The following is a 144,179-nucleotide window of genomic DNA, read 5'->3' on the forward strand; positions in this document are numbered from 1 at the left end:
ACTCGTGGTAATAACCTACAGGAGAAAAGCTATAATCCCTGCGATGTCACTGTAATCTCATGTGATCTGTGTTCAATATAGACAAGATGCCACACTCTGCAAAAACAGATGAATCCTTTTGTTGCCGGAGAAACCTGCACAGCATTGCACCTACACACTTGTACATGAGACTTTGCCTTTAACACATATATATTGGTACTTGTGTATTATAGCGGCGCCCCCGATGTTGGTCGTGCAATGTTTTTATCGCATCGTATGCCATACAACCGATGGCATACGATGCAATGCGACGCGATTTTACACGACTATTCGATTAAAAATTGTACAAGCACCCTAATGGGGGATTTTAATCACCCTAATGGGTGCTTACAATGTAAAATGCACCCCCACGCCACCCCCCACTATAAACGTAAACCCGAAGCGTGGCGAGCGGCGGCGGTACGCGTCCTACGACCTTTTCATACCCCCACTATCCACGTCGGCGTGGAGTTGATTTTATATAGTGTGGCGAGCACAGCGAGCCACCGAGCCCGAAGCGTGGCGAGCACAGTGAGCCCCACGAGGGGACGCGTATACCTGTGAAGTTATGCGCGTCTCCTCACTGTGCTCACCACACTATATAAAATCAACTCCACGCCGACGTGGATAGAGGGGGTATGAAAAGGTATTAAAATTGTATGCCATTGTACAACATCGCGCGATATCGCATTGCATACCATCGTATGCCTTATGGTATACGATGCGATGGGCGCCGCTATAATACACAAGTACCTATATATTTAACATTTTCTGTTATAAAACATACTTTGTTTTTTAAACTCTCTTGCACTTATCGTAAAAAAATATAAAATCATTAGAATTCTAACTCCACCACCATAAAGCCGATCAGAAAATGATCTCACAACGTGACTCTCTCACAAACCCTAACCAAGCCATCCCGCAGCCTAATTCTCCGAGCAGCACCTAAACCTCCCACAGCTTCCCACAGCCTAACTGAGCACTCCAGCAACCTAAATTTCCCTGTAGCCTAACTCCAACCTGGCACCTGATGTGTCGGTACTGTATAAATCAGTGGTGTACCTGTATTGTAGATGAAGAATTTTATGTAAATATATCAGTTGGTGCGGTTTGCTATGTTGTTCAGTTGCACGCATTCCAATAGTGCAGCTCTAAGGTAGTGACGAGCACCTCAATTTCTGTAGCTGCCCTAAGATTTCTACCATGGTGCATGGCTTTGTGGAGGAACAGAAGTGTGTGCGGAATGCCTCTCTCCCAAATGGGCAGTATTCAATGTGCCCGGTGAGGGGGTTGGTACTTGTGGAGTATCACGGCTCCCATCGTATGGCATTGTATGCCATATGTAGTGGCATACGATGGCATACGATGCGATACGATGTTTTACAGATTTTTGAGCATTTTAGCTCAAAAATCGTATGCGATCGCATCGGATGCCATACGATGGCATTCGATGCGATGGCACCCGATTTTGCACTGAAATGCATCAGAATGCATTGAAATGTGTATTAAAGTAGTGAAATGCCCCCAAATGCCATTTTTCATAGTGCACCACCCCCACTATCAACGTCAACCCGAAGCGTGGCAAGCGCAGCGGTACGCGTCCTACGACCTTTTCATACCCCCACTATCCACGTCGGCGTGGAGTTGAGAATAGAATAGTGTGGCGAGCGCAGCGAGGGTACGCGGATACCTGTGAAGCCCGCGAGGGGACGCGTATAGCTGTGAAGGTATCCGCGTCCCCTCGCGGGGCTCGCTACGCTTCGGGCTCGGTGGCTCGCTGCGCTCGCCACACTATTCACGTGGATAGTGGGGGTATGAAAAGGTCGTAGGACGCGTATCGCCGCCCCTCGCGGGCTCGCTGCGCTCGCCACGCTTCGGGTTGACGTTGATAGTGGGGGTGGTGCACTATGAAAAATGGCATTTGGGGGCATTTCACAAGTTTAATACACATTTCAATGCATTCTGATGCATTTCAATGCAAAATCGGGTGCGATCGCATCGCATGCGATGCGATTTTTAGCATACGATCTGCATACGATGCAGGTCGTGGGAGCCGTGATACTCCACAAGTACCAGGGGGTTAAACGTCGGGGATCGCCGAAAGCAAGCCACCCTCCCGGTTTAACACCCGTGCCGGCCACTCACTGTATTCACTGTTCCGGGGGAATCGGATCACGGCGAGGATTCCCCAAAACAGCAAGGCTCGCTTGGGCACATGCTGTTTATATGTCGCTGTAAAAACCCAGCAATGTGGAAACGGCGTATATGTGCACTGCTTGATGTCACAGCTCGCAAAAACCACTGAATATACCCCAGTGAGTGCAAAGCATAGAGTTTTGCACATGCAGAGGGTGCAATTATATCTACTTATGGCACAAAGGTGCAGAAATCCTTTTCCACCCCCAGAAAAGCATTTAATGTTTGCTACAACTCAGATATTGCAGAGATGATGTCCCATCCTATACTTTGTACTAGGATTTATTTTAAACCTAACAGTTGTTATCCAATGTAAAGTCAATATGCTGTGTGCTAATGTAAAACAAAGCTGTTAAGGGCACATCAGCCGCTGAAATTCATCTACAGCTTCTGTAGTCGTGTGGTGATATCATGTCTTTGAAACCGGTTTGGGTTTGGTGCAGTACCTATGGTGGAAGTGCATGGCCAGCTGGATCTCTGCTCTAAATCCACCAAATCCAAACATATTTCTGTGACATGACTATATCACCGTACACCTACATTGCAGCTGCTGATGTGTCCTTAAGAGGCAGAAATCTAACCACACTGTGCACCTCAATGTTTGACCATGTTTCCACCTGTCTTACCAGCTTAAGGTGCCCATACACCTTACAATTATTGTATACAATATTGCATCTCAACGCATCTCTGTTTTGCGATGGGATGAGATCTAGTACAAAAAATGTGCAGCACATACTTTTTGTACTAGATCTCATCGCAAAGCCGAGATGCGTTGAGATGCAATATTGTATACAATTGTAAGGGCTCCTTTACAACCGATGTTGAAACAGTTCAACTGATACGAGGCACATTGAACTGGCTATGAAGAGAAGCGGTGCTCTACCTGCTCTGGCCTGAGGGGAAATTAGTATGAATACAAAGTATAAGAGGGGTCTTGTTACCTTACGTATTGAACCACCCTCGTCCTGTAGCCGGCTCTATTAATGTGACTATAGATTGATTTTGGAATGAATGGCCTAATGCTCTGTTTAAATGGTGGTAGCCCAATGGTCATTAAAATTCAATTATAGGCTGCAGATTTGTCTCTGCCTGGTAACATTACAGTGCACCAGTTGGTTCCAGTCCTGTCACTACTATTATGCTGTGCACACATGGTGAGATTCGACATGCAGATCGCACAAGTTGTTTTCCTTGCGATCGCGATGCGCGCTCCAGGGACAGCACAAACCAAAACCCAGATGGGAAGCAATGTCTATATAGTGCAAATTGAATGTAGATTGCAAGAATTGTATGTAAATAGTACAGAGTTAGCAAAGATTGCATAGCAATCGAATCTTAGAAACATAGAATTTGACAACAGATAAGAACCACTTGGCCCATCTAGTCTGCCCCTTTTTTTAAACATGTGACCTCAAACCATATTTGATCCTTATTTTTTTGTAAGGATATCAATATGCTTATCCCAAGCATGTTTAAATTGTACTACTGTATTTGCGTCTACCACCTCTGATGGGAGGCTATTCCACTTATCTACTACTCTTTCTGTGCAGTCATTCTTCCTCAAATTTTCCCTGAATCTTCCTCCCTCTAGTTTCAGTGCATGTCCTCTTGTTCTGTTGCTCCTCTTCCTGTGAAGAATGTCTCCCACCTGGACCTTGTTAAAGCCCTTGATATATTTGAAAGTTTCTATCATGTCCCCCCTTTCCCTTCTCTGCTCCAATGTATACATATTAAGATCTTTTAGTCTTTCCTGGTACATTTAGTTATGTAGGCCATGCACCATTTTAGTTGCCCTTCTTTGTACAGTCTCTAATGTATTTATATTCTTCTGGAAATATGGCCTCCAGAACTGAACACAGTACTCTAGATGAGGTCGTACCAATGACCTATGCAGTGGCATTATTACTTCTTTCTTTCTACTGCTGATACCTCTCCCTATGCAACCAATCATCTGACTTGCCTTTTTCATTGCTTTGTTACATTGCCTACCTGCCTTTAAGTCCCCTGAAATAGTGAAACCTAGATCCCTCTCTTCCTCAGTAGTTTCCATTATAGTGCCATTTATACTATATTTAGTCTTTGGATTTTTGAGACCCAAGTGCATAATTTAGCATTTTTTGGCATTAAACTGTAGTTGCCATTCTCTTGACCATTTCTCTAATCTACCTAGATCATCAATCATTTATGTCTACCCTGTTGCATACCTTTTGTGTAATTTGCAAAAAGGCACATTTTACCCTCAATTCCATTTGCAATATCACCAATAAAGATATTAAAAAGCACTGGTCCAAGTACAGATCCCTGAGGTACCCCACTTGTAACCTTTCCCTCCTTTGACTGTACTCCGTTTACTACAACTCTGTTTTCTGTCCTGCAACCACGCTCTTATCCATTCAACTATCTTAAAATCCAATCCCAATTAAGTCGAATAGCAAGGTAATCTCTTGTTTGTAAACACCATTCAGAAGATGCTAATATAGCAAATAGAAGGCAAAAAACAGGGTACATAAACCATTGCATCTTTTTTTCCTGAGAACTCATATCGGGTATAAAATTCTATAGCACCTAAGGGGTAAAAATAGAATTTAAAGAACATTCGTCATAGAAGCACAAGCACCTTCTAAGCCCCCTCATTTATTCCTCTAATTTTGCTGTAATTTTATACTTGCTGACCTGGTCAAGAAAGCTGCTCTTTATAAGTTGGACATCAGCATTGAGTAGTATGCACAGTTAACTGCCTTGCCATCAGCCTCTGCCATCAGCCTCTGTATGAATTTATGAACCATTATATCCTGAGTTGGACAACACACACTCACCCCCACAGTTACTCTGTGCACTTCACGAGAGGATCATCAATTTAGGAAGATGACCAACATAAAATCTCTTACGTGTGTGGTTTAAATATAGCCGAGATTATTAGTATATATTTTTTTTCTTTCTTGCAAAGGACATTTCACCAAGTGTCATTGTTAAAGGAATGTAAAATTTTGCATCTGAAGGACAGTCTGTGATCCACTCCATTGACTCCTGATTTCATTTAAACTGCAATTCATTATTTTCTTCCTGTGCTCATTGAAGAATCCATTGTTCATTACTCTTTCATCACTATATGATTGGAACGATTTGTATCTGTCGTTTCAGCGCTGATCAGATAATGAAATAATCATCTGTGCATCTGCGCAATGCTTTACATTGGTGTTCACGCTGTTGTACACCATGCTGAGACATTTTGTCATTCAAGTGCAAAGCAGCTGTTAACACTTTTAGCTGGCTGTCCTCTCGGAAGTGGGAAGAGTTAATGTGGTTTGTTCTCATGTGAAGCGGCTTTAAAAGAACATCACTTCCCTTCAGGAAATTAACTAGTGTCATTTAGTGTGTTTAATTAAAAAATTGATTATCAGGCAAAGACAAGTTGGCTTTGCAAATATTACCTCTTTCCTGCCAGGGATGGTAAGTAAGAGGGTTTGCAGGTACAAACATTAATGTGTGTTGATCTCATACAATAAAGGTGAATGACAGACAAAGAGCAAAATACTATTATTTAATATGATAAATCCTTGGAGCTATGTTGATACCTTGCTATGAAAAAAAACACAGTACTTTGTATTATATACAATATACAGTCTATTTCATTTCCAGTAAAGGAGACATAAAAACAAATGTACAGTTTGTTGTGTGAATCCTTATAGAATTCAAATTTGTACCTACAGTCACTTTATGTTCTTAAAGTACTTTGTTGTGACCAGGGAAGACTTCAGAGAAGGGGCCGCAGTACAGTTCAAAATTAGGGGAGTCACACCCACTTCCACCAACTGCTATTCCAAACTGACTCACTGGCAGTTGGTGTTTATCCCCTATTTGAATTTTGAACTGTGCTGCAGCCCCCTTTCTGGAGCCGCCACAGGTTATGATAAATTTTTTATTTCACCCTTTGAGCGCCAAGTGAAATGGTCAAAATTGGTGTGAAAATTGCCAAGCAGACATTTTTATTCTCACCTTCCCATACCCACTGGTATTGTAGAGATGTCTATCTCTTGGGATTCCTGTTATAAATCAGAAATGTCCTGATACATAAAATTATCGCCATAATAATTTCAGTGAACTAAAGATAGGGGTTTGCTCAAGGATAAGGGGAGACAGTCAATGGTTGTTTGGATGGCATTCTCTAGGATAAGAAGTTGATTATGAAGGCTGAAGAAGAAATGGTGAGCAGTTTTCTCCCTATGCTTTATTTTTGTGGAGGCCGTCAGGCAAATCTACCATGCAACTTGACGCCTTTGGCCTTTGCTGCCTTTAACTGTCGGAGCCTGGCAGTGCCTTTTTAAATTTAGCATGGTTCACAGGCCAATCACAGCTCGCAAACAAGCAGCCAATGACGAGCATGCATGGTGAGCCAATCACAGCTTGCTGTTTCATAGCGCTGCCCCCACTCAATATATCTAACTTCAGGCGTCCCTGAGTGGAGCCTTCAGTTCAGCAGTGACAGTGATTGGTAGCATACATCTCCTAACGAGCTCCGGCTACCGGTAAAAAGGTATTGTTTTTTTAATTTATGGGGGCAATTTATCTGTCTTGTGTGTTCATTTATTTTAAACAACTTTGTTTTTGGTAATAGACCCCCCTTGTTATTTGTGTGAGGTTGTTAATTTCTTAATAAACTAAAATATTAATACATCAACCAGCCAGTATTAAGCCTTATAGAGCTGGAGCATTACCAAATCTCTGTTTCAGTTTGTAGACCATTTATTTGCCCCACCATTTATCAACCTGAAAATAGGGTGAAAAGCTAAATTGTGACTTTTGTGCATATGCAGAAATGCTACCACAAACTTACATTTCCACGAATGGACTTAAGCTACATGTATATTTAGATACAATTTAGTGCCTAGTACAAAAATGGGACCTACATCATCATGCTTTCAGAAACTTGAATAGGATCTATGGAAGTCACATCTTCCTCGGAAAGCATGTTTCACAGATTGGATGTATTCAAACTCCCAGCAGTTGGGACAGCCAGAAGACCAACAGCAGAATCCCAACAGATCCCGGAGGAATTACAGTGTACTTGGGGAAGTTGGAGTCAGGCTGTGAGGGGGTGGGTGGTTAGGATGGTTTGGGGGTAAGAGTGGTTATGTTTAGGCTGCAGGAGGAAGAGATGGTTACTGTTTAGGAGGGTGAAGGTTATGGATAAAATGCAGGATCCGTCTGTATTCTGTCCATTGGGATTCTGCTTTCGGACATCTGTCTGTAATTCCTGAGTGCAGGGATTTTGTACCCAAGTTACAGGACACAAGATAGGGGCAAGCACAGTGTCTTATATGCCTTTCACACCAGCCACCCGGCAATTACCCGGCATTTTTAAGTGCCGGGTAATTTTGCTGGGTGCAGCCGGACCCCATTCACACCACCCGGGTTAAATCTTTTCAACTAGGTAATTTGCTGCATACCCCGGGGTTTTTGGTGGTGTCAAAGGGTCAACACGGAACTCCAACCCTTGTCAAGAGCAGGGTCAGAGTGCCGGGATTTAAGACCCGTGTTGACCCTCACACCACAAAAAAAACCTGGGTTTCCCGGCAAACTACCGAGTTGAAAAGCTTTAAGCTGGTAATTTGTTTTGTGGTGTGAATGGGGTATTAGTCATTCGCATTTTACTGGGCACGAGTAGATCAGATCTTATATGGCTACATTTTTAAACATTGCCAACAACAACATATTGAAATTGATGAAGTTATCTATAAATGGCGAGTAATAGGATTTATCATAATATATACCGTCGTTTCTTAATCTTGGTTTGTGCAGCTATTCTCTCCTTCAGACATGTCTGCTGCATCATAAGTCAAACCAATAGATCACTAGAGGCCCTAAGGGGCTCCTCATGAAAAGCTGCTTTTGACCTAGATGGTCATGGCCTCAGGCTAAAGCTGTGTATAAATAGCCAATCAATGCCACTGTGCTGGCTCTAACAATTATTTCTAGCTCCCATTGCAACTTACAATGATTTCAGCTTTACAATACAGTATATAATACAATTTTATATATATATATATATATATGTGTGTGTTTTATTCACATATAAAGCTCTATAGAAAACCATCACAGCTGCCTGTAGGATAACAGACAGTGTTGAATAGCTTTATGTTTGTATTAGTATTGGTTATGATTGGGTTGCACTGGGGGATATGTGTGCTTGTAATCTTCCTTAGATAGAATGGAGATGAGCATAGCTATTGGTCCTCCTCTCCCAATGTGCAATTAGTCTCCCCAGTATACATTAGCAACAAGATCACATGGTTCCGATGCATTTGATTTAATTTAGTACAGCCAGTAAAAGCCACTAACAGTCTCAGACAAAAAACAAAATAATTTATTTAAATTCAGTGGTCTGCAGGGGATGGTGTGAGAGCTAATGAGGGATATTTGGGGCATTTTATATAATATCCGATAGCCCTAGACCCCTGCCTATCTACTTCCATTAGAAAATACGGTTTGATACAGGAGTTGCAGGAGAGCCGATGCTGCATCCTAAAACGCAGCGTGGATCACCCATTCCTCTTAATATACATGCTACAGGATTAAATGATACAGTAAATTGAAAGAACATTAACAATAAATATATTGAAATCAATGTGTGGACAGTAATTGGGAAAATACTGTGCTAGATGAAGTTCCTAAACACCCTGATAGAGCAAGATCTATTCTGCTTCTTGCCCTGCACATCAGAAATCATTAAAGCCCATGGCAGCAATTGCACCATCTAGCCTCTTCAGTGTTATTGACCCTTTCACTATAGAATGGACATCTAGGGCTAGATTTAATTGTTAGCACACCGAGATCCACAAGAGGGCGTTCAACTGAGCTATTCTCAGGGCTGGCTAGCGGAAGTGCATGAAAAGCACACTGCGCCCATTCACTTGGTTGGGTTTAGCAGTTATGCATGTCTAAACCCCACCTTAATAAGCGTAATATGCGCAATAAAAAACCACCCACCGTGACCCCCTTCTAAAAAATAAATAAATACAAATTTGCTAAGTGATGCTAACTATGGAAATAGTGCCTTAAAAGGAAAAATATGGCTCTACATTAAAAATTGCTGAAAGGTACTGACTGGGTGGCTGAAAATCCCATCAACGCCGCAATTTGTTGAAAGAGCTGAAAATGAAAATACTCATGTCGGAGATGACGGGAAACTAGCAATGGTCCAGCTCATTGAATATAGCTAGGGAAGGGTGGTGTTCATATTTCATATATACTGTAGACTCACGGCTCCTATAATGGAGAGATGGAGGTGTTCTCCCCATCATCGGGGTATTATATGAGGGGCATATTCATGAAGGTAAGGCAATTTTAGGAGATTGTGAAAAGTGCATGGAGAGGAAGAGTCCCGTGGTGGGTAGCATCACACTAAAATGTTTCTATATTCTCTAAAAAAAGAGTACAACATAAGTGTTGACCATAGTGTTCTTAGGTTCATTGGAATGCATACAGTAGTTCACAGTGTTTGTGCAGAAAAGTAGTGAATGGTAATCTTCCCCTATGTGGGAGAAGTGGTGGCAGACAAACATTAATACAAGTAGTAATGAGGACTAGAATCCGGAAGGGAATGTGTGGGAAATGTTATATAGTATATAATCACGCTATATTTTTGTAAAATGATATGAAATGGAAACAACAATATTAAATATGCATATACTTTGAGGCAAGTTGAGGGGTATGCTTGACGGAATGTCACACGCAGCCGCGGCGGTGCGCGGCGGGCTTACTACTCACCCGTTCGCGCCCGCCGTCGGCTAGCGTGTAGTGGTCTCCAGGTCAGCGGCAGCAGGCAGCGGCAGTCTGGTGGGCAGCAGGCAGCATGGGACGCCAGCAAGTGTAGCGGTATGTGCTGTAGGGGCACCGGGAGGCCGGCGTCGCCATCTTGATTAAGGGCAAATAGCAGATTGGTCCTTGTCTGAGGTTTCCGCCCATACTGACCTGACAGCCAATGGCAGCCGCCCTCTAGGGATATAGGGGATCTGCCTAGGCCTGTTCAGTGTCAGTACAAAGAGTCTCCAGAGGCGTTCACAGCTCCCAGCTGACTCCGGCTCTCTGACTCACCTCTCCTGACTTGGTGCCTTGCTTCAGTGCTCTGTGTTGGTCTCGATTCAGCTTAACCCCATCGCTGCCAGATCTCTCCACAGTCTGGTCTCTGCCTGCATCCCTGAGCTTCCTGGCCTAAGTTCTTCAAGTCAACTGCTTCAAAGCAACTGCCCATTCTTCTGTCATCATCCATCTTCTTTCAGTCTTCAAGGATCCCTCATTACCATCAAGTACATTCTCTTTCCGGATTTCTCCATTTCCCAAGACCCCAGCCTGCAGTCCGCAGTGCCTGAACTGTCATTGTTTAAATGAACTTTTTCTTCTTTACAAAGTGCCGTGCCGGCTCAATTCTTATTACTGCTAAACTGCCACTTAACAAAGTATTCAAGCGTGTATTGTTCTATTTATGAATTCTATTATTAAACCTGCACGATTTAATCCTTCCTCCTCTGGTCCGTCTCCGGTTGCTACACACCACCCGACTTCATCCAGCCCTTCAGTCGTGACAGTTTGTACTGACCCGATGGAGTCGGGTGAAGAACAGGCTTCCATGGCGGACGCACTTCACAGCATCATGGCTCGTCTGGAGCAAGTGGAGGCTACCCAACGTCAAGTGGCCCAATTCCTTCAGGTCTTGGCTCCGCCCCAGGCGGCTCCCTCAGTTTCTGTGGCTCCAGCTCCAGAGGTTCCAGTCCCTGTCCCTACACCTGGACCAATAGTTCCTCATCACATGCAATTACCAACCCCCAGCAAATATGATGGTTCTCCGAAAGGATGCCGTGGGTTTCTGAACCAATGCGATGTGCATTTCACCTTACAGTCTTCTCACTTTCCTACTTCCAAGGCAAAGGTGGCTTATATTGTGTCTCTCCTAGCAGGGTCGGCTTTGGACTGGGTGTCCCCTCTCTGGGAACGTGCTGATCCCCTGCTCAATGACTATGAAGCTTTTATTACCTCTTTCCGTCACATCTTCGACGAACCTGGCAGAGTGTCGTCTGCCGCTACTGAGATCCTGAGAATTCGCCAGGGTAGTCGCTCAGTGGGACAATATGCTGTGCAGTTCCAGACTCTGGCTTCGGAACTAAAGTGGAACGAAGAGGCTCTCGTCTCCGCCTTCTGGAATGGGCTGGCAGGTCGTATCAAGGACGAATTAACTACCCGTGACTCTCCTGCTACTTTGGCTGAACTCATCTCCTTGTGCAACAAAGTAGATCTACGGATGCAGGAGCGTCAACTAGAGAGAAATCGCTCCGACCGTCTCCGCCCTCGTCTCACCACCAACGCTGTTCCTGTTCCTAGACCTGGGTCCTCCACAACCACACCACCAGACGAACCCATGCAGATCAACCGCTCTCGGCTTTCCTCTGAAGAAAAATCTCGTAGACGTCGTGAGAATCTTTGCATGTACTGCGGTTCTTCCGTTCATCTGTTGTCTTCCTGCCCACTGCGCCCGGGAAACGACCGCTCCTAACCTCCCCGAGGGAGGCCAGGTTAGGAGTTCTGCTTTCATCTCCCTCTTCAACTGTGCCCACCATTCCCGTTACTCTTGTGTGCCCTCAGGGAAAAATCAAGGTCCAGGCTCTACTAGATTCCGGAGCAGCCGGGAACTTCCTTTCTTCCTCTTTCGTTCTTCAACATTCCTTGACGGTGCAACCTTTGGCCCATCCGTTGGCTCTCACTGCAGTAGATGGGAGTCGCATCAGCAGCGGGCAAATCACCCTTCAAACCGATCCAGTGACAGTTCTCGTCGGTGCCTTACATCAAGAGACTCTAGAATTTTTTGTCCTTCCTCAGTCCTCACACCAGGTAGTCCTGGGCCTACCATGGCTTACTAAGCACAACCCTCATATTGATTGGACCAGTATGGAGATCACAGCCTGGGGTACGAACTGCCTAACTACTTGCATGCCTCGTGTCATTCCACTCCATCAAACTAATCCTCAAGAAGTAGGAGGTTCCAGTCTTTCGTCTTCACCAGCTCCACCCTTGTCGTTACCCACACCATATCTTTCTTTTTCTGACGTCTTCAGCAAAGGAGGTGCCGATACCCTGCCGCCTCATCGTTCCTGGGACTGTCCGATAGAGTTGATACCTGGGAAGTTCCCACCACGGGGTCGCATCTACCCCTTGTCTTTGCCAAAGACCAAAGTCATGTCTGACTACATTCGAGAGAACTTGGATAAGGGGTTCATTCGCCCGTCCACTTCGCCAGCCGGAGCGGGGTTTTTCTTTGTGAAAAAAAAGGATGGAACCCTCCGCCCGTGTATCGACTACAGGGGCCTGAACGATATCACGATCAAGAACCGCTATCCTTTGCCTCTGATCACTGAATTATTCGACAAAATCCGAGGGGCTTCCATATTTACTAAACTGGATTTAAGAGGGGCGTACAACTTGATCCGTATACGATCTGGAGATGAGTGGAAGACGGCGTTCAACACCCGAGACGGCCACTATGAATACCTGGTGATGCCCTTTGGTCTTTGCAACGCTCCAGCCGTCTTCCAACAATTTGTAAATGACATATTTCGAGATTTATTGTATCATTCCATTGTGGTGTACCTCGATGACATTCTCATCTTCTCATCGAACCTCCATCTCCATCGGCAAACAGTAGCTGAGGTCTTGCGGCGCCTTCGCCAAAATAAATTATTCTGCAAGCTAGACAAGTGCGTCTTTGAGGTTACCTCCATTCCATTCCTTGGCCACATCCTCTCCAGCACTGGGATAGAGATGGATCCAGAGAAAGTAAGAGCCATCTTAGACTGGACAGCGCCCACCACGCTCAAAGGCATCCAGAGGTTCCTGGGCTTTTCAAATTACTATCGTCGTTTCATCCGGAACTTCTCTACCCTTGCTGCACCTCTTACTGCTCTAACCCGTAAGGGTTCTGATCCAAGTCAGTGGTCACCTGAAGCCTCTCAAGCCTTCCAACAACTAAAGGATGCTTTTGTCTCCGCCCCAATCCTTCTCCAGCCAAACCTCGACAAACCCTTTATTCTTGAGGTGGACGCATCCTCAGAGGGGGTAGGGGCAATCTTGTCGCAGAGAGGGGAGGACCAGGTGCTTCATCCCTGTGCCTTCTTTTCCAAGAAGTTTCTTCCAGCGGAGAAGAATTACCCCATTGGAGAGCAGGAGTTACTGGCAGTCAAATCAGCGTTGGAGGAGTGGCGGTACCTCCTGGAGGGGGCACGACATAAAATTACGGTGTACTCCGACCATAAGAACCTCTCATTCCTCAAGCAGGCCCAATGTCTTACAGCTCGTCAAGCCCGCTGGGCCATGTTCTTCGAACGCTTCGATTTTCAAATCAAATTCAGACCCGGGACGATGAATGCCAAGGCCGATGCCCTTTCACGCTCTTTTGAAACTTCCGCTGATCTTGAGACTCCTCCTCGACCCATCCTCGATCCTCTGGTCTTTGCTCAAGTAACAGTCCAGCCTTCACCTCCACCAGGCAAGACCTTCGTTCCTCTCAATCTCCGGAAGAGAGTGCTGTCCTGGGCACACGCTTCCCGTTTCGCAGGGCATACCGGGGCACAGAAGACCTTAATGTTCCTGTTGCGGTCATACTGGTGGCCTACCATCCGTCGCGATGTAAACTCCTTTGTCGCTTCCTGTGTAAAGTGCGCCCAGCATAAGTCCTCCAGAACGTCTCCTGTCGGTCCTCTTCTACCTCTAGCCATACCAACAGAACCATGGTCCCACCTGTCTATGGACTTTATCGGCGAACTTCCTCCCTCCAAAGGGCATACAGTAATTTGGGTGGTGGTCGACCGCTTTTCAAAGATGGTGCACTTCTTCCCATTGAAAGGTCTTCCATCTGCTCCAGTGTTGGCTCAGCTCTTCATTTCCACCATCTTCAAACTCCATGGGTTGCCCAAAGAGATTATTTCTGACCGTGGCGTGCAGTTCGTCGCAAAGTTTTGGAGGGCCCTCTGTTCTGCTGTTCAAGTCAAGCTCAAGTTCTCCACTGCTTTCCACCCACAAACCAACGGGCAGACAGAACGAGTCAACCAAGACTTGGAGGCTTTCATTCGTTTGTTCGTCTCTTCCTCTCAAGACGACTGGGTAGACCTTCTGCCTTGGGCGGAATTTGCGCACAACAATTCTTATCATTCTTCCTCTGGCACCACTCCCTTTTTCACTGTCTTTGGCAAGCATCCCCGATCTCCGGAGTTCTCAGATCTATCATTGTCCGAAGTCCCTGCAGCTGCTTCTTCTCTACAACGGTTTGCAAAGATCTGGTCAGACGTCCATACAGCTCTCCTCAAAGCATCCGCTCGATATAAAAGGATGGCGGACAGGAAAAGAAGAGCGGCTCCTAAGTTGAAGGTCGGAGATCGAGTATGGCTGTCTACCCGCCATATACGCCTTCGGTTACCGTCCATGAAGCTGGCTCCTCGGTTCATCGGGCCGTACCCGATCACTCAGGTGATTAATCCGGTGGCCTACAGACTACAGCTCCCTCCTTCCTTAAAAATATCAAATTCGTTCCATGTGTCTCTTCTGAAACCTTTGCGTTTGAACTTATATCAGAAGAAGGTGCCTAAACCGCCCAAGATTGGCTCGGAAAGAGAAACAGAGTTCGAGGTGAGGCGCATTATCGACTCACGTTGCCGCAATACCCATCTTCAGTATCTGGTAGAGTGGCTTGGATTCGGTCCTGAAGAGAATTCCTGGGTTGATGCTGCAGATCTTCATGCTCCTCGTCTGGTGAGACAGTTCTTTCAAAGAAATCCACACAAGGTGCGTAGGTGCCCTGGGGTCACCCAGAAAGGGGGGGGTACTGTCACACGCAGCCGCGGCGGTGCGCGGCGGGCTTACTACTCACCCGTTCGCGCCCGCCGTCGGCTAGCGTGTAGTGGTCTCCAGGTCAGCGGCAGCAGGCAGCGGCAGTCTGGTGGGCAGCAGGCAGCATGGGACGCCAGCAAGTGTAGCGGTATGTGCTGTAGGGGCACCGGGAGGCCGGCGTCGCCATCTTGATTAAGGGCAAATAGCAGATTGGTCCTTGTCTGAGGTTTCCGCCCATACTGACCTGACAGCCAATGGCAGCCGCCCTCTAGGGATATAGGGGATCTGCCTAGGCCTGTTCAGTGTCAGTACAAAGAGTCTCCAGAGGCGTTCACAGCTCCCAGCTGACTCCGGCTCTCTGACTCACCTCTCCTGACTTGGTGCCTTGCTTCAGTGCTCTGTGTTGGTCTCGATTCAGCTTAACCCCATCGCTGCCAGATCTCTCCACAGTCTGGTCTCTGCCTGCATCCCTGAGCTTCCTGGCCTAAGTTCTTCAAGTCAACTGCTTCAAAGCAACTGCCCATTCTTCTGTCATCATCCATCTTCTTTCAGTCTTCAAGGATCCCTCATTACCATCAAGTACATTCTCTTTCCGGATTTCTCCATTTCCCAAGACCCCAGCCTGCAGTCCGCAGTGCCTGAACTGTCATTGTTTAAATGAACTTTTTCTTCTTTACAAAGTGCCGTGCCGGCTCAATTCTTATTACTGCTAAACTGCCACTTTACAAAGTATTCAAGCGTGTATTGTTCTATTTATGAATTCTATTATTAAACCTGCACGATTTAATCCTTCCTCCTCTGGTCCGTCTCCGGTTGCTACACACCACCCGACTTCATCCAGCCCTTCAGTCGTGACACGGAAACTGTCCAGCAGAAAGAGAATTGCTGGCCTGCAAGTCAGAATTGATCGTGTGGCGATGGGCATCAACCTACTTTAGGTATTCACAACCGACAAAGAATTTTGGAGCAGAAGAGAATATTTAATGATCCCAAAATCTTTGCCTCTGACCTTGCAAACCTCCACATTCCTGTGGGATTTATATTCCCCAGCTACCTCTGTGAACCAAGTCTCCCTGCCTAGTAAGTTTAAGTCTGGGGCATGGAACCCCACTAAGCTGGTGAAGGCCAAGAACCTTGTAGAGTCTGCATCAGCACTATATGTTCTTTCTTTGTGGAACTACATGTCTCAGCATGATAGCACCTCTTACTATATGTGTAATTAGAGTGTGCAGTCCAAGATCACTCTCACCCACTGTCGTACCCTCAAGTGTACAAGTCAGCTATTGGAGACCAATAGCACAACAATTTTTTTTTTAAGTTTCTAGCATTTCACAGCGGGGACGTGGTCACAATGATGCTATTGCAATGGCCACGCCCCCAAACAAGCAGAGGCGTAGCTAGGGTGGAGCACAAGCTCCAGGCGCCGACATGTCACCTGGCGCCGGAGCTCTGCCACCAGCTCCCCCGCCCTGCTCGCCCGCTCCTCGCTGTCCCCAGCATCAGTCAGTGGGGAAAATCTGGTGTAGCCGCTGACAAGGAGAGAGGCTTTCTGTTTGAATCAGGATGAATGAGGAAAGAAGTCCCAAGGAATTTGTAAGTTTGCAGCAGTCCTGGTGACAGTGTCATTGCCTCCCCCTCTGCCAGTTCCTACCCCCTCTCTGCCAGTGCTTCCACCCTCTGCTAGTGCCTCCTGATTCCTGTGTCAGTGCACCCTACCTCTCTCCTAGTGCCTCCCCCCCTCTCTGCCAGTGCCACCCTCTTCCTATGCCAGTGCACCCCCTCTACCAGTGACTCCTCCCTCTCTTCCAGTGAATCCCACCTCTGCCAGTGCCTCCCTCTTCCTATGCCAGTGACTTTCCCCTCTGCCAGTGCCTCCTCCCTCTCTGCCAGTGCCTCCACTCCATGTCTTTATGTGTAATGGGTATTACAAAGTTTGCTAAAATGTGCAATGGGCATTACGGTGTGTGATATAATGTTAGGCCGCACCCCCTTTTCATCGTGCAAGGGTCCCACCTACTACAAATTGGGCAGGGGGGGCGCAAAACATGCCCTTGCTCCAGGCACCGTGGAACCTAGCTACACCACTGCAAGCAAGTCTCAATAGGTTAGCCCCGCCTCTGCCCCTTTCTTGACATGGCCGCTGCCCCCGCCTCCTGCTTCTTCTAGCTAGCTGTCCTCTCCCGGAGAGGACAGCTTAAAAGTAGGCAACCCTGATGCACCGCAAATGAATACCTGTAGATTAAATGAAAATATACAGTAGTCTGCCATCATGTGGCCTGCATGTGAGTCCTTTCTGTATACCTTGGTCTCCCAGAAAAATAATTGCATTGATCACAGCTCGTACAAAACACAGCTGCCAGGCTGTTAACCATGCAGCCACGTTCTAGCAACATAACTCCTATTCTTGACTCCCTTCAAAAGCTGCCCATAAAATGGCTAATCTTCTTCAAGATTAATTTACTGAGTTTGAAAGCCCTACACAACCAAGGTACCTGAAGCAGCTACTGATGCCATACTCTCCCACCCAATTACTGCTATCTGTAGATGAAGGACTTTTAGCAGTACCTAGAATTTCCCGTAATTTACCCGGAAGTTGAGCTTTTAGCCATGCAGCTCCAAATCTATGGAACTTACTTCCCCACACAGTTAGAGAGACCCCCACTCTAGAATCCTTTAAAAACAGACTCAAGACTTTCCTGTTTACTCACGCATATCCTTAATTCCTTTAAGTATAATTTATGAAAAGCTTTTCTGTACTTCATTGTTCCTGTACTGTATTACGTTCAATATTCTCTGTTAAGGGCCTCCAGTCCTTTTGGAGAAAAAGTGCTATATAAAATTATTATTATTTGGTGATGTCTATTTCAACTACAAAGTTTAAGGTCTTTTTTTTAAATGACCACTATGACCTAATGAGAGCAAAGATTCAGAAGTAATGGATCGTCAAATATATGTGAAAAATGTAAGACTCCATATACTGTACACATTTTACAAACACTGATCTACAAGGTTATGCAAAGCTGATGTATTGTATGCGTGGCAATTACCTTATAATGATCAACTAGAGAACATCGTTTTTCCTTTTTTTCAAACCTGGAGATAAATGTTGTTTTTATTATCCAGTGTTACGATCGTCATATACTGATGACTTTAAGCTTTCATTAATCTGCCATTCAATTATTGGACAAGTTGCATAAAGGTTTGGTTTCTGAAGTCCGCAACGATCTTCCTGTATTAAATTATTCAAGCTACCATTTGCTTCACTCTATAAGTTAATTAATGATCTATTAAGTTGGTTTTTCCTGGCATAGGCTGTCATATCTTGAACTGCGAATTTAATTTCTACTTAGGCGTATAGAATTCTTTTTTTCTAAGACGTATCGGGTTCTGTCTTGATTCTCTCTTCTGGCCATAATTTGCAGTGTAAATTATTTTCTAATGTGTGTTTCCTGTAATACTTGAAATATGATATAATTGACGTAGTGTTATTTGTCTTTAAGAACAGTTATTGCTTTAGTGCCTTCCGGGTATCAATTCCACTACGTTCGCACCTTGTCCAATACCAGCAGACGCCAATAGCAAAATATATTTATGATCAGTGCTGAATGTTTGCATTTGTGTTGTGAAATTACATTTACTTGTGCAGGAAAAAACCATAATGTATTTACATGTAATGTTTTCACCAATATCATTATAGGGGAAAATCCCATTAGGTGTGAGTCTGTGAATGCAAGTTTGTTTCATGGAACATGCAGACTTCGTACGAATGTGCACACCTGAGAATTCTCAGATCCAATTAGAAATTCTTAGTTGCAGAGGTAAACCACCTAGTTGCCTAGCAAATGTAATCTGAGAGAATTTAATGAAAAGTGGGGAGACCTTTCTGGACCCCACAAATGTAACAAGTTACGTATCAGAATCGGCTGTGTGCATAAGGAGAGTAATGGATGTCTTTAACTGGACATTTTTAAAAGATGCCAAATGGCCGATTTTGTGTATTCAGCAAAAGCAAAAAAAATTGTTTTTAATTACATAGTGCAAAATAGGTGATATTATGGTGATTTCAGTTTACTTTAAATTTTGAAAAACAAATTAGAAAAAGCAAATATTTTTGTTGTTGAAATAAATACAAAATTAAATTTGAGGTCAATAATGAAACAAAAAAAGTTGATTTTGTGGTAATTTAAAGCCATTTATTTTTTTTGTTTTAGCCACCAAAATTTTTGCTAATGAAATTCCAAATGCCGGTACTTGTGTAGTTTCACGCCGCCGCCGCTGCGCGCACAGTCTGTCTCAGAAACTTGGCAGCTTGCCAGACGCTCTGTTTAACTGTGCGCATGCCGCTCTAGCTGTTCTCAGCGTAGCGTGTGGCTGCTTTCCATATGTAAGCTATGTTATCAGCGTAGCGCCGGGCAGCAGTAGCAGCGCGCTGCCCAGGCGCTGACAGGTCACTGTGGAACTTGTAGTTCCACAGTGAAATAGGCAGTCCAGCACACCGCTGACAACGGGGGCATGTAAAGTCGACACACCGCTGACGTGCCGGGGCTTCTAAAGTACACACCCCGGCACACTGCTATCAAAGGGGGTGTCCCCCATGTAGACGCTAAAATTTAGGCGCTAAAGCGTCTGAATCCGTACTCCCTGCAAGCCGCTAAGAAGGGGGAGTCTGGATTTAGACGCTAAAGCATCTGAATCCAGGCTCCCTGCAAGCCGCTAAGAAGGGGGGTATCTGGATTTAGACGCTAAAGCGTCTAGATTTAGTAGGGTGTAGGGGTACATAGGGGTGCACTGTGCAAAACACTCTAAAACCTGTTCACAATGACACTAGTCGACGTAACAGCTGTCGACCTTGTTAATTCCACTATCCACGCCAACCCGAAGCGTGGCGAGCGCAGCGGTACGCGTCCTACGACCTTTTCATACCCCCACTATCCACGTCGGCATGGAGTTGATTTTTAATACAGTGTGGCGAGTGCAGCGAGCCACCGAGCCCGAAGCGTGGCGAGCCCCGCGCATAACTTCACAGGTATACGCGTCCCCTCGCCACGCTTCGGGCTCGGTGGCTCGCCACACTATATAAAATCAACTCCACGCCAACGTGGATAGTGGGGGTATGAAAAGGTCGTAGGACGCGTACCGCCGCCGCTCGCCACGCTTCGGGTTGGCGTGGATAGGGGAATTAACAAGGTCGACAGCTGTTATGTCGACTAATGTCATTGTGAACAGGTTTAAGAGTGTTTTGCACAATGCACCCCTACACCCTACTAAAACTAGACGCTTTAGCGTCTTAATCCAGATACCCCCTTCTTAGCGGCTTGCAGGGAGTCTGGATTTAGACGCTTTAGCATCTAAATTCACCCCCTTTGATAGCGGTGTGCCGGGGTGTCGCAGGGAGTCTGGATTTAGACGCTACGCTATGCTGATAACAAAGCGCTGCGCTGAGAACAGCTAGAGTGGCACGCAAGCTGCCAAGTTTCAAACAGACTGTGCGCGCGTTGGCGCCGTGAAACTACACAAGTACCCAAATGCCTAATCAGTCTTTAGGGGGATGGCCAAGATGTTTTGAAGAAAGTCCCAGCATTAAAACAAAGCTTTTTCCTATCTTTTCACACACTCCTGGTGGTGCGTAAACACCGTCCTGGTGCTGTGTAATAACGCTTTTACACCAACATCTGGTTCCAATCTGGGTCGGATCTGGGATTTTCCCCATTTACACCGCGGTGCCAACTCCCGGTCCGGCACCAATTACACTGCACACATGCTTGGAGATGACATCATATCCAAGCGCCTGGACTGCCAATTGCTGTGCTGGGACAGCCATGCTGGGGGAAAGCCCAGCACCAAGGTAAGCTGCTGGGCTTCCCTCGCGTGCACCGCCTAGCCCCCGAGGTGAATGGATGCTGCACACAGGCATCCATTCGCCTCCTCCCTGGCTCCACTGCTTTCTGCCCAGTACAGGAGCGGAGGTTGCCCGCCCAACCGCCATACTGACCGCAGGACACTGCAGATGGGAGGTTGGGCTCCTCCATCAGTGTAAACAAGAGCCGGGTGAAATGACCCGGCATACCCATTTACACTGCCCCATCACCGGGCCCTCCCCATGTTCCACCCTACTGGACCCGTGTTTTTTTTTTTTCAGTACCCCTTTTACACCAGCGCTTACCCTGGTCCTCGAAGCAAAAACCCAGGTTTTTGCCTCAGTGTAAAAGGGGTATTAATTTCCAATTATTGCTTCAGTGTGACTTTGTAAAGAATCCGTGGTGTGAATCTGTGGGAAAAAATGGCATCTCACAGCTCGAATAAGGCAACTTGCATCAAATTGCATTCACCACATTATATTTACTGTTACATGTTACAGTAACATTTCCATGATCATGAATTGTTTTTATTTATTAAGAAATTTATCAAGGCAGCACCTATAGTATTAATAGCATTGTAAAATCACGCAGGACCAGTTGCTGTACTGACAAAGAAGCAGAGGAGGTCCCTCATTAAATAAAGTAGCCTAATTAATCCCTGTATTGCATATTGGTAGGAATTTTAATTCATATTTTGGGGTAAATTTGGCAAATCCGGGTTGTTTGGGCAGGTTTGAAGCATTTCGACAAACACATCACTCCACAGTGCTAAATGTATTATTCAGTTGTTTGGAGGATAAAACTCAATTTGCTTGCAATAAAATGTGGTTTCAAACTCATCACAACACTTCAAATAACCAGAGTTTAAACAAATGCTGTGATTACTGTAAGATCATATGAGGGAATTTACTATCTAATAATTTGCATGTTCATTATACTGTCATTTCAACGACAAGAATTGAATCCTGTCATTTTATTGTTTGTGGGGTAGGAGAGGCATGTACAGACGCCCCACTGTGCCTAACTCATACACTCTGTCATTAATAAAGGTGGGTGATCTATTCCCATTGGATGATGGTATTAGATCTATTCCCATTGGCTATCAGGAACAAATTAGTATCCGTGCTACTGGGAACTTGTTGACCACAGTATGTGTAGTGTCTCTTTGATCCTGGATGGTGATAGGCATGGACATTATATATTCTGTACCACACTCTGATATGCAGATTCGCCTTGTGTGTATATATTCTGAAGCATCTGGGCGTAAAGTATAGAATTGGAAAAAAGGTTCACTAAGTGTTATACAAATTAGCTATAACTTCTTGCATGTTAATAATCATCTGCTACCTAATAGCTAAATAACATTTTCAAGTCTGCAATTAGGACATCAGCAATTTCCTACCACCAAAATGCATTCATTTCCGAATACAACTTAGCCATCTCCTTATCATTCTCAGCACAGAGTTTTCCTTATCCAATAATTGTGATTCAAACATGCAAATCTGTTTCCCTATATTATAGGGAAAACCTATACTAAAAGCCAAATGTTTGAACAAAGGTCATTGTGATATTGATATGGGGCCTATATCAATATCACAATGACCTTTGTTCGAACATTTGGCTTTCTGGGTGTAAACGAGTTTAACCTCTTATACGTAGCATATGCCATTTAGTGAATCAGCATTTATTTAGCATTTTAGGGGTGATTCTGGTTGATTTGTAAGAGCAAATTCCTTCTTTAATAGACAAAACTATGTGCACTGCAGGTGGGGCTGATGTAACATGTGCACAAGCAAAATAGCGTGCCGGCTTGCGGGCCAATCGAAGCTGACGGACTTGCAGCCTATCAGGAGCCACCACTGCTACTATTGACACTGACCTGCCCTGAATCTGAAAACTGCCGGGCAGCCCACGTCTCTCTTCCATTACAGCATGTGGTATTATATGTTATGGGCATTACAGTGTGTGGCAAATGTTTAATGGGCATTCGGTTTAGTATAACGTGTAATGGCATGTGGTATAATATTTAATAGGTATTAAGGAGTGTGGCATAATATGTAATGGCCATTACGGTGTGTGGCGTAATGTGTAATGGGCATTATGGCATGTGGTAAAATATGCAATGGGCGTGTGACATGTGTAATCGGCATTAGAGTGTACATTTTTGGCACACGCCTTTGGTGCACACTGTCCCTATTTTTAGTTTCTGTGGCTCCTTCACTTCCTGGCTCCGAGATTTTTTTTTTTTTTTCAAGTCCTGCTTAATGGTGTGTGGCATTATGTGTAAAGGATATTACGGTGCATGACATAATATATAATAGGCATTGCGGTATGCGAAATAATGTGTAAGGCATTACAGCATTCGGAATAATGTGTAATGGGCACTACGGTGTGCATCAGAATGTGTAATAGGCACTATGTTTAAACAGTGTACATTGATTTAAGTAGCCCGGCACTGTTTGGGTTTGAGGAGTGATCTGTGCGTCCTACTGGGTCACTGTGTGGGCTTTCAGCCAGCCAACTTAAGCATGGGAGGACACCTACCATTCCTGTGGTAACTAATATCTGGACATGCAGGTTAGAAAGGCGAGCTAGGCCACACTATTTTTTTCATTCAGTACCAGGTTATCTGGGGGGTGGCACACTTTTAACTGTTCATACTGGGACCCGACACTTTGCATAAACTTAGTGGCATGTATTGTAATTTATAATAGCGAGAGGAAAGAGCCGGTGGAGTGCCGGTCCTATTGTATGTATGTATGTATGTATGTATATATGTATATGTATGTATGTATGTTAAGGTATTTAAGTTTTATTACACACTATGTTTGGTTCACTTGTTGTAAGGCTTGAGGACGGGAAGGGGCGTAACATCCCCGAAACGTTGCCGAATAAATTGCACTGTTTGCACTGAAAATTGTTGCCCAGAGTGCCGCCTATTTTGCTCCTGTATATTGCGGTTGGAATCTGTCTGGTCGGAGGAAGGCACCTGGGCCAGTATACCTCTTTTAATACTGGAATGCCGGTCACACGGATGGATATATATATAATATTTAAATTTAATTTGTTGCAGTAAACGTCAAAGTTAAAACCTACAGGGCAAATGTGATTCCTCTATAGCAGTGTTTTTCAACCACTGTGCCGTGGCACACTAGTGTGCCTTGAGCTGTTCTCAAGTGTGCCCCCAGATCTAGAGATGCCCAAACCAGTTAAGTCACCACCAGTTCAACTGTTATTTACTGGTCTCTTCATGTAAAGGGCCAATGTATTTTATTTGTGTTACCTGTGGGGACCAGTGTGATTGTTTTTATATGGGGGCCAATAGGTTGGGTGCCGGGCGGCACCCCGACAGTCGGGATTCCGACAGTCAATACTCCGACGTCGGAATCCCGACTGCTCCCTCGTGGGGGTCCACGACCACCATAGAGGGAGAATAAAATAGGTGGTGAGCGCAGCTCGCCACCGCGCCCGCAAGGGGCTTCATTGCACTCCCCACGCTGTGCAGTCAGGATTCCGACGTCTGAGTAATGACTGTCGGAATCCCGACTGTCGGGTAATTATGCCACACCCAATAGGTTTGGGTTTTTTCCTGTGGGGGCTAATGTGTTTTGCCCGGTGGGGATCTCATGGTGTGCCTTGGCAATTTTAAAATCTTATTTAGTGTGCCGCAAGGTAAAAAGGTTGAAAATCACTGCTCTATAGGCTAGGGCACTGCGTCATGTAACCGTTTTATAGCCCCTGATAAATCCACTTTGTTCCTCTGTCCTGCACATATACATAGAGAGTACCCAGCGGCACAGGGCTGCTCATGTAATGCTGTCTCAGTATAACTGTAAGTCTCTATTATTTGATTAGATGGTAAAATGTTATTTGTTTTATTTAGGAAGTAATGTAAATCCTCTAAATTTGGCACAGACCGGTCATTTCAATTCAAATCATCCGCTTGTTTCATTAGGTTAGAAGTATAGTGAGGGCTAAACATGATTTATGTGATACATTTTTTTCAAAGTAATGTGAATTTCTAGACGTATTGATTCCCGCTTATGCTTTGAAATAATCACAAAATAAATCCACAGTGAAAATGTTTTTTACTGGAATGAGAAGGAATAAAAAATAAAAATAAATCGTATGCATTATTTATAATCAGTCTCCATTACTTATTTGTGGAGCAGTAAAGATCAAACAGAATTCAACTATATATCAATATTTTCTTTGTCTCAATATATTCTTTTATTATGAGGCTCCAGCCCACAGCCCAGGAACATGTATAACCTATTCTGTGGCATGCGGGGGGTTAAACTCAGCATGCTGTGTATCGCTCTCGTTTCTTCAAAGCCTTGTCTCTCAGGTCTCGGTGCTTTGTACACAATATCCATTATAATTATGTGTTAGTGTGTTTAGCTGTCAAAGCCATCCCCTGAAATATGCAAACATCAGTTTTGATGAGTGAATGTAAGACAATACACCTGTAAGCATATACTAATGTGTACTTAAATAAGAAGTGGCAGGACTGAATACAGGCACAGCATGCAGAGAACTCCACTCATCTGAATACTACCACTTCTCCACCAAAAACCCAGGTCTGACCCAGGTTTCCGGACATGGGGCCTAATTCAGAGTGGATCGAAGGGCAAATTTGTTCTCAAAATGGGAAAAACCATGTGCACTGCAGGTGGGGCAAATGTATCATGTGCAGAGAGAGTTCCCCCCTTCCCACCATCCCCAGAGACAAACACCATGTTTTGCTATAGAGTCCCATAGGCAAAGGCAGAGGGTCGGGTAGGCAAGAATGCACTCTACTTGGCAAGTGCCTTAAATTATGACAACACTGGTATATAATAGGAGCAATAGAGCGGCCACCACATCATGCAGTGTAAGGGACAGAGCAGAGCTGCTGCACATGCTCAGTGCACCAGCTTCTTCTATCACATTTACTGTATGTGTGGAACATTGCAATGGCCAGAGAGTAGCTGCCAGGATGAAGAGATAGGAGCCTTACCATAAAGTGGGAGATTGTGAGCTAACAAAAGTAAAGTAATGGTTCTATTATGTTTATGTATTTATTTGTTATATATGTTTAACCTTTTCATGACCACTTATGTTATTTGAATGTTTGAAACAGCCTATACTATAGACCATCTTTACTGTTAAATATTAATACTGTATTCCATGCAGAATCCAGTGTATATAAAAATAAAAACAATTTTCAGGACTGTTACCGCTCCAATGCGCTGCAGAGAGGGAGTCCAGTATGTTTTCTTTCTTCCTTTGGGAGTCAATGTGTTTTATATTTTTCTTGTGGAGATCAGTGTGTTTTGTTTTTGTTTACTGTATAAATACTGTAGTAGTCTAGGTTTGGTGTATTATTTTCTACAGAGGCAATTGTTACATTACTCTTTTGCATGAGCAGAGGGTGCAACATTAACCTGTGATCCAGCCAGAGATGTCAACTTGTCAATGTCTTCTATGTACTCTGGAACATCTGTGGTTGTAGAAGTTGATGCTGTTTGTGTGTTCTTTCTTCTAAGATAGTTATGGAGGGCAGAACATACTAATACTACCCATTCTATCTTGTCCAGTTGCAGGTTAATGTCTGTATGAAAGATTCTGAACTGGCTACTGAGGATCCCAAAGGCATTTTCAACTGTTTGACTTGTGTAAAGAGTGTGGTGGACAGACAGCATCCGGTAAGTGGCTGGGAGGCAGTCAGCTTCTGGTGAGTGTCTGGTAGACAGACAGTGGCAGGTAAGTGGCTGAGAGGTGGACAGTGTCCGATGAGCGGCTGGAAAGCCGCACAGTATCTGGGGAGAGTCTGGTAGCCAGACAGAAGCAGGATCCCAGATATAGCTCTGAGGCCGGGTAAAGCAGGTGCTGCTTAGAAGAAGAGCCCTGGCAGATGTTAGACACACGCTGACAGCACACGGGAACCAGGTGATTAGAAAAGACTGGAGACTTGAAACAGGCATCTGAATGCGACAATGCTGAAAGCAATCACTGGTCCTGAATGTAGGATATTTATCACTCCTGTGTTACAAGGATTGGCTGTCAGGAAGTAGGGTAATCCATAATCTATGGAACGGATACAGTAGACCTCAGGCAGAACTAAACAAATGTGAGACCAGGGCAGTTGGGAGACTGCACATTAGCACAGTATCTATTGAGTGAGACAGAGGGGCTGGGGCATGGGCAGCAGCTCACAGCTCCCATAGTGTTGAAACATGGGGGGCGTGGCATGTAGCAGTGGCATTCCCGCAAACCTATGCCCCCTCGACTGAGGCCACACCCTTTTTTGGCACACGCCACACATCACACTCTCCTTTTTTCATTATTGCATTACCCAAACAACCTACACAATTGTACACTCCATCCTATGTCAACTTCTTGGGACACAAACTCACACTCCCTTAAAAAGGTTGTATTTATGCATTACTTTCATAAATGACTTAATATTTTTAGCATAAAAAGATTTATACAAAATATTGTCACAATGTCCCTTTTTCAGTAAGGATTATGGAACATCACGGCCTCAACTGCTTAATGTCCATCTGCAATATGTACAAAGGCACAAACCCTGCAGGATAAGGAGATCTAGAAATATATATATATATATATATATATATATATATATTCCTCTTGCATTTGGTGCTTGTTTATTGCAAACAAATGTCTCTGGATTTCAATCTTCAATTCATTTTGGTGGCATGTCTTTTGAAATAATGTTCCACCCAGTGCACAAATACAGGATGTATGTGCTTGGCTCTACATGGCATATGGAAAATCTGTAATCAGGCATTTGTAGCCACAGGGCTTATAGTAGCTTGCTTGCCTTATATATATATATTTTTATAACAGTTCATGCCTATGGCAGCAACATGAAGCAGCAGGTATTTTCTCCAGTCCTGGCCGTACAATTGAAACAGATTAACAGATATGAAATCCTTAGGAATTTTTTTTTTTTAGTTTGAGTCCTGTGTTGGATATCAATAAAATAAATTTTCAGGAAATAATCCATTTACAGTATGTAATAATAGTCATAGACTTATCAACAGTGATTAAGGACTTATTCTAGTTCACTCTGACAAAATCCTTCTTAGATGGACAAAACCATGTGCAGAGAGAATTAGCTTTGGGTGAGTTATTTTGTTTCTGTGCAGGGTAAACACTGGCTGCTTTATTTTTACACTGCAATATAGGTCTCACATTGAAGTAAAACGCCACCCACATCTAACTCTCTCTGCACATGTTACATCTGCCCCACCTGCAGTGCACATGGTTTTGTCCATCTAAGAAGAATTTTGTCCTAAAGAGTGAAACAGAATAAGGGCCTTAATTCAGAGCTGCATGCAAGCCTGTTTTGCAGTCAGCTCTTGTGTTTATTCACATTGTGCGCACATCAGGGATGAGATTGTGTCATGGGCATGTAAAAGCTAAAGACCACCTTCCACTAGTATGAGGTATCGCATGCGATACCAGTCAGCAGGACCGCAAACAATACATCGTATGTGATCCCAGTCATGGCAGCCATGATGATCTGCGACTCCAATCCGAGGAGTAAATGCCATGTGACACTTTTCATTGGATCCCTCGTTCCGAAAGCTCGGAATCTAAGGAAAAATGGCAAATATTGTACTAGTGGATCGGAGCCTTTACACCCCATCTTTCTCCTCATATTTTCTTCCAAATGACTTAGATAAATTTGCTTTCTGTCACCTAAGCACCTTCTTTTCTCACATCCCCTTCTACTTTTTATTCTTTCATTCCATGACACCAAATACCTTCTTGCCACTAAGTCTGAGGGACAGTTTTCCATTTGGATCCTTTATGATCTCTGAGTATTTGGCTTTCCTCCCACAAAAATATACTGGTAAGCAGGGCCGGTGCTAGGGTGTCCGGCGCCCTCCTGCAAACCATACATTTTGCGCCCTTTCACATTGCCATTGCAACAAGCTGCAGCCCGATTGTGGGATTGTATGCAACATGCGATCCTATGGAGGATCTCAGCTGCATATACATGTATGCATACACCATCTTAGTGCTGTGTCTGCAAAATGTTGCAGGCACTAAAGATGCCCATACACGCTGCGAGAATCACATACGTTATCGGCTAGATCGCATCGAATGGCATGCATGCAATGTGTGTGCGATGCGATCTGAAAGCAGTGCAAAAAGTATGTGCAGCACTCCTGACTGAGGGGAAAAGGAGGGGAAAAGGAGGGGAAAAGGAGGGGAAAAGGAGGGGAGAGAAGGAGGAGATGGAAGAAGAACAGTGGAGATAGAGGGGGCGGAGTGTTGAGGACTGGCAGTGGCACTGGCACAGCACACTGAGAAGAGGGAAGGAAGGGGAGGCGGTGCTGCTGTCTGTTCGTCATTTGATTGACAGCTGACAGGTGCAGGGAGCAATGGGTAGGGGGCGGATTCGGACATGACGTCATCCAGGCATTCACAGAAAGTGTCCGTGAGGAAGAGGGGGCAGGTCGCAGGAGGAGGACAGTGTGTGTGTGGTGCAGGGAGCTGCTCAGCCTCTCCATACTGCCACCCGCTGTCAGACAGGCGCTGCGGGCGGCGTGCAGGAGGCAGTGACAGTGAGGGCTGAGGCAGCTTTAGCAGACCAGGGAGGGAGACAGCGCCTTTTCAGCATGGCGCCTCCCTGCTTTGCAGGAGCTGCTGAGTGGGTAGCGCCGGCCCTGCTGGTAAGTGAATTGGCTCCTGACAAAAACATAACCCGAGTGTGCAGACTAGATGGGCCAAGAGGTTCTTATCTGCCATCAATGTTTCTATTTTTCTCTGTTACCTAAAAATTGTTCCACTTTGCAGAATGACACTTTTGAAAATCCTTTTTATTCTCTGACTTTCTTCATTTCAATATAATGTTGATGTTTACTACAATCCCTAATTTCCTTTCAATCATCCTGCTACATTTCCCTCCTCTGCCCTCCCCTCCACCTTCATCTCTCACGGCCCTTTGATTTTGTTACTTACCTTTCCTTCAAAATTTCCTAATCCTTCATGCCTTCTCAAATCTCTCTCTTAACATCTGCTCCACCTCTTTACCTAGCTTCCCAACTCTCTTCTCATATTTTCCTCCAAATTCGGAGACATATGCTTTCCGTCACCTAAGGACCTTACTTTTCATTCCCTTCTTAACTTTTAATCCTTTCATTCAATGACAACTAAGTTCACCAAAGACTTTCTCACCACTAGTCTTAGGGACAGTTTTCCATTTGCATCTTTTTTTGACCTACAGTATTAGCTGCTTTTGTCTCTCTTATGGCTTGTCCTACCTTTTTAACATCTTAATTTGTGTCTCTATCTCCAACTGGACCTCCTCCTCCTTTTCTTGATCTCTCTCTACATAGTATTCGGTCAATAGGTTGACCATCATATAGTCAATGCAAGAAAATTTGAAGGGAACTGCTTTCCCACTAACTTCCCTTTTTAAATATAGTTTAATGGTTCCATGCATAGCAATTGTAGGTGTGGTAGCACATAAATGAACATGAAGAGACTATACAAGACTATATGGACACTGGGCATAGCAACGAGATAAGATCAGTGCTAATGAAACAAGTAGGGGTCTGTTCACATGTGAGGTTATATCTGTGGGCATGGTTAAAGGGACTTAAGGCATACTTGGACATTTATCCTTTGTTATACCGTTTACAAACAAATATGTTTTGGCAAATTATCTAGAGTGTAAGAGTGTGTACACACGGTTCGATGTTCTGTGCGATCCGATGTACGATTCGATGTTTTGTCCGATTTTTACTTTTCCCTTTTTTTCTCTACTCCTTAAGATATGCCTTAAGATATGCTTAAGATTTTGACTTTTTACCATACAATTTGCTATGCGATTTCCTATTTGATTTACTATGCGATTTCCTATGTGCCTTAAGATTTGCTTAAGATTTTGACTAAGCGATTTTGACTTAACAACAGGATGACTGACAGGGCCCTGGAAATCGTATAGCACATCGCATCTTAAGCATATCGCAAGGCACATACGATGCATGCGATATGCTTGCGATTTGTGCTAGATAGAGTGTGCTGCCCACTCTATCTCCCCTCCGATCTCTCCTTAAACGGGAGCGCGCATCGGGCTAGGAAGCCCTTACAATGCATACAATCAGTATGCGATATGTATGCGATATGGCTTCCGATGTTGACGATATCGTCAACATCGGAAGCCATATCGAACCGTGTGTACACACTATTACTCATGTATAAGTCTTTCCTCAGCAATACTTGCTCCACTCACTAGAGTGTGGAATGGATTACTGAAGGTAGCAAGGTGGTGGAGGCTGGATGACTGAAGATAGCAAAGCATGAGTAACTGGAGATTGGATGACAGAGCCAGGGTAACAAAGCATGAGGAACTGTAGAATACTTAACTGAATGCAACGGAGCATGAGGAACTGAAGCTGGATAGCTGAAGGTAGCAAAGCATGAGGAACAGTTTTTGACCCATCTGAAAGAAAGCATATCTTTGCAAGATGATTGGTTCCATCATAATTAATATATACTATTTTGAAGATCTTTTAACAATGTTAAGAACCCAAGATCAGTTCCACCACGCTGAAGCCTAAGTAGAATTTAGACTTTTTAAGTTCACATTAGTGCTCCTGTTGGGTTCCAAATGCTATTTTTCTCAGTTAAGGCATCCTGACAGTACAGGTTATAAGAATATTCAGCACAGATTGTAATATCAAACTAAATTACTCAACTGTGCTTAAGCATGGACATCCTTAAACCTGGACTGTCAAGTTGCTTCAAGAGCCAAATTTTTACGGGCACATCACTGGGCAGGACCCGGCCTTGCCCTGTGCTGTGTGGCCCCTGCCGTCACAGTTTAGTTTTAGCGAGTCCTCGCTATACTACAACCCACTCTGAATAGGGCCTATGTGTGTATATTGGTATAAGCATCACTTACTGCTTTAAAAAGAACCAACTGCATCTAACAGAAAGATACCAGCAGTAAGCGCTTTATATCCGCTCTCTTGGATGGCAGCCATTGTTCCTTATCCCTGGTTACGATGTGACAGCGATCCCTAAAGCTGACGAGCTGATTGTTATCTTCTTCTGCTGTTCCAGCAGCAGCGTTTCAGCCTGTATCTGCCAGCGCTGGTGAGCCCGTGTGCTCGCTGAGTGTGCACAGGCAATGCTAGATCATTAAATCAATGACACAGAGGATATTGGTCACACTTGTCTGCATTACCTGACACTGTAATGATGTTCTATTTTTACATCCATCCTGTTATTTCCACCAAGGGTAAGGAAATTACATGCAGAATATTAATTTCTTTGTGTATTAACACGAAAGGGAAAATGAGAGGCATGGGAAATAACTTAATCTATATATCAACGCTGCATTTTCTGATGAGAAACATAAGAGGATTTAACTGTTGCTTTGCCTTATGCGTTTGTCATGTCATGCAGATGAAGCCATTTACTGTTAACGTGGTATGTGTATGCCTTGCTTTTATTAAAAAGCCTGCGGTGTAAGGAACATCTGTGATTTATCAAAGCATCTTAGCCCGAAACATTTACTGCAGGGTTCACCGCAATAATTCCCAAAGGGGTAACAGCAGATTCGGCAATGAATCCATACAAGTCAATTATCATTAAAGCAAAAATTGTATGGATTTTCTATTTGTGTGATGCTGTCGTGCCGCTCAATATTATACGAAAAATGTCAGTTTTATGTATTCGTTTCTCATGCAATTATTATACGCTAGAATTTGTCCTTACAATGAATTGAGTCTTGGTTTTATTTATTCATTTAATAATGTAATTTACTCCTCTGACTTCCTGACCATTCCCCTCTCTGTGATACATACTGACCTCCGGAAACTGGTGGAAAACCTTACTCTCATCTGGATATAATTCAGCCGCAAAGCTTCCAAATCCTGTTTGCAATAAACTTCCCATTTGTTCTTCATTGTCGCCTTACATGGAAACAAGAGTTTGAAAAAAAGCAGACTGGTTCAGTAAGGGAGAGATCTGAATACAAAATAATACAACTAATAGATATGCTGACGTTATGCAATACATTTTGTTTATGCCATGGACCTTATTTTAGATTATTACTAGCTCGTTTATAAGCCAGTGAAAAGCGGAGACGCGGCACAATTCATTTAAGAAATGTTCTTGTTTAACACCATGTGACGACACGGGCATGCACCTCAACTACATTATTCTTATGAGCAACTACACAGCTTCACGTACTGTATTGTAAATGGTTGATAACTTGATTTGAAGCAAATGCAAACATAAACATAAAAATATCTGTGCTGCCTATGATAATATTAAATATTAATATTCAATATTCATAATGTATCATGTATACCAGATCCATTTATTGTGCTGTTGTTTTAAAGGCTAATGCCAGGGGCAGATTGGCCATTATCTTCACCGGGAAGTTTCCCGGGAGGCCGACAGCAGTGAGGCCGAAATGTGACTTCATCTCCCCGAGTCAGTCCCGGCCCTCCTGTATAATGTCAGTCCCGGTCGTCCTGTATCATAACTGTCCCCGCCACTAGTAGCATAACTACAGAGGGTGCAGGTATGCCCAAAAGAAATCCCCTGCACCCTCTTGATTTAATGTTTTCAAATATTGCTGCCCGGACAGTGCCTGCGCTGAGTGGGTGACCCGGACAGTGCCTGCGCTGAGTGGGTGACCCAGACAGTGCTTGCGCTGAGTGGGTGACCCGGGCAGTGGCGACTGTGTCAAGCGGCAGAGACCTACGCAGACCCAGCCAGTGGCTCCGCCGAGCAGGAGAGCTGGCTAGAGATGGGTCGTTCGCGAACGAACCGGATCTTTTGAACGGATCCCATGCAAGAATGAATGACCCGCCGATCCCAAAAAGGTGATCCGTTTCAGTTTACAATGCATTTTCCTGATCTCGTGCTGCCACCTGTGGCAGCTGAGATGTACTACCTCTGTAGACTGAGTACAGTGCTGTGACTACAAGTGATAGAAAGATTAGCTGCTGCTGCCAGGGATGGCCATCGGTGCAGACGCCATCGATGGTTGCCATCGATGGCGATTCTGCACCCAGCCATCGATCAGTGTTTTTACTCGGTCATGTATATCCCCCCCCCTTTTTTTAAAGTGAGCCGAAGCCCCATCTAAAAGATACATATCTTTTCACTGAAAGATCCGTCGGGTCCCGGCTCAGCTCGATGAACCGTTTTGCCCATCTCTAGACCTGGCTAGTGGAGGTGCCGAGCATAGACCCTGCCATTCATTCCGCCGAGCAGGAGACTATGCATTGCTGAGAGTGAGACCCGGCCAGTGGCTCTGCTCCATCGAGCGAGAGACTGCTGCGCCGAATGGGAGAGGACTCGGAGACCCAGTAGCTGCACAGAGTGGGAGACCAGTCAGTGGAGGCACCGAGCAGGAGACCAGACCAGGCGGTCTGAGCCGCTGACCTACTGCAGATCTGGCCTAATGCAATACATGTAAATGGGTCTGAAAATACAAACTTTTAATTTCCATTGACCCCACATTTTCTAGCATGTTACTAATGTAGGTCTTTCTTCAGTATTACTTGCAACACTCACTTAAGTGTGGAATGGATTACTGAAGGTAGCAAGGCAGTAGGGACTGGATGACTGAAGATAGTAAAGCATGAGAAACTTGAATCTGGATAACTGAAGGTAGCAAAGCATGAGAAACTGAAGGCTGGGTGACTGAAAGTAAACAAGCATGAGGAACTGGAAATAGGGTGACTGAAGGTAACTAAGCACGAGGAACTGCAGACTAGATAACTGAAGGTAACTAATCATGAGGAACAGGAGACTGGGTGAGTGAAGGTATCCAAGCATGAGGAACTGGAGACTGGATAACTTAAGGTAACCAAGCATGAGGAACAGGAGACTGGGTGACTGAAGGTAACTAAGCATGAGCAACAGGAGACTGGGTGAGTGAAGGTAACTAAGCACGAGGAACAGGAGACGGGGTGACTGAAGGTAACCAAGCATGAGGAACTGGAGATAGGGTGATTGAAGCATGACTAAGCACGAGGAACAGGAGACAGGGTGACTGAAGGTAACTAAGCATGAGGAACTGCAGACTGGATAAATTAAGGTAACTAAGCATGAGGAACTGCAGACTGGGTAACTAAGCATGAGGAAACTGCAGACTGGATAAATGAAGGTAACTAAGCATGAGGAACAGCAGACTGGTAACTAAGCATGAGGAACTGCAGACTGGATAAATGAAGGTAACTAAGCACGATGTACTGCCACCTGGACAACTGATGGTAAATAAGCATGAGGTACTGCAGACTGGACAACCCAGGGTAACTAAGCATGAGGAACTACAGACTGGACAACTGAAGGTAACTAAGCATGAGGAACTACAGACTGGATAAATTAAGATAACTAAGCACGAGGTACTGCCATCTGGACAACTGGAGGTAATTAACCATGAGGAACTGGGGAGCAAATAACTGAAGGCAGTGATGTTTGAGGCATATGAGACTTTATAACTAAAACAAACAGTGATGCATGAGATACAGGACAAGGGTTCGCAAGAAATTCCCAAGCACAAAGAATGCCAGTGGTGCAAAGTAGGTCAAGAAAAAAAAGGACTAAGCAGGTTGAAAAAGCCTACATATTAAGGAGGACACTAGTGATTGAAGGCTCAGTCAGATCACCAATTGTAACCACAGTGTGGGTACACACATTTTATAATGTAATTTGTTTGCTATGTACAGCGCTGTGGACACTTTGTGGCGCCTTATATATACTACTACTACTACATCCTACAATAGTGTGTGATGGAGGTAAGTCTATTGTGCAGCAGTTACAGAATGCTAGCTACCAGTTGTAGACAGGAGCATTTGGGATTTATGGTGGGTATTGTTGTGTGCCTAGGGGCACACTCACTGTTGGCATATATGGAGGTGGTATATGGGGTCTCCATGTGACATCCACAGGCTCTGTTATGTGGAGACATTCAAGGGTACATCCATCACACAGGAGGATGCAGAGGAGAAAAGGAAAAGTACACTTAAGAGGCTGAGGTCACACCTCCTGCTGCTTTAGTTCCTCGTATCATGAAAACATGACAGACAGCACACATTGAGATATCTCTAATGAGACCTACACACGTAGCGATTTAGGGGCATTTTCTAAGTGATCTCACTCATAGCGAGGCCCAGCGCTGACATATCGCGGTGTGCTGAGCGATCTTGCTGAAGCATTCTGAGCAATCTAGCATTGCTCAAAACACTTCAGCATCTCCCCATGTTTAGGCCCCTTAACACCGGTCCCACTCACTAAAGGATGTCTCAAATATGTACATTCCACATTTGGACATCTAATCTGTAAGGAAAAACACGAGATGTGTAAAACATTTTGCTAGTGAAGCATTAGGCACATGTGAAATCCGATTCTTTGCTAACATATGTGCATAGTTTTGCTCACTGGTGGTAGCCGCGGCAAGCTGCACAGAAGATACATTGTGTTAACAATCGAGCATGCATGGTGAGTGCACATTCGTTGCTATAGGATTGGACAGTGTGGAGATTTACTGAGAGGGAGAGGCAGAGACCACCACCCATATAAGTACTGATGAGTCCGGAGAACTGGTGAGATCCAGCTGCTTAGCAAGCAATTCCAGGAACATAAGACAACTACATGATCTGGTTCTGGGACACCCATACGCTATGCAATTTGGGCCCAATTTCACACACACGTGGATGACATCTAATCCGTTCTGACGTGTGGTCCTGTGCGCATAGGAGGTCGATGTGCTGCCCCTCCGACACAGACCTCCACCTGGTGGCGGGGAGTGAATCGAATGTGATCCTGCTGCCCGAGAAGGTCCTGGACAAACCAGGGGGAATCGTATGCAACGTCTCCCCCTGAGAAGTTGCATAGTGTATGGAGGCCTTAAGCCTATGGGCCCCATAGTAATGGCATCCCCTGCACCTACTATAGTTATACATAATTTATCAAACATGTGTCCTAGTATTATACATTTTTAAATCTTATGTTTCCAGTGCAATTTCATTTGCATCAATGGGGTCCTGGAAGCGAGTTAAAGATGACTCCTGTGAGCTGCCGACGTCCCCCGTTTTACACCACTGAGTAACAGAGTTACAACACTTTGAAAGTTTAAGATCACCTCATTTTTAGTGAAGTAAACAAATTGAAAACCTAGTAGTATTTGGGAAATGTACCCCTTTTTTACACTATTATAAGCATTTTTGTGCAAATTTGTTTCAAAATGTAACAAAAATTCACCAAATCTATTTATTATTTATTTATTTATTTAAATTACAGTTTCCTAAATAACACAGCAAATCCCTTTGGGCTTTACAATATTTAAATCCTCACGGACCCAAGCATCTGTATAAGTAAAACAGTTTAAACAAAACTTTTTGATAAAATAGTTAATTTGAGCAAGTTGAACAGGTATGATAATGTTCATAACAGTGCAGTCACAATGGATACATACTACTTATACTATTTTTAAAGTAAGTATCTCCAGATTAATCGAACACAGTGCTGTAAGGTAAAATATATCAGGAATATTTCACCGTTAAAGCCTGAACAGGCAGAAAAGGTAATATTTTATAATGTAGATACTGTTACATGTGATCTTTGAACTTCAAACTTGGACTTAAACCAAAAATCAATTTTTATATTTTCAAAATTCAATTTAATTCAATAAAAAGTTGGAGTTCACCGAAGAAGGCTGTTCCAATCTATTTTTAAATTGTCTCTTAATAGTTTTAGCATCTCTCCTCAAGTGTCCTTGCCGACTGGCTTGTGTGGGCCAAATACACCGAATGGTGAGAGTCAGACTTAATGAGCACAGAGAATGTATCCGGACTTTTAAAGAAAAGGGGGAAAAAAAAGAACATTGCTGTAGTTAAAACAGATGGCAACAAGCTCAAAAGAAAGTCAGGAATCCTTTGGTTACCAGACATTTCAAAACAGTCCAGCGGCATATTTTAGGTTTTCTTTAAGGTGTATTGTGCTTTAAGGAATTGGCAGCGGACTCACTGGGTTATATCTTAAAAGAAAGTAACTACAAAGTGAAACATTCTGGATACGTGCTCTTAATATATTACATCCTGGAGGTCTGAATGAGGAATGCCATTCATTTGCTACCTATGCTAACTTTACCTTATCACGCTTTATACAGTAGATGTCTCCAATCATTCTAAAGCTGGGCACACACAGGGTGAAATATCGTTAACGATATGGATGTTATCGATATCATTAATAATATCATGTGCATATTGTTTAGTGTGTACATTCAATATCGTTAATGATGCGTGTGGCCGCAGGTTCTTAATGACCATTTCTGAAGTCACTGGCGGCTGTGGGAATTGTCCAGTGTGAACCCCGCTTTATACATAATATACATAATACTAGGTACTTGACATTTCGGATGGGGTATTCTCTGCACTTACTGGGGAACATCTCGATTACAGTCTCAGATAGTTCTTTAAGTCTATCTCATATAGTAGGATGCAAGGGTTTGCAGTTTTCATTTTTGAATAACTTTCTTTCATATCTAGATAACAAATCTATGTAAATTTATTTTGTGATTGTTTTGTACATTTTTCTGTCATTTGCATTCCACTGTATTTGCATTTCTATAATGAGTGACTACATTTGTGCCTTACTAAGTCCACCATTTAGTCACCAGATAGAGGATCTGATGGACCAAAGCTCGGGAGACAGTGCTCGGAGACCCAGATTATAGGTTACATAGGCAAAGGAGACATTGACCATATTTGCCTTGGTGCTTAATGGGACACTGCAGTCTCGCACTAAATGGAGAAAATTATTAACATTGTGTACAGACTACAGTCCCTGGGGGGAGGTATAAAAATGTGTGTGTGTGCGTGTGTGTGAGAAAAGAAGATTAAGGATGAAAAAAGAGAAATAAGAGAGGAAGTAAGAAGAAACAGGGAGAGGAGGGGGAAGAGAAGTGAGAAAAGGAAAAAGCAGAAATGGGATGGGGTAGATACTGTAGATGGTCAAGAGGTGAAGAGAGAAGAGAAACAGTGAAAGGGAGAGAAAAGGGGACGAACACTTAATTAAATGTGAGGACATGATGTAAGCGACCTAGTTTTTTTAAGGACAGGAAACTGTGTATGGGGGAAGAGGGTTGAGGAATGTCAGGGGCGGGGAAGGTGTTCAGTTACCTGCAAGGCAGGCAGTCTATGGGAGAGAAGGGGGTAGAAAGGCCAGGGAGTATACAAAACGGAAATTAAAGAGGAAGCCTTTCTCTTTATCCTGTGATGCACCTCAGCGGACTCTAGAGGTGCGATAACAGCTGGCCAGCATTTCCCCTGGGAGAATGGCAAGAGTGTCGCTACCTATGAGGGGGGACCAGGCCGCCATCTTTAAGGAGGGGCCTGTGCTTCGCCAATAAGGGGAGTAGAGCGGAGGGTCTTCCAGCCCCATTTGTTAAGGAAGGATCAGGATTGATCAAGAGGATGTTGCTGCTGGTACGCACTGCTTCATACCGCCACCCTTTGAGCTACAAATTATAATTTGATAAATAAATTTGGCTGTGACCCTTTTAATCTCAATACTGTTGTACGTGTCATTATTGGGGAGGAGCAAGGATGGGGGAGGAGGGTGTCTTAGGGAAAGTAATGGAAAAGAGGGACAAGGTGAATGGGAGTAATAAAATTATTTGGCAACTTAAGATATTGTGAGTAAAAGGGAGCCAAGTGATGGGATTAACAAGAGAAATATATGTATATGTGTGTGTGTGTGTGTGTGTATATGTGTATATATATATATATATATATATATATATATATATATATATATATATATATATATATATATATATATATAAAAATCACAAATATCTTGTGCGCAAATCCTTAATCTTCGATGAGGAACTACCAGGCTGATCCCTGCGCCGCTGACTGAATGCTGTTTTGATGCAAAACGCTCCTTGATAAAGGTCCATGTTGGGACCGAAACGTCGGAGCATTCATACGCTTACGTATATTGCCTTATTGCACTAACTGGAATTAAATATCTTTTTTATCTAAATCACAAGGCTGATTTGTGATTTTGGAGAGTGCTCTGCTTCCACACTGAGTGTGGATCTTGGACTATATATATATATATATATGGTTGCCTGTACCTGATGAAGGGGGTCCTACCCCGAAAGCTAGTCTTTTAAATACAGACAGTATTAAATACAGACAGTATAAAAAACATTTTTTTTCTGCATTTACAACCACCTCTTGAGTGCTGCCTTTTTGGATTAGTGTGTGTATATATATATATATATATATATATATATATATATATATATATATATATATATATATATATATATATATATATATATATATATATATATATATATATATATAGAGAGAGAGAGAGAGAGAGAGAGAGAGAGAGAGAGAGAGAGAGAGAGAGAGAGAAAGTGGGGAGGGTTGGAAAGGTAGAACTACTGTATATGACATTGGCCCTTATTCTGGTTGGTGCGGTCAGAGCCGCACACGGGGCTCCGACCGCACAAACCAAGGGCCGCCCACCGGACGGATCGCCACGGCCGTCCATACACGGACGGCTGGCGATCCGCACAAAAATGGTGGAGGCTACGCCTCCACCATGGTGGGAGCTGCCCCCTGCCTTCGATGGTCGACGACCATCGAAGGCAGGCCCGCACGCCGCGGCAGCTCCCGCAAGCTCAGACCACACGGACAATCGTCCGTGTGGGAGCTTGTAAGGGGGCTGAAAGCTGACATCCGGCGACGTCAGCTTTCCGCCCCCATGTCATGGTAATGAGGGCGTCATGCCCTCATTACCATGCATACGCCCCGCGTTTTCATGGGAACGCCCATGAAACGCGGGGCGTACACATAGGGAAATGAGGGGCTGAAGCCCCTCACGCCCCTATACGCCCCCTTTGCGGCGGACGAAATCCGTCTGCGGCGAAGGGGGCTGCACATGCGCAGAATGACCTCTGCGCATGTGCAGACAAAAAACATCGGCGGTACGGCCGCACGCGGGCCGTACCGTGCCGATCAAAATAAGGGCCATTGTCTTGTAGGCTCCAAGAGAATGAGGAGGGGGTGGAGTTACTGAAGGACCCTGAGAGTGACAACAACCCGCTTGTATGGTCAGATGTATGAATGACTACAAGGGGATACTATATTGTGTACGCCATGTCTCCATCTGCAGTACAGTATGTGTGTTGCCTTCTATGTGTGACCGCTGCATGTGCACAAACACCAGCTTCTAAGGGCTACATCACTTGCAGGCCCTAGATGCCAGGTAGGGCTGACAGAAAGGCAGCAGAGTGACTTCCCCTTTAAAGCACACTCTGCTAAATCAGACTGGCAGTGTTAGGTGCATCAAACACTTCTAACGGAGAACAAGATGATCAGAGTGACAGAGAAGGCAGGAGCTGCGGTCATGTAAAGATGAGTTTTATGCCTTGGTGGTGGCACTTTCTGGTGTGCCATTTCAAAGCCAGGGCATATCTCCTATTGTCCAACCCCATCATACATCATAATGATGCAAAGATAGCCTAAGATGGGTAACACACAGCAATGCAAGGGCCCAGTATTACGCTCAATGTGAATGTTTATCAATGAGCTGTTTTATTCTTCCACATCACTTTGAGCATTACCAACAAATTAGCAGTGAATGGTCATGACACATCTGATTATTAATGTCGATGCCTGGAGTTAAACACTTAAGTATAGAAAACCTGTATAATTTACATGAAAAACAATTGTGTTAAATGACATCTAATGGCTAGCATTATCTATGTAGATGGTTTCTCATAACTAAGCAATACATTACATTTGACCCCCCCCAAAAAAAACAAAAAAAACATAGCTCACCATGGGCCAGATGTACTAAGCTTCAAAAAGAGTTAAAGTGGAAAGGGAAAAATGACAGGAGTTAGGAGTTGGTTGTTTATCAAACACAGCATGTATAATGATAGCTGATTGGCTGGTTGTCAGGGCCTTCGATAGGGGTGTGTGGTTACTTTTTACCCGGGCTCAGGTCTGATGGAAGGGCCTCGTTCCCGCGTCCCCCTCCCCCGTTGCAGGGAGCAGTCGGAGAAGAGTACAGGCTGCTGCAGCACAGCCTCTCTCCTCAGCTTAGCACATGCTGCTCAGTGCCGTGTGCTGAGCAGGGGAGAGAAGCAGCTGCAGCACCAGCCTGTCTTCTCTCTTCCAGAGTGGGTTTGTCACATGCCAGATCTTCGGCGGCCTGCACCCCTGATAAAAAAATTTTAGCGGGCGTTACCACATCCCATTTTTATCAGGGCCCAGTGGTGGCCATGCTTGTTGTTCATCACTCCACTTTATAACTTTTTGAAGCATAGTGCGTCTGGCCCCACACCCATTTAGCAGAAGGCGGTACAGGGTGACTAAGGATGGTCAGAATACCGATGGCGGCATCCTAATGGAGGGAATGCTGACAGGGGTCAGGTAAGTATACTTACCTTCTCCCTGCCCAACCTTTTCTCCCTACAGCCTGACCCTGTGACTACATCCTCAGTAAGTCTGACCTTAATCAGTCTTGCAATCCTAGGGAGCCTTGGCCTTGCTGTGTCCAGTAAATGTTGGTGACTTGCTACTCGTTTTCCATTTATTCACCCCCGTCTCTCCCCACTTGTCAGTCGGGCAAAGGTGATCGCATTTCTGTACTGCAATCGCAGGACCTGATCTGCACATGCTCCTAACAAATGAAAAACTACACTTAGGTTACCTTGTGCGATCCATGCTGGTGGGTGGGCAACACCAGCTTCTAAGGGCCTGTGGGCAACAGGCGGCCCACAAAGCGCTCCTGACTGGCCCTCCGCTCAGAGCTGTAGCACAATGACAAGCAGCCCGACTGGCTGAGCCACTTGTCATTGTTCTCAGCCGTGCCAACCTGTGCTGCCGCCACTGAGGAGGAGGAATTTCCTTTCTCCTCCTGTCCGGGGAGGGGGAAGAGGAAAGAGGGAGGAGGAGCCTGTGGTGTCCTGTTATTCGGTGTGGCATAATGTGAATATTGGTTCAATCTGTGCTGCATAATATGAAAGGGACATGTATAAGGGGCCTACTATTATGTAAAAGGGATATATGGTGTGCCCTGATCCCTACCTTTTTGTTTTGTTTTTGTTTTGTTTTATTTGGTTTTGTTTATTTTATTTCATTCACTTGATGGATCTTATTGATGGAAATATTGAATCATTGTACTGATTATTAGCATCATTTCATTTACTTTAGAATTACCAGTAAAGTTTCATTTTATTTGAATTAACGTCCACGGTTTATTCATCAATTAATTCTACATTCATTTTAACCATAAGAAGGGCGGAGCGCAGCACTAAACCAACAAATATTCTGCAATTAAAACCCAGCGGATTAGTCATCCGTTAAGTGCGGCAGCTAGCCCAAAGATTCAGTGCGCGGGTGCAACCCCCAACACTGTAAAATATATTCAAAGACACACCTCCTTTTGAGTGACTACACCCCCTATTTCTGGAGTGCGGCTCTTGAATATTTGCTGGAAATGTTAAGTGGCCCCTCAGCTGAAATAATTGCCCACCCCTGCCCTAATACATTCTTGGAACTCAACAAAAGGGTATTAGTGTATTAGCCTGCAACTTTCTTGCATGAAAAAGTTCCTGGCAAGCCTACCTGATGTAAAAGGAGTGTCTATTAACCCCTTGAGTGGTGGGTTTTGCTGGGACAGGACAAATTTGCCAGGACAGGTTTGTCCTGCCCCAGCAAAACCCACCACAGGACGTTGGAAGCCCCACCCCGTCCCCCCTTCACCTCTGCTCCGGTGATTGTACGGTGGAGCTTCCCTGCCCCCGCTGCCCTAGCCGCCTGTCACATTCAGCAGTGACGTTGGCGGCAGGCTGGGGGATGTTTGCGGCGGCTCGGGAAGACTCAGGTGCCTGAACGCTCCCGATTCCCCCGAGCCGCGCCGAACATACCCATATCTGTCGCCGACATCACTGCTGCTGTAAAATGAGTGTCAGCTGGCAGCATGGCGGCTGGTTCAGGGGAGCTCCGGTATACGCCGGAGAAAAGGTGATGGGGGGGGGGGGCTCTAGAGGTGCTGCCCAAGTGGTGCACACCTGGACACCACTGGCGCACACCTATTCCGAGCATACCACCCAAGGGGTTAAAGTTATACATTTCTGGGTGTGTGTCTTGTTATTTACACATTCTTTATACAGGTGAACTACAAGACTCAGAGGGCATAATAATGCCCTGCATACTGGGTCTTGTAGTTCACCTGTATATAGCAATGTGTTTTATTCCATTATTTAAACACATTATCCCGGTGTTCACCGCACTGGGACACCAGGGACAGCACCGGACATCAGCCCTGGATGGGGGACCCCCCTTTAATGTGGGGTTCTGGTTCCCCCACGGACCTCATCCAGGGCTGACCAGCCACGGTGCTCATGGTACAACCGGGGGACATTGTATAAAAAGTGTCCTCTGGCTGTAGCATTAAACTGCTGCCTGTTGGAACCATTTTTACTGTTAAAAGTGCCAATTAATTTGCAATTCGCACACTATTATATTTGCAATTCTAAACAAATGTGTGAATTTGGACGTTTTTTGACCAAAATTCCTAAAAGTGAGAAAATCGACCCTATTACATTGCTATTTTACATAGGCTATTTTTCCTTGTAAATTATTTCCCCTAAAACATCAGCTACAGTAGGCTTGCTGATATCTGCAAGCCACAAGCTATTACATTTGCCCCAAAATGTTTGATGCTGGACACACTGTTCTATCTCAGGCAATTCTGTCATTATTACGGAAGTGCATCAGCCATGTTTTTGGGTCTGGGTCTTCTTTAGATTTTGGGTCTGGATGTGTTTTGCCAAAACCACTCCTCTCGGTTTTGGGTCTGGATTTTTGGGAAAAAAAACACCATAAAAAAAAACGCTAAAATAGCAGAATTTGGTTGTTGTTTTTTTTTTGCTCCTGCACAATTATTAACCTCAATAACTTTCATTTCCACTCATTTCCAATCTATTCTGAACACCTCACAATATTGTTTTTAGGCCAAAAGGTTGCACCGAGGTAGCTGGCTGACTATGATAAGTGACACAAGTGGGTGGCAAAAACACTGCACTGACACGGCACACTCAGTAGCACCCCTGGATTGATATGGCACACTTAGCATCACCCCTGGACTGACACGGCACACTTAGTAGCACCCCTGGTTTGATATGGCACACTTAGCATTACCCCATGACTGATACGACACACTTGGAAGCACCCCATGAATTCCAGCAAGCCTAGGCCCGTGTAATTAGTACCTGCTCTCCCCCCCCTCTCGGCTGCCCTGGCGATAGGACAATACTTGCATAGGAAAGAGATAAAATGATGCGATTAGCATATTATTGCATCATTAGGCCTTACCTCCTCTGCAGGGACCACAGGTTCCCTGTATTTATACCTGCATTCCGCCCTCTTCACTAGGAAGTAGGCAGAATGTGGGACAGGTGCCTACTTTTATGGGAGTGTGGAGAAATACTTGAAAAATTGTGTGTGTCCCTCAGGAAATGAGAGAGTAGGCACATACTTTATCGTCACAGCTACCGAACTAGGGATGCCATTGGTGCCCAAATAGTCATCAATAGCATCATACCATGTGGTGGATGACCATCTATGGTTTTATTTATTGATGGCCATCCCTTTTCTTTGACTAAATGGCCCATGGGCAAATCAGACCCCCCCCCCCCCCCTGTATTTCCCCCATGGCAGTGTTAATTTCCCTTATCTGGGGGAGGGGCTAAATATGCAAATCACGTCTTTTAGTCCAACCCCCTTCTCAAAGACCCGCGAATTGCAGGATTTGCATTACTAATGAGCGGGTCTTGATACGTCTACATCAGGCCGACCGAAGTGATGCTGCTGACAGTCACCTCTCCTCTCAGAGAGGAGAATTTAAAGGTAGGCAACCCTGCAGCAACCATATACCCCCTGGACAGACCTACTTTCTGCATTCTTCCATGCAGAACCTGTGTAGACAAGCCACACCAAGTTTTTTTTGCTATAAAATTCAATAAAAGAAGTCCAAAAGAAAACGCTATATTAATTTAAGTACTTTACTCGCCATGGGTTGTTCCTCTAAGTTTACAACATTAAGTGCTGCATTTGCTGAGACAGATAGATTTAGACTTATGTAATCTCTGTGCAATAAAATCGAATCATGCAGCATGAAAACACATTCCCCAGCAACACAAGCCGGATCATGTAAATACATTTCTGAGGACAGAACTAATACAGACGCAGAGCTTTCAGGAACAATTTATAGACTCTTTGTGCATTATTTTCTCTCAGACTTGCTGGAGCGTTAATGGCAACAAAAAAAAAGAAAAAGAAAATGTGATTTACTGGACACAGCCTGTGCAATATTATATCACATCAGTTACTGTGCTCCGAGAGACACCGCCTTCGCCTTTTTGAAGTGCAGTGAAAGTAGTTCAGGGCACGCTTTAATACTTGACTGGAACAGCATCAGCTTTTATTGAAGTGTTTACCAGCAACAGCACAATAAAATAACATAGCCATAGAACAGCGGATTAACAACATCAAAACCCATTATCATTCAAAATAGCTCAATACAATGCATGAAAAGAAATGAAAGGGATCTATGTTTGCAAATGATACACCAATCTGTGTAAATTGGGCTTTATTGTTTATGACAAATATAAGGGAAATGATAAAATAGACACTGGTACATAATATTTAGAATCCTGGAGATGTTTATACAATAAGAGATTTGACAAAGTATATTCTGTAATACAAATATCACTTTCAAGAAAATCACTCGGGGGGGGGACAAATTTTAAATTGTAGCCTCTTGTGTCGCTGGAATATTACCCAATCCAAATGCTCCCTTTTGTGTTAAGAAAACCAGATATTCACACGCTAACTTCCTCCCTCGCTAACTTTATATGGGTAAATAGTGTTCCTTCTAGAAATTTTCACGGGCAGAGCACCGCTGCACAGGGGCAGCGCAAGGCGGACGGACCGGGCCCGCCAACGTCACACTTGTGGGCGGTCCCGGGCCGCCACAAAAGGGGCGTGCCCGTGCCTCAACTTAATGAAAAGGGCCCGGCCGAAGTTGCCGTGATGCCGGGGAAGAGACGCGCATCACCGTCTAAGGCGGCGCTGGGCTTCTCTGTGTAAACAGTCGGGGCAGGCACAAGGCTGTTTTAGCGGAGCGCTGCTAGCGGGGATGGGCACATTTTGCCCTTTAAAATTCGGGCAGGGCGCAGCGCCCCGCCCCGCCAAAACAGCCTAGCGGGAACACTAGGCAAATAAACGCCCAAGAATTTCATTACTTAAATTTACAACAATCCCCATCATTGGGTGGAGTTCATTTACCCTGTGCTGATGATTATACGATGTCCGCTCATTACAGGTATGCAGTGGATTGGGTTGGATGCATGAATAGCTATGTGAATTTGGAATTGGAACAGTCATTTCCACAACAGATAGATTTCACAACATTTACTGCACTCTACTCATAATTCTCTAGTACCCCTTTGACATCGCAAATGCCGGGATCCAGCCCAGGAGGGACCCGGCATTTGCGAGGTTATGCAACGCGGCAAAACCCTGCTTTTACCCGGGTCAGATTGCCAGGTTGCTGGACATGGGTTTTGCCAAATGGCGCTTTCACACTGCAGAGAGACCTGGGTCAACCTGGCAATAAATGGTTATTTGTGTGGTGCGAAAGGGTATAGCACTGGTGATATGTGAGAATCCGCTTATATACACACACCATGGGGCAGATGTATGAACTAGCGTTAAGTGCAGAAATGCAATTTAACGCTAGTTAACTGCACTAGTGACAGCCCACCGATTTTTGCTCGGTGGGGCTGTCCCCTGCAATCCCTCCCAGTGATTAGCGCCTTACGCCAGCTCAGGGCTAGCGGTGTCCTATCGGGGACGCTAGCCCTGCTGTGGCTCCAGGCTGCGCTGGAGATCTCGTGCTAGAAGCAAGATCTCGTGCATGCGCAGTGAGCCGGCTGGGGGGAGAGAGAGGGACTTTTTATTAAAATGCGCAGGACTGAATGGGTGCCGATAAGGAGAGCCATTAACTCTGGGCATAACGACTCTCCGTATCGGCGCGAGCAGGGATTTTAATACATGAGGGAGTAACGGGTGCCAACTTCTCCACGATAAGCAGGAGAAGCGGGACTCATTATTTAACAAGCATTAAGGGCATATTAATACATCTGCCCACATGTTTCATTTGGCAAATGTTACGGAAGCAACTTGGCCTTCCCGGTTTCAACCCTTACTTACCAATTTTAATTTTAAAGGGGGTGAGGATAATGCAGTAGTCCATAATTAGGATTACCAATGCATTAGATTTATATGCATCTAAAGGGAAGGCATTGTCTTTAGCGTTTAACTGGGGCAAGGTACGTGTGATAAAATTTTGTACCTAAAATTATACAAAATATGGGAAATGTAAATTTGGATTTTTTTCTTTTAACTGTGACCAGGAAAGTATTACGGAACAATCATCATTCAGAGACTGAATGATAACTGTTGTCTCTGAATGATGATTGTTCCGTAATACTTTCCTTGACACAGTTAAAAGAAAAAAAATCCAAATTTACATTTCCCATATTTTGTACAGTATATATTTAGGTACAAAAATTTATCACACGTACCTTGCCCCAGTTGAAAGCTAAAGACAATGCATTCCCTTTAGATGGTATTTACACAACGAAGCTACCCATATTCCACTTCTTTAATACATGTCCAGATAAGACGTAAATTAGTTAAATTAGTACTAAAATAACAACTGGTAGGATGTATCGCCTACAATCCCAGCCAAGCCTGCCCAGCAGCAATCTAGCAAATTGCATCTGCAGCCGGTGTGACTTGTAAGGAACCTCGCACTGCATCGGACCTGCTGTCCGTCACATGAAATTTAGGCACTTTAGTTTTCATATGATTGCAATCGCATGAAAAAGAGGATTTTGTAAGAACTTGATTTTATCCTGGTGACACAGCTCAACCATGGGATATAGGAGGGTCCGAAGGAGCCAGGCACCTATGCTAAAGCTTTGAGAGGCAGGCTCCTCCCTTCTGCATCCCAGCATTCCTCAGTACAACTTCCAGAGCACACTAGGATACATTAACTCAGTACAAAGCCTGAACCTATTAATATGCACAATCAAGTAATTATAACCATCATAACATGACACACATGAAACGGCATTACTTACTGAGCGTAAAGGGAGGGATCGCTGTGTCACCAGGATGAAATCAGAGAAAGGGATTTGAACGGTAAGATCTTACAAAAGTCCCCTTTTCTGTTTCATTCATCCTGGTGATACAGCTCAACCATGGGACGTTCAAGAGCCGGTCATTTGGGAGGGTACGCGCAGGCCCGCAGTTCTCATCACTGCTTGCCCAATTGAAGCATCCTCCGTTGCGAACTCATGGAACCTGTATAATTTTGTGAATGTATGAACAGAGGACCAAGTGGCAACCCTACATACTTGATCTGCCGAAGCCCCGTGGCGCACAGCCCAAGAGGTAGCAACCGACCTGGTGGTAAGAGCATTTATTCTGGAGGGCACTGGTCTGCCAACTTTGGTATAGGCAAATGCAATAAGCCACCTCAACCAACGGGCAATGGTCTGCTTAGACCCTATTGTGTACATCATACAAGACCAACAACAAGCCAGTTTTATAAAAATCCTTCATTCTGTCCACAGAGATGCGCAATGTGCACATCCAAATTCTTTAGTCTGTCCCTATTCCTGACCTGTTCCCGGAGGAAAAAACACCAGAAGAACAATTTCCTGGTTTAAATTAAATGAGTAAAAAAACCTTAGGCCAAAACTTAGGAACTGTTCGCAGCACAGCCTTATCCTTGGGAAATATCAAAAATGGAGACCTGCTAGACAAGGCTACTAACTCTGAGACACGCCTAGCAGAGGCGATAGCCAACAAAAAAGTCAGTTTCCAAGTAAGAAAGTTCAGGTCAGCCGACCTTAATGGTTCAAATGGAAGTTTCTGAAGCACAGATAACACCAAGGATAAATCCCAAGGAGGTACCGTTTGTCTATAAGGAGGCTTCAAACGTGTAACCCCATGTAGAAAAGTCTGCACTTCTGGTAGCAACGCCACTTTTTTTCTGAAAGAAAATAGACAAAGCTAATAATTGCACTTTTAGTGACTGAAGGCTTAGTCCAGACGAGAATCCATCCTGCAAAAACTCCAACAGTCTTGAAACTTTGAACCTAGAGGTGTGGAGTTTTTGTCTCTCACACCATCTAATATAGGTTTTCCAGACCCTGTAATAATTAGCAGCAGAAACTGGTTTCTTTGCACTAATCATGGTACGAATGATTCATCCGAGAAACACTTCTTCTTTAGAATGGAGGTTTCAAGAGCCAGGCCGTCAAATTGAGCCAAGGAAGGCCCTGATGAAAGAAGGGCCCTTGCCTGAGAAGGTCTGGCCAAAGAGGAAGACGTCACGACTGTCGACAAGCTCAGAATTGTGGAATACCAAGATCTCCTTGGCCAATCAGGGGCTATCAGAATCATGCATGCTCCTCATCAGAAGGGAAAGTAACCAAATCTCTGCGCTGTCTTTTGCTGTGGAGCTTTATCCGCTTCAGATAAATTAAGAGCCTGCTTAACAGCCATAATTAAATCATCCACTCCCAAAGTATATATACTGTTTGATCTGTTTTTATATATGGCGATGTACACTATACTGTGTGTTATATTTTTCCTAATAAAAATATCGGTACTTATGTATTATCTGGGCTCCCATGTTAAATGCACCCCATTTTTTCATATCCCTACTATCCAACTACGCATGGAGTTGATTTTATATAGTGTGGCGAGCGCAGCGTGCCACCGTGCCTGAAGCGTGGCGAGCGGACACGGTCTCATAAGAAAAACAGGAGCCCAGATATTACATAAGTACCAAAATATCTAATAAAAAAACAACAGGGAATATGAGTAATATAGAACTGCACCTATTTGTCCTTAGTGGAGCTCATTCAAAGTAGTTTTTGTCTATTAGGTTGGGAAAAATATAGAGAAATCCTCATAGGAATAATAAAAAAGGTTGTGAAGAGTTTTAAATTATACCCAATGTCTACAGTGGAGGCAGACATTTTATACAGACAGCACAAGCAAATTCCAGATTACATTGGCCCTTATTCTGATCGGTGCGGTAATATCCGCGTGCGTTCGTGCCGCCGATGTTTTGTGTCTGGGCATGTGCAGAGGCGTCTCTGTGCATGTGCGAGCGGGGCGTACGGCCAAATCCGGCATGAAATGTGAACACTCCGAACAGGGGGTGGAGAGGGGCGTGAAGGGCTATTTGGGCTCATTACCATATGCATACGCCCCGCGTTTCATGGGAGTTCCCATGAAAACGCTGGGCGTACGTATGGTAATGCGGCCGTGACGCACGTGTAGGGGGCGGACATATGACATCGCCGGATGTCAGCTGCCCGCCCAGATCCCTGCTTTTGCACGGAAAAATGTCCGTGTGGTCTGAGGTTGCGGGAGCTGGTGGAGCACTCGGTCCTGCATTCGATGGTCTACGACCATCGAATGATGGGGGAGGTTCCCTGAGATGGAGGAGGCGTATTCCGTGAAAAATACACGTGCGGTCCGTTCGGCCAGCTTCTTACCGCGTATGGACGGAGTTGGCGATCCGTATGGAAGGTGGGGTTTCGCACGCACGGTCCTGGCCGCATATTCGGATCCGGGCGCACCGATCAGAATAAGGGTTATTGTATTTAATTAAGCCTGTTGTCACCTTATTGGATGACAATGACAGAAAAGGTATTTGGTTGTCTGGTTGAATGGGCCACAGTAATGGATATGGATCATTGGATAGACACCAACTAGGTTGACAAGATTTAGCTTGACACCACTATGTTAACATGACTGAAGGTCGACATGCAGGAAGGTCGAAATTAATGAATGCCGACATTGGTTAGGTTGACAGGGTCATTAGGTCAACACAGGCATTAGGGTGACATGGGGCTTTTCAGCTTTTTTACCCGAATATCGACAGTCGACATGGACACTGAAACGTAGCACCGCGTCCCCTCACATGGCTTGCTTCGCTCACCATGCTTCGGGCACGATGCCTTGCTGCGCTCGGCACACTATTTTAATCTCCCAGCATGCCCTAGTGGATGGTTGGACATGAAATACCTCCTGTCGGCTCAAAAAAAAGTGAAAAACCCCATGTCAACCTTTTGATCAGTTTCACAATGTATACATCCGAAATATCCCCATGTGAAAGGTCGCCAGTTTCAGGATGCTGAGGATTACACTTACACTTGCTGAGGATTACACTTACACTTGCTGAGGATTACACTTACAAAAGACGTTAGTTGACTGACTAATGTCTTTTTTCAGCCTTAATTACTATTTTAGATTGTAAATAGGCTACAGGAATACAAACATGCTGAACGCTGTAGCATCAGAGGTCAATGCCAGAAGGCACATGCTCACTGTCACATGGTCACTGGAAAAAGATGCTGGAGCTACCACTGCCGCTCGGACAAGGCAAAAAGCCACTAGTCACCAGGGAGAGGTTGTAGATATTTCATCATGCTGACATAGGTGATAGGCTCAGTCAATAGTTGGACACCATTTGATCGACATGGACATGGCCAACATAAACAAAAGGTTGACGCCAACATTTTTTTTTTTAAACTCTCAGCTTGGTTCAAACTGCATTGAGTCACCGGGCTTTGAATAAAGTACATTAATGTAAAGCGCACAAACAGTACAAACAATAAAAGTATATAGTGTAATTATTTTGAATATGTACATAAATAATAAACAAACTGGGGTACAGCGCACACACAGGTTGTGCAAACTTAAAAGAAGAATTTTTTTTTTCCCTGTAACTTTTTCAATGTCAGTACACACAGTAGTGCTGCTTGTGAACACACAGCCACCTCAGATGCACACAGCACAACCAATTTAATTATTTATTTTATTTATTAACAGTTTCTTATATAGCGCACACATATTCCGCAGCGCTTTACAGAGAATATTTGGACATTCACATCAGTCTCTGCCCCAGTGGAGCTTACAATCTATATTCCCTACCACATGTACACGCACACACAGACATTCTAGGGTTAACTTTGTTTTGAAGCCAATTAGCCTACCAGTATATTTTTGAAATGTGGGAGGAAACCGGAGTACCCAGAGGAAACCCACGCAAGTACGGGGAGAATATACAAACTCCGCACAGTTAGGCCTTGGTGGGGATCGAACCCATGTCCGTGTAGCTTTGGAACATACTTGCCTACTTTTGAAAACTAGTTTCAGGGAGATTCCAGTTCCTAGTAAAATTTGCAGCACCATTGAGGCGGGGGTTGCGCATGCGCGAATATGCGCATATGCAAACCCCTGGGTGAACGCCCTCGCCGACTTTCACACTTGCAGGGTGTATGCTCCAGTATTAGAGGACACTAGCAGGGGCAAGCCCAGCATTATATGGGTGCGCCAATAGAAACGCTGGGCTTACCCCTGTGAACGCAGGCGTGTCTATGCTGCTTGGGGCAGACGATTGACATCAGCTCCCACCCCGAATTCGACCATCTCCATCCAGGATAAAAGTCAGTCAGTACTGTTCTATCTGCGAAGGGGAAATTAAACCATTCGATGGTGCGGCCCCATGCGAGTGGAAGTGTGCACATCCACTTTCATGCTAATGCGAGAATTTGCGTGCGCGCGCGGGGGGGGGGGGGGCTTGGCGGCAAGTGACGTTTACCTGCTCACTAGGCAGCACATACACGCAACCAAGTGAACAGGTCTGAATCAAGCCCATAGTGCATTATTCACAGCCACCACAAATAGCACACAGCACCATATTACATTGTACAACCCCCCATATTAAATTATACACAGCTCATACATTATATATACATATACATCATAAACAGTCCACCCTTTTTTTTTTTTTGCATTATACACAAACTACTCCCCCCTCCCACACAAACACATTACACAATGTGCTCACACTCATTCCCCTATATTACAGCCCCCACTCCCTAGTATACACAATACTCACCTGGCTGTGTTGCTCCTTCAAGGGGAGTGCAGGGACCCTGCAGGGTGGTGGGAGCAGCATACCTCCCAACATGACCCTCTCCAGGAGGGACACATTGGGCAGTATTCAATGAGAATTTTGACGATGTGCAGCGAATCCTGTTTAGGATTCGCTGCACATTCGCCACTGCCCACCGCGTTCCGGAGCCGCAGGGAGCCTGAGGACGGCGGCAGGCAGGGAGATGGAAGTCTCCCTGCCTGCCCCAGAATGTTTGTGGGGGGAGGTGGGCTCCCCGGGAGCCAGGCAGCACAGGCTCCCCCACGGGATAGCCAACAGGGGACCGGGTATTCACTACACCCGATCGTGCATATGTAATGATCGGGTGCAGTGAATATATGAATATCTAATGAGCCTCTCGGCTCCCGGCCCCCTGTTGGCTGCTGTGTAAAAAAAAATATATATATATTTTTTAGGTACTCTTTACTTAGAAGGGCGCCCATCTCGGCCATCTCGGGCATTGAATGCACTAAAAAATCAGGTGCGATGCGACAGACGAGATGCCCGAGATTTCCCATAGGGAACAATGTTAAATGTCTCAATTGACCCGATTTTCCTGTTCAATGCCTCAATTGACCCAATTTTTCCATAGGAAACAATGTTAAATGGGCCACAGAGGCCAAATAGGCACCCTGAAGTGAATAATGGCCACCCGAATTGTTAACGCCACCCCACGATCAACGTCAACCCGAAGTGTGGCGAGCGGCGGCGGTACGCGTCCTACGACCTTTTCATACCCCCACTATCCACGTCGGCGTGGAGTTGAGAATAGAAAGTGTGGCGAGCCCGAAGCGTGGCGAGCGCAGCGAGCCCCGCGAGGAGACGCGGATACCTTCACAGGTATCCGCGTCCCCTCGCGGGCTTCACAGCTGTCCACGTACCCTCGCGGGGCTCGCTGCGCTCGCCACGCTTCGGGCTCGGTGGCTCGCTGCGCTCGCCAAACTTTCTATTCTCAACTCCACGCCGACGTGGATAGTGGGGGTATGAAAAGGTCGTAGGACGCGTACCGCGGGCTCGCTGCGCTCGCCACGCATCGGGTTGACGTTGATCGTGGGGTGGCGTTAACAATTCGGGTGGCCATTATACACTTCAGGGTGCCTATTTGGCCTCTGTGGCCCATTTAACATTGTATCCTATGGAAAAATCGGGTCAATTGAGGCATTGAACAGGAAAATTGGGTCAATTGAGACATTTAACATTGTTCCCTATGGGAAATCTCGGGCATCTCGTCGGTTGATCGCACCCGATTTTTTAGTGCATTCAATGCCCGAGATGCCCGAGATTTTTTACTAACGATGCCCACGATCAAAATCGTGGGCGCCCTTCTAAGTAAAGAGTACCTTTTTTTAAATTAAATATATATTCATGTGCTTACAGCACATGAATAAAATAGCATGCCCCTCCTCAGAATAAAATTCCTGATTTTTTTACACCAAATGTAAAAAACACAGTTCACATTCCACTTCACCATAAAAAGATAGCGATTGCTACTCGGTGAATCATGGCCATAAAAACCTTGAAATGTATTCGCCATCTGGTCATTGAATAGGGTGATTCACCGTTTTAGTCAAAAAAATCGCCGTACAGCACGAAAATAGCACAAAATCACCATAAAACATGGCGAATCAGTCTAATTGAATACTGCCCATTGCTGTTTCTGGACTTCCCTCATAATGTATGATTACCGTCACCTGTTTCACACAGGTTAATTGATTAGAAAGGTGCTTCAACACAGGTAATGGCAATAATTAAGGGAGAAGTCCAGAAACAGAGCAATGTGTCCCCCCTGGAGAGAGTCATGTTGGGAGGTATGGAGCAGTCTGTGTGGTGGGGGTGGGGCAGCATAGGGCAGCCAGTGACAGGACATAGCAGGGAGAGCAGCAGGGTGTGTGGTGGGCAGGGCCAACCTAGGAAGCCTCTTATTTACACACTTCCTGACTATGACAGCAGCTCAGCTACAACTGTAAACAACCCTGCGGTGGCCGGCTGTGATGTTAGTGGACAGGCCGTGCGCATTCTAACAGACTCAAAGTGACCCAAAAAAACAGTAGGTGCCAGTAGGCTTTCACCGGGAGTCGGTAAAAGTCGAGAGCCTGGCTAAATGTCTGCTTTGGAATGATGGTTGTACAGTTGTATGATGTCAGTGCTAGTACTACATATGTTTAAAAATAGTGCTGCAGCTGGTGAATGTTATTATTTATCTATTTAAATAGTGCTGCAGCTTTGGAATGATGGTGCTGCAGATTGGGAACTATGGTACTGCAGCTTGAGAACTATGGTGCTGCAGCTGTGAAATGATGGTGCTGCAGCTTGGAAATGATAGTGCTGCAGTTTGGGAATGATGCTGCTACAGCTGTGGAAAGATGGTACTGCAGCTGGTGAATGTTAATGCTCCAGTTGTGTATTAATAGTGCGATAGTGCTGCAGTTTGGGAATGATGCTGCTACAGCAGCTGTGGAATGAAGGTACTCCAGCTGGTGAATGTTAGTGCTCCAGTTGTGTATTGATAGTGCTGCAGCTTGGGAATGATGCTGCTACAGCTGTGGAATGATGGTGCTGCAGCTGGTGAATGTTAGTGCTCCAGTTGTGTATTAATAGTGCTGCAACTTTGGAATGATAGTGCTGCAATGTGGACTCCTACTACTTAGCATCTCTGGCCACAAGTGCACAGACCCGGCTCGAATAGAACTTGGTAGACTAAAATCGCTATATCTATAGTTCCAGCTTTACACACAAACTTAATATAAAAATATATTTAAAAGAACATTTAACTGCCCTCCTTCCCCAGTAGTTTGCCCTCTGGATTCTGCTGCCTAATAATTATATTCTTTTATGTATTTTATTCTGCTGCTGTACTATTACACTGCAGCAATAACCTTCATGCTTGTCCACTTTTCTCTTGTTATATTGCAAATTATTAGCCAATAAAAAAAGGCTGCTTCAATTTTGACAGATTCCCTTGTGGTGCAGGACTTGGAAAGCCAATAAAAAAAAGTGTGTGTAGAAAACAGAAAAATAAATATGCATTGCCTGAAAGACTGTAGGTCATTGGTTAAAGAGCCAGGTTGCAATGTTTTCAGATAAGCAGGGACTTGCTACAGCCTATGCAGCAGCTACAGTAATAAACCTATTGTATTGGAGCCATGGCAAAATTACATTTCATCTTGTAGAGCAATGCAGGGGACACACTGAGCAATTCGTAGCACCACCCACATTGTTAACTATATTGTCGGTGCCGCGGGCGAGCGATACAGCACATACACACTGACCGATATCTTTACCGGTATCGGCCAGTGTCAACATTGACGGAGAGTTAGGGGAGGGCAGGGGAAAGGTAAGTATACAAACCGGTCCCCTGTGGGGATTCCTTTCAACAGAATGACAGTGTCAGTATCCTGAACACCGGCATTATCATCACTGATCATCTGTATGAGACTCCCGGTAATTCCGGGAGGGTCGGCAACCCTGTGGTATGCACAGTGACCTATTCCACATGCACAGCTGGAAAGCCATACATACATTTAAGCAAAAAAAAAAATCCTTATTGCCGTAATATGCAATCAGCCTTATTTTCACGGAAGTACCTCAATCCGAGAAATCAGAAGCTATCACATAAACTCCCAGGCCTTGTTCTAGTTTTGCAATAATACTGTAGATTATTAAAGACTGAGCACGGCAGGGAATGCTGTACATGCTGTGAGCATTGTGGGGCTTTCCATATGCTAATCTCCTATCACATGAGATTAAGGAGCTCTACAGAATATATTTTGTGGGTACAGTATATATTCTGTGGGTACATTGATATAAATACTGTGAACAGGATCACATACATGGGGATTCAAAAGAAGACATTGATCTTTATTTTATAAAGCGGGTCACTGCATAACAGATGAATGCCATAGGCAAGCATGGTTACAGGCAGCAGCAAACCGGTTATTACAGCATAAACAGACCATACCTCCCAACTTTCGTGCTGAAGAAGAGCGCCCGAAAAGGGGGCGGGGTGTATGCAAATGAGGGTGCGGCTTATGCTAATTAGCCGCAGCCTCATTTTCATACGAGAATAGACGCTGTGCGCATGCGCACAGCGTCTATTCTATTGGATTAGGGGGTCTCCCAACTGCCACCCCCCGCAGCGGGACAATGCCTGCCGCGGGTGGGACAGCGGGACAGGACCCGAAAATCGGTACTGTCCCGCTGTAATCGTGACAGTTGGGAGGTATTTCAAACTCATGCAAATGCTCCAGTGGTCCCTACCATAGCCCACACCCTGGCCTATCGATTGGGCAGCTAATCCACCATCAAGAGGAGGGAGAGGATGTCCGTGCAGGACTGCCGCAGGCTGATCCACAGCCTGCTCAGAGACTACTCCATCCGGGATAGCCCTGAGGAAGAAGAGGACTAACCCCCCCTTCTTCTGGCCCTTTCCCCATTGAACTGAGTGATAAGAACTGTGACGTGGCCCCGCTCCCCCATTTCACGATGTCTGTTGTTTTATTGATGTCCTGTCTATTTATTGCCCTCCCCTTATATGTGTCTGTCTGGTCAATAAAGCTTCGGGCAATGTGACTCCCCCTCCCTCATCCCCCTCCCCTCCACCCATAGTCTTATCCATAGTCAATGATTGTTTAAGGTTAGAATGCATAGTGCATAACATGTCTTACGGTATTTGATTTCTTATGCTGTATTTCATGAAATGTACTATACAGTCTTGCATGTGTGCTGTGTTTTGGCTGTGCTGCGACACAGTATATATGCCTAAATGTTACCGTCTGTTTTTTGCTTTCTTTATGTACAATAAAGATTTGCCTTTTCAATCAAAAAAAATCCACCATCAAGAGCAGTTACAGTACCCTGTGCCATGGAAACCCTTATATCAGGAGATCACAGGTGCTGCTGATTACCAACGTTGCTTCTGCTACTGCTCCAAAACCTGCTCTGGATGTCTACATTAAGCTGTGTACACACAGAGCATTATGATCGCTGGCAATATATTGCTCAGCAATCATATTGCTCAGTGTCCCGTTTTCATCAGCGACCAAGGATGGTCGCTGATGAAAATGTCAGAAGAGGCAGGGGAAGTCCCTGGTTCGAGGAGCATGCTCCTCCAACCAGCGTCCAGGGGGCTTTAAACGGGAGCGCGCACCCGGCGATTAATCGCCAGTGCACACTCCAATCTATGGCAATATGGTCGCTCAGGGACCATATTGCCAGCGATTGTTTGCCGGTGTGTACGCACCATTACTCTCATGTGGAGATATCTGTCGCTGCCACAATACCTAGGGGGAAATTTACTAAGATGGGACTTCTATTTCAGATGAGATGTTGCTATGTGCAACCAATCAGATACAATCTATTATCTTCTAGAAGGTTCTTAATAAATAAGTAGATTCTGATTAGTTGCCCATAGCAACATCCCATGTGAAATAGAACTCCTACCCCGTTCTCACTGCCGCAAAAATCCGGGTATTTTCCGAGGCAAGCGGAAAATTCCCATGTCGCGTCTCTGTGTAAAAGGGTCTTTGTGAAATTCCCGGGTGTTATGCCCTGGGAATTAGACACGGGTTTTTCCTGGGTATAACACGGGTGTACGGCAGTGTGAACAGCACAGACCCGTGTTTTTCACACATGATGCCAAAAAACAAGCTCATTGGGGATGTAATCATGTGATATGTGACAGCCAGCCAATAAAAGCTGTTTTTTAAACAGCCAATCACAGCAATTTGTACGAATTTCCCAACACCCAATTAAAGCTGCTATTACATTCCACACACTTGTTGGAAGGCAGACCAGGGGAAGCAGTGTGAAAGAGGCAGACACAGGAAATTCCCGGGTCTGAGGTGCAGTAGGAAGGGGGTCTGTTGAGCTGAGAAGCTCTGTGCCCCGCCAAAAATCCGGCAAGAAAAACCCGGGATTTTGCAGGGGCGGCAATGAGAACGCAGCATTAGTAAATTTCCCCCTTATAGTTTGGGATAGCAGCCTCTGCACAATAAAAATAGTGCTTGGGAAATAAGATGTTCTATTCAGATCCATAACTTGTCATACTTATTGTCCCACAACGAAGAGGCAAGTTGGCAAACTTCTAACTTCGCCAACCACAGCAAAAAAATTTTTTAAGAAGTAATAACAGAGATTTGACAAATAGCTACAGCATCCGATTTTCCATTAAAACCTAAAAGTTTTTATTTGATGATATAAACGAGTAGGAACAGCTACATAATCCGCCATGGATTAGAGATATACCCAAGGGCCTGTTCCTGTCCATCAGACTCAACTGTACCAATATTAAAGATTATGAACTTCAGGGCAAAGCACTTACTAATAGGTTTCAAGACCTGCACTATAATCACCAAGTACTTACTGTATTCTGTGAACAGGTGCAGGTATGTGATGTCTATCTTTCAGTATAAACACACTAGCCAGAGCAATTATTTCCTTTATTACAGCAAATTGCCAGGCAACCTCAATAGATGTTTCAAAGAAACCTGGCATATTTTTCCACAAGGCCCAATTATTAACAAACATTAGCCGCAGTGGCAATATTAGTCTTTGTAGAAACTGTGGACTTGGTGCATTTCTAGAGACTTTTACAACTTTTCTGCTAATGCTAAGTGGATTTAATCCATGGTATGGATGTAAAGCTCTCTGCTGCTATGGAAATAGTTTTATGAACAAGAAGGAATCCATATAATTCAGGTCAAAATAGTTGACTATGTTGTTCTGTGTAATGTTTGGAAAACGGCATACTTGTAAAAGTACTACTGTGGCCTAAAGCAGCGGTTCTCAACCTCGGTCCTCAAGTAACTCCAATGCTGTGTACACACGGGGGAGATATATTGCTCAGCCATACTGTATATGGCTGATATATGGCTGAGCAATATATTGCTCAGTTTCTCCTTTTCATCAGTGATCAGAGATGGTCGCTGATGAAAAAGAAACTGCCGAGTGAGCCTGGCAGTGGTAATCAGCTGGTCGCAGGAGCATGTTCCTGCGACCAGCGATCACTACAGGGGTAAAAACGGGAGCGCGCACCCATAGATATATCGCCGGTGCACACTCCCATCGTGGGCAATATGGTCGCTTAGCGACCATATTTCCCGCGATAGTGTACAAAATCGCCCCCGTGTGTATGCACCTCAACAGTGCACGTTTTCCAGGTCACCCGGCAGGTGCACAGGTGTAGTCATTATTCACTGACACATTTCAAATGATCACAGGTGGAGCTTATTATTTCACCTGCGATTTTGTGTGGAGACCTGGAAAATGAGCACTGTTGGGGGCTACTTTAGGCCAGTGATTCTCAACCTCTGTCCTCAAGTATGCAGATAAGACTCATTCAGAAGAATAAGCATAACAGGCTTTCACCATCTCAGTCTGAATGCAGTTGTAAAACCAATATTCATCGCTAAATGTCAATTGGCTGCTGCTCAACTCTGTCAGTCCCTCTATTGCAGTTTTATCCCCAGGATTGATTTGCCGGATGTCCATTTGTAAAAAAAAAAATTCCCACGCACCCAGCCGATTGCCACCTCCACCTCAACTCCATCCATCAGTACTGTGAGATTCCCCCAGCCCCACCCAAACATCCCCAACTCTACATTTGGTCAGCACACATACCCCTCTTTTACAACGCTGCCCTGCAAAAAAATATTTCTGGAGAAATATTCTACTGAGTTCAATATAAAATACTTTTACTTACACGTTTTACTCGCACCCATTCAGGTTTACAGGACTTTTTTCGGGCTACGCCCACTTTGTGGAATGTCCTCCCGCACACAATAAGACATTCCTCTGGTCTTCAAGCGTTTCCGTCAAACTAACCTCTTCAGACAAGCTTATCAAATTCCTGAACCTCCCACATAATCTTCATAAGTTATCCTCCGCCATTACATCCCCTCTATACAGTCCACACCAGTGACGCTAGGCAGTCACTGGCTAGTAACAGAGTCATATTTACTTACACACATATATAATAAACCCAAGGGTTCATGTGGGCATTATACAAATACTTGCAGCAGTATATATTTGTCACCCTATACATTTTATATATATTAGCGCTCCGTTCTAACACCCACCTATACTTCTGAGATCTAAGGAAATCCGAGCCCCGGTACGAGTTTTCCAACTCACTTTGGATTCCAAAATCAGGCAAAAAGTCACCTTGCCAGAGTTGGATCTCACTTGTTTTGAATTTGATATAATTTGACAAGTTGGATTTCAGTATCATCAGTAACAGCACCAAAAAAAAGTGCAAATGCGCACTGTTCTCCGCCCACTCACTAGGCGGTGATCATGCTGCTGATCAGAGCGGCCCTACTGTAGAAGGCACAATGGAGGTTATTCTGATCGGAGCGGCCAAACGTGCGTACGTTCGCCATTACCGCACGCTACCCGTACGCGGCCGTTAGGGTTAAGTCCACCCACAAATCAGCCGCTTACGTACGGGCAGAAATACCGTAGAAGGGGAGTGGCGTACAAATGAGCGTACGGCAACGTACGCGGACGGCCCAGCCCTTACACTCCGACAACTGGCGTACAACTGAGCGTACGGCGCCGTTTACGGACGTCTTTCGTCCGTCTTCCCAACGACTTCTTGCGGAGATCTGAGCGTACGCCAGCTTGCACGGACGGGTCCCTATTGTTTTCAATGGAAAACTCAGCTTTTGTCACCGCTCGTGAGAGTGAGCGTACGTCTGTGCACGCTGGCATACCCTTCACATATATGGACCTGCAAATCTTGCCTTTCAACTACAAATCTCACAATTGATTAATTAATCTATTTGTTATTCAATTATTGTTTTCTATTAACTCAATTGTCTACCTTAATAAAGACCTAATAAAACTACATTTGAACCCACATTACATGTATATTTGTTATGTTCTAATGTGGCATTTTAATCACTATCTATGTGTCCCCATATTGCTGTTACTTTTAAATCAAGTTATGTTGGTGTTTCTGTATATGTACTAAATTATGTCCGTAATTACTTTGTCCAAAATGTGTAACATGTATACCTACCCTGATGTTATGTGTGATGTTTTAATCGAACAACATTAAACATTCATGCATTTTCACTATGTGTTATTTTACTCAAAAACACACACATTCACACATCAATCATTACCCCTCACCTCAAATTACAAGTATAACTTACAGTACACATCTGTATGTACCTACCCTTACAAGCCCTCTAACATATTTATTAGTAAAAACACAGGCAATTTCGAACTGTCATGAAACTTTTATTTTCTACACAAATAATAAGGGGGGGGGGGGGGGATAAAAAAAAAATTAAAGGCGGGCCTCCAGAAGGCCAAAAATGAGCTGGAGGTACACGAGGGTGATCATGATCTCCCTCATTAGGGCTGCCACCTCCTCCTGCTGCTGTCCAGTGTCTGTAGAGAAGGGATAAAAAAAATAAATTAATATATAACATACACAAATGTTTGTTGTATTTGTACATAATAAAAAGTTCAGAGTTATGTGTGAAGGCCACATACATTTAGAAACTACATTGAAGATGGGTCTGCTGTAAACACAGTACTAAAAAAAAATATGTTAACACACACATACTGTACATAGTAAATAACATTAATTCAATTACTCCTTCATCAATGAATGTATGCTGTATCCCAATTGGTACTTTGGTTTTGGGGGACTGTCCTCTAACCTCACAATTAGCCTGTGCTATTTAAGGGTTATGACATTGTTGTGGCTTAAGCACTCCTTACTATTTTAAATTTAGGACATTGCTGTACAAATTATAGGCCTACAGCTATGTTTGTAAAGCATGCATCCGCATGGCCTCACACACTATTACCAAAACAATCTCTACATTTAAGTTGCACCAGTGGCAGATTAAGCCTTTGGGGGGCCTGGGGTACTTTAGAGCGGGGGGCCCCCTTGCACTTGTCATTACTGGCCGCACACTGCATGGGCGAATATTATACTGTCAAAACACAGAGTAAAGGCAGAATAAACTTGGTCAATGGTTACCTGCAGGGGATATATATATATATATATATATATATATATATATATATATATATATATATATATATATATATATATATATATATATATATATATATATATAGTCCTGTGGCGGCACTCCACATAAGCATAGGTAGGTAAGATGAAATAAGCTGGTGCCCTCCGTGGAGACAGTCGCAACTGTCTAATATAGAGTCCAGGGGGTGCGGCGGCACTCAGAATCAAAATAAAACGCAGAGGCAGATATGTACCAACGGTTTCGAAGCCTTAGCTTCTTTATCAAGGTGTCATAGAGAACAATTTAACAAGTAAAACAAACTCACCTATATAGCTCTGGGTTCCCGCCGTCTCTCCCGTCGGCGCCGCGCGCTGGAGTCGCCCACAACTGACGTCATCCCCGCTCCGACGCCGGGGGATCAACGGAGTAAGCCAGATCACCTGTGCAACAAAATAATTTGTGTATATGTTACCATAGCAACAACAAGCCTGACGGCAACTCAATGTACTGACATTGCGGCATCTGCACACATTCTAGCGTATTGGAAACACAAGATGACTATGAATTTCATCTCTATAGATTCTCCCTACTGGGGCAGCATAGTAAACATTTATGTTATAGTTACGGGATAACTGTGAACTCAATCAAAAAAGATACATTTACAGTGAAAAATAGGAATAAAAAAATTATGAAAAAGATAAATCAAAAAAAATTACAAAACAGTGAAACGAAAAAAAACTGTATATATAAAGAGACATATACATACAGAAATATACAAGACATTGACTCACTTGGGCATCCAAGCATCATGGGACAATCAAATCTGTAGTACTTATAGAATGAGTATTTATATATGACAGAAAGCCGTCATATCTTCATAAAAAATCAGGTTCTCTAATAATTCTAAAAAAGACTGGTGTGCTATATCTCAGAAAGCAACAGCCCTCACAAAAAACATGACAGCCCCAAGCTGTCATTTAGCCCTTTAGGTGATAATGTTTGTAATGTAAAGATCCAGCGACTCTCAGCCTGTAGGAGTTTTAATGACCTGTTACCCCCTCTCCTCATGGGGGGAACATGGTCGATAATTTTGTATCGTAAAGAAGTGAGTGGATGTCTCGCTTCCACGAAGTGGCGAGCCACTGGAAACTCACTATGTCCAGCTAAAATGGCTTTTTTGATATTAGAACGATGTGCTCCTGCTCTTTCTTTAAAACTCCTGTCCGTTTTGCCGACATAGTGTCGGCCACACGGACAACTTAACAAATAGATGACGAATTTTGTGGAGCATGTGACTCTGTGTCTTATCTTATACTTTTTCCCTGAGAAGGGGTGATAAAAGCTATCCCCTTGGGTCATGTAGCTGCACGTAACACACCCACAGCAGCGGTAGCAGCCTAACTTAGGGGTGCCCAGAAAGGTGCCACTTTGAGGTGGTGGATATCGAATGTCATTTTTCATGAGATGGTCTTTAAGGTTCTTCCCCTTAGTGTAGGCACTCATAAGGGATTTACCATGTAATGCAGGCAGCGTGGGGTCTGTGATTAGAATTGGCCAACGTCGTCTACATATGGAATTGACCTCTGGACTTCTGGAATGGAAAGAGTTAACCCAGATGATTTTGTTTTCAGCCTTATTGGCATTTGTGGGGGTCAGTGCTTGTTCTCTCGTGAGAGACATTACTTTGCGTTTAGCTTGTGTTAGATCTTCTAACCTGTACCCACGTGTAAGGAATTTTTTAACCATTTCATCCAGGCTATTTTCCAAATGTGCTGGATCGCTGTTGATTCTGCGAACCCTTAACATTTGAGAAAAAGGAAGCCCCTTCTTTAGGGCTATGGGGTGATGGCTAGTGGCCATAAGAATGTTATTCCTATCTGTCACTTTAGTATACAATGATGTCACTATTTTGTTATCAATAATTTTTATATGGACATCAAGGTATTGCACTAGTGCAATACCTTGATGTCCATATAAAAATTATTGATAACAAAATAGTGACATCATTGTATACTAAAGTGACAGATAGGAATAACATTCTTATGGCCACTAGCCATCACCCCATAGCCCTAAAGAAGGGGCTTCCTTTTTCTCAAATGTTAAGGGTTCGCAGAATCAACAGCGATCCAGCACATTTGGAAAATAGCCTGGATGAAATGGTTAAAAAATTCCTTACACGTGGGTACAGGTTAGAAGATCTAACACAAGCTAAACGCAAAGTAATGTCTCTCACGAGAGAACAAGCACTGACCCCCACAAATGCCAATAAGGCTGAAAACAAAATCATCTGGGTTAACTCTTTCCATTCCAGAAGTCCAGAGGTCAATTCCATATGTAGACGACGTTGGCCAATTCTAATCACAGACCCCACGCTGCCTGCATTACATGGTAAATCCCTTATGAGTGCCTACACTAAGGGGAAGAACCTTAAAGACCATCTCATGAAAAATGACATTCGATATCCACCACCTCAAAGTGGCACCTTTCTGGGCACCCCTAAGTTAGGCTGCTACCGCTGCTGTGGGTGTGTTACGTGCAGCTACATGACCCAAGGGGATAGCTTTTATCACCCCTTCTCAGGGAAAAAGTATAAGATAAGACACAGAGTCACATGCTCCACAAAATTCGTCATCTATTTGTTAAGTTGTCCGTGTGGCCGACACTATGTCGGCAAAACGGACAGGAGTTTTAAAGAAAGAGCAGGAGCACATCGTTCTAATATCAAAAAAGCCATTTTAGCTGGACATAGTGAGTTTCCAGTGGCTCGCCACTTCGTGGAAGCGAGACATCCACTCACTTCTTTACGATACAAAATTATCGACCATGTTCCCCCCATGAGGAGAGGGGGTAACAGGTCATTAAAACTCCTACAGGCTGAGAGTCGCTGGATCTTTACATTACAAACATTATCACCTAAAGGGCTAAATGACAGCTTGGGGCTGTCATGTTTTTTGTGAGGGCTGTTGCTTTCTGAGATATAGCACACCAGTCTTTTTTAGAATTATTAGAGAACCTGATTTTTTATGAAGATATGATGGCTTTCTGTCATATATAAATACTCATTCTATAAGTACTACAGATTTGATTGTCCCATGATGCTTGGATGCCCAAGTGAGTCAATGTCTTGTATATTTCTGTATGTATATGTCTCTTTATATATACAGTTTTTTTTCGTTTCACTGTTTTGTAATTTTTTTTGATTTATCTTTTTCATAATTTTTTTATTCCTATTTTTCACTGTAAATGTATCTTTTTTGATTGAGTTCACAGTTATCCCGTAACTATAACATAAATGTTTACTATGCTGCCCCAGTAGGGAGAATCTATAGAGATGAAATTCATAGTCATCTTGTGTTTCCAATACGCTAGAATGTGTGCAGATGCCGCAATGTCAGTACATTGAGTTGCCGTCAGGCTTGTTGTTGCTATGGTAACATATACACAAATTATTTTGTTGCACAGGTGATCTGGCTTACTCCGTTGATCCCCCGGCGTCGGAGCGGGGATGACGTCAGTTGTGGGCGACTCCAGCGCGCGGCGCCGACGGGAGAGACGGCGGGAACCCAGAGCTATATAGGTGAGTTTGTTTTACTTGTTAAATTGTTCTCTATGACACCTTGATAAAGAAGCTAAGGCTTCGAAACCGTTGGTACATATCTGCCTCTGCGTTTTATTTTGATTCTGAGTGCCGCCGCACCCCCTGGACTCTATATATATATATATATATATATATATATATATATACACACACACCACATGAAAAGCCTGTGTTTGTCCCTCTGCCCCTTACTCTGGAGGAGACCTCACAGTCCTAGTGCTGCCTCTGATTAAAAACCCTCCTATGACTAAGCTGCTGCTGCTGTTCTCCATGGACCTGAGAAGCATGTAATGAGCTCCACCAATCAGAGCTCAGCACAAACTTCTCAGCCTCTGTCCTCTGGTGCAAAGTGTCATGGGACTTAGTCATCTCCCAGAAATGCACTGCACACTTGTGCAATCAGTGTGCCTTGGCTCCCGATGCTCAGCACCATAAATCATTGTCACATTGGCAGATAGGTGAAGCTGCAGCACTACCCCACCCATGCACAAAACATTTAGCTAAAAAAAAAAAAACATAACTTAAACATTTTATTTTTAAAAAATACATGACAACCACAGGGGGCCCCTAGCTAGAGGGGGGCCCAGGGGCACTGACCCCTTGCGCCTCCATTATAATCCGGCCCTGTGTTGCACATCATGCTGGGAACTGGAGTTACCCAACACCTGGATCCACATAACTACCACACCACTAATGTCGGATATCTCATTGGAGGTACTGTTATGTCAATTATTCAAGGGGTGAGGCATGGCCACACTCAAAAAAACCACCAAGGGGAGCCTTGTTCCTGGAGAAGGACAGGACACACCTCATGGTCGGCCTGCAGTGATATGTTGCAACTAATGTTGATGTTGGATACACATATGTGGTTGTTGTGATTGTTTATGTGTAGAAATGTGTAGGTCAACATTAGACACATTATTTACTTACGGCTACTTGAGCCATCCTGGTTGCCGCTGGTTGGCTGTGCAGTGGTTGGGGGGGTCAGGAGCAAGGGGGATGGTCCTGGAGTTTGGACCGAGGTAGTGGGTGTGAGTGGGGAGTGGAGAGGTTTGGGGGTGGGTGGTGGAGAGGTGTAGGGGGGTAGGAAATGGGGTGGGGAGGGGGGGGGGTGGGGGTTGTGGAGGGGGAAGGGGATGGGGAAATTGTGTGGGTCCAAACGGCACCCAGTGTCTCCAGTGTTGGGGAGGGGGAGGGGGTGGGGGTTGGGGAGGGGGTTGTGGAGGGGGTGGGGGTTGTGGAGGGGGAAGGGGATGGGGAAATTGTGTGGGTCCAAACGGCACCCAGTGTCTCCTCTTCTTCCTCCTCCTCTTCTTCCTCCTCCTCCTCTTCCTCCTCCTCTTTCTTCTCCTCCTCCTCCTCCTCTTCCTCCTCCTCTTCTTCCTCCTTCTCCTCTTCCTCCTCCTCTTCTTCCTCCTTCTCCTCTTCCTCCTCCTCTTCTTCCTCCTCCTCCTCTTCCTCCTCCAGGGCTGCCTGGTCCCGGGCTGCCTGCTCCCGGGCTGCCTGCTCCCAGGCTTCCATGCGTGCCCTTGCCCGTGCTGAAATGTTCATGTTGATGGCATAGAAATCGAAGATTGGGTTTCATAAAAAAGGGGGAAAGAAAAATTCACATTAGTCATGCTCATAACCTTCAAAATGATCATTGCTGTGATATTTCAGACATTTATCATGCAAACTATTTGATATCCTACACCCCAAAACTGATCAACTACTTAAACCCCCCCCTATACACCCCCTATACACCCATATACACCCATATACCCCCCCCTATACCCCCCATATACACCCATATACCCCCCATATACACCCATATACACCCCCATATACCCCCCATATACACCCATATACCCCCCATATACACCCCCATATACACCCATATACCCCCCATATACACCCATATACACCCCCATATACACCCCCATACTCAGCAACATATTTATAAAAAGTACACAAAACATTGCTAAAAAACGCTGACATACTAGTAATCAAAACTTACATCGGGCAATATGGCGGCGAAGGGTGCTCAGCAAAACTGGCTGCCGCCGGCGCAGGTCTGACCAGCGCCGCTCAACCTGCCCCAGGCTTCTGCGGACGCCGGTCGTCGAGAAGATCAGGCGGCGGGCAGCAGTATACGCCCGCCGCTTGTCCGCATTGCTAACATATGGGCCCCTGGGCCCCAGGTGGCGGTCCATGACGTCGACCAGGGCCAACAGCTCAGGGGTGGAAAATGGCCTAGCTCTGTTAGCAGTCATAGTGGCAATGGCGCAGTTATTAATTGCAGGTACATATATCACTTTTGGTGCTTGCTGATTGGTCGAAAAAATTGTTTGTTTGGTATTAACTTTATTAATCCCTCTTACATTAACAAACTGGATGCGAATAGAAACTTACGCGGACCGTTCCGATATACACACACACCACAACCAACAGCATGCATTCAATGAAGAGAGAAGTACTGTATTTACAGTGTGCGGAAAATAATACACGCAACCCTCTACTTATAACTACGCTGCTTAAAGGGGGCACGATGCACCGATATGCATGGAGAGGAGTACTGTATATACAGTGTGCGGAAAATAATACACGCAACCCTCTACTTATAACTACGCTGCTTAAAGGGGGCACGATGCACCGATATGCATGGAGAGGAGTACTGTATATACAGTGTGCGGAAAATAATACACGCAACCCTCTACTTATAACTACGCTGCTTAAAGGGGGCACGATGCACCGATATGCATGGAGAGGAGTACTGTATATACAGTAGGCTGAAAATAATACACGCAACCCTCTACTTATAACTACGCTGCTTAAAGGGGGCACGATGCACCGATATGCATGGAGAGGAGTACTGTATATACAGTAGGCGGAAAATAATACACGCAACCCTCTACTTTTAACTACGCTGCTTAAAGGGCCACAATGCAACATGTTGCTGTATGACAATTTCATACACATTACATATGTAAGGAAAGCATTATAACGTGATGTTTTGAAATGTGACTCACAAAGCATACACGAACTCCAACAGATACCAGCTGACAACACTCGTCATTGGAATGACAGGTGCCCACATTTCACGATGTAGCACAATGCTCCACAACCTGTGTATGTGCATATACAGGTGTTTGGTCAGGTGCGTTGAGACCTGCGTAATTTAAGCGGGAATTATCGGCGGGAAATATCGGCGTAAATTTGCATCTATATTGCGTGGAAAAATATACGCCCCCTTGTTCATGGCGGGAAATTAACATATAAATATTCAGTCAGATGCAGGCCACAATTGCTGCAAACATGTCTGACTCTGACGATTCAGCAGCAGAGGACGCTCTGCAGAGAGCTACAGCACAATCCCTGCTTGATGCACTGAACAAGAGGGAACAGGAGCGGAGAAGGAGGGCCCAAGAGAGGAGTAGCCTGCAAGATCAAGCGGGCCCCTCAGTAACAGGCCCTGGTGAACCTCCACCAGCTCCACAAGGGCCAAGCAACCAGCCAGAACAAGAGGTTGCATCTCTCCAAACAGGTGTGACCCAGCAGGTGCATGGTGAGAGAACTGGGGCCACCAGAAAACGTGCTGCAACATCGAGGGTGAGGACTGAGCAGGATACCACCACCAGAAAGAGAAACCCTGCATTTGTAGAGGCCGAAATGCGAATTCTAGTGCCCAGGGCACGCGAATGGATTGAATTGGCAACCAGGAAGCCGGGTGCCAGTGCAAGGAGAAACCTTTGGGACAAGATCACAGAGGAAGTGAACCAGGTGGCACCAGTGGTCAGAACTTGGGACGCGGTGAAGAAAAGGTTAGTGTGTTTGTCAGGGCAATTTTTCAGCAGTCTCCAGCAGGAACTGAGGCCCTTATTCTAGTTCACTCTTTCTGGCCAAATATTTCTTAGATGGACAAAACCATGTGCACTGCAGGTGAGGCAGGTGTTACTTGTGCAGAGATAATCAGATTTGGGTGGGGTTTTACACCGGCCTCACCTGCAGTGCACATGGTTTTGTCCATCTAAGAAATATTTGGGCAGAAAGAGTGAACTAGAATAAGGGCCTCAGTTCCTGCTGGAGACTGCTGAAAAATTGCCCTGGTGTTTGTCCCCCTGATAATGTGTGTACATATGTTACATGTATATTTTGAGACTAATAGAAAGGTGTGTTTGTAGATAGTGCTACACTTCAATGTCACATGTGAACACAACCATGTCTAATAACCCACATTGATATATGAAACATGCACCATTGGTGTGATGTGAGGTTATGGGCACAGTTCTGCTCATGTGAAGTATGTGATGGGACAAGAGAAAGTGTGTTTTTGAAAGAGTTGTTGTAACATGTTCCATATGATGCTACTGAAACAAGAATGAGCAAACAGTGCACATGTAGCTGGTGAGAAACTACACATCCCAGTATGCCATTCCATAGTTAAATTACTCCATAATAACCACATTGTCAAGCTATGGTGAAATGTGTAGTTTCACACCAGGTGGAGGTGCCTAATTTGGCCATGGATGATGTCATTTCTGCATAGTGATGTATGTATGTGCATTTAGTGGCCTAATGAATGAGATGAGACACTGAAATGCCTCCTAATTGAGACATGAATGTGTGTGTGGGACACATATGGCAAAAAAACATAAGATCACCCACACTAGGAAATGTCACGTAGCTAGGGGTACCACATAGTCCCTTTAATTCCGGACACATATTAATTACACAGGTTCTGTGGCTGGCTGACTTCAAGACTCCACTTCACCTAATTTTAAACTGCCACAGAACCTGTGTAAGTAACATGTGTCCGGAATTAAAGGGACTAGGTGGTAACCCTACACGTAGCACAGTGGTGCACATATCTCATGGTGATATTTATATTTTTAAACTTGTAGGTGGACTGACTTCAAAAGTGCACTGAAGAAGAAGATGACTGACCGGTACAACCACAGCATGTCCACCGGGAGAGGTCCTATGCCTGACCATTTGGAGTATACCCCCCTGGAGCTGGACTCCTGTGACGTGATTGATGTGGGGGAGATCAGGGGGATCTCCAATATGGACAGTGAGCTCCCGGCGGAGGTCTTTGCTGCTGCTTTTGATGGTAAGTCACAGTAATGCATTGTATTTAGAAAGATATTTTTTATTGCGTATGTGATGGTGACATTGTTTTCAATTCTTATCCTAGAAGAAGCAGAAACACAGTATGTACCGGCAGCATCTTCCTCTGCAGAGCCACAGGTGGAGCAAGTGGTCCAGCCTCCACCAACACGTCGCCCCCAGCCCCAGCCACAGGAGACATGGAATGAGAGCCTGTTGGTGACGCTGGACAGGATCGAGCAGCAAGGGGTGGATGCTGCGATCCGTCAGCAGCAGGTGGCGGATTTTCTGGCGGAGTGGAAGGCCACAAACCAGCTGCAGGTTGAGGCCTTGAACCGCATTAATGAAACTCTGGTGGCTGGCATGCTAAGCATTGGCCAACACCTCAGCCGCCAGAATGAACTTCTTGCGGAGCAGCTGTCCACCGCCAGGTCCCTAAGGGACAATCCCCCATCTGCTGCCCCACCCCAAGCTGCTCCCCAACCTTCCACCTCGGCTGACCCTCCTGTGTCGACTAGGGGAAGACGCCGAAAGCCAGCTGAGCCAAAGGCCCCTGTCCCCAAGGCCCCATCTAAGAGGGGCAAAAAAGGGCCCAAATGAGACCTGGTTCACTTCCTCTGTGGTTGGAGGCCAAAGGTTTAAATTGCACTGGACATCCGCTTCCTGAGTTGGCCATCGATCCATTTGCGTGCCATGGGCATGAAAGTTCGTATTTTGACCTCTACAAATGCAGGATATTTTTTTTTGGTGGTGTGTATCTTGCTTAGTATTCACCCTGGTTGTTACAGTATGTATTCTGGTGTCCCCATTTCTTTCACCATTGCATTTGCAGGGTAACACATGTTTGGAGATATGCAACCTCTTGTTCTGGCTGTTTTATTATTTGTGTGTCTATTTTATTTGTTTATTTGATTTCTCACATTAAAGTGTCAAGCTGTGATGCTGAACAGCAAATAAATTTATTTTACAAATTAAATCTAAATTGTGGTATGTGTCATTTCTTGTGTGAAACAAATACTAGATTTATGTGTACTTACTGACCAGGGTATTTTTGAACATTTGTTGAAGTGTGGTCGAAGTTTCCCATGTGTAACCCTCTCCATGGCCATTCCCATGTTCCTATCCAACTTTTCCCTGCTAATTAGTTTGTGTCAGCACATGTGCAGAGCAACTTAATAGGTGAGAAAGCAGTTTGTGTGCAGGTGAGGTAGCTCCTACAGTAGTAGGTAAAAGCAGGTCCAGAACAATGCTTTCCTCATGGAGTGGGTGAGGCAGACAAACAAGGGTGAAAAGGTACATTTGTGTAGGAATGCATATGTGTCCTCCCTAAAAAAAGATGTGTGAATGGGCCAAACATGATAAATTAGCTTGTGAACAAACATGCATAACTTTTTAAATATATATGATTTTACAGTGTCATAAGCAGATGTAGGAATCCTTTGTTAGAGAGATGAGAGTGCAATAATGTGATTGGTGGCATCTTACATCCAGAGTGTAGTCAAATCCAAATCATAGCAGATGAGATAGTGGTACAGGTCATTATTTTGGGTACTATACAAAGATTGTGTGGAAAATAGTGGTCATGGGCTTCAAACATTGCTGAAACATCCTTTGTAGGTGTTAGATGTGGTTTATGTTATTGTATCTTAAATACAAAACCTATGTTAGTATTAGAGTGAACACGTTGACACATGTCGACTTGTGTAGATTGAGTGTGCTACTGCGTAAAGTCTATGAAAGCACGTAGTGAATGTGTCTAACTGTTTAGCAAATACCTACCTTAGCGTATAAAAAGATTCTTACCTTAAATTAAACAAACCTTTAAATGTGGAGAAGTATAAAAACATAAGCTTCCAATGTGTTTGCGTGCTGTGTGTGCTACTGCGTAAAGTCTATGAAAGCACGTAGTGAATGTGTCTGTTTAGCAAATACCTACCTTAGCGTATAAAAAGATTCTTACCTTAAATTAAACAAACCTTTAAATGTGGAGAAGTATAAAAACATAAGCTTCCAATGTGTTTGCGTGCTGTGTGTGTGGCTTGCAGGTAGTGAAATCATGCTTTGGACTTAATAGACTGCAGCATTGCTTATTACATTCAGGTGTATGTGTTTGAGTAGTAATCAGCGTTAATTAGCCAACTCAGGCGCACGCTGGCATGCGGTATCTGTAGGGGTGGTTTGAGCTGGCGGTTGGCGGCCGCCTGTTTGGTGTCCGAAATGAACGGTGCCTTAGTCGATCGTGCGGTAGTAGCACCGCTCATTTTTGGTGCACACCCCCGTGTACGCCCATATTTACGCCCATTTTCCCTCATTATTTCGGCCGCTCCCATCAACACGCCCCTATGCCGCCCCATTACCCGTACACTCGCGTACAGGTTTTTTCGCACGTTGAGACACCGGCCGTAAGCGTTGTGGAGTGTTCGCGCCGGCGCATTAGTGTATCTGCACATGCGCAGATCATGAAAAACCCCGGGACGTACGCGTACGGCCCGGCCGCTCCAACCAGAATAAGGCCCAATGTCTCTCCCCAGACAGTGGTGGAAGCCTTGAGCTGGTGGTTCTTTGCTTTTAAAGGTGAGCAGCTACCAACACACCTGTCACTAATCATCTAGGGAAATGGCCAATATAAGCTATGGAATCTTAGTTAAAACATGTTGCATGAGAGAATGTGACCACAATAAGACTAATTAAAAAAATTAATCTAATAAACAATATGTACACTTAACATCGGCACTCACCTTTCCTAGTTTTGGGGTGCCATTTCCCTAGATGATTAGTGACAGGTGTGTTGGTAGCTGCTCACCTATAAAAGCAAAGTGTGCTGTGAGCTTCAGACCAGATAGCATGCCTGGAATCAAACATTGATGCGATAGCTATGTGTATTGTAGCCATTTTCAGCGATAGTGTTAGGACCTGCAGAACAGTGGGGTCCCGTGAAGGGGGCTGCAGGCTTAAATGCATTGATCAATTCATGAACCAAATCTCCACTATTTATTATCAGTTAATTTAGTGTGTGCAGAGCCCCTACAATGTCTGTTTAAACAATGTGGTCACAAGCTATAGGGCAACCCAAAACTAGGAAAGGTGAGTGCCGATGTTAAGTGTACATAATAAATATATATATATATATATATATATATATATATATATATATATATATATGGTACTTTTGTATTTGCAGGGCGCTCAATTTGCATACGTACACAGGCGTAGTGAAATCGCATCACATGGCACGGTTTTGTGCCGTGCTATGCAATGCAATCTCACTAGTTAATATGGTACTTGTATATTAGCACGGCGCCCATTACGCAGTTAGCGTAGCGACGCTGTCAGAATCAGCGTAGTGTTCATGCAGGCTGCGTAAATAGCGTAGTCAGTCAGAAGTAGCGTAGTGTTCCTGCTCCCTGTCAGATTCAGTCAGAGGTGAAGGAGAAGTGACTGCGTAATGACTGCAGATCCTGTCACAATGTTCACCTTGCCGCAGACAGAGGAGGAGGCGGTGGTTTTGGTACTTGTGTATTTGCAGGACGCCTACTAAGCTATTTGCTTAGTGGACTATTCTGCGTAGTGAAATAGTTTTCGTACCGTGTGATGTGATGTGATGCAATCTCACTAGTTAATTTATTCACTGCACCCTGACCGCCGATCGCATCACCCCCAGTGTACATGTCTATGTGATTCAATGGGATTTAGCACACCCCCACTATCCACGTCACCCCGAAGTGCGCCGAGCGCAGCGAGTCCTGCGAGGGGACGCGGAACGCATCCTCCCGACCTTTTCATACCCCCACTATCCACGTCGGCGTGGAGTTGATTTTATAAAGTGTGACGAGCGCAGCGAGCCACCGAGCCCGAAGTGTGGTGAACGCAGCGTGCCCCGCGAGGGAACACAGAATACATGTAATGTAAACCGCGTCCACTCGCCACGCTTCGGCTCCGTGGCTCGCCACATTTAATAAAATCTACTCCACGCCGACATGGATAGTGGCGGTATGAAAAGGTCGGGAAACGTCAGCGTGGAGTTGATTTTATAAGTGTGGCGAGCCACCGAAGCGTGGCGAGCGCAGAGAACCCCGCGCAGGGACGTGGAATACATGTAAAGTTATCTGCTTCCATTCGCGGGGCTCACCACGATTCGGGCTTGGTGGCTCACTGCGCTCACCACACTTTATAAAGTCCACTCCATGCCGACGTGGATAGTGGGGGTATGAAAAGGTCGGGAGGACGCGTAACGCATGTGCTCGGCACGCTTCGGGGTGACGTGGATAGTGGGGGTGTGCTAAATCCCATTGCATCACATAGGCATGTACACTGGGGGTGTTTTGCTAAATCGCATCGCATGCGATTTTGCGTGTGATGCGATGCAATCGGGTGCAGGGTGCAGCGAATAAATGTCCTTGTGAGATGGCCTCACATGGCACGAAAGCGTGCCATGCGATGCGATGCGATTTCATTATGCAAATAGCTTAGTGGGCGCCCTGTAAATACACAAGTACCATATATATATATATATATATATATATATATATATATATATATATGTGTGTGTATAAATAAATATGTATCTTGCAGGCTTCTACTTGTTTTGTGGGGAGCAGTCAGCCTATAACACAGAAACAAGAGGAGAGTAGAGACTCTCTCTGTTTCTCCTCCAAGCATCCGTCCACACATTACCCAGGATCCCGCCTCCTGCACAGCCTGTGGCTCAGCCAATCACTGAGCCGCTAGCATGCTATGGGACAACTGAGCCATCGCTTGGCTGCCCTGCACTGCTGTGCATCGCCGATGGCTCAGCTGTCACTCAGTTGAGTCAGGGCAGCAGGGAGCCGGGTGTGCAGTGCCGTGGATCTGATCCATAACAGAGATCCGACCTGTGGCAGTGGGGGGCCCTGTCAGATTCAAAATGTATGCGGTGCCGCTGAGAAAATCCTGCCCGGCTGCCCCCTGTGAAGTGCAATCATGTACTCAGCGGCACAGCGGGCCAGACAAGATCGGGTCGCTGGCTGCATCTGGCCCGCATGTTGCGCACCCCTGGCATAAACCAAGCACAAGAGATGCAGAGTTGTAAGCATTTAAAGCACACCCACTCTTATGGCTAAAGGAGCATAACTGGTGTGTAATGGGAAATCTCACTAAGGGGTTTATTCTAGTTCATTCTTTCTGACAAAATCCTTCTTAGATGGACAAAACCATGTGCACTGCAGGGGGGCAGATGTAACATGTGCAGAGAGAATTAGATTTGGGTGAGTTATTTTGTTTATGTGCAGGGTAAATACTGACTGCATGATTTTACACTTCAATATAGATCTCACTTTGAAGAAAAACCCCACCCAAATCTAATTCTCTCTGCACAAGTAACATATGCCCCACCCGCAGTGCACATGGTTTTGTCCATCTAAGAAGGATTTTGTCAGAAAGAATGGACTAGAATAACCCCCTTAGATATGTTCCATCAGGCTGTGTTGTCAGAACTCTGGGCAACAAAGTTGGTTGAAATCATAAATATGCCTGGTTCCAATTTCTGCAACAAGCTGATGGGCACTGATGATGAAACGAAACATATGGAGGGCTGCCAGCTCGGCCCGTGTGCACAGCCCTTAATACTATTTACATCGGAGAAAAACACTACAGGATACTGTTTGCACTGACCAGTGATGGATAGTAATCATACTAACCTCTGAACTTTATTCTGCGACTAACTCCACCATTTCCTTGACACAGTTATAATTAGCGCTGATATTGCATTCTTTTTTTATTATTGTTTATTGCACTTTATGTGTGTTATATTATTTTTTTATGATTGTAGAAATGTTATGAAATGTATACACTGGCAAAGCTTACAGGTGTAATTATTAAATGGTAATCAATCAACACCTATTCCTCTGTGCAGTTTTATTAACCCCCCTACCTTGTTTTCTGCATTTGGTCCCGAGCACCCCCTAATATTACAGCAGCAGGGGATTTAGGTACTAAAAATCACTAATAAAATTGGATACCTGGTCTGGAGGGGAACCGGACGGCTCCCCGACAGTCGGGATTCTGACAGTCATTACTCCGATGTTGGAATCCCGACTGCTCCCTCGTGGGGGTCCACGACCCCCATAGAGGGTGAATAAAATAGGTGGCGAGCACACCGTGCCCGCAGCGTGGCGAGCTTCATTGTGCTCCCCCCGCTGCGCAGTCGGGATTCCTACGCCTGAGTAATGACTGTAGGAATCCCGACTGTCAGTGAAATATACCACACCCGTCTGGAGCGCTAGAGTCTAGAAGAGTATTTTCCTCCTGTGAATTTATTATTTTTAGAATATATCCTTTGGGAATGGGTAAGACTAAAACTGGACCTGACCCTAGAATGCCAGACCGGGCAGGCTTTAGTTATTAAACTGTGCCTTTCCCCACGGCTTGTAGTGTCGGTTTCATGGGTGTCCGTTTGGTGACATGTGTGACAGGCATCCCACCAGAGACAAGGAGGTTTGGATTAAAGCCTCCCTCTATGGTCAATGTGGAAACTTTGAAGTGGGAGTATGACTTTATAGGAAATTTTATACTTCCGAAATAGGGGGTTGGTTACTGAAAAGGGGCTTGTCCTAAAATTACAGGGGTGGTGAGGCAGATGGAAAACGACACTGACAATGCTGTACTGACACACTTACACGCAGACGCAGAAAGTGACACACAGACGGACACTGACACATTGAAAGATGTTGACACACGGACACGCAGATGCTGAAAAACAGAGACATTGACACATTAATGCTGACACACAGATAGATGTTGACACACTGATGCTAACACCTGGATGCCAACACGCTGATGCACAGACACTGACACGGAGAGACTGACCTACCCTACTTCATGTACATAACCTTGCATACACTTACCTCACTTACAGCAGCAGGGATCTGATCTCCATGTGAGTGCCCTGATTATGTTTGCTTGCTCACTGGCGCAGCAGGCATGTTTACATTTCAGTTACATGCTGCAGCTAATGTTTTTGTGTGCCCTGAACCTGGGGGCACCACTTAGCTTCAGGAAAGTGTAGGTATATTTTCCTGTTGCCGGGCCTGGGGCCCAGCCTGCTGTGTTACGAGAAGGGGTCCACAGGCCTCCCGCTCTGCAGCCATTCGCTGTTTGTGTAAGGAGGGCGGGGGAGGTTCTGCGGGCTGCCCTCTATACGGGGAAAGGGGTGCGCGGTGGGACATCAGCAGTGTGGTGCCGCTAAACAAAATGAGGAGGGCTCAGTGGACCGCCTGCTCTGCAGATACCCGCCATGTGAGGATGCAGTGGGGCTGGGCCCGCTGTGCAGCAAGGGGGGAGTCGCCGGATGTTCACCATGAAGGTGGGGTGGGGGCGGCGGCAGGGGCTTCCCAAAAAGGTAGTGTCTAGATCCCCTTCAATTTTGACAATTTTCCCATCATGCCCTGGGTCCACGTATACCTGGAGGGGGAGCCACCGTGCCCGAAGCATGCGAGCGTAGCGAGCCCGCGAGGGTACAATGCAGCTAAAATAAAACAAAATAACCGACACCTATGTCAATAACAGATAAAAGAAAAAACGTTGTGAGGGCATCTAACAACTTCCGCCCTCACTGAACATCACTCCCTGTAATCAAAACTGAAGGGCATCTAGTCTCTACAAATTACCTAGCTCAGCACAGGTGATGGCAATCATACATTACCAGGGAAGTCCAGGAACAGAGCATTTTCTCCCTCATGGAGAGGGTCAGGTAGGCAAGTATGACCCAGCGGCTGCTGCACTGAGAAATTTAAGTGCAGCGGGAGCAGAAATCCAGCAGCTGCCGTCGCAGAGACTCTTTCACTGATTACACAGGTGTTTCACCACAGGTGATGGCAATCATACATTACCCATGAAACCGACACTTCCTATTGAAGGAATGGTAAATATTACTGTGAACTTTTATATTAAGTATCAATACTTTTGACATAAAGAAAAGGAATTTTATTTAAGCTGTGTTTTCAGGTGTATGAAAACAGCGTCTCCTCTTATGCGTCTCCATGGAGACGCATCGGCCAATCACGCTCTCAGCCTCTGTAGCGCTGGGACAGTGCTACAGAGGCTGTTAGCGGCATCGGAGAGAGCCGGTTTTCCCCGCTGTCAGTGCGGGGGGAGCCGGCTGTGAAGAGGACAGCGCTGGACCTGGATTGGTGGGTGTAAAAGTGAGGAGTGTGAATGTGTGTGTAATAAAGTTTTACTTCTCTGTGTGTGTTTTTTTTTAACATTCTTTTTACAGGTGGATTACAAGTCCCAGCGGGCCCATTAATGCCCCGCATGCTGGGACTTATGGTTCTCCAAGTCCCAGCATGCGGGGGAGGTCTGCTGGCACTTGTAGTTCTCCTGTATCAAGCAATTTTATGTATGGAAGATTTAACCCCATCAGGCCGGAGTCCACTGGCCAGGGACGCCGGTGACAGCCCCGGGCTTCAGCCCTGGACTGGTGAAGCCTGGGGGGGGACCCCTTTATGGGGGGGTCCCCACTCCTCCAGGTACCCCGTCCAAGGCTGACCAGCCACAGTGCTCATGTTTCGGCTGGGGGACCTTATATAAAAAGTGTCCCCCGGCTGTGGCATGACACCGAGGGCTGTTGGAGCCCAGTGCTGGTTTCAAAATACGGGGGACCCCCAGATTTTTTGTCCCCCGTATTTTTGGAACCAGGACCGGTCCAAGAGTCCGGGGCTGGTTTCAGAAATACGGGGGACCCCTATGCTTTTTGTCCCCCGTATTTTTGGAACCAGCCCCGGCTCAATGAGCCCGGGGCTGGTTATGCTCAGGAGGGGGGACCCCACGCCAATTTTTTTTTTTTTTATGAACAAAAAATCGCACATTTCCTTAAATTCGCACATTTTCATGCCTAAAATTCGCACATTTTCATGCCTAAAATTCGCACATTATCGCACCTAATCGCACTTTTCATTCCAGAATTCGCACCTCATTAAATATGCGAATTCGCGGCAAAAATGCGATATTAAAAAAGTGCGATAATGGGCGATTTTGAAAGTGCGAAAAAATCTCATCCCATAGAATGTCACCCGATGTCTTTGCCCGGGTCCTCCAAATGAGAAAAAGGAGAGACATGCTGTCCCCAGGGCCACCTGTCACAGCTCCAATCTGGCCTTACCCCTTCTCAACCCCTTAGCAACTATAGGTCCTTAACCATTTTCTTCCCCAGATTCTATCTACCCTTACCCAACCCTTGTACTCAGAGCTGCTGGCCCCTAACCCCTGATATGCACCATTAGCTACAGTACCTACCTTTACACAAATAGATGCATTAATATTTAGCTAGATATTGGATAAATGGTTTATTAATAGCTAAATATATATATATATATATATATATATATATATATATATATATATATATATATATATATATATATATATATATAAAAAAGGTAGATAGATTGATTGATTGATTGGTTGATTTATAAAGTACATACTTGTATAGTGCCTTTTCATGTGTCAATGTGTATTGAGAACATATTTTCAAACCTCAGAAACAGTAGACACAAGACAGGTAATTAATGATTATTTATTACTGATAATATATTCCTGGTATACATTCACACTAAAAAAAGCACGTCTAGCCAATCACCTCCCATAGTCTCCCAAGACATCCACCTTCTGTAATAACAAATAGTAGCGAGCATTGTCTCCGTCTCTCTTTGCTAGTCCAGCGTGGCGCTCAATTTCCATCTGCCGTGTTAAAAGCACACCGCCTCTGCAGGTAGTAAGTAGCCTGCAGTGTCTCCCTCCCACTTTGCTAGTCCAGCATGGCACTCAATTTCCATCTGCCGAGTTGGCAGTACCGCCTCTGCAGACCTTCCCGCCGACCACCGTGGGACTGTGTCGGCTGCAGCAGCAGAGCAAGAAAAGTACACTCCATTTCCTTTTGCAGGGTTTACAGCACCACCTCTGCAGCCCTTCCCCACCGACCACCGTGGGACTGTGCCAGCTGCAGCAGCAGAGCAAGAATAGTACAAATGTATCAAAAAAGATGATGCCTTTGTCCGGGTCCTCCAAATGAGAAAAAGGAGAGACATGCTGTCCCCAGGGCCACCTGTCACAGCTCCAATCTGGCCTTGCCCCTTCTCAACCCCTAGCAACTATATGTCCTTAACCGTTTTCTTCCCTAGATTCTAGCTACTCTTACCCAACCCTTGTACTCAGAACTGCTTACTGCTTGCCCCTAACCCCTGATATGCCCCATTAGCTACAGTACTTACCCTTACACAAATAGATGCATTAATATTTAGCTACATATTGGATAGATGGTTAATAAATAGTTAGTTAAATAGCCAGTGGAATTCTGTACTTGTCTGCTGCTGTCAGTTAGCTGGGTGGGTGGCAGAGGGGTAGGATGTACATCTTCTTTCTCTTGAAAATCGCAGTTTTTCTGCGTTTGCGGACAAATTTGAGGTCCGACGCGCAAAAGTGAGGTATCGTAGAAATCGCCTTTTAAAGACGCACATTTCTCGCTCAATAAAAATAGGCATTTCAAATTAGAAATGAGTCAAAATAACAAAATAGTGTGAAAAAGTAAGTATTTCAGCGGTGAGTTAGCAGGTTATTGGGGAAGTAAGTCCTGATATTTTTGGAGGTTGCAGGGGCCACTACGCCATTCAAAATAGGCAGGCTTTAGCATATAAAACAACAGAAACAATCAGGCGCAATAATTAGAAAATTGCTCCACCTTTTAATCTATATATACACATGAAGGTATTCAAGATGTTTTCTTAAAAGGTTGAATAATTAAATAGTACGGCTGCTCCCAAATGCAATTCTGGAAATTGCCTATAATAGCAAGAGGGGAGAGAATATTTCACAATAATTATTTGAATAAGACAAATCTGTATTCATGTATATATATAAAAGTAAAAAATAGAGAGCGCCACACACCTGAGGAGTTTTTGATTAATAAAAAAATATATTTTACTAAAATATAGAAATACAATTGTATTTCTTTCTATATTTTAGTAAAATATATTTTTTTATTAATCAAAAACTCCTCAGGTGTGTGGCGCTCTCTATTTTTCACTTCTATATATATACATGAATACAGATTTGTCTTATTCAAATAATTATTGTGAAATATTCTCTCCCCTCAGGCTTTAGCATATGCAGTTAGGCCCCATACAATGGTTTTAGCTAAAAAGTGTCCCAAACACTCAAAGGGCTTGTATCTTGCAAGGGAAAATATGGGAAACAGAACTTAGGGCCTTATTCGAGTTCACTCTTTCAGATAAAATCCTTCTTAAATGGACAAAACCATGTGCACTGCAGGGGGGCAGATGTAACTTGTGCAGATCTAATTAGATTTGGGTGGGGTTTTACGTCAAAGTGAGATCTATATTGCAGTGTTAAAATAAAGCAACCAGTATTTACCCTGCAAAGAATCACCAAAAAAATCACCAAATCTATTTCTATCTGCACATGTTACATCTGCCCCCCTGCAGTGCACATGGTTTTGTCCATCTAAGAAGGATTTTGTCAGAAAGAGTGAACTCAAATAAGGCCCTTAGACACAAAATGGCACACTGTATGCCATGTTTCCAAATTTTTATGCACAGTGGTTACAGCACGAAGTGAATGCATGTGAATATACAAAGGTGCATTGCATTAAACAAGTCCAATAAGTGATCCAAAATGGCCGGCCTGCCTCCCTTCATCAATCAATTGTTCTAAATTTTGAATTAATCAATGATCTGAGGTGGAGTCTTAGCCAGTGGTACCATCAGGGGTGTGTAATGCAGTGTAGGCTAGACAGCCAATCAGCTGCCAGATTCAATTTCCTGAAAATTGCGTTTTTTCTGCATTTGTGGAAAAAGTCGAGTTCCGACGCACAAAAGTGGGATATCGTAGAAATCACATTTTAAAGACGCACATTTCTGGCCCCACAGTCTTAGCCAGTGGTACCATCAGGGGTGTGTAATGCAGTGTAGGCTAGACAGCCAATCAGCTGCCAGATTCAATCTGTCAATCAAATACAGCAGCCAATCAGACAGCTGGCCATTGATCAGCAGGCCCTTTATGACATCACAGACAGCCCAACGGAACTCTCTGTGCTTGTCTGCTGCTGTCACTTGGCTGGGTGGGCCGCAGAGAGGGAGGATGTACGTCTTGTTTCTCGTGAAAATTGCGTTTTTTCTGCGTTTGTGGAAAAAGTCGAGGTCCGACGAGCAAAAGTGGGGTATCGTAGAAATCACCTTTTAAAGACGCACATTTCTGGCCCCACAAAAATGGGCATTTCAAATGAGTCAAATTAACAAATAAATGTGAATAAGTGAGTATTTCAGTTGTGAGTTAGCAGGTTATTGGGGAAGTAAGTCCTGATATTTTTGGAGGGTGCAGGGGCCACTATGACATTCAAAATAGGCAGGCATTAGCATATGCAGTTAGGCCCTGTAGGATGATTTTAGCTAAAAAGTGCCCCAAACACCCAAACAGGCTTGTATCTTGCAAGGGAAAATATGTAAACGATCAAAGATGAAGTACAGAAACAGTACACACAAGACAGGTAAATAATGATTATTAATTACTGATAATATATTCCTGGTATACATTCACACTAAAAAGCATGTCTAGCCAAACACCTTACCATAGTCTCCCAAGCCATCCGCCTTCTGTAATAACAAATAGTAGCTAGCATTGTCTCCGTCCCTCTTTGCTAGTCCAGCATAACGCTCAATTTCCATCTGCACACCGCCTCTGCAAGTAGTAAGTAGCCTGCAGTATCTCCCTCCCACTTTGCTAGTCCAGCATGGTACTCAATTTCCGTCTGCCGAATTGGCAGCATCGCCTCTGCAGCCCTTCCCGCCGACCACCGTGGGACTGTGTCGGCTGCAGCAGCAGTGCAAGAAGAGTACACTCCTATTCCTTCTGCCGGGTTTACAGCACCGCATATGCAGCCCTTCCCACCGACCACCATGGAACTGTGTGGTTGGCAGCAGCAGAGCAAGAAGAGGACACTCCATTTCCTTCTACCGGGCTTACAGTACCGCTTCTGCAGCCTTTCCCCACCGACCACCGTGGGACTGTGTCGGCTGCAGCAGCAGAGTAAGAAGAGTACAAACGTATCAAAAAAGATGATGTCTTTGCCCGGGTCCTCCCAATGAGAAAAAGGAGAGACATGCTGTCCCCAGGGCCACCTGTCACAGCTCCAATCTGGCCTTTCCCCTTCTCAACCCCTAGCAAATATATGTCCTTAACCCTTTTCTTCCCCAGATTCTATCTACTCTTACCCAACCCTTGTACTCAGAGCTACTGGACCTTAACCCCTGATATGCCCCATTAGCTACAGTACCTACCTTTACACAAATAGATGCATTAATATTTAGCTAGATATTGGATAAATGGTTTATTAATAGCTAATTATATATATAAAAGGTATATAGATAGATAGGTTGATTTATAAAGTACATACTTGTATAGTGCCTTTTCATGTGTCAATGTGTATTGAGAACATATTTTCAAACCTCAGAAACAGTAGACACAAGACAGGTAATTAATGATTATTTATTTATGATAATATATTCCTGGTAAACATTCACACTAAAAAAAAAACATGTCTAGCCAATCATCTCCCATAGTCTCCCAAGCCATCCACCTTCTGTAATAACAAATAGTAGCGAGCATTGTCTCCGTCTCTCTTTGCTAGTCCAGCATGGCGCTCAATTTCCATCTGCCGTGTTGAAAGCACACCGCCTCTGCAAGTAGTAAGTAGCCTGCGGTATCTCCCTCCCACTTTGCTAGTCCAGCATGGCACTCCATTTCCATCTGCCGAATTGGCTGCACCGCCTCTGCAGCCCTTCCCCACCGACCACCGTGGGACTGTGTCGGCTGCAGCAGCAGAGCAAAATGAGGACACTCCATTTCCTTCTGCCGGGTTTACAGCACAACCCCTGCAGCCCTTCCCCACCCAACACCGTGGGACTGTGCCAGCTGCAGCAGCAGAGCAAGAAGAGTACAAATGTATCAAACAAGATGATGCTTTTGTCCGGGTCCTCCCTATGAGAAAAAGGAGAGACATGCTGTCCCCAGGGCCACCTGCCACAGCTCCAATCTGGCCTTACCCCTTCTCAACCCCTTAGCAACTATAGGTCCTTAACCATTTTCTTCCACAGATTCTATCTACCCTTACCCAACCCTTGTACTCAGAGCTGCTGGCCCCTAACCCCTGATATGCACCATTAGCTACAGTACCTACCCTTACACAAATAGATGCATTTATATTTAGGTAGATATTGGATAAATGGTTTATAAATAGCTAATTATATATATATATATATATATATATATATATATATATATATATATATATATATATATATATATATGGTAGATAGATAGATTGATTGATTTATAAAGTACATACTTGTATAGTGCCTTTTCATGTGTCAATGTGTATTGAGAACATAATTTCAAACCTCAGAAACAGTAGACACAAGACAGGTAATTAATGATTATTTATTACTGATAATATATTCCTGGTATACATTCACACTAAAAAAAGCATGTCTAGCCAATGACCTCCCATAGTCTCCCAAGCCATCCACCTTCTGTAATAACAAATAGTAGCGAGCATTGTCTCCGTCTCTCTTTGCTAGTCCAGCGTGGCGCTCAATTTCCATCTGCCGTGTTAAAAGCACACCGCCTCTGCAGGTAGTAAGTAGCCTGCAGTGTCTCCCTCCCACTTTGCTAGTCCAGCATGGCACTCAATTTCCATCTGCCGAGTTGGCAGTACCGCCTCTGCAGACCTTCCCGCCGACCACCGTGGGACTGTGTCGGCTGCAGCAGCAGAGCAAGAAGAGGACACTCCATTTCCTTTTGCAGGGTTTACAGCACCACCTCAGCAGCCCTTCCCACCGACCACCGTGGGACTGTGCCAGCTGCAGCAGCAGAGCAAGAATAGTACAAATGTATCAAAAAAGATGATGCCTTTGTCCGGGTCCTCCCAATGAGAAAAAGGAGAGACATGCTGTCCCCAGGGCCACCTGTCACAGCTCCAATCTGGCCTTTCCCCTTCTCAACCCCTAGCAACTATAGGTCCTTAACCGTTTTCTTCCCCAGATTCTAGCTACTCTTACCCAACCCTTGTACTCAGAGCTGCTTGCCCCTAACCCCTGATATGACCCATTAGCTACAGTACCTACCTTTACACAAATAGATACATTAATATTTAGCTAGATATTGGATAGATGGTTCATAAATAGTTAGTTAAATAGATAAAAGATAGAAAGATTGATTGATTTATACAGTACATACATGTATAGTGCCTTTTTCTGTGTCAATGTGTATTGAGAACATATTATCACACTTTTTTTCTTATATTTTAGGTGACTGCAAACTTCAATTCAAGTCAACGATCAAAGACGAAGTACAGAAACAGTAGACACAAGACAGGTAATTAATGACTATTAATTACTGATAATATATTCCTGGTATACATTCACACTAAAAATGCATGTCTAGCCAATCACCTCATATAGTCTCCCAAGCCATCCACCTTCTGTAATAACAAATAGTAGCGAGCAGTGTCTTCGTCCCTCTTTGCTAGTTCAGCATGGCGCTCAATTTCCATCTGGCGTGTTGACAGCACACCGCCTCTGCAGGTAGTAAGTAGCCTGCAGTGTCTCCTTCTCACTTTGCTAGTCTAGCATGGCGCTCAATTTCCATCTGCCGTGTTGGTAGCACCGCCTCTGCAGCCCTTCCCCACCAACCACCGAGGGACAGTGTCGGCTGCAGCAGCAGAGCAAAAAGAGGACACTCCATTTCCTTCTGCTGGGTTTACTGCACCGCCTCTGCACACCTTCTCCACCGACCACCGTGGGACTGTGTCGGCTGCAGCAGCAGAGCATGAAGAGGACACTCCATTTTCTTCTGCCGGGTTTACAGCACCACCTATGTAGCCCTTCCCCACCCACCACCGTGGGACTGTGCCAGCTGCAGCAGTAGAGCAAGAAGAGTACAAAGGTATCAAACAAGATGATGCCTTTGTCCGGGTGCTCCCAATGAGAGTAAGGAGAGACATGCTGTCCCCAGGGCCACCTGCCATAGCTCCAATCTGGCCTTACCCCTTCTCAACCCCTTAGCAACTATAGGTCCTTAACCATTTTCTTCCACAGATTCTATCTACCCTTACCCAACCCTTGTACTCAGAGCTGCTGGCCCCTAACCCCTGATATGCACCATTAGCTACAGTACCTACCCTTACACAAATAGATGCATTTATATTTAGGTAGATATTGGATAAATGGTTTATAAATAGCTAATTATATATATAAAAGGTAAATAGATAGATAGATAGATAGATTGATTTATAAAGTACATACTTGTATAGTGCCTTTTCATGTGTCAATGTGTATTGAGAACATATTTTCAAACCTCAGAAACAGTAGACACAAGACAGGTAATTATTGCTTATTTATTACTGATAATATATTCCTGGTATACATTGACACTAAAAAAAGCATGTCTAGCCAATGACCTCCCATAGTCTCCCAAGCCATCCACCTTCTGTAATAACAAATAGTAGCGAGCATTGTCTCCGTCTCTCTTTGCTAGTCCAGCGTGGCGCTCAATTTCCATCTGCCGTGTTAAAAGCACACCGCCTCTGCAGGTAGTAAGTAGCTTGCAGTGTCTCACTCTCACTTTGCTAGTCCAGCATGGCGCTCAATTTCCATCTGCCGTGTTGGTAGCACCGCCTCTGCTGCCCTTCCCCACCGACCACCGAGAGACTGTGTCGGCTGCAGCAGCAGAGCAAAAAGAGGACACTCCATTTCCTTCTGCCGGTTTTACTGCACCGCCTCTGCACACCTTCTCCACCGACCACCGTGGGACTGTGTCGGCTGCAGCAGCAGAGCAAGAAGAGGACACTCCATTTTCTTCTGCCGGGTTTACAGCACCACCTATGTAGCCCTTCCCCACCCACCACCGTGGGACTGTGCCAGCTGCAGCAGTAGAGCAAGAAGAGTACAAAGGTATCAAACAAGATGATGCCTTTGTCCGGGTGCTCCCAATGAGAGTAAGGAGAGACATGCTGTCCCCAGGGCCACCTGCCACAGCTCCAATCTGGCCTCACCCCTTCTCAACCCCTTAGCAACTATAGGTCCTTAACCATTTTGTTCCACAGATTCTATCTACCCTTACCCAACCCTTGTACTCAGAGCTGCTGGCCCCTAACCCCTGATATGCACCATTAGCTACAGTACCTACCCTTACACAAATAGATGCATTTATATTTAGGTAGATATTGGATAAATGGTTTATAAATAGCTAATTTTATATATATATATATATATATATATATATATATATATATATATGGTAGATAGATAGATTGATTGATTTATAAAGTACATACTTGTATAGTGCCTTTTCATGTGTCAATGTGTATTAAGAACATATTTTCAAACCTCAGAAACAGTAGACACAAGACAGGTAATTAATGATTATTTATTACTGATAATATATTCCTGGTATACATTCACACTAAAAAAAGCATGTCTAGCCAATGACCTCCCATAGTCTCCCAAGCCATCCACCTTCTGTAATAACAAATAGTAGCGAGCATTGTCTCCGTCTCTCTTTGCTAATCCAGCGTGGCGCTCAATTTCCATCTGCCGTGTTAAAAGCACACCGCCTCTGCAGGTAGTAAGTAGCCTGCAGTGTCTCCCTCCCACTTTGCTAGTCCAGCATGGCACTCAATTTCCATCTGCCGAGTTGGCAGTACCGCCTCTGCAGACCTTCCCGCCGACCACCGTGGGACTGTGTCGGCTGCAGCAGCAGAGCAAGAAGAGGACACTCCATTTCCTTTTGCAGGGTTTACAGCACCACCTCAGCAGCCCTTCCCACCGACCACCGTGGGACTGTGCCAGCTGCAGCAGCAGAGCAAGAATAGTACAAATGTATCAAAAAAGATGATGCCTTTGTCCGGGTCCTCCCAATGAGAAAAAGGAGAGACATGCTGTCCCCAGGGCCACCTGTCACAGCTCCAATCTGGCCTTTCCCCTTCTCAACCCCTAGCAACTATAGGTCCTTAACCGTTTTCTTCCCCAGATTCTAGCTACTCTTACCCAACCCTTGTACTCAGAGCTGCTTGCCCCTAACCCCTGATATGACCCATTAGCTACAGTACCTACCTTTACACAAATAGATACATTAATATTTAGCTAGATATTGGATAGATGGTTCATAAATAGTTAGTTAAATAGATAAAAGATAGAAAGATTGATTGATTTATACAGTACATACATGTATAGTGCCTTTTTCTGTGTCAATGTGTATTGAGAACATATTATCACACTTTTTTTCTTATATTTTAGGTGACTGCAAACTTCAATTCAAGTCAACGATCAAAGACGAAGTACAGAAACAGTAGACACAAGACAGGTCATTAATGACTATTAATTACTGATAATATATTCCTGGTATACTTTCACACTAAAAATGCATGTCTAGCCAATCACCTCATATAGTCTCCCAAGCCATCCACCTTCTGTAATAACAAATAGTAGCGAGCAGTGTCTTCGTCCCTCTTTGCTAGTTCAGCATGGCGCTCAATTTCCATCTGGCGTGTTGACAGCACACCGCCTCTGCAGGTAGTAAGTAGCCTGCAGTGTCTCCTTCTCACTTTGCTAGTCTAGCATGGCGCTCAATTTCCATCTGCCGTGTTGGTAGCACCGCCTCTGCAGCCCTTCCCCACCAACCACCGAGGGACAGTGTCGGCTGCAGCAGCAGAGCAAAAAGAGGACACTCCATTTCCTTCTGCCGGGTTTACTGCACCGCCTCTGCACACCTTCTCCACCGACCACCGTGGGACTGTGTCGGCTGCAGCAGCAGAGCATGAAGAGGACACTCCATTTTCTTCTGCCGGGTTTACAGCACCACCTATGTAGCCCTTCCCCACCCACCACCGTGGGACTGTGCCAGCTGCAGCAGTAGAGCAAGAAGAGTACAAAGGTATCAAACAAGATGATGCCTTTGTCCGGGTGCTCCCAATGAGAGTAAGGAGAGACATGCTGTCCCCAGGGCCACCTGCCATAGCTCCAATCTGGCCTTACCCCTTCTCAACCCCTTAGCAACTATAGGTCCTTAACCATTTTCTTCCACAGATTCTATCTACCCTTACCCAACCCTTGTACTCAGAGCTGCTGGCCCCTAACCCCTGATATGCACCATTAGCTACAGTACCTACCCTTACACAAATAGATGCATTTATATTTAGGTAGATATTGGATAAATGGTTTATAAATAGCTAATTATATATATAAAAGGTAAATAGATAGATAGATAGATTGATTTATAAAGTACATACTTGTATAGTGCCTTTTCATGTGTCAATGTGTATTGAGAACATATTTTCAAACCTCAGAAACAGTAGACACAAGACAGGTAATTATTGCTTATTTATTACTGATAATATATTCCTGGTATACATTGACACTAAAAAAAGCATGTCTAGCCAATGACCTCCCATAGTCTCCCAAGCCATCCACCTTCTGTAATAACAAATAGTAGCGAGCATTGTCTCCGTCTCTCTTTGCTAGTCCAGCGTGGCGCTCAATTTCCATCTGCCGTGTTAAAAGCACACCGCCTCTGCAGGTAGTAAGTAGCCTGCAGTGTCTCACTCTCACTTTGCTAGTCCAGCATGGCGCTCAATTTCCATCTGCCGTGTTGGTAGCACCGCCTCTGCTGCCCTTCCCCACCGACCACCGAGAGACTGTGTCGGCTGCAGCAGCAGAGCAAAAAGAGGACACTCCATTTCCTTCTGCCGGTTTTACTGCACCGCCTCTGCACACCTTCTCCACCGACCACCGTGGGACTGTGTCGGCTGCAGCAGCAGAGCAAGAAGAGGACACTCCATTTTCTTCTGCCGGGTTTACAGCACCACCTATGTAGCCCTTCCCCACCCACCACCGTGGGACTGTGCCAGCTGCAGCAGTAGAGCAAGAAGAGTACAAAGGTATCAAACAAGATGATGCCTTTGTCCGGGTGCTCCCAATGAGAGTAAGGAGAGACATGCTGTCCCCAGGGCCACCTGCCACAGCTCCAATCTGGCCTCACCCCTTCTCAACCCCTTAGCAACTATAGGTCCTTAACCATTTTGTTCCACAGATTCTATCTACCCTTACCCAACCCTTGTACTCAGAGCTGCTGGCCCCTAACCCCTGATATGCACCATTAGCTACAGTACCTACCCTTACACAAATAGATGCATTTATATTTAGGTAGATATTGGATAAATGGTTTATAAATAGCTAATTTTATATATATATATATATATATATATATATATATATATATATATATATATATATATATATATGGTAGATAGATAGATTGATTGATTTATAAAGTACATACTTGTATAGTGCCTTTTCATGTGTCAATGTGTATTAAGAACATATTTTCAAACCTCAGAAACAGTAGACACAAGACAGGTAATTAATGATTATTTATTACTGATAAAACCCTTGTACTCAGAGCTGCTGGCCCCTAACCCCTGATATGCACCATTAGCTACAGTACCTACCCTTACACAAATAGATGCATTTATATTTAGGTAGATATTGGATAAATGGTTTATAAATAGCTAATTTTATATATATATATATATATATATGGTAGATAGATAGATTGATTGATTGATTTATAAAGTACATACTTGTATAGTGCCTTTTCATGTGTCAATGTGTATTAAGAACATATTTTCAAACCTCAGAAACAGTAGACACAAGACAGGTAATTAATGATTATTTATTACTGATAATATATTCCTGGTATACATTCACACTAAAAAAAGCATGTCTAGCCAATGACCTCCCATAGTCTCCCAAGCCATCCACCTTCTGTAATAACAAATAGTAGCGAGCATTGTCTCCGTCTCTCTTTGCTAATCCAGCGTGGCGCTCAATTTCCATCTGCCGTGTTAAAAGCACACCGCCTCTGCAGGTAGTAAGTAGCCTGCAGTGTCTCCCTCCCACTTTGCTAGTCCAGCATGGCACTCAATTTCCATCTGCCGAGTTGGCAGTACCGCCTCTGCAGACCTTCCCGCCGACCACCGTGGGACTGTGTCGGCTGCAGCAGCAGAGCAAGAAGAGGACACTCCATTTCCTTTTGCAGGGTTTACAGCACCACCTCAGCAGCCCTTCCCACCGACCACCGTGGGACTGTGCCAGCTGCAGCAGCAGAGCAAGAATAGTACAAATGTATCAAAAAAGATGATGCCTTTGTCCGGGTCCTCCCAATGAGAAAAAGGAGAGACATGCTGTCCCCAGGGCCACCTGTCACAGCTCCAATCTGGCCTTTCCCCTTCTCAACCCCTAGCAACTATAGGTCCTTAACCGTTTTCTTCCCCAGATTCTAGCTACTCTTACCCAACCCTTGTACTCAGAGCTGCTTGCCCCTAACCCCTGATATGACCCATTAGCTACAGTACCTACCTTTACACAAATAGATACATTAATATTTAGCTAGATATTGGATAGATGGTTCAAAAATAGTTAGTTAAATAGATAAAAGATAGAAAGATTGATTGATTTATACAGTACATACATGTATAGTGCCTTTTTCTGTGTCAATGTGTATTGAGAACATATTATCACACTTTTTTTCTTATATTTTAGGTGACTGCAAACTTCAATTCAAGTCAACGATCAAAGACGAAGTACAGAAACAGTAGACACAAGACAGGTAATTAATGACTATTAATTACTGATAATATATTCCTGGTATACATTCACACTAAAAATGCATGTCTAGCCAATCACCTCATATAGTCTCCCAAGCCATCCACCTTCTGTAATAACAAATAGTAGCGAGCAGTGTCTTCGTCCCTCTTTGCTAGTTCAGCATGGCGCTCAATTTCCATCTGGCGTGTTGACAGCACACCGCCTCTGCAGGTAGTAAGTAGCCTGCAGTGTCTCCCTCTCACTTTGCTAGTCCAGCATGGCGCTCAATTTCCATCTGCCGTGTTGGTAGCACCGCCTCTGCAGCCCTTCCCCACCAACCACCGAGGGACAGTGTCGGCTGCAGCAGCAGAGCAAAAAGAGGACACTCCATTTCCTTCTGCCGGGTTAACTGCACCGCCTCTGCACACCTTCTCCACCGACCACCGTGGGACTGTGTCGGCTGCAGCAGCAGAGCAAGAAGAGGACACTCCATTTTCTTCTGCCGGGTTTACAGCACCACCTATGTAGCCCTTCCCCACCCACCACCGTGGGACTGTGCCAGCTGCAGCAGTAGAGCAAGAAGAGTACAAAGGTATCAAACAAGATGATGCCTTTGTCCGGGTGCTCCCAATGAGAGTAAGGAGAGACATGCTGTCCCCAGGGCCACCTGCCATAGCTCCAATCTGGCCTTACCCCTTCTCAACCCCTTAGCAACTATAGGTCCTTAACCATTTTCTTCCACAGATTCTATCTACCCTTACCCAACCCTTGTACTCAGAGCTGCTGGCCCCTAACCCCTGATATGCACCATTAGCTACAGTACCTACCCTTACACAAATAGATGCATTTATATTTAGGTAGATATTGGATAAATGGTTTATAAATAGCTAATTATATATATAAAAGGTAAATAGATAGATAGATTGATTGATTTATAAAGTACATACTTGTATAGTGCCTTTTCATGTGTCAATGTGTATTGAGAACATATTTTCAAACCTCAGAAACAGTAGACACAAGACAGGTAATTATTGCTTATTTATTACTGATAATATATTCCTGGTATACATTGACACTAAAAAAAGCATGTCTAGCCAATGACCTCCCATAGTCTCCCAAGCCATCCACCTTCTGTAATAACAAATAGTAGCGAGCATTGTCTCCGTCTCTCTTTGCTAGTCCAGCGTGGCGCTCAATTTCCATCTGCCGTGTTAAAAGCACACCGCCTCTGCAGGTAGTACGTAGCCTGCAGTGTCTCACTCTCACTTTGCTAGTCCAGCATGGCGCTCAATTTCCATCTGCCGTGTTGGTAGCACCGCCTCTGCTGCCCTTCCCCACCGACCACCGAGGGACTGTGTCGGCTGTAGCAGCAGAGCAAAAAGAGGACACTCCATTTCCTTCTGCCGGTTTTACTGCACCGCCTCTGCACACCTTCTCCACCGACCACCGTGGGACTGTGTCGGCTGCAGCAGCAGAGCAAGAAGAGGACACTCCATTTTCTTCTGCCGGGTTTACAGCACCACCTATGTAGCCCTTCCCCACCCACCACCGTGGGACTGTGCCAGCTGCAGCAGTAGAGCAAGAAGAGTACAAAGGTATCAAACAAGATGATGCCTTTGTCCGGGTGCTCCCAATGAGAGTAAGGAGAGACATGCTGTCCCCAGGGCCACCTGCCACAGCTCCAATCTGGCCTTACCCCTTCTCAACCCCTTAGCAACTATAGGTCCTTAACCATTTTGTTCCACAGATTCTATCTACCCTTACCCAACCCTTGTACTCAGAGCTGCTGGCCCCTAACCCCTGATATGCACCATTAGCTACAGTACCTACCCTTACACAAATAGATGCATTTATATTTAGGTAGATATTGGATAAATGGTTTATAAATAGCTAAATATATATATATATATATATATATATATATATATATATAAGGTAGATAGATAGATTGATTGATTGATTTATAAAGTACATACTTGTATAGTGCCTTTTCATGTGTCAATGTGTATTGAGAACATATTTTCAAACCTCAGAAACAGTAGACACAAGACAGGTAATTAATGATTATTTATTACTGATAATATATTCCTGGTATACATTCACACTAAAAATGCATGTCTAGCCAATCACCTCATATAGTCTCCCAAACCATCCACCTTCTGTAATAACAAATAGTAGCGAGCAGTGTCTTCGTCCCTCTTTGCTAGTTCAGCATGGCGCTCAATTTCCATCCGGCGTGTTGACAGCACACCGCCTCTGCAGGTAGTAAGTAGCCTGCAGTGTCTCCCTCTCACATTGCTAGTCCAGCATGGCGCTCAATTTCCATCTGCCGTGTTGGTAGCACCGCCTCTGCAGCCCTTCCCCACGACCACCGAGGGACTGTGTCGGCTGCAGCAGCAGAGCAAAAAGAGGACACTCCATTTCCTTCTGCTGGGTTTACTGCACCGCCTCTGCACACCTTCTCCACCGACCACTGTGGGACTGTGTCGGCTGCAGCAGCAGAGCAAGAAGAGGACACTCCATTTTCTTCTGCCGGGTTTACAGCACCACCTATGTAGCCCTTCCCCACCCACCACCGTGGGACTGTGCCAGCTGCAGCAGTAGAGCAAGAAGAGTACAAAGGTATCAAACAAGATGATGCCTTTGTCCGGGTGCTCCCAATGAGAGTAAGGAGAGACATGCTGTCCCCAGGTCCACCTGCCACAGCTCCAATCTGGCCTTACCCCTTCTCAACCCCTTAGCAACTATAGGTCCTTAACCATTTTCTTCCACAGATTCTATCTACCCTTACCCAACCCTTGTACTCAGAGCTGCTGGCCCCTAACCCCTGATATGCACCATTAGCTACAGTACCTACCCTTACACAAATAGATGCATTTATATTTAGGTAGATATTGGATAAATGGTTTATAAATAGCTAATTATATATATATATATATATATATATATATATATATATATATATATATATATATATATATATATATGGTAGATAGATAGATTGATTGATTTATAAAGTACATACTTGTATAGTGCCTTTTCATGTGTCAATGTGTATTGAGAACATATTTTCAAACCTCAGAAACAGTAGACACAAGACAGGTAATTAATGATTATTTATTACTGATAATATATTCCTGGTATACATTCACACTAAAAAAAGCATGTCTAGCCAATGACCTCCCATAGTCTCCCAAGCCATCCACCTTCTGTAATAACAAATAGTAGCGAGCATTGTCTCCGTCTCTCTTTGCTAGTCCAGCGTGGCGCTCAATTTCCATCTGCCGTTTTAAAAGCACACCGCCTCTGCAGGTAGTAAGTAGCCTGCAGTGTCTCCCTCCCACTTTGCTAGTCCAGCATGGCACTCAATTTCCATCTGCCGAGTTTGCAGTACCGCCTCTGCAGACCTTCCCGCCGACCACCGTGGGACTGTGTCGGCTGCAGCAGCAGAGCAAGAAGAGGACACTCCATTTCCTTTTGCAGGGTTTACAGCACCACCTCAGCAGCCCTTCCCACCGACCACCGTGGGACTGTGCCAGCTGCAGCAGCAGAGCAAGAATAGTACAAATGTATCAAAAAAGATGATGCCTTTGTCCGGGTCCTCCCAATGAGAAAAAGGAGAGACATGCTGTCCCCAGGGCCACCTGTCACAGCTCCAATCTGGCCTTTCCCCTTCTCAACCCCTAGCAACTATAGGTCCTTAACCGTTTTCTTCCCCAGATTCTAGCTACTCTTACCCAACCCTTGTACTCAGAGCTGCTTGCCCCTAACCCCTGATATGACCCATTAGCTACAGTACCTACCTTTACACAAATAGATACATTAATATTTAGCTAGATATTGGATAGATGGTTCATAAATAGTTAGTTAAATAGATAAAAGATAGATAGGTTGATTGATTGATTTATACAGTACATACATGTATAGTGCCTTTTTCTGTGTCAATGTGTATTGAGAACATATTATCACACTTTTTTTCTTATATTTTAGGTGACTGCAAACTTCAATTCAAGTCAACGATCAAAGACGAAGTACAGAAACAGTAGACACAAGACAGGTAATTAATGACTATTAATTACTGATAATATATTCCTGGTATACATTCACACTAAAAATGCATGTCTAGCCAATCACCTCATATAGTCTCCCAAGCCATCCACCTTCTGTAATAACAAATAGTAGCGAGCAGTGTCTTCGTCCCTCTTTGCTAGTTCAGCATGGCGCTCAATTTCCATCTGGCGTGTTGACAGCACACCGCCTCTGCAGGTAGTAAGTAGCCTGCAGTGTCTCCCTCTCACTTTGCTAGTCCAGCATGGCGCTCAATTTCCATCTGCCGTGTTGGTAGCACCGGCTCTGCAGCCCTTCCCCACCAACCACCGAGGGACAGTGTCGGCTGCAGCAGCAGAGCAAAAAGAGGACACTCCATTTCCTTCTGCCGGGTTAACTGCACCGCCTCTGCACACCTTCTCCACCGACCACCGTGGGACTGTGTCGGCTGCAGCAGCAGAGCAAGAAGAGGACACTCCATTTTCTTCGGCCGGGTTTACAGCACCACCTATGTAGCCCTTCCCCACCCACCACCGTGGGACTGTGCCAGCTGCAGCAGTAGAGCAAGAAGAGTACAAAGGTATCAAACAAGATGATGCCTTTGTCCGGGTGCTCCCAATGAGAGTAAGGAGAGACATTCTGTCCCCAGGGCCACCTGCCATAGCTCCAATCTGGCCTTACCCCTTCTCAACCCCTTAGCAACTATAGGTCCTTAACCATTTTCTTCCACAGATTCTATCTACCCTTACCCAACCCTTGTACTCAGAGCTGCTGGCCCCTAAACCCTGATATGCACCATTATCTACAGTACCTACCCTTACACAAATAGATGCATTTATATTTAGGTAGATATTGGATAAATGGTTTATAAATAGCTAATTATATATATAAAAGGTAAATAGATAGATAGATTGATTGATTTATAAAGTACATACTTGTATAGTGCCTTTTCATGTGTCAATGTGTATTGAGAACATATTTTCAAACCTCAGAAACAGTAGACACAAGACAGGTAATTATTGCTTATTTATTACTGATAATATATTCCTGGTATACATTGACACTAAAAAAAGCATGTCTAGCCAATGACCTCCCATAGTCTCCCAAGCCATCCACCTTCTGTAATAACAAGTAGTAGCGAGCATTGTCTCCGTCTCTCTTTGATTGTTCAGCGTGGCGCTCAATTTCCATCTGCCGTGTTAAAAGCACACCGCCTCTGCAGGTAGTAAGTAGCCTGCAGTGTCTCACTCTCACTTTGCTAGTCCAGCATGGTGCTCAATTTCCATCTGCCGTGTTGGTAGCACCGCCTCTGCTGCCCTTCCCCACCAACCACCGAGGGACAGTGTCGGCTGCAGCAGCAGAGCAAAAAGAGGACACTCCATTTCCTTCTGCCGGGTTTACTGCACCGCCTCTGCACACCTTCTCCACCGACCACCGTGGGACTGTGTCGGCTGCAGCAGCAGAGCAAGAAGAGGACACTCCATTTTCTTCTGCCGGGTTTACAGCACCACCTATGTAGCCCTTCCCCACCCACCACCGTGGGACTGTGCCAGCTGCAGCAGTAGAGCAAGAAGAGTACAAAGGTATCAAACAAGATGATGCCTTTGTCCGGGTGCTCCCAATGAGTGTAAGGAGAGACATGCTGTCCCCAGGGCCACCTGCCATAGCTCCAATCTGGCCTTACCCCTTCTCAACCCCTTAGCAACTATAGGTCCTTAACCATTTTCTTCCACAGATTCTATCTACCCTTACCCAACCCTTGTACTCAGAGCTGCTGGCCCCTAACCCCTGATATGCGCCATTAGCTACAGTACCTACCCTTACACAAATAGATGCATTTATATTTAGGTAGATATTGGATAAATGGTTTATAAATAGCTAATTATATATATAAAAGGTAAATAGATAGATAGATTGATTGATTTATAAAGTACATACTTGTATAGTGCCTTTTCATGTGTCAATGTGTATTGAGAACATATTTTCAAACCTCAGAAACAGTAGACACAAGACAGGTAATTATTGCTTATTTATTACTGATAATATATTCCTGGTATACATTGACACTAAAAAAAGCATGTCTAGCCAATGACCTCCCATAGTCTCCCAAGCCATCCACCTTCTGTAATAACAAATAGTAGCGAGCATTGTCTCCGTCTCTCTTTGCTAGTCCAGCGTGGCGCTCAATTTCCATCTGGCGTGTTGACAGCACACCGCCTCTGCAGGTAGTAAGTAGCCTGCAGTGTCTCACTCTCACTTTGCTAGTCCAGCATGGCGCTCAATTTCCATCTGCCGTGTTGGTAGCACCGCCTCTGCTGCCCTTCCCCACCGACCACCGAGGGACTGTGTCGGCTGCAGCAGCAGAGCAAAAAGAGGACACTCCATTTCCTTCTGCCGGTTTTACTGCACCGCCTCTGCACACCTTCTCCACCGACCACCGTGGGACTGTGTCGGCTGCAGCAGCAGAGCAAGAAGAGGACACTCCATTTTCTTCTGCCGGGTTTACAGCACCACATATGTAGCCCTTCCCCACCCACCACCGTGGGACTGTGCCAGCTGCAGCAGTAGAGCAAGAAGAGTACAAAGGTATCAAACAAGATGATGCCTTTGTCCGGGTGCTCCCAATGAGAGTAAGGAGAGACATGCTGTCCCCAGGGCCACCTGCCACAGCTCCAATCTGGCCTTACCCCTTCTAAACCCCTTAGCAACTATAGGTCCTTAACCATTTTGTTCCACAGATTCTATCTACCCTTACCCAACCCTTGTACTCAGAGCTGCTGGCCCCTAACCCCTGATATGCACCATTAGCTACAGTACCTACCCTTACACAAATAGATGCATTTATATTTAGGTAGATATTGGATAAATGGTTTATAAATAGCTAATTATATATATATATATATATATATATATATATATATATATATATATATATAAGGTAGATAGATTGATTGATTGATTTATAAAGTACATACTTGTATAGTGCCTTTTCATGTGTCAATGTGTATTGAGAACATATTTTCAAACCTCAGAAACAGTAGACACAAGACAGGTAATTAATGATTATTTATTACTGATAATATATTCCTGGTATACATTCACACTAAAAATGCATGTCTAGCCAATCACCTCATATGGTATCCCAAACCATCCACCTTCTGTAATAACAAATAGTAGCGAGCAGTGTCTTCGTCCCTCTTTGCTAGTTCAGCATGGCGCTCAATTTCCATCCGGCGTGTTGACAGCACACCGCCTCTGCAGGTAGTAAGTAGCCTGCAGTGTCTCCCTCTCACATTGCTAGTCCAGCATGGCGCTCAATTTCTATCTGCCGTGTTGGTAGCACCGCCTCTGCAGCCCTTCCCCACGACCACCGAGGGACTGTGTCGGCTGCAGCAGCAGAGCAAAAAGAGGACACTCCATTTCCTTCTGCCGGGTTTACTGCACCGCCTCTGCACACCTTCTCCACCGACCACCGTGGGACTGTGTCGGCTGCAGCAGCAGAGCAAGAAGAGGACACTCCATTTTCTTCTGCCGGGTTTACAGCACCACCTATGTAGCCCTTCCCCACCCACCACCGTGGGACTGTGCCAGCTGCAGCAGTAGAGCAAGAAGAGTACAAAGGTATCAAACAAGATGATGCCTTTGTCCGGGTGCTCCCAATGAGAGTAAGGAGAGACATGCTGTCCCCAGGTCCACCTGCCACAGCTCCAATCTGGCCTTACCCCTTCTCAACCCCTTAGCAACTATAGGTCCTTAACCATTTTCTTCCACAGATTCTATCTACCCTTGCCCAACCCTTGTACTCAGAGCTGCTGGCCCCTAACCCCTGATATGCACCATTAGCTACAGTACCTACCCTTACACAAATAGATGCATTTATATTTAGGTAGATATTGGATAAATGGTTTATAAATAGCTAATTATATATATATATATATATATATATGTATATATATATAAAAGGTAGATAGATAGATTGATTGATTTATAAAGTACATACTTGTATAGTGCCTTTTCATGTGTCAATGTGTATTGAGAACATATTTTCAAACCTCAGAAACAGTAGACACAAGACAGGTAATTAATGATTATTTATTACTGATAATATATTCCTGGTATACATTCACACTAAAAAAAGCATGTCTAGCCAATGACCTCCCATAGTCTCCCAAGCCATCCACCTTCTGTAATAACAAATAGTAGCGAGCATTGTCTCCGTCTCTCTTTGCTAGTCCAGCGTGGCGCTCAATTTCCATCTGCCGTGTTAAAAGCACACCGCCTCTGCAGGTAGTAAGTAGCCTGCAGTGTCTCCCTCCCACTTTGCTAGTCCAGCATGGCACTCAATTTCCATCTGCCGAGTTGGCAGTACCGCCTCTGCAGACCTTCCCGCCGACCACCGTGGGACTGTGTCGGCTGCAGCAGCAGAGCAAGAAGAGGACACTCCATTTCCTTTTGCAGGGTTTACAGCACCACCTCAGCAGCCCTTCCCACCGACCACCGTGGGACTGTGCCAGCTGCAGCAGCAGAGCAAGAATAGTACAAATGTATCAAAAAAGATGATGCCTTTGTCCGGGTCCTCCCAATGAGAAAAAGGAGAGACATGCTGTCCCCAGGGCCACCTGTCACAGCTCCAATCTGGCCTTTCCCCTTCTCAACCCCTAGCAACTATAGGTCCTTAACCGTTTTCTTCCCCAGATTCTAGCTACTCTTACCCAACCCTTGTACTCAGAGCTGCTTGCCCCTAACCCCTGATATGACCCATTAGCTACAGTACCTACCTTTACACAAATAGATACATTAATATTTAGCTAGATATTGGATAGATGGTTCATAAATAGTTAGTTAAATAGATAAAAGATAGAAAGATTGATTGATTTATACAGTACATACATGTATAGTGCCTTTTTCTGTGTCAATGTGTATTGAGAACATATTATCACACTTTTTTTCTTATATTTTAGGTGACTGCAAACTTCAATTCAAGTCAACGATCAAAGACGAAGTACAGAAACAGTAGACACAAGACAGGTAATTAATGACTATTACTGATAATATATTCCTGGTATACATTCACACTAAAAATGCATGTCTAGCCAATCACCTCATATAGTCTCCCAAGCCATCCAACTTCTGTAATAACAAATAGTAGCGAGCAGTGTCTTCGTCCCTCTTTGCTAGTTCAGCATGGCGCTCAATTTCCATCTGGCGTGTTGACAGCACACCTCCTCTGCAGGTAGTAAGTAGCCTGCAGTGTCTCCCTCTCACTTTGCTAGTCCAGCATGGCGCTCAATTTCCATCTGCCGTGTTGGTAGCACCGCCTCTGCAGCCCTTCCCCACCAACCACCGAGGGACAGTGTCGGCTGCAGCAGCAGAGCAAAAAGAGGACACTCCATTTCCTTCTGCCGGGTTTACTGCACCGCCTCTGCACACCTTCTCCACCGACCACCGTGGGACTGTGTCGGCTGCAGCAGCAGAGCAAGAAGAGGACACTCCATTTTCTTCTGCCGGGTTTACAGCACCACCTATGTAGCCCTTCCCCACCCACCACCGTGGGACTGTGCCAGCTGCAGCAGTAGAGCAAGAAGAGTACAAAGGTATCAAACAAGATGATGCCTTTGTCCGGGTGCTCCCAATGAGAGTAAGGAGAGACATGCTGTCCCCAGGGCCACCTGCCATAGCTCCAATCTGGCCTTACCCCTTCTCAACCCCTTAGCAACTATAGGTCCTTAACCATTTTCTTCCACAGATTCTATCTACCCTTACCCAACCCTTGTACTCAAAGCTGCTGGCCCCTAACCCCTGATATGCACCATTAGCTACAGTACCTACCCTTACACAAATAGATGCATTTATATTTAGGTAGATATTGGATAAATGGTTTATAAATAGCTAATTATATATATAAAAGGTAGATAGATAGATAGATAGATTGATTGATTTATAAAGTACATACTTGTATAGTGCCTTTTCATGTGTCAATGTGTATTGAGAACATATTTTCAAACCTCAGAAACAGTAGACACAAGACAGGTAATTATTGCTTATTTATTACTGATAATATATTCCTGGTATACATTGACACTAAAAAAAGCATGTCTAGCCAATGACCTCCCATAGTCTCCCAAGCCATCCACCTTCTGTAATAATAAATAGTAGCGAGCATTGTCTCCATCTCTCTTTGCTAGTCCAGCGTGGCGCTCAATTTCCATCTGCCGTGTTAAAAGCACACCGCCTCTGCAGGTAGTAAGTAGCCTGCAGTGTCTCTGTCTCACTTTGCTAGTCCAGCATGGCTCTCAATTTCCATCTGCCGTGTTGGTAGCACCGCCTCTGCAGCCCTTCCCCACCAACCACCGAGGGACTGTGTCGGCTGCAGCAGCAGAGCAAAAAGAGGACACTCCATTTCCTTCTGCCGGGTTTACTGCACCGCCTCTTCACACCTTCTCCACCGACCACCGTGGGACTGTGTCGGCTGCAGCAGCAGAGCAAGAAGAGGACACTCCATTTTCTTCTGCCGGGTTTACAGCACCACCTATGTAGCCCTTCCCCACCCACCACCGTGGGACTGTGCCAGCTGCAGCAGTAGAGCAAGAAGAGTACAAAGGTATCAAACAAGATGATGCCTTTGTCCGGGTGCTCCCAATGAGAGTAAGGAGAGACATGCTGTCCCCAGGGCCAACTGCCACAGCTCCAATCTGGCCTTACCCCTTCTCAACCCCTTAGCAACTATAGGTCCTTAACCATTTTGTTCCACAGATTCTATCTACCCTTACCCAACCCTTGTACTCAGAGCTGCTGGCCCCTAACCCCTGATATGCACCATTAGCTACAGTACCTACCCTTACAATATATATGGTAGATAGATAGATTGATTTATAAAGTACATACTTGTATAGTGCCTTTTCATGTGTCAATGTGTATTGAGAACATATTTTCAAACCTCAGAAACAGTAGACACAAGACAGGTAATTAATGATTATTTATTACTGATAATATATTCCTGGTATACATTCACACTAAAAATGCATGTCTAGCCAATCACCTCATATAGTATCCCAAACCATCCACCTTCTGTAATAACAAATAGTAGCGAGCAGTGTCTTCGTCCCTCTTTGCTAGTTCAGCATGGCGCTCAATTTCCATCCGGCGTGTTGACAGCACGCCGCCTCTGCAGGTAGTAAGTAGCCTGCAGTGTCTCCCTCTCACATTGCTAGTCCAGCATGGCGCTCAATTTCCATCTGCCGTGTTGGTAGCACCGCCTCTGCAGCCCTTCCCCACGACCACCGAGGGACTGTGTCGGCTGCAGCAGCAGAGCAAAAAGAGGACACTCCATTTCCTTCTGCCGGGTTTACTGCACCGCCTCTGCACACCTTCTCCACCGACCACCGTGGGACTGTGTCGGCTGCAGCAGCAGAGCAAGAAGAGGACACTCCATTTTCTTCTGCCGGGTTTACAGTACCACCTATGTAGCCCTTCCCCACCCACCACCGTGGGACTGTGCCAGCTGCAGCAGTAGAGCAAGAAGAGTACAAAGGTATCAAACAAGGTATCTACCCTTACCCAACCCTTGTCCTCAGAGCTGCTGGCCCCTAACCCCTGATATGCACCATTAGCTACAGTACCTACCCTTACACAAATAGATGCATTTATATTTAGGTAGATATTGGATAAATGGTTTATAAATAGCTAATTATATATATATATATATATATATATATATATATATATATATATATATATATATATATATATAAGGTAGATAGATAGATTGATTGATTTATAAAGTACATACTTGTATAGTGCCTTTTCATGTGTCAATGTGTATTGAGAACATATTTTCAAACCTCAGAAACAGTAGACACAAGACAGGTAATTAATGATTATTTATTACTGATAATATATTCCTGGTATACATTCACACTAAAAAAAGCATGTCTAGCCAATGACCTCCCATAGTCTCCCAAGCCATCCACCTTCTGTAATAACAAATAGTAGCGAGCATTGTCTCCGTCTCTCTTTGCTAGTCCAGCGTGGCGCTCAATTTCCATCTGCCGTGTTAAAAGCACACCGCCTCTGCAGGTAGTAAGTAGCCTGCAGTGTCTCCCTCCCACTTTGCTAGTCCAGCATGGCACTCAATTTCCATCTGCCGAGTTGGCAGTACCGCCTCTGCAGACCTTCCCGCCGACCACCGTGGGACTGTGTCGGCTGCAGCAGCAGAGCAAGAAGAGGACACTCCATTTCCTTTTGCAGGGTTTACAGCACCACCTCAGCAGCCCTTCCCACCGACCACCGTGGGACTGTGCCAGCTGCAGCAGCAGAGCAAGAATAGTACAAATGTATCAAAAAAGATGATGCCTTTGTCCGGGTCCTCCCAATGAGAAAAAGGAGAGACATGCTGTCCCCAGGGCCACCTGTCACAGCTCCAATCTGGCCTTTCCCCTTCTCAACCCCTAGCAACTATAGGTCCTTAACCGTTTTCTTCCCCAGATTCTAGCTACTCTTACCCAACCCTTGTACTCAGAGCTGCTTGCCCCTAACCCCTGATATGACCCATTAGCTACAGTACCTACCTTTACACAAATAGATACATTAATATTTAGCTAGATATTGGATAGATGGTTCATAAATAGTTAGTTAAATAGATAAAAGATAGAAAGATTGATTGATTTATACAGTACATACATGTATAGTGCCTTTTTCTGTGTCAATGTGTATTGAGAACATATTATCACACTTTTTTTCTTATATTTTAGGTGACTGCAAACTTCAATTCAAGTCAACGATCAAAGACGAAGTACAGAAACAGTAGACACAAGACAGGTAATTAATGACTATTACTGATAATATATTCCTGGTATACATTCACACTAAAAATGCATGTCTAGCCAATCACCTCATATAGTCTCCCAAGCCATCCAACTTCTGTAATAACAAATAGTAGCGAGCAGTGTCTTCGTCCCTCTTTGCTAGTTCAGCATGGCGCTCAATTTCCATCTGGCGTGTTGACAGCACACCGCCTCTGCAGGTAGTAAGTAGCCTGCAGTGTCTCCCTCTCACTTTGCTAGTCCAGCATGGCGCTCAATTTCCATCTGCCGTGTTGGTAGCACCGCCTCTGCAGCCCTTCCCCACCAACCACCGAGGGACAGTGTCGGCTGCAGCAGCAGAGCAAAAAGAGGACACTCCATTTCCTTCTGCCGGGTTTACTGCACCGCCTCTGCACACCTTCTCCACCGACCACCGTGGGACTGTGTCGGCTGCAGCAGCAGAGCAAGAAGAGGACACTCCATTTTCTTCTGCCGGGTTTACAGCACCACCTATGTAGCCCTTCCCCACCCACCACCGTGGGACTGTGCCAGCTGCAGCAGTAGAGCAAGAAGAGTACAAAGGTATCAAACAAGATGATGCCTTTGTCCGGGTGCTCCCAATGAGAGTAAGGAGAGACATGCTGTCCCCAGGGCCACCTGCCATAGCTCCAATCTGGCCTTACCCCTTCTCAACCCCTTAGCAACTATAGGTCCTTAACCATTTTCTTCCACAGATTCTATCTACCCTTACCCAACCCTTGTACTCAAAGCTGCTGGCCCCTATCCCCTGATATGCACCATTAGCTACAGTACCTACCCTTACACAAATAGATGCATTTATATTTAGGTAGATATTGGATAAATGGTTTATAAATAGCTAATTATATATATAAAAGGTAAATAGATAGATAGATAGATTGATTGATTTATAAAGTACATACTTGTATAGTGCCTTTTCATGTGTCAATGTGTATTGAGAACATATTTTCAAACCTCAGAAACAGTAGACACAAGACAGGTAATTATTGCTTATTTATTACTGATAATATATTCCTGGTATACATTGACACTAAAAAAAGCATGTCTAGCCAATGACCTCCAATAGTCTCCCAAGCCATCCACCTTCTGTAATAACAAATAGTAGCGAGCATTGTCTCCGTCTCTCTTTGCTAGTCCAGCGTGGCGCTCAATTTCCATCTGCCGTGTTAAAAGCACACCGCCTCTGCAGGTAGTAAGTAGCCTGCAGTGTCTCTGTCTCACTTTGCTAGTCCAGCATGGCGCTCAATTTCCATCTGCCGTGTTGGCAGCACCGCCTCTGCAGCCCTTCCCCACCAACCACCGAGGGACTGTGTCGGCTGCAGCAGCAGAGCAAAAAGAGGACACTCCATTTCCTTCTGCCGGGTTTACTGCACCGCCTCTGCACACCTTCCCCACCAACCACGAGGGACTGTGTCGGCTGCAGCAGCAGAGCAAAAAGAGGACACTCCATTTCCTTCTGCCGGGTTTACTGCACCGCCTCTGCACACCTTCTCCACCGACCACCGTGGGACTGTGTCGGCTGCAGCAGCAGAGCAAGAAGAGGACACTCCATTTTCTTCTGCCGGGTTTACAGCACCACCTATGCAGCCAATCCCCACCCACCACCGTGGGACTGTGCCAGCTGCAGCAGTAGAGCAAGAAGAGTACAAAGGTATCAAACAAGATGATGCCTTTGTCCGGGTGCTCCCAATGAGAGTAAGGAGAGACGGGTTGGGATCGTTTGGTCGAATGCATTATGGTCGAATGTCATTACATCGAATCCATTAGGTCGAATTGCTAAAAGGTCGACATGATTCTATGTCGACATGGGAAAAGGTCAAAAAGATTCTAGGTCGAAAGGTCATTAGGTCGACAAGGTCATTAGTTCGACATTGTCTAGGTCGACATTCACAAAGTCGACATGGGGTTTTTCACTGTTATTTTACCTGAATGTCAACACAGTCGACATGGACACAGTTTAAAGTGCACTGCATCCCCTCGCATCGCTCGCTGCGCTCGCAATGCGTCGGGCACGGTGCCTAGCTACGCTCGGCACACTATTTTATTCTCCCACCACGCCCTAGTGGATGGTAGGGCATGAAATACCGCCTGTCAGCACATGTCGGCTCAAAAAACAGTGAAAAACCCCATGTCGACTTTGTGAATGTCGACCTAGACAATGTCGAACTGATGACCTTGTCGACCTAATGACCTGTCGAACTAATGACCTTTCGACCTAGAATCATTTCGACCTTTTCCCATGTCGACCTAGAATCATGTCGACCTTTTAGCAATTCGACCTAATGGATTCGATGTAATGACATTCGACCATAATGCATTCGACCAAATGACCGCATCCCGGAGAGACATGCTGTCCCCAGGGCCACCTGCCACAGCTCCAATCTGGCCTTACCCCTTCTCAACCCCTTAGCAACTATAGGTCCTTAACCATTTTCTTGCACAGATTCTATCTACCCTTACCCAACCCTTGTACTCAGAGCTGCTGGCCCCTAACCCCTGATATGCACCATTAGCTACAGTACCTACCCTTACACAAATAGATGCATTTATATTTAGGTAGATATTGGATAAATGGTTTATAAATAGCTAATTATATATATATATATATATATATATATATATATATATATATATATAGGTAGATAGATAGATTGATTGATTTATAAAGTACATACTTGTATAGTGCCTTTTCATGTGTCAATGTGTATTGAGAACATATTTTCAAACCTCAGAAACAGTAGACACAAGACAGGTAATTAATGATTATTTATTACTGATAATATATTCCTGGTATACATTCACACTAAAAAAAGCATGTCTAGCCAATCACCTCATATAGTCTCCCAAGCCATCCACCTTCTGTAATAACAAATAGTAGCGAGCATTGTCTCCGTCTCTCTTTGCTAGTCCAGCGTGGCGCTCAATTTCCATCTGCCGTGTTAAAAGCACACCGCCTCTGCAGGTAGTAAGTAGCCTGCAGTGTCTCCCTCCCACTTTGCTAGTCCAGCATGGCACTCAATTTCCATCTGCCGAGTTGGCAGTACCGCCTCTGCAGACCTTCCCGCCGACCACCGTGGGACTGTGTCGGCTGCAGCAGCAGAGCAAGAAGAGGACACTCCATTTCCTTTTGCAGGGTTTACAGCACCACCTCAGCAGCCCTTCCCACCGACCACCGTGGGACTGTGCCAGCTGCAGCAGCAGAGCAAGAATAGTACAAATGTATCAAAAAAGATGATGCCTTTGTCCGGGTCCTCCCAATGAGAAAAAGGAGAGACATGCTGTCCCCAGGTCCACCTGCCAAAGCTCCAATCTGACCTTTCCCCTTCTCAACCCCTAGCAACTATAGGTTCTTAACCGTTTTCTTCCCCAGATTCTAGCTACTCTTACCCAACCCTTGTACTCAGAGCTGCTTGCCCCTAACCCCTGATATGACCCATTAGCTACAGTACCTACCTTTACACAAATAGATACATTAATATTTAGCTAGATATTGGATAGATGGTTCATAAATAGTTAGTTAAATAGATAAAAGATAGAAAGATTGATTGATTTATACAGTACATACATGTATAGTGCCTTTTTCTGTGTCAATGTGTATTGAGAACATATTATCACACTTTTTTTCTTATATTTTAGGTGACTGCAAACTTCAATTCAAGTCAACGATCAAAGACGAAGTACAGAAACAGTAGACACAAGACAGGTAATTAATGACTATTACTGATAATATATTCCTGGTATACATTTACACTAAAAATGCATGTCTAGCCAATCACCTCATATAGTCTCCCAAGCCATCCAACTTCTGTAATAACAAATAGTAGCGAGCAGTGTCTTCGTCCCTCTTTGCTAGTTCAGCATGGCGCTCAATTTCCATCTGCCGTGTTGGTAGCACCGCCTCTGCAGCCCTTCCCCACCAACCACCGAGGGACAGTGTCGGCTGCAGCAGCAGAGCAAAAAGAGGACACTCCATTTCCTTCTGCCGGGTTTACTGCACCGCCTCTGCACACCTTCTCCACCGACCACCGTGGGACTGTGTCGGCTGCAGCAGCAGAGCAAGAAGAGGACACTCCATTTTCTTCTGCCGGGTTTACAGCACCACCTATGTAGCCCTTCCCCACCCACCACCGTGGGACTGTGCCAGCTGCAGCAGTAGAGCAAGAAGAGTACAAAGGTATCAAACAAGATGATGCCTTTGTCCGGGTGCTCCCAATGAGAGTAAGGAGAGACATGCTGTCCCCAGGGCCACCTGCCATAGCTCCAATCTGGCCTTACCCCTTCTCAACCCCTTAGCAACTATAGGTCCTTAACCATTTTCTTCCACAGATTCTATCTACCCTTACCCAACCCTTGTACTCAGAGCTGCTGGCCCCTAACCCCTGATATGCACCATTAGCTACAGTACCTACCCTTACACAAATAGATGCATTTATATTTAGGTAGATATTGGATAAATGGTTTATAAATAGCTAATTATATATAAAAGGTAAATAGATAGATAGATTGATTGATTGATTTATAAAGTACATACTTGTATAGTGCCTTTTCATGTGTCAATGTGTATTGAGAACATATTTTCAAACCTCAGAAACAGTAGACACAAGACAGGTAATTATTGCTTATTTATTACTGATAATATATTCCTGGTATACATTGACACTAAAAAAAGCATGTCTAGCCAATGATTTCCCATAGTCTCCCAAGCCATCCACCTTCTGTAATAACAAATAGTAGCGAGCATTGTCTCCGTCTCTCTTTGCTAGTCCAGCGTGGCGCTCAATTTCCATCTGCCGTGTTAAAAGCACACCGCCTCTGCAGGTAGTAAGTAGCCTGCAGTGTCTCACTCTCACTTTGCTAGTCCAGCATGGCGCTCAATTTCCATCTGCCGTGTTGGTAGCACCGCCTCTGCTGCCCTTCCCCACCGACCACCGAGGGACTGTGTTGGCTGCAGCAGCAGAGCAAAAAGAGGACACTCCATTTCCTTCTGCCGGTTTTACTGCACCGCCTCTGCACACCTTCTCCACCGACCACCGTGGGACTGTGTCGGCTGCAGCAGCAGAGCAAGAAGAGGACACTCCATTTTCTTCTGCCGGGTTTACAGCACCACCTATGTAGCCCTTCCCCACCCACCACCGTGGGACTGTGCCAGCTGCAGCAGTAGAGCAAGAAGAGTACAAAGGTATCAAACAAGATGATGCCTTTGTCCGGGTGCTCCCAATGAGAGTAAGGAGAGACATGCTGTCCCCAGGTCCACCTGCCACAGCTCCAATCTGGCCTTACCCCTTCTCAACCCCTTAGCAGCTATAGGTCCTTAACCATTTTCTTCCACAGATTCTATCTACCCTTACCCAACCTTTGTACTCAGAGCTGCTGGCCCCTAACCCCTGATATGCACCATTAGCTACAGTACCTACCCTTACACAAATAGATGCATTTATATTTAGGTAGATATTGGATAAATGGTTTATAAATAGCTAATTATATATATATATATATATATATATATATATATATATATATATATATATATTTATATATATATATAAGGTAGATAGATAGATAGATTGATTGATTTATAAAGTACATACTTGTATAGTGCCTTTTCATGTGTCAATGTGTATTGAGAACATATTTTCAAACCTCAGAAACAGTAGACACAAGACAGGTAATTAATGATTATTTATTACTGATAATATATTCCTGGTATACATTCACACTAAAAATGCATGTCTAGCCAATCACCTCATATAGTATCCCAAACCATCCACCTTCTGTAATAACAAATAGTAGCGAGCAGTGTCTTCGTCCCTCTTTGCTAGTTCAGCATGGCGCTCAATTTCCATCCGGCGTGTTGACAGCACACCGCCTCTGCAGGTAGTAAGTAGCCTGCAGTGTCTCCCTCTCACATTGCTAGTCCAGCATGGCGCTCAATTTCCATCTGCCGTGTTGGTAGCACCGCCTCTGCAGCCCTTCCCCACGACCACCGAGGGACTGTGTCGGCTGCAGCAGCAGAGCAAAAAGAGGACACTCCATTTCCTTCTGCCGGGTTTACTGCACCGCCTCTGCACACCTTCTCCACCGACCACCGTGGGACTGTGTCGGCTGCAGCAGCAGAGCAAGAAGAGGACACTCCATTTTCTTCTGCCGGGTTTACAGCACCACCTATGTAGCCCTTCCCCACCCACCACCGTGGGACTGTGCCAGCTGCAGCAGCAGAGCAAGAAGAGTACAAAGGTATCAAACAAGATGATGCCTTTGTCCGGGTGCTCCCAATGAGAGTAAGGAGAGACATGCTGTCCCCAGGTCCACCTGCCACAGCTCCAATCTGGCCTTACCCCTTCTCAACCCCTTAGCAACTATAGGTCCTTAACCATTTTCTTCCACAGATTCTATCTACCCTTACCCAACCCTTGTACTCAGAGCTGCTGGCCCCTAACCCCTGATATGCACCATTAGCTACAGTACCTACCCTTACACAAATAGATGCATTTATATTTAGGTAGATATTGGATAAATGGTTTATAAATAGCTAATTATATATATATATATATATATATATATATATAAGGTAGATAGATTGATTGATTGATTTATAAAGTACATACTTGTATAGTGCCTTTTCATGTGTCAATGTGTATTGAGAACATATTTTCAAACCTCAGAAACAGTAGACACAAGACAGGTAATTAATGATTATTTATTACTGATAATATATTCCTGGTATACATTCACACTAAAAATGCATGTCTAGCCAATCACCTCATATGGTATCCCAAACCATCCACCTTCTGTAATAACAAATAGTAGCGAGCAGTGTCTTCGTCCCTCTTTGCTAGTTCAGCATGGCGCTCAATTTCCATCCGGCGTGTTGACAGCACACCGCCTCTGCAGGTAGTAAGTAGCCTGCAGTGTCTCCCTCTCACATTGCTAGTCCAGCATGGCGCTCAATTTCTATCTGCCGTGTTGGTAGCACCGCCTCTGCAGCCCTTCCCCACGACCACCGAGGGACTGTGTCGGCTGCAGCAGCAGAGCAAAAAGAGGACACTCCATTTCCTTCTGCCGGGTTTACTGCACCGCCTCTGCACACCTTCTCCACCGACCACCGTGGGACTGTGTCGGCTGCAGCAGCAGAGCAAGAAGAGGACACTCCATTTTCTTCTGCCGGGTTTACAGCACCACCTATGTAGCCCTTCCCCACCCACCACCGTGGGACTGTGCCAGCTGCAGCAGTAGAGCAAGAAGAGTACAAAGGTATCAAACAAGATGATGCCTTTGTCCGGGTGCTCCCAATGAGAGTAAGGAGAGACATGCTGTCCCCAGGTCCACCTGCCACAGCTCCAATCTGGCCTTACCCCTTCTCAACCCCTTAGCAACTATAGGTCCTTAACCATTTTCTTCCACAGATTCTATCTACCCTTGCCCAACCCTTGTACTCAGAGCTGCTGGCCCCTAACCCCTGATATGCACCATTAGCTACAGTACCTACCCTTACACAAATAGATGCATTTATATTTAGGTAGATATTGGATAAATGGTTTATAAATAGCTAAATATATATATATATATATATATATATATATATATATATGTATATATATATATATATAAAAGGTAGATAGATAGATTGATTGATTTATAAAGTACATACTTGTATAGTGCCTTTTCATGTGTCAATGTGTATTGAGAACATATTTTCAAACCTCAGAAACAGTAGACACAAGACAGGTAATTAATGATTATTTATTACTGATAATATATTCCTGGTATACATTCACACTAAAAAAAGCATGTCTAGCCAATGACCTCCCATAGTCTCCCAAGCCATCCACCTTCTGTAATAACAAATAGTAGCGAGCATTGTCTCCGTCTCTCTTTGCTAGTCCAGCGTGGCGCTCAATTTCCATCTGCCGTGTTAAAAGCACACCGCCTCTGCAGGTAGTAAGTAGCCTGCAGTGTCTCCCTCCCAATTTGCTAGTCCAGCATGGCACTCAATTTCCATCTGCCGAGTTGGCAGTACCGCCTCTGCAGACCTTCCCGCCGACCACCGTGGGACTGTGTCGGCTGCAGCAGCAGAGCAAGAAGAGGACACTCCATTTCCTTTTGCAGGGTTTACAGCACCACCTCAGCAGCCCTTCCCACCGACCACCGTGGGACTGTGCCAGCTGCAGCAGCAGAGCAAGAATAGTACAAATGTATCAAAAAAGATGATGCCTTTGTCCGGGTCCTCCCAATGAGAAAAAGGAGAGACATGCTGTCCCCAGGGCCACCTGTCACAGCTCCAATCTGGCCTTTCCCCTTCTCAACCCCTAGCAACTATAGGTCCTTAACCGTTTTCTTCCCCAGATTCTAGCTACTCTTACCCAACCCTTGTACTCAGAGCTGCTTGCCCCTAACCCCTGATATGACCCATTAGCTACAGTACCTACCTTTACACAAATAGATACATTAATATTTAGCTAGATATTGGATAGATGGTTCATAAATAGTTAGTTAAATAGATAAAAGATAGAAAGATTGATTGATTTATACAGTACATACATGTATAGTGCCTTTTTCTGTGTCAATGTGTATTGAGAACATATTATCACACTTTTTTTCTTATATTTTAGGTGACTGCAAACTTCAATTCAAGTCAACGATCAAAGACGAAGTACAGAAACAGTAGACACAAGACAGGTAATTAATGACTATTACTGATAATATATTCCTGGTATACATTCACACTAAAAATGCATGTCTAGCCAATCACCTCATATAGTCTCCCAAGCCATCCAACTTCTGTAATAACAAATAGTAGCGAGCAGTGTCTTCGTCCCTCTTTGCTAGTTCAGCATGGCGCTCAATTTCCATCTGGCGTGTTGACAGCACACCTCCTCTGCAGGTAGTAAGTAGCCTGCAGTGTCTCCCTCTCACTTTGCTAGTCCAGCATGGCGCTCAATTTCCATCTGCCGTGTTGGTAGCACCGCCTCTGCAGCCCTTCCCCACCAACCACCGAGGGACAGTGTCGGCTGCAGCAGCAGAGCAAAAAGAGGACACTCCATTTCCTTCTGCCGGGTTTACTGCACCGCCTCTGCACACCTTCTCCACCGACCACCGTGGGACTGTGTCGGCTGCAGCAGCAGAGCAAGAAGAGGACACTCCATTTTCTTCTGCCGGGTTTACAGCACCACCTATGTAGCCCTTCCCCACCCACCACCGTGGGACTGTGCCAGCTGCAGCAGTAGAGCAAGAAGAGTACAAAGGTATCAAACAAGATGATGCCTTTGTCCGGGTGCTCCCAATGAGAGTAAGGAGAGACATGCTGTCCCCAGGGCCACCTGCCACAGCTCCAATCTGGCCTTACCCCTTCTCAACCCCTTAGCAACTATAGGTCCTTAACCATTTTCTTTCACAGATTCTATCTACCCTTACCCAACCCTTGTACTCAGAGCTGCTGGCCCCTAACCCCTGATATGCACCATTAGCTACAGTACCTACCCTTACACAAATAGATGCATTTATATTTAGGTAGATATTGGATAAATGGTTTATAAATAGCTAATTATATATATATATATATATATATATATATATATAAGGTAGATAGATAGATTGATTGATTTATAAAGTACATACTTGTATAGTGCCTTTTCATGTGTCAATGTGTATTGAGAACATATTTTCAAACCTCAGAAACAGTAGACACAAGACAGGTAATTAATGATTATTTATTACTGATAATATATTCCTGGTATACATTCACACTAAAAAAAGCATGTCTAGCCAATGACCTCCCATAGTCTCCCAAGCCTTCCACCTTCTGTAATAACAAATAGTAGCGAGCATTGTCTCCGTCTCTCTTTGCTAGTCCAGCGTGGCGCTCAATTTCCATCTGCCGTGTTAAAAGCACACCGCCTCTGCAGGTAGTAAGTAGCCTGCAGTGTCTCCCTCCCACTTTGCTAGTCCAGCATGGCACTCAATTTCCATCTGCCGAGTTGGCAGTACCGCCTCTGCAGACCTTCCCGCCGACCACCGTGGGACTGTGTCGGCTGCAGCAGCAGAGCAAGAAGAGGACACTCCATTTCCTTTTGCAGGGTTTACAGCACCACCTCAGCAGCCCTTCCCACCGACCACCGTGGGACTGTGCCAGCTGCAGCAGCAGAGCAAGAATAGTACAAATGTATCAAAAAAGATGATGCCTTTGTCCGGGTCCTCCCAATGAGAAAAAGGAGAGACATGCTGTCCCCAGGGCCACCTGTCACAGCTCCAATCTGGCCTTTCCCCTTCTCAACCCCTAGCAACTATAGGTCCTTAACCGTTTTCTTCCCCAGATTCTAGCTACTCTTACCCAACCCTTGTACTCAGAGCTGCTTGCCCCTAACCCCTGATATGACCCATTAGCTACAGTACCTACCTTTACACAAATAGATACATTAATATTTAGCTAGATATTGGATAGATGGTTCATAAATAGTTAGTTAAATAGATAAAAGATAGAAAGATTGATTGATTTATACAGTACATACATGTATAGTGCCTTTTTCTGTGTCAATGTGTATTGAGAACATATTATCACACTTTTTTTCTTATATTTTAGGTGACTGCAAACTTCAATTCAAGTCAACGATCAAAGACGAAGTACAGAAACAGTAGACACAAGACAGGTAATTAATGACTATTACTGATAATATATTCCTGGTATACATTCACACTAAAAATGCATGTCTAGCCAATCACCTCATATAGGCCCTTATTCTGATCTGTGCGGAAATTCCCGCATTCTTACGGAGCGGACCGCACGCCACGGCGTTTTGCCGCATGCGGCCATCGTCCGTCGAAACGCCCACGTGTCCTCCGCATTCGGACGGACTCACTCTTTAAGAACAGGGCGTGTTTACGGACGACATACAAAGCATGCGTGTGCGGGAGAAACACTCCGATTCGGCACGGTATTACAGAGTATTACAGAGTATGCTCGGGAATACCGCATCCGAACGGGAGCCAAGCGGTGCTACCGCACGTAAGCGGAGTATTTACGCCAAACAACCCACTATGAAGTATCTTCTGCAATACATCACATGACCCACTTATTCAATTACCTATCCTCATAAAAAACTGCTTATTTGGAATTGGAATCAATTAGATGCCAATATATCCTTACAAGCATGCCTAACACATGCATTGCACACATTAACCCTTACAGCAATTGAAGTGCAATGGTTTCAATTAAAGCACTGACAAGCGTCCTATTAGTGAGTAATGAGTAAAGGAGTAGATTCTATTGGGTTCAGGTGTTAATGGTTGTAGTCATTAGGCGTACGTTCGCCTAGCGCATGAACGAGTGGTGTCCGCAAAGCAATAGTACACTTGTGGACACCGCACATTTCTGCCCTTTTTGATCGCGTGCATTCGGAGTGGTTTCCGAATGTACGCCCCCCAACATAAGTGTACTCCCCCGTGTCCGCCCATGTTTCCGCCCCGTTTTGCCCACTTTGAAACTACGCCCATGTGTCATTCCGCATGACGCCCATAATACGCCCCTATTTCCCGACTGATAGCGGTGAACAGTTTTGGACGGGATTTGGCCGAACTGGTACCGAGTCAAGGCGTGGCACATGCGCGTAGCGTTCTCCACGCATGCGCAGACGCCATAAAGACGCGATCCGTAAGTACGCGGTAAAGTCCGCGTCAATCAGAATAAGGGCCATAGTCTCCCAAGCCATCCAACTTCTGTAATAACAAATAGTAGCGAGCAGTGTCTTCGTCCCTCTTTGCTAGTTCAGCATGGCGCTCAATTTCCATCTGGCGTGTTGACAGCACACCGCCTCTGCAGGTAGTAAGTAGCCTGCAGTGTCTCCCTCTCACTTTGCTAGTCCAGCATGGCGCTCAATTTCCATCTGCCGTGTTGGTAGCACCGCCTCTGCAGCCCTTCCCCACCAACCACCGAGGGACAGTGTCGGCTGCAGCAGCAGAGCAAAAAGAGGACACTCCATTTCCTTCTGCCGGGTTTACTGCACCGCCTCTGCACACCTTCTCCACCGACCACCGTGGGACTGTGTCGGCTGCAGCAGCAGAGCAAGAAGAGGACACTCCATTTTCTTCTGCCGGGTTTACAGCACCACCTATGTAGCCCTTCCCCACCCACCACCGTGGGACTGTGCCAGCTGCAGCAGTAGAGCAAGAAGAGTACAAAGGTATCAAACAAGATGATGCCTTTGTCCGGGTGCTCCCAATGAGAGTAAGGAGAGACATGCTGTCCCCAGGGCCACCTGCCATAGCTCCAATCTGGCCTTACCCCTTCTCAACCCCTTAGCAACTATAGGTCCTTAACCATTTTCTTCCACAGATTCTATCTACCCTTACCCAACCCTTGTACTCAAAGCTGCTGGCCCCTATCCCCTGATATGCACCATTAGCTACAGTACCTACCCTTACACAAATAGATGCATTTATATTTAGGTAGATATTGGATAAATGGTTTATAAATAGCTAATTATATATATAAAAGGTAAATAGATAGATAGATAGATAGATTGATTGATTTATAAAGTACATACTTGTATAGTGCCTTTTCATGTGTCAATGTGTATTGAGAACATATTTTCAAACCTCAGAAACAGTAGACACAAGACAGGTAATTATTGCTTATTTATTACTGATAATATATTCCTGGTATACATTGACACTAAAAAAAGCATGTCTAGCCAATGACCTCCAATAGTCTCCCAAGCCATCCACCTTCTGTAATAACAAATAGTAGCGAGCATTGTCTCCGTCTCTCTTTGCTAGTCCAGCGTGGCGCTCAATTTCCATCTGCCGTGTTAAAAGCACACCGCCTCTGCAGGTAGTAAGTAGCCTGCAGTGTCTCTGTCTCACTTTGCTAGTCCAGCATGGCGCTCAATTTCCATCTGCCGTGTTGGCAGCACCGCCTCTGCAGCCCTTCCCCACCAACCACCGAGGGACTGTGTCGGCTGCAGCAGCAGAGCAAAAAGAGGACACTCCATTTCCTTCTGCCGGGTTTACTGCACCGCCTCTGCACACCTTCCCCACCAACCACGAGGGACTGTGTCGGCTGCAGCAGCAGAGCAAAAAGAGGACACTCCATTTCCTTCTGCCGGGTTTACTGCACCGCCTCTGCACACCTTCTCCACCGACCACCGTGGGACTGTGTCGGCTGCAGCAGCAGAGCAAGAAGAGGACACTCCATTTTCTTCTGCCGGGTTTACAGCACCACCTATGCAGCCAATCCCCACCCACCACCGTGGGACTGTGCCAGCTGCAGCAGTAGAGCAAGAAGAGTACAAAGGTATCAAACAAGATGATGCCTTTGTCCGGGTGCTCCCAATGAGAGTAAGGAGAGACGGGTTGGGATCGTTTGGTCGAATGCATTATGGTCGAATGTCATTACATCGAATCCATTAGGTCGAATTGCTAAAAGGTCGACATGATTCTATGTCGACATGGGAAAAGGTCAAAAAGATTCTAGGTCGAAAGGTCATTAGGTCGACAAGGTCATTAGTTCGACATTGTCTAGGTCGACATTCACAAAGTCGACATGGGGTTTTTCACTGTTATTTTACCTGAATGTCAACACAGTCGACATGGACACAGTTTAAAGTGCACTGCATCCCCTCGCATCGCTCGCTGCGCTCGCAATGCGTCGGGCACGGTGCCTAGCTACGCTCGGCACACTATTTTATTCTCCCACCACGCCCTAGTGGATGGTAGGGCATGAAATACCGCCTGTCAGCACATGTCGGCTCAAAAAACAGTGAAAAACCCCATGTCGACTTTGTGAATGTCGACCTAGACAATGTCGAACTGATGACCTTGTCGACCTAATGACCTGTCGAACTAATGACCTTTCGACCTAGAATCATTTCGACCTTTTCCCATGTCGACCTAGAATCATGTCGACCTTTTAGCAATTCGACCTAATGGATTCGATGTAATGACATTCGACCATAATGCATTCGACCAAATGACCGCATCCCGGAGAGACATGCTGTCCCCAGGGCCACCTGCCACAGCTCCAATCTGGCCTTACCCCTTCTCAACCCCTTAGCAACTATAGGTCCTTAACCATTTTCTTGCACAGATTCTATCTACCCTTACCCAACCCTTGTACTCAGAGCTGCTGGCCCCTAACCCCTGATATGCACCATTAGCTACAGTACCTACCCTTACACAAATAGATGCATTTATATTTAGGTAGATATTGGATAAATGGTTTATAAATAGCTAAATATATATATATATATATATATATATATATATATATATATATATATAAAAGGTAGATAGATAGATTGATTGATTTATAAAGTACATACTTGTATAGTGCCTTTTCATGTGTCAATGTGTATTGAGAACATATTTTCAAACCTCAGAAACAGTAGACACAAGACAGGTAATTAATGATTATTTATTACTGATAATATATTCCTGGTATACATTCACACTAAAAAAAGCATGTCTAGCCAATCACCTCATATAGTCTCCCAAGCCATCCACCTTCTGTAATAACAAATAGTAGCGAGCATTGTCTCCGTCTCTCTTTGCTAGTCCAGCGTGGCGCTCAATTTCCATCTGCCGTGTTAAAAGCACACCGCCTCTGCAGGTAGTAAGTAGCCTGCAGTGTCTCCCTCCCACTTTGCTAGTCCAGCATGGCACTCAATTTCCATCTGCCGAGTTGGCAGTACCGCCTCTGCAGACCTTCCCGCCGACCACCGTGGGACTGTGTCGGCTGCAGCAGCAGAGCAAGAAGAGGACACTCCATTTCCTTTTGCAGGGTTTACAGCACCACCTCAGCAGCCCTTCCCACCGACCACCGTGGGACTGTGCCAGCTGCAGCAGCAGAGCAAGAATAGTACAAATGTATCAAAAAAGATGATGCCTTTGTCCGGGTCCTCCCAATGAGAAAAAGGAGAGACATGCTGTCCCCAGGTCCACCTGCCAAAGCTCCAATCTGACCTTTCCCCTTCTCAACCCCTAGCAACTATAGGTTCTTAACCGTTTTCTTCCCCAGATTCTAGCTACTCTTACCCAACCCTTGTACTCAGAGCTGCTTGCCCCTAACCCCTGATATGACCCATTAGCTACAGTACCTACCTTTACACAAATAGATACATTAATATTTAGCTAGATATTGGATAGATGGTTCATAAATAGTTAGTTAAATAGATAAAAGATAGAAAGATTGATCGATTTATACAGTACATACATGTATAGTGCCTTTTTCTGTGTCAATGTGTATTGAGAACATATTATCACACTTTTTTTCTTATATTTTAGGTGACTGCAAACTTCAATTCAAGTCAACAATCAAAGACGAAGTACAGAAACAGTAGACACAAGACAGGTAATTAATGACTATTACTGATAATATATTCCTGGTATACATTTACACTAAAAATGCATGTCTAGCCAATCACCTCATATAGTCTCCCAAGCCATCCAACTTCTGTAATAACAAATAGTAGCGAGCAGTGTCTTCGTCCCTCTTTGCTAGTTCAGCATGGCGCTCAATTTCCATCTGCCGTGTTGGTAGCACCGCCTCTGCAGCCCTTCCCCACCAACCACCGAGGGACAGTGTCGGCTGCAGCAGCAGAGCAAAAAGAGGACACTCCATTTCCTTCTGCCGGGTTTACTGCACCGCCTCTGCACACCTTCTCCACCGACCACCGTGGGACTGTGTCGGCTGCAGCAGCAGAGCAAGAAGAGGACACTCCATTTTCTTCTGCCGGGTTTACAGCACCACCTATGTAGCCCTTCCCCACCCACCACCGTGGGACTGTGCCAGCTGCAGCAGTAGAGCAAGAAGAGTACAAAGGTATCAAACAAGATAATGCCTTTGTCCGGGTGCTCCCAATGAGAGTAAGGAGAGACATGCTGTCCCCAGGGCCACCTGCCATAGCTCCAATCTGGCCTTACCCCTTCTCAACCCCTTAGCAACTATAGGTCCTTAACCATTTTCTTCCACAGATTCTATCTACCCTTACCCAACCCTTGTACTCAGAGCTGCTGGCCCCTAACCCCTGATATGCACCATTAGCTACAGTACCTACCCTTACACAAATAGATGCATTTATATTTAGGTAGATATTGGATAAATGGTTTATAAATAGCTAATTATATATAAAAGGTAAATAGATAGATAGATTGATTGATTGATTTATAAAGTACATACTTGTATAGTGCCTTTTCATGTGTCAATGTGTATTGAGAACATATTTTCAAACCTCAGAAACAGTAGACACAAGACAGGTAATTATTGCTTATTTATTACTGATAATATATTCCTGGTATACATTGACACTAAAAAAAGCATGTCTAGCCAATGATTTCCCATAGTCTCCCAAGCCATCCACCTTCTGTAATAACAAATAGTAGCGAGCATTGTCTCCGTCTCTCTTTGCTAGTCCAGCGTGGCGCTCAATTTCCATCTGCCGTGTTAAAAGCACACCGCCTCTGCAGGTAGTAAGTAGCCTGCAGTGTCTCACTCTCACTTTGCTAGTCCAGCATGGCGCTCAATTTCCATCTGCCGTGTTGGTAGCACCGCCTCTGCTGCCCTTCCCCACCGACCACCGAGGGACTGTGTCGGCTGCAGCAGCAGAGCAAAAAGAGGACACTCCATTTCCTTCTGCCGGTTTTACTGCACCGCCTCTGCACACCTTCTCCACCGACCACCGTGGGACTGTGTCGGCTGCAGCAGCAGAGCAAGAAGAGGACACTCCATTTTCTTCTGCCGGGTTTACAGCACCACCTATGTAGCCCTTCCCCACCCACCACCGTGGGACTGTGCCAGCTGCAGCAGTAGAGCAAGAAGAGTACAAAGGTATCAAACAAGATGATGCCTTTGTCCGGGTGCTCCCAATGAGAGTAAGGAGAGACATGCTGTCCCCAGGTCCACCTGCCACAGCTCCAATCTGACCTTACCCCTTCTCAACCCCTTAGCAGCTATAGGTCCTTAACCATTTTCTTCCACAGATTCTATCTACCCTTACCCAACCCTTGTACTCAGAGCTGCTGGCCCCTAACCCCTGATATGCACCATTAGCTACAGTACCTACCCTTACACAAATAGATGCATTTATATTTAGGTAGATATTGGATAAATGGTTTATAAATAGCTAATTATATATATATATATATATACATATATATATATAAGGTAGATAGATAGATTGATTGATTGATTTATAAAGTACATACTTGTATAGTGCCTTTTCATGTGTCAATGTGTATTGAGAACATATTTTCAAACCTCAGAAACAGTAGACACAAGACAGGTAATTAATGATTATTTATTACTGATAATATATTCCTGGTATACATTCACACTAAAAATGCATGTCTAGCCAATCACCTCATATAGTATCCCAAACCATCCACCTTCTGTAATAACAAATAGTAGCGAGCAGTGTCTTCGTCCCTCTTTGCTAGTTCAGCATGGCGCTCAATTTCCATCCGGCGTGTTGACAGCACACCGCCTCTGCAGGTAGTAAGTAGCCTGCAGTGTCTCCCTCTCACATTGCTAGTCCAGCATGGCGCTCAATTTCCATCTGCCGTGTTGGTAGCACCGCCTCTGCAGCCCTTCCCCACGACCACCGAGGGACTGTGTCGGCTGCAGCAGCAGAGCAAAAAGAGGACACTCCATTTCCTTCTGCCGGGTTTACTGCACCGCCTCTGCACACCTTCTCCACCGACCACCGTGGGACTGTGTCGGCTGCAGCAGCAGAGCAAGAAGAGGACACTCCATTTTCTTCTGCCGGGTTTACAGCACCACCTATGTAGCCCTTCCCCACCCACCACCGTGGGACTGTGCCAGCTGCAGCAGCAGAGCAAGAAGAGTACAAAGGTATCAAACAAGATGATGCCTTTGTCCGGGTGCTCCCAATGAGAGTAAGGAGAGACATGCTGTCCCCAGGTCCACCTGCCACAGCTCCAATCTGGCCTTACCCCTTCTCAACCCCTTAGCAACTATAGGTCCTTAACCATTTTCTTCCACAGATTCTATCTACCCTTACCCAACCCTTGTACTCAGAGCTGCTGGCCCCTAACCCCTGATATGCACCATTAGCTACAGTACCTACCCTTACACAAATAGATGCATTTATATTTAGGTAGATATTGGATAAATGGTTTATAAATAGCTAATTATATATATATATATATATATATATATATATATATATATATATATATATATATATATATATAAATAAAAGGTAGATAGATAGATTGATTGATTTATAAAGTACATACTTGTATAGTGCCTTTTCATGTGTCAATGTGTATTGAGAACATATTTTCAAACCTCAGAAACAGTAGACACAAGACAGGTAATTAATGATTATTTATTACTGATAATATATTCCTGGTATACATTCACACTAAAAAAAGCATGTCTAGCCAATGACCTCCCATAGTCTCCCAAGCCATCCACCTTCTGTAATAACAAATAGTAGCGAGCATTGTCTCCGTCTCTCTTTGCTAGTCCAGCGTGGCGCTCAATTTCCATCTGCCGTGTTAAAAGCACACCGCCTCTGCAGGTAGTAAGTAGCCTGCAGTGTCTCCCTCCCACTTTGCTAGTCCAGCATGGCACTTAATTTCCATTTGCCGAGTTGGCAGTACCGCCTCTGCAGACCTTCCCGCCGACCACCGTGGGACTGTGTCGGCTGCAGCAGCAGAGCAAGAAGAGGACACTCCATTTCCTTTTGCAGGGTTTACAGCACCACCTCAGCAGCCCTTCCCACCGACCACCGTGGGACTGTGCCAGCTGCAGCAGCAGAGCAAGAATAGTACAAATGTATCAAAAAAGATGATGCCTTTGTCCGGGTCCTCCCAATGAGAAAAAGGAGAGACATGCTGTCCCCAGGGCCACCTGTCACAGCTCCAATCTGGCCTTTCCCCTTCTCAACCCCTAGCAACTATAGGTCCTTAACCGTTTTCTTCCCCAGATTCTAGCTACTCTTACCCAACCCTTGTACTCAGAGCTGCTTGCCCCTAACCCCTGATATAACCCATTAGCTACAGTACCTACCTTTACACAAATAGATACATTAATATTTAGCTAGATATTGGATAGATGGTTCATAAATAGTTAGTTAAATAGATAAAAGATAGAAAGATTGATTGATTTATACAGTACATACATGTATAGTGCCTTTTTCTGTGTCAATGTGTATTGAGAACATATTATCACACTTTTTTTCTTATATTTTAGGTGACTGCAAACTTCAATTCAAGTCAACGATCAAAGACGAAGTACAGAAACAGTAGACACAAGACAGGTAATTAATGACTATTAATTACTGATAATATATTCCTGGTATACATTCACACTAAAAATGCATGTCTAGCCAATGACCTCCCATAGTCTCCCAAGCCATCCACCTTCTGTAATAACAAATAGTAGCGAGCATTGTCTCCGTCTCTCTTTGCTAGTCCAGCGTGGCGCTCAATTTCCATCTGCCGTGTTAAAAGCACACCGCCTCTGCAGGTAGTAAGTAGCCTGCAGTGTCTCACTCTCACTTTGCTAGTCCAGCATGGCGCTCAATTTCCATCTGCCGTGTTGGTAGCACCGCCTCTGCTGCCCTTCCCCACCGACCACCGAGGGACTGTGTCGGCTGCAGCAGCAGAGCAAAAAGAGGACACTCCATTTCCTTCTGCCGGTTTTACTGCACCGCCTCTGCACACCTTCTCCACCGACCACCGTGGGACTGTGTCGGCTGCAGCAGCAGAGCAAGAAGAGGACACTCCATTTTCTTCTGCCGGGTTTACAGCACCACCTATGTAGCCCTTCCCCACCCACCACCGTGGGACTGTGCCAGCTGCAGCAGTAGAGCAAGAAGAGTACAAAGGTATCAAACAAGATGATGCCTTTGTCCGGGTGCTCCCAATGAGAGTAAGGAGAGACATGCTGTCCCCAGGTCCACCTGCCACAGCTCCAATCTGGCCTTACCCCTTCTCAACCCCTTAGCAGCTATAGATCCTTAACCATTTTCTTCCACAGATTCTATCTACCCTTACCCAACCCTTGTACTCAGAGCTGCTGGCCCCTAACCCCTGATATGCACCATTAGCTACAGTACCTACCCTTACACAAATAGATGCATTTATATTTAGGTAGATATTGGATAAATGGTTTATAAATAGCTAATTATATATATATATATATATATATATACATATATATATAAGGTAGATAGATAGATAGATTGATTGATTGATTGATTGATTTATAAAGTACATACTTGTATAGTGCCTTTTCATGTGTCAATGTGTATTGAGAACATATTTTCAAACCTCAGAAACAGTAGACACAAGACAGGTAATTAATGATTATTTATTACTGATAATATATTCCTGGTATACATTCACACTAAAAATGCATGTCTAGCCAACCACCTCATATAGTATCCCAAACCATCCACCTTCTGTAATAACAAATAGTAGCGAGCAGTGTCTTCGTCCCTCTTTGCTAGTTCAGCATGGTGCTCAATTTCCATCCGGCGTGTTGACAGCACACCGCCTCTGCAGGTAGTAAGTAGCCTGCAGTGTCTCCCTCTCACATTGCTAGTCCAGCATGGCGCTCAATTTCCATCTGCCGTGTTGGTAGCACCGCCTCTGCAGCCCTTCCCCACGACCACCGAGGGACTGTGTCGGCTGCAGCAGCAAAGCAAAAAGAGGACACTCCATTTCCTTCTGCCGGGTTTACTGCACCGCCTCTGCACACCTTCTCCACCGACCACCGTGGGACTGTGTCGGCTGCAGCAGCAGAGCAAGAAGAGGACACTCCATTTTCTTCTGCCGGGTTTACAGCACCACCTATGTAGCCCTTCCCCACCCACCACCGTGGGACTGTGCCAGCTGCAGCAGCAGAGCAAGAAGAGTACAAAGGTATCAAACAAGATGATGCCTTTGTCCGGGTGCTCCCAATGAGAGTAAGGAGAGACATGCTGTCCCCAGGTCCACCTGCCACAGCTCCAATCTGGCCTTACCCCTTCTCAACCCCTTAGCAACTATAGGTCCTTAACCATTTTCTTCCACAGATTCTATCTACCCTTACCCAACCCTTGTACTCAGAGCTGCTGGCCCCTAACCCCTGATATGCACCATTAGCTACAGTACCTACCCTTACACAAATAGATGCATTTATATTTAGGTAGATATTGGATAAATGGTTTATAAATAGCTAATTATATATATAAAAGGTAAATAGATAGATAGATTGATTGATTTATAAAGTACATACTTGTATAGTGCCTTTTCATGTGTCAATGTGTATTGAGAACATATTTTCAAACCTCAGAAACAGTAGACACAAGACAGGTAATTATTGCTTATTTATTACTGATAATATATTCCTGGTATACATTGACACTAAAAAAAGCATGTCTAGCCAATGACCTCCCATAGTCTCCCAAGCCATCCACCTTCTGTAATAACAAATAGTAGCGAGCATTGTCTCCGTCTCTCTTTGCTAGTCCAGCGTGGCGCTCAATTTCCATCTGCCGTGTTAAAAGCACACCGCCTCTGCAGGTAGTAAGTAGCCTGCAGTGTCTCCCTCCCACTTTGCTAGTCCAGCATGGCACTTAATTTCCATCTGCCGAGTTGGCAGTACCGCCTCTGCAGACCTTCCCGCCGACCACCGTGGGACTGTGTCGGCTGCAGCAGCAGAGCAAGAAGAGGACACTCCATTTCCTTTTGCAGGGTTTACAGCACCACCTCAGCAGCCCTTCCCACCGACCACTGTGGGACTGTGCCAGCTGCAGCAGCAGAGCAAGAATAGTACAAATGTATCAAAAAAGATGATGCCTTTGTCCGGGTCCTCCCAATGAGAAAAAGGAGAGACATGCTGTCCCCAGGGCCACCTGTCACAGCTCCAATCTGGCCTTTCCCCTTCTCAACCCCTAGCAACTATAGGTCCTTAACCGTTTTCTTCCCCAGATTCTAGCTACTCTTACCCAACCCTTGTACTCAGAGCTGCTTGCCCCTAACCCCTGATATAACCCATTAGCTACAGTACCTACCTTTACACAAATAGATACATTAATATTTAGCTAGATATTGGATAGATGGTTCATAAATAGTTAGTTAAATAGATAAAAGATAGAAAGATTGATTGATTTATACAGTACATACATATATAGTGCCTTTTCATGTGTCAATGTGTATTGAGAACATATTTTCAAACCTCAGAAACAGTAGACACAAGACAGGTAATTATTGCTTATTTATTACTGATAATATATTCCTGGTATACATTGACACTAAAAAAAGCATGTCTAGCCAATGACCTCCCATAGTCTCCCAAGCCATCCACCTTCTGTAATAACAAATAGTAGCGAGCATTGTCTCCGTCTCTCTTTGCTAGTCCAGCGTGGCGCTCAATTTCCATCTGCCGTGTTAAAAGCACACCGCCTCTGCAGGTAATAAGTAGCCTGCAGTGTCTCTGTCTCACTTTGCTAGTCCAGCATGGCGCTCAATTTCCATCTGCCGTGTTGGTAGCACCGCCTCTGCAGCCCTTCCCCACCAACCACCGAGGGACTGTGTCGGCTGCAGCAGCAGAGCAAAAAGAGGACACTCCATTTCCTTCTGCCGGGTTTACTGCACCGCCTCTGCACACCTTCTCCACCGACCACCGTGGGACTGTGTCGGCTGCAGCAGCAGAGCAAGAAGAGGACACTCCATTTTCTTCTGCCGGGTTTACAGCACCACCTATGTAGCCACTCCCCACCCACCACCGTGGGACTGTGCCAGCTGCAGCAGTAGAGCAAGAAGAGTACAAAGGTATCAAACAAGATGATGCCTTTGTCCGGGTGCTCCCAATGAGAGTAAGGAGAGACATGCTGTCCCCAGGGCCAACTGCCACAGCTCCAATCTGGCCTTACCCCTTCTGAACCCCTTAGCAACTATAGGTCCTTAACCATTTTCTTCCACAGATTCTATCTACCCTTACCCAACCCTTGTACTCAGAGCTGCTGGCCCCTAACCCCTGATATGCACCATTAGCGACAGTACCTACCCTTACACAAATAGATGCATTTATATTTAGGTAGATATTGGATAAATGGTTTATAAATAGCTAATTATATATATATATATATATATATATATATATATATATATATATATATATATATATGGTAGATAGATTGATTGATTGATTTATAAAGTACATACTTGTATAGTGCCTTTTCATGTGTCAATGTGTATTGAGAACATATTTTCAAACCTCAGAAACAGTAGACACAAGACAGGTAATTAATGACTATTTATTACTGATAATATATTCCTGGTATACATTCACACTAAAAATGCATGTCTAGCCAATCACCTCATATAGTATCCCAAACCATCCACCTTCTGTAATAACAAATAGTAGCGAGCAGTGTCTTCGTCCCTCTTTGCTAGTTCAGCATGGCGCTCAATTTCCATCCGGCGTGTTGACAGCACACCGCCTCTGCAGGTAGTAAGTAGCCTGCAGTGTCTCCCTCTCACATTGCTAGTCCAGCATGGCGCTCAATTTTCATCTGCCGTGTTGGTAGCACCGCCTCTGCAGCCCTTCCCCACGACCACCGAGGGACTGTGTCGGCTGCAGCAGCAGAGCAAAAAGAGGACACTCCATTTCCTTCTGCCGGGTTTACTGCACCGCCTCTGCACACCTTCTCCACCGACCACCGTGGGACTGTGTCGGCTGCAGCAGCAGAGCAAAAAGAGGACACTCCATTTTCTTCTGCCGGGTTTACAGCACCACCTATGTAGCCCTTCCCCACCCACCACCGTGGGACTGTGCCAGCTGCAGCAGTAGAGCAAGAAGAGTACAAAGGTATCAAACAAGATGATGCCCTTGTCCGGGTGCTCCCAATGAGAGTAAGGAGAGACATGCTGTCCCCAGGTCCACCTGCCACAGCTCCAATCTGGCCTTACCCCTTCTCAACCCCTTAGCAACTATAGGTCCTTAACCATTTTCTTCCACAGATTCTATCTACCCTTACCCAACCCTTGTACTCAGAGCTGCTGGCCCCTAACCCCTGATATGCACCATTAGCTACAGTACCTTCCCTTACACAAATAGATGCATTTATATTTAGGTAGATATTGGATAAATGGTTTATAAATAGCTAATTATATATATATATATATATATATATATATATATATAAAAGGTAGATAGATAGATTGATTGATTTATAAAGTACATACTTGTATAGTGCCTTTTCATGTGTCAATGTGTATTGAGAACATATTTTCAAACCTCAGAAACAGTAGACACAAGACAGGTAATTAATGATTATTTATTACTGATAATATATTCCTGGTATACATTCACACTAAAAAAAGCATGTCTAGCCAATGACCTCCCATAGTCTCCCAAGCCATCCACCTTCTGTAATAACAAATAGTAGCGAGCATTGTCTCCGTCTCTCTTTGCTAGTCCAGCGTGTCGCTCAATTTCCATCTGCCGTGTTAAAAGCACACCGCCTCTGCAGGTATTAAGTAGCCTGCAGTGTCTCCCTCCCACTTTGCTAGTCCAGCATGGCACTTAATTTCCATCTGCCGAGTTGGCAGTACCGCCTCTGCAGACCTTCCCGCCGACCACCGTGGGACTGTGTCGGCTGCAGCAGCAGAGCAAGAAGAGGACACTCCATTTCCTTTTGCAGGGTTTACAGCACCACCTCAGCAGCCCTTCCCACCGACCACCGTGGGACTGTGCCAGCTGCAGCAGCAGAGCAAGAATAGTACAAATGTATCAAAAAAGATGATGCCTTTGTCCGGGTCCTCCCAATGAGAAAAAGGAGAGACATGCTGTCCCCAGGGCCACCTGTCACAGCTCCAATCTGGCCTTTCCCCTTCTCAACCCCTAGCAACTATAGGTCCTTAACCGTTTTCTTCCCCAGATTCTAGCTACTCTTACCCAACCCTTGTACTCAGAGCTGCTTGCCCCTAACCCCTGATATAACCCATTAGCTACAGTACCTACCTTTACACAAATAGATACATTAATATTTAGCTAGATATTGGATAGATGGTTCATAAATAGTTAGTTAAATAGATAAAAGATAGAAAGATTGATTGATTTATACAGTACATACATGTATAGTGCCTTTTTCTGTGTCAATGTGTATTGAGAACATATTATCACACTTTTTTTCTTATATTTTAGGTGACTGCAAACTTCAATTCAAGTCAACGATCAAAGACGAAGTACAGAAACAGTAGACACAAGACAGGTAATTAATGACTATTAATTACTGATAATATATTCCTGGTATACATTCACACTAAAAATGCATGTCTAGCCAATCACCTCATATAGTCTCCCAAGCCATCCAACTTCTGTAATAACAAATAGTAGCGAGCAGTGTCTTCGTCCCTCTTTGCTAGTTCAGCATGGCGCTCAATTTCCATCTGGCGTGTTGACAGCACACCGCCTCTGCAGGTAGTAAGTAGCCTGCAGTGTCTCCCTCTCACTTTGCTAGTCCAGCATGGCACTCAATTTCCATCTGCCGTGTTGGTAGCACCGCCTCTGCAGCCCTTCCCCACCAACCACCGAGGGACAGTGTCGGCTTCAGCAGCAGAGCAAAAAGAGGACACTCCATTTCCTTCTGCCGGGTTTACTGCACCGCCTCTGCACACCTTCTCCACCGACCACCGTGGGACTGTGTCGGCTGCAGCAGCAGAGCAAGAAGAGGACACTCCATTTTCTTCTGCCGGGTTTACAGCACCACCTATGTAGCCCTTCCCCACCCACCACCGTGGGACTGTGCCAGCTGCAGCAGTAGAGCAAGAAGAGTACAAAGATATCAAACAAGATGATGCCTTTGTCCGGGTGCTCCCAATGAGAGTAAGGAGAGACATGCTGTCCCCAGGGCCACCTGCCATAGCTCCAATCTGGCCTTACCCCTTCTCAACCCCTTAGCAACTATAGGTCCTTAACCATTTTCTTCCACAGATTCTATCTACCCTTACCCAACCCTTGTACTCAAAGCTGCTGGCCCCTAACCCCTGATATGCACCATTAGCTACAGTACCTACCCTTACACAAATAGATGCATTTATATTTAGGTAGATATTGGATAAATGGTTTATAAATAGCTAATTATATATATAAAAGGTAAATAGATAGATAGATAGATAGATAGTTAGATTGATTGATTTATAAAGTACATACTTGTATAGTGCCTTTTCATGTGTCAATGTGTATTGAGAACATATTTTCAAACCTCAGAAACAGTAGACACAAGACAGGTAATTATTGCTTATTTATTACTGATAATATATTCCTGGTATACATTGACACTAAAAAAAGCATGTCTAGCCAATGACCTCCCATAGTCTCCCAAGCCATCCACCTTCTGTAATAACAAATAGTAGCGAGCATTGTCTCCGTCTCTCTTTGCTAGTCCAGCGTGGCGCTCAATTTCCATCTGCCGTGTTAAAAGCACACCGCCTCTGCAGGTAGTAAGTAGCCTGCAGTGTCTCTGTCTCACTTTGCTAGTCCAGCATGGCGCTCAATTTCCATCTGCCGTGTTGGTAGCACCGCCTCTGCAGCCCTTCCCCACCAACCACCGAGGGACTGTGTCGGCTGCAGCAGCAGAGCAAAAAGAGGACACTCCATTTCCTTCTGCCGGGTTTACTGCACCGCCTCTGCACACCTTCTCCACCGACCACCGTGGGACTGTGTCGGCTGCAGCAGCAGAGCAAGAAGAGGACACTCCATTTTCTTCTGCCGGGTTTACAGCACCACCTATGTAGCCACTCCCCACCCACCACCGTGGGACTGTGCCAGCTGCAGCAGTAGAGCAAGAAGAGTACAAAGGTATCAAACAAGATGATGCCTTTGTCCGGGTGCTCCCAATGAGAGTAAGGAGAGACATGCTGTCCCCAGGGCCAACTGCCACAGCTCCAATCTGGCCTTACCCCTTCTGAACCCCTTAGCAACTATAGGTCCTTAACCATTTTCTTCCACAGATTCTATCTACCCTTACCCAACCCTTGTACTCAGAGCTGCTGGCCCCTAACCCCTGATATGCACCATTAGCGACAGTACCTACCCTTACACAAATAGATGCATTTATATTTAGGTAGATATTGGATAAATGGTTTATAAATAGCTAATTATATATAAAAGGTAAATAGATAGATAGATTGATTGATTTATAAAGTACATACTTGTATAGTGCCTTTTCATGTGTCAATGTGTATTGAGAACATATTTTCAAACCTCAGAAACAGTAGACACAAGACAGGTAATTATTGCTTATTTATTACTGATAATATATTCCTGGTATACATTGACACTAAAAAAAGCATGTCTAGCCAATGACCTCCCATAGTCTCCCAAGCCATCCACCTTCTATAATAACAAATAGTAGCGAGCATTGTCTCCGTCTCTCTTTGCTAGTCCAGCGTGGCGCTCAATTTCCATCTGCCGTGTTAAAAGCACACCGCCTCTGCAGGTAGTAAGTACCCTGCAGTGTCTCTGTCTCACTTTGCTAGTCCAGCATGGCGCTCAATTTCCATCTGCCGTGTTGGTAGCACCGCCTCTGCAGCCCTTCCCCACCAACCACCGAGGGACTGTGTCGGCTGCAGCAGCAGAGCAAAAAGAGGACACTCCATTTCCTTCTGCCGGGTTTACTGCACCGCCTCTGCACACCTTCTCCACCGACCACCGTGGGACTGTGTCGGCTGCAGCAGCAGAGCAAGAAGAGGACACTCCATTTTCTTCTGCCGGGTTTACAGCACCACCTATGTAGCCACTCCCCACCCACCACCGTGGGACTGTGCCAGCTGCAGCAGTAGAGCAAGAAGAGTACAAAGGTATCAAACAAGATGATGCCTTTGTCCGGGTGCTCCCAATGAGAGTAAGGAGAGACATGCTGTCCCCAGGGCCAACTGCCACAGCTCCAATCTGGCCTTACCCCTTCTGAACCCCTTAGCAACTATAGGTCCTTAACCATTTTCTTCCACAGATTCTATCTACCCTTACCCAACCCTTGTACTCAGAGCTGCTGGCCCCTAACCCCTGATATGCACCATTAGCGACAGTACCTACCCTTACACAAATAGATGCATTTATATTTAGGTAGATATTGGATAAATGGTTTATAAATAGCTAAATATATATATATATATATATATATATAAAAGATAGATAGATAGATAGATAGATAGATAGATAGATTGATTGATTTATAAAGTACATACTTGTATAGTGCCTTTTCATGTGTCAATGTGTATTGAGAACATATTTTCAAACCTCAGAAACAGTAGACACAAGACAGGTAATTAATGATTATTTATTACTGATAATATATTCCTGGTATACATTCACACTAAAAAAAGCATGTCTAGCCAATGACCTCCCATAGTCTCCCAAGCCATCCACCTTCTGTAATAACAAATAGTAGCGAGCATTGTCTCCGTCTCTCTTTGCTAGTCCAGCGTGGCGCTCAATTTCCATCTGCCGTGTTAAAAGCACACCGCTTCTGCAGGTAGTAAGTAGCCTGCAGTGTCTCCCTCCCACTTTGCTAGTCCAGCATGGCACTCAATTTCCATCTGCCGAGTTGGCAGTACCGCCTCTGCAGACCTTCCCGCCGACCACCGTGGGACTGTGTCGGCTGCAGCAGCAGAGCAAGAAGAGGACACTCCATTTCCTTTTGCAGGGTTTACAGCACCACCTCAGCAGCCCTTCCCACCGACCACCGTGGGACTGTGCCAGCTGCAGCAGCAGAGCAAGAATAGTACAAATGTATCAAAAAAGATGACGCCTTTGTCCGGGTCCTCCCAATGAGAAAAAGGAGAGACATGCTGTCCCCAGGGCCACCTGTCACAGCTCCAATCTGGCCTTTCCCCTTCTCAACCCCTAGCAACTATAGGTCCTTAACCGTTTTCTTCCCCAGATTCTAGCTACTCTTACCCAACCCTTGTACTCAGAGCTGCTTGCCCCTAACCCCTGATATGAAACATTAGCTACAGTACCTACCTTTACACAAATAGATACATTAATATTTAGCTAGATATTGGATAGATGGTTCATAAATAGTTAGATAAATAGATAAAAGATAGAAAGATTGATTGATTTATACAGTACATACATGTATAGTGCCTTTTTCTGTGTCAATGTGTATTGAGAACATATTATCACACTTTTTTTCTTATATTTTAGGTGACTGCAAACTTCAATTCAAGTCAACGATCAAAGACGAAGTACAGAAACAGTAGACACAAGACAGGTAATTAATGACTATTAATTACTGATAATATATTCCTGGTATACATTCACACTAAAAATGCATGTCTAGCCAATCACCTCATATAGTCTCCCAAGCCATCCACCTTCTGTAATAACAAATAGTAGCGAGCAGTGTCTTCATCCCTCTTTGCTAGTTCAGCATGGCGCTCAATTTCCATCTGGCGTGTTGACAGCACACCGCCTCTGCAGGTAGTAAGTAGCCTGCAGTGTCTCCCTCTCACTTTGCTAGTCCAGCATGGCGCTCAATTTCCATCTGCCGTGTTGGTAGCACCGCCTCTGCAGCCCTTCCCCACCAACCACCGAGGGACAGTGTCGGCTGCAGCAGCAGAGCAAAAAGAGGACACTCCATTTCCTTCTGCCGGGTTTACAGCACCACCTATGTAGCCCTTCCCCACCCACCACCGTGGGACTGTGTCAGCTGCAGCAGTAGAGCAAGAAGAGTACAAAGGTATCAAACAAGATGATGCCTTTGTCCGGGTGCTCCCAATGAGAGTAAGGAGAGACATGCTGTCCCCAGGGCCACCTGCCATAGCTCTAATCTGGCCTTACCCCTTCTCAACCCCTTAGCAACTATAGGTCCTTAACCATTTTCTTCCACAGATTCTATCTACCCTTACCCAACCCTTGTACTCAGAGCTGCTGGCCCCTAACCCCTGATATGCACCATTAGCTACAGTACCTACCCTTACACAAATAGATGCATTTATATTTAGGTAGATATTGGATAAATGGTTTATAAATAGCTAATTATATATATAAAAGGTAAATAGATAGATAGATTGATTGATTTATAAAGTACATACTTGTATAGTGCCTTTTCATGTGTCAATGTGTATTGAGAACATATTTTCAAACCTCAGAAACAGTAGACACAAGACAGGTAATTATTGCTTATTTATTACTGATAATATATTCCTGGTATACATTGACACTAAAAAAAGCATGTCTAGCCAATGACCTCCCATAGTCTCCCAAGCCATCCACCTTCTGTAATAACAAATAGTAGCGAGCATTGTCTCCGTCTCTCTTTGCTAGTCCAGCGTGGCGCTCAATTTCCATCTGCCGTGTTAAAAGCACACCGCCTCTGCAGGTAGTAAGTAGCCTGCAGTGTCTCACTCTCACTTTGCTAGTCCAGCATGGCGCTCAATTTCCATCTGCCGTGTTGGTAGCACCGCCTCTGCTGCCCTTCCCCACCGACCACCGAGGAACTGTGTCGGCTGCAGCAGCAGAGCAAAAAGAGGACACTCCATTTCCTTCTGCCGGTTTTACTGCACCGCCTCTGCACACCTTCTCCACCGACCACCGTGGGACTGTGTCGGCTGCAGCAGCAGAGCAAGAAGAGGACACTCCATTTTCTTCTGCCGGGTTTACAGCACCACCTATGTTATGTAGCCCTTCCCCACCCACCACCGTGGGACTGTGCCAGCTGCAGCAGTAGAGCAAGAAGAGTACAAAGGTATCAAACAAGATGATGCCTTTGTCCGGGTGCTCCCAATGAGAGTAAGGAGAGACATGCTGTCCCCAGGGCCACCTGCCACAGCTCCAATCTGGCCTTACCCCTTCTCAACCCCTTAGCAACTATAGGTCCTTAACCATTTTGTTCCACAGATTCTATCTACCCTTACCCAACCCTTGTACTCAGAGCTGCTGGCCCCTAACCCCTGATATGCACCATTAGCTACAGTACCTACCCTTACACAAATAGATGCATTTATATTTAGGTAGATATTGGATAAATGGTTTATAAATAGCTAATTATATATATAAAAGGTAAATAGATAGATAGATTGATTGATTTATAAAGTACATACTTGTATAGTGCCTTTTCATGTGCCAATGTGTATTGAGAACATATTTTCAAACCTCAGAAACAGTAGACACAAGACAGGTAATTATTGCTAATTTATTACTGATAATATATTCCTTTTATACATTGACACTAAAAAAAGCATGTCTAGCCAATGACCTCCCATAGTCTCCCAAGCCATCCACCTTCTGTAATAACAAATAGTAGCGAGCATTGTCTCCGTCTCTCTTTGCTAGTCCAGCGTGGCGCTCAATTTCCATCTGCCGTGTTAAAAGCACACCGCCTCTGCAGGTAGTAAGTAGCCTGCAGTGTCTCTGTCTCACTTTGCTAGTCCAGCATGGCGCTCAATTTCCATCTGCCGTGTTGGTAGCACCGCCTCTGCAGCCCTTCCCCACCAACCACCGAGGGACTGTGTCGGCTGCAGCAGCAGAGCAAAAAGAGGACACTCCATTTCCTTCTGCCGGGTTTACTGCACCGCCTCTGCACACCTTCTCCACCGACCACCGTGGGACTGTGTCGGCTGCAGCAGCAGAGCAAGAAGAGGACACTCCATTTTCTTCTGCCGGGTTTACAGCACCACCTATGTAGCCCTTCCCCACCCACCACCGTGGGACTGTGCCAGCTGCAGCAGTAGAGCAAGAAGAGTACAAAGGTATCAAACAAGATGATGCCTTTGTCCGGGTGCTCCCAATGAGAGTAAGGAGAGACATGCTGTCCCCAGGGCCACCTGCCACAGCTCCAATCTGGCCTTACCCCTTCTCAACCCCTTAGCAACTATAGGTCCTTAACCATTTTGTTCCACAGATTCTATCTACCCTTACCCAACCCTTGTACTCAGAGCTGCTGGCCCCTTACCCCTGATATGCACCATTAGCTACAGTACCTACCCTTACACAAATAGATGCATTTATATTTAGGTAGATATTGGATAAATGGTTTATAAATAGCTAATTATATATATAAAAGGTAAATAGATAGATAGATAGATAGATAGATTGATTGATTGATTTATAAAGTACATACTTGTATAGTGCCTTTTCATGTGTCAATGTGTATTGAGAACATATTTTCAAACCTCAGAAACAGTAGACACAAGACAGGTAATTATTGCTTATTTATTACTGATAATATATTCCTGGTATACATTGACACTAAAAAAAGCATGTCTAGCCAATGACCTCCCATAGTCTCCCAAGCCATCCACCTTCTGTAATAACAAATAGTAGCGAGCATTGTCTCCGTCTCTCTTTCCTAGTCCAGCGTGGCGCTCAATTTCCATCTGCCGTGTTAAAAGCACACCGCCTCTGCAGGTAGTAAGTAGCCTGCAGTGTCTCACTCTCACTTTGCTAGTCCAGCATGGCGCTCAATTTCCATCTGCCGTGTTGGTAGCACCGCCTCTGCTGCCCTTCCCCACCGACCACCGAGGGACTGTGTTGGCTGCAGCAGCAGAGCAAAAAGAGGACACTCCATTTCCTTCTGCCGGTTTTACTGCACCGCCTCTGCACACATTCTCCACCGACCACCGTGGGACTGTGTCGGCTGCAGCAGCAGAGCAAGAAGAGGACACTCCATTTTCTTCTGCCGGGTTTACAGCACCACCTATGTAGCCCTTCCCCACCCACCACCGTGGGACTGTGCCAGCTGCAGCAGTAGAGCAAGAAGAGTACAAAGGTATCAAACAAGATGATGCCTTTGTCCGGGTGCTCCCAATGAGAGTAAGGAGAGACATGCTGTCCCCAGGGCCACCTGCCACAGCTCCAATCTGGCCTTACCCCTTCTCAACCCCTTAGCAACTATAGGTCCTTAACCATTTTGTTCCACAGATTCTATCTACCCTTACCCAACCCTTGTACTCAGAGCTGCTGACCCCTAACCCCTGATATGCACCATTAGCTACAGTACCTACCCTTACACAAATAGATGCATTTATATTTAGGTAGATATTGGATAAATGGTTTATAAATAGCTAATTATATATATATATATATATATATATATATATATATATATATATATATATGGTAGATAGATAGATTGATTGATTTATAAAGTACATACTTGTATAGTGCCTTTTCATGTGTCAATGTGTATTGAGAACATATTTTCAAACCTCAGAAACAGTAGACACAAGACAGGTAATTAATGATTATTTATTACTGATAATATATTCCTGGTATACATTCACACTAAAAAAAGCATGTCTAGCCAATGACCTCCCATAGTCTCCCAAGCCATCCACCTTCTGTAATAACAAATAGTAGCGAGCATTGTCTCCGTCTCTCTTTGCTAGTCCAGCGTGGCGCTCAATTTCCATCTGCCGTGTTAAAAGCACACCGCCTCTGCAGGTAGTAAGTAGCCTGCAGTGTCTCCCTCCCACTTTGCTAGTCCAGCATGGCACTCAATTTCCATCTGCCAAGTTGGCAGTACCGCCTCTGCAGACCTTCCCGCCGACCACCATGGGACTGTGTCGGCTGCAGCAGCAGAGCAAGAAGAGGACACTCCATTTCCTTTTGCAGGGTTTACAGCACCACCTCAGCAGCCCTTCCCACCGACCACCGTGGGACTGTGCCAGCTGCAGCAGCAGAGCAAGAATAGTACAAATGTATCAAAAAAGATGATGCCTTTGTCCGGGTCCTCCCAATGAGAAAAAGGAGAGACATGCTGTCCCCAGGGCCACCTGTCACAGCTCCAATCTGGCCTTTCCCCTTCTCAACCCCTAGCAACTATAGGTCCTTAACCGTTTTCTTCCCCAGATTCTAGCTACTCTTACCCAACCCTTGTACTCAGAGCTGCTTGCCCCTAACCCCTGATATGACCCATTAGCTACAGTACCTACCTTTACACAAATAGATACATTAATATTTAGCTACGTAGATATTGGATAGATGGTTCATAAATAGTTAGTTAAATAGATAAAAGGTAGAAAGATTGATTGATTTATACAGTACATACATGTATAGTGCCTTTTTCTGTGTCAATGTGTATTGTGAACATATTATCACACTTTTTTTCTTATATTTTAGGTGACTGCAAACTTCAATTCAAGTCAACGATCAAAGACGAAGTACAGAAACAGTAGACACAAGACAGGTAATTAATGACTATTAATTACTGATAATATATTCCTGGTATACATTCACACTAAAAATGCATGTCTAGCCAATCACCTCATATAGTCTCCCAAGCCATCCAACTTCTGTAATAACAAATAGTAGCGAGCAGTGTCTTCGTCCCTCTTTGCTAGTTCAGCATGGCGCTCAATTTCCATCTGGCGTGTTGACAGCACACCGCCTCTGCAGGTAGTAAGTAGCCTGCAGTGTCTCCCTCTCACTTTGCTAGTCCAGCATGGTGCTCAATTTCCATCTGCCGTGTTGGTAGCACCGCCTCTGCAGCCCTTCCCCACCAACCACCGAGGGACAGTGTCGGCTGCAGCAGCAGAGCAAAAAGAGGACACTCCATTTCCTTCTGCCGGGTTTACTGCACCGCCTCTGCACACCTTCTCCACCGACCACCGTGGGACTGTGTCGGCTGCAGCAGCAGAGCAAGAAAAGGACACTCCATTTTCTTCTGCCGGGTTTACAGCACCACCTATGTAGCCCTTCCCCACCCACCACCGTGGGACTGTGCCAGCTGCAGCAGTAGAGCAAGAAGAGTACAAAGGTATCAAACAAGATGATGCCTTTGTCTGGGTGCTCCCAATGAGAGTAAGGAGAGACATGCTGTCCCCAGGGCCACCTGCCATAGCTCCAATCTGGCCTTACCCCTTCTCAACCCCTAAGCAACTATAGGTCCTTAACCATTTTCTTCCACAGATTCTATCTACCCTTACCCAACCCTTGTACTCAAAGCTGCTGGCCCCTAACCCCTGATATGCACCATTAGCTACAGTACCTACCCTTACACAAATAGATGCATTTATATTTAGGTAGATATTGGATAAATGGTTTATAAATAGCTAATTATATATATAAAAGGTAAATAGATAGATAGATAGATTGATTGATTTATAAAGTACATACTTGTATAGTGCCTTTTCATGTGTCAATGTGTATTGAGAACATATTTTCAAACCTCAGAAACAGTAGACACAAGACAGGTAATTATTGCTTATTTATTACTGATAATATATTCCTGGTATACATTGACACTAAAAAAAGCATGTCTAGCCAATGACCTCCCATAGTCTCCCAAGCCATCCACCTTCTGTAATAACAAATAGTAGCGAGCATTGTCTCCGTCTCTCTTTTCTAGTCCAGCGTGGCGCTCAATTTCCATCTGCCGTGTTAAAAGCACACCGCCTCTGCAGGTAGTAAGTAGCCTGCAGTGTCTCCCTCCCACTTTGCTAGTCCAGCATGGCACTCAATTTCCATCTGCCGAGTTGGCAGTACCGCCTCTGCAGACCTTCCCGCCGACCACCGTGGGACTGTGTCGGCTGCAGCAGCAGAGCAAGAAGAGGACACTCCATTTCCTTTTGCAGGGTTTACAGCACCACCTCAGCAGCCCTTCCCACCGACCACCGTGGGACTGTGCCAGCTGCAGCAGCAGAGCAAGAATAGTACAAATGTATCAAAAAAGATGATGCCTTTGTCCGGGTCCTCCCAATGAGAAAAAGGAGAGACATGCTGTCCCCAGGGCCACCTGTCACAGCTCCAATCTGGCCTTTCCCCTTCTCAACCCCTAGCAACTATAGGTCCTTAACCGTTTTCTTCCCCAGATTCTAGCTACTCTTACCCTACCCTTGTACTCAGAGCTGCTTGCCCCTAACCCCTGATATGACCCATTAGCTACAGTACCTACCTTTACACAAATAGATACATTAATATTTAGCTAGATATTGGATAGATGGTTCATAAATAGTTAGTTAAATAGATAAAAGATAGAAAGATTGATTGATTTATACAGTACATACATGTATAGTGCCTTTTTCTGTGTCAATGTGTATTGAGAACATATTATCACACTTTTTTTCTTATATTTTAGGTGACTGCAAACTTCAATTCAAGTCAACGATCAAAGACGAAGTACAGAAACAGTAGACACAAGACAGGTAATTAATGACTATTAATTACTGATAATATATTCCTGGTATACATTCACACTAAAAATGCATGTCTAGCCAATCACCTCATATAGTCTCCCAAGCCATCCACCTTCTGTAATAACAAATAGTAGCGAGCAGTGTCTTCGTCCCTCTTTGCTAGTTCAGCATGGCGCTCAATTTCCATCTGGCGTGTTGACAGCACACCGCCTCTGCAGGTAGTAAGTAGCCTGCAGTGTCTCCCTCTCACTTTGCTAGTCCAGCATGGCGCTCAATTTCCATCTGCCGTGTTGGTAGCACCGCCTCTGCAGCCCTTCCCCACCAACCACCGAGGGACAGTGTCGGCTGCAGCAGCAGAGCAAAAAGAGGACACTCCATTTCCTTCTGCCGGGTTTACTGCACCGCCTCTGCACACCTTCTCCACCGACCACCGTGGGACTGTGTCGGCTGCAGCAGCAGAGCAAGAAGAGGACACTCCATTTTCTTCTGCCGGGTTTACAGCACCACCTATGTAGCCCTTCCCCACCCACCACCGTGGGACTGTGCCAGCTGCAGCAGTAGAGCAAGAAGAGTACAAAGGTATCAAACAAGATGATGCCTTTGTCCGGGTGCTCCCAATGAGAGTAAGGAGAGACATGCTGTCCCCAGGGCCACCTGCCATAGCTCCAATCTGGCCTTACCCCTTCTCAACCCCTTAGCAACTATAGGTCCTTAACCATTTTCTTCCACAGATTCTATCTACCCTTACCCAACCCTTGTACTCAGAGCTGCTGGCCCCT

The sequence above is a fragment of the Crinia signifera genome, chromosome 9 (genome assembly GCF_055691185.1).
Source record: "Crinia signifera chromosome 9, ASM5569118v1, whole genome shotgun sequence".
In the NCBI taxonomy this organism is placed as follows: domain Eukaryota; kingdom Metazoa; phylum Chordata; class Amphibia; order Anura; family Myobatrachidae; genus Crinia; species Crinia signifera.